The following is a 144,179-nucleotide window of genomic DNA, read 5'->3' as shown; positions in this document are numbered from 1 at the left end:
GCCAACATTTTCAGGGTATTTCCTTTAATTTTGGCAGTCCATTCTCCTTCCACTTTTGTATGCTCCAGGTTTCTACTACCATCTCTCCTCAATGGTTTATTCTCAACGATTTTATCCACTGCACTCCCTAGTCCTTCCATTTAGTTTACTCCTTTCATTTGTAGCTCTTGTACTTACCTGAAAACAAACAAAACCCTTCCTGCAACACCACGTTATTTGCTGGGCTTCACATTACTCTCTCTGATTAGATAACTATCTCATTCTCTATTCATCATCTGACTGTTGACATCGTTTAGGGTGGTGACTATGCACTGTCTTGTCTTTGCTTAGTACCTGACATGGCTGGATCCTGATCCTGACTGATTAGGCAACAGCTTGACAACAACAAGAATGAACGCTATGATTCAATAATAACCTGTTGATACATGGAAATACGTTAGCATGCAATAAAATCAAAGGATGGTGTCTTTCTATGAGCATGATGTCAAGCCTTTATGTCTAAGCCAAATTGGCTATTCATGTTGTGCAGAATGTAGTTTATATTATGTATCTAAAGCCACATATATGGGCATCAATTTCTTGGACTTTAATGAAAAGATTGTTGATTTGATTCCTGATATTATGAACCTGTTCCTGTATGATCATTTAACACATCCCTCAGTGCTAGCAAAGAATGAAATCAGTGAAAATATGCTCTGTTTCATACTAAATATTTTCCTGTTACTTTAATTTGCAAAAACTGTCAAAGCATTCAGAGCTCACTCAAATACTCCTTAGTTTTGTACAATATTATCATAATAAAAACATTCACTCAACCCTGTCCTGAAATGCAAGAGGAATTTTTCCATATGTTTCTGATGATGCTCATCAATTTCTTTGCAATCTCTGTTTCCTTTTCTCTCTCTTTGTTCTCTAAATGTGTATTCAAACTGAGAATTCAGAATAAACTTTAATCACACATATATATCCACCTGTATATTCAAAATAACAATGGGCAAACAAAAATTAAATAATTCAAGACATTCAAAGGTATCTACTTTGGCATAGAACTAAATGATCTGCTAGTCAAAAATGCCAAGTTTCTGAAAACACTCAGCGAGGTCAACTGGCTTCTCAAGCGTTTTAGCAAAGATAAAAAAGGATTAAGACAGCTCTTCTAAAGCATCTGCTTCTTCCAGTTCTGATGATAGCTTCTCTTGTTTACTGGGGAGCTTCACAGACTGTGAGCAAGGAACTGATCCCAGCAGAGGGAAGAAGGTCTGGTAAGGTAGGTCATACCAAGCCCCAACAGTGAAAATGTTACTGAAGGTGTCCACCAAGTTACAAACAGTCCACTGAAAGGGATGGACAAACCTGCCTTACCAACAGCAACAGAGACTATGATATGTAAAGGAAGTGTAATATCAAATGTATACCACTTTGCTAATCCAATGAGGAGCTGTGTTCTGCTCAACCCCAGTGCCACCGGCCACGGAGCATCTGCTGCTTCACCATCTTGCTGTGTCTGGGGAACCCAGGATGGCCAACTCTGCTTGTGCAGGAGGCAAGGGTGGAAGAGACAGTGTGTCATTGGTCTGTCTTAAGTGCAACACCTCGGGTTCCTGGCCTGGAAAGTCCTGCCTGTGCTGCTGTCAATGGCAAGTCTAGATTCCCCTGGGGGGTCAGGGAGATATAGTACTGAGGAGTTTGCTTCAGGAAGATGAGATGGCTGGAGATTTTGACATCTTGAACCAGGTGAAAACCTGGTTTTCCAGGTTTTCCAGTGAAAACCACTCATCAGGCCCTTGATGCTAACATCTCAGCAACATTCAGAAGATGGGACTTTTATCCTCACAAGTGCAAGAAACAGCCTATAAAGCAAGTTCTGTATATCCCTGCAGGAGAGTTTGTTTCTCCCCCACCATCTATGGCATTTATTCAAATGTCCAGAGCTTAGAAATCATTTCTGTAAAAACTGAGTGTATAAAATACCATTTGTCCCCATGAAGGAAATCTCCAGTAGTAAAGGTTAAATAGTTCCTATGATCTTAAATCACTTAAATCCAAATCACTTAAAAAGTGGGATTTAGGGCCTAAGGATTTAGGAGCACAGTGAAATGTAGGTTCTTGTCCTATTTCTGAATGAGCTTGCCCCAAAGCTGGGACTAGGTAAGTAGCTGGTTTAGCTTCTCTGGTCACCTAAGCTTGGCCATGGTACTATGTCGATGTAGTGCTTTGACTTTCACGCTGCTGCTACTGCAAGGCTCTGTGGTTTGGGACTCTCAGCTTGGATAAATTTATGCTGTTTTACGATATATCACCTTCTTTGTGACTCTTACTAGACAAAGCCCCTTTCCGAATACTTTTGTCAAGTTTCTTTAGACTGAATAACAAAAGAAGTGTTTGTACAGCAAACTCTTCCTTCAAGTACTCAGACAGTTTCTTAATACGTGTGCATACACATTTGCAATGCTTTCAATTGGCTTTCCAGCGTATCTCAGAACAATTCTCATCTGATGTTTGCTATTGTTTGTCTGAGACTGTCATTGTTTGTGCAGTCTGGCAAAACTTAAATAAAAAGGCTTTTCCTGAAGGGCTTTGAAGACTGGGTGGCTCTGGACCCTGGGGAAAGGCTGTGCTCTCTCACACAGGGTGCTAATTTGAAATCAACGTTAGTTTTGGTCTCTGCTCTTACTCGTCATTTTTTAGGGGGGGATAGGAAATGATTCAAGTAATATCCTCTGTGCTGGAAAAGCAACCCCATCTCAGAGCATGCTATTACTGACAACCGTTAATGCAGGAGGTAGAATCAGCAGAGGGAGGGAAGACTGACCAAGCAAACAGCGCTGGGATCTCTTGGGCTAAGGCAGGGCAGGCGAGTTGATGCTACAGCTGTCTCTGCTGTGTTCTGTGCATAACAGAAGGATTTCGGTTCAGCAGCCTTTCGGTAAAAAGCACTTCACAAAGCTCTGCACTACATACTGCAGTGAGAATTAATATCTTTTGTTTTACCAGCAGATGTGGTCTGAAACTGTGCAAGTTCCAAATAAATAAGCAGTGCGGAACACAACACATCAGTCAGGATTTAAAGTCAAGTTATGTCTAAGCTCCAGAGCGCAGGAGTCTGGTTTTGCTAATAAAAAATGCAGTACTCATTTTCTTGAAAGACTTAACATGGCTGACAACCAGATGGCACTTCTGAGTTTTCTTCTCTGGGACAGGCTGGAGATTTTGTTTTCCCCCTGCCTTGGCTACTGATGTAGGAAAAAATTCTTGGCCACTTCTGCATCTCCAGATGATCACTTCTTGCTGAGGAAGCAGGGAGGGTCATCAAGGTTTTTGCAAATGTGTATGGAGACATAATAGAGTGACATAAAAGAAAATTCAAAGAATTGTGCAGATGACAGGGTTGGTATAGAAACATAACTGTGTTTTTTTCAGCCTCTGATTGGAAATGCCACAATTCTTGAGTGTTCACAACCTTCCACAATAAAGCCATGTATGCTCACTTTGTAGAAAGAATTGTATTTTTATATATGAGAATGTCACAGTGATACAAAAAAAAAAAAAAGAAATCCACGGATGATGAGGCAAATGTGCTGCGAGGAAGAATAGGGATCTCCTACTCCAAAATTTACATGACTAGTATTTAATGCGCCCAGTATTTCCCTATTTTAAAAGAAAAATCTTTCATTTCCTCTTCAGGCTAGAAAAGATTAAGGCATTGAGCTGAAACATAACATAGTAACACATATAAGTTGCACACAGGAAAGTATTTTATTCATAAGGGATGAACATGTGTATTATTCCAACTTACAACTTTATACGACTTTGTACCCAGCCTTCCAGTTTAGCCACGAATTTTCCTTTAGGTCTGCATCGAGAGCCTCGTGAAGTCAGTAGAAAGCTTGCTGTTGAATTCTGATGGGCTTTGGCTTAAGCTTTAAAGGAATATATACTCTTGCTTAACTGTGTGGTTTATATTTTGATGAATTGCTTGTCATATTTGCTCAGATAATTCATGGCTTCACTGGAGAGATAAACCCAAATCTTGTTCAGTTGACCCATCTTTTATAGGTATTGCAATTTACAATATATCAATCATCTGGCTGTCTTTAAGAAATTTACAGTAACATTGTAAAATTATATAAGACTAACATTTCAGAGATCAGAACTGGAGAGACTTTGTTAGCACTTAGTGTCTTACGTATATATCCAATGATACATTTAACTTGCAATGAATTCCACTGAATGCTCACGATTTTCAAAATGCTCCCATTAGTTTTTACAGTTGATTCATTGCTATATGATGGGCAAGAAGTAATCAGAAAGTGCACTGAGATTCTGGAGTTGCTCCCCAGGCACTGCACAGGACTTACAGGGTCAAGACTAGCTTTTTTAGCAGATACCAGCAGCACACTACAGTCAATGGAAACCATACTCTCAAGCTACGTGAAAGGCCATTGTTTCAATTTCTTAATCATTAACTTCAAAGTATACTTTGGTCACAAAAATCAGCTGCCTTCCAGCCTCTGTTCCTTAACAGCATCAAACGGGAGTACTTGATATTTCACTATTTACATCCCACATAGGATTTTCCATTACCATTGGTGCAATCCTTTGTGCCAACCTTCTGTGGGCAGACTCGGTGCAGGGCTAGCTCTACACTGGAGAAAGCATTTGCCTTGGGCAAGAAACTGCTGAAGGCAGCCAAATTGTCTGCTGCCTGCTTTGTGCTGTGTCAAAGGCCAGTGGCAGAGGCTGAGGGAGAAGACAGGGTGTGTTGGGTGGCTACAGAGCGTGTGGATGCGTGGTCACCCCCTGCAGCAGCAATAGCTATCCTGAAAAGCCCACCCCTCAGCAGCAGCACTAGCAAACTTGATTCTTGTCAAGAGCTTTTGCCCTGTCTTGCTCCTTATTCTTGGGGAAGAAATAAATTAAGCTGCTGAGATGCCTTACAAGTCAATGTAGGCTTAGAAGACCAGTAGCAGTAAGGATGTGACTTTGGGTCAACAATATTTTTTTTGCGCTACACACTTGCTTTCTACTGGGACTGATTAGGGCTTCATTTCTGTTTCAGCCACATTTAATTATTACAATAGCCTGCAGGCCATCATAATCCTAATCTTTATTTTCTGGCTCCGTCCAAATGAAAGTAATCAGGTTTTATAAAAGGTTAATAACATACCTGCTAGAAGACAGCACCTACTTTCCACTAATTGCAATGGTTTTTGCTATGGGTCATGTGGGTTTTTTTTGAAGTATTTGGACTATTTAGAAGAGTTAGTCATCCACATTCCAGCAGGGAGAGGAATGAGGGCTTGAGAGAAGGCAGCAAGGACGCTTAAGTTAGCTCGCATAAGTAAGTACTCTTATTGGGAATGGTGTATGTTATGTCGTAGGAGGCTTCGTGATGTATCTTCTGCACCAAGGTCTTACAGCCTTTCACCTCTTGTGCAGTGGTCATCCAGAAAGCCAGAAAGGCTCTGGCTATGTGTCTTCACAGGGCACAATTCATCCTTCCAAATTTTAGACTTCTGTAGTGTCTCAGAGGAATTAAAGAGAAACTTCTGGGCATGATTCATCCTGAAATAGATATCTGAGGTAAATTAGATGATTCACACTTTCCTCGTGAAAAGGAGCCTAGGGTGACTAGCGCAGATGTACAGGATAATACCTAAAATCAACCAAGATGTGTCTCATCCATAATTACATCAGTGACGGTTGTGGACTTAAAATTAGGTATGAGTGGCGGTTCAGTGTGCTTGTTGTATTATTTGGGAATAAAAATTGCTGATCCCAGCAAAAAGAAAGGTCTTTCAAATCTTTTTTTCACCAAATGGCTAGCAAGTGTGCAATTAAATGGGCCATAAATGGCAAAGCTTTCTCTGGGTCTAAACTGTACCATCTCTGGTGTGTAACGCTGTCAAATTTGAGATTGAAGGAAAGTTTGGTATAAGGACCTCCCAGGCCCTTCACCATAAAGTGGGATATGAATGCTTCTGATTTCAATAAATATGATTAAATAAACTGCAGAGAGATCTGTACTGATCTGTGACTCATTTCTGCCTGGGATTAGGAAATAATTTTAGTCGATATTATCTTTTTCCTTTGAGCTGAGGGAACAGAACAACAGTTGTACGCAGGATGCCAGCGTTTGTCTCTTTAATTTAAGGCTGGTTCCTAATCTTAAAAAAGAAAAATTGTGTGTCTGTGAGTTTTAATGAAAATGGGTCTTACCCATAAACACAGCATTATGAATGCCTCAGACACTAACAGCAAAAATAATCTCTGCGAATAATCACCGTAATAATGATTTTCATTAATCTTTGTTCAGAGCTATTCTCTTTGATTGAGATGAAGAGGAACAGTAGGTAGTGCAAATTCAGAGCAATGCCAGGTACATTCAGAAGGTACTCTAAGGCTTTGCATCATAAAAGTCCCTTCTGATCTGCCATGTGTACAGAGAAATTGGCATGGTCCCTCTTAATAAAAGAGTAACACAAAGAACTTTTATCAGAATAAAGGCTGTGTTCTCATTAGATATTGCAGCATGGCTTCACTTACTATGATATTTTTCCCTTGTAATTTTCTTTCTGAGTTTAGCACTCCTGCAAGGTATGGGAAGAAAATATACACGAACTGCATGACAGTTTTACCAGGATTTGAACTTCCGACTGCTTGAATGTAAAGCAGGATACTTTCCACTGCTTCAGAAAGACAGTGAGACTAATGCTACTGAAGAGAGAAGCCCTAAGAGCTTCAATCCTGAAAGGCAGGACCAGGGAGCTGGAGGCTAAGAGGGCTCGTTCCTTTGCCTTTGTATCTGCTGGCTTCTCTACCCTGGTTTTGAATAAAGGAAACTCATTATGGATGCTGTGTGCTGAAGGAAAGGAGACCAAAACCTCAGCTTTCAATCCAATTCACTCACCTATCAATAAAATTAAAGACTGTCTTTGTTAAAGACAATCCCTGGGATGTGGGATTAGACACTAATCAGTGCTTCTGCTTTCTAGACGGATGGCTACTACTTGGTAATATTTGCGATACCATAGTAGTCTAGACCCAAAACATACTAACCCAAGTCCACACAAACTAAAGTTCAGTCATGTTCACATATTAATTACTTTCCATAGTCTTAATTTTCTTAGTCGAGCTGGGACTAGCCAAAGGGAAACAGCGGGGAAAACCTGGTAACACCAATGACATGAGCCTACATACTATTTTTGTTCTATTTTTTTATCCTTAAGACTTGAAGTCTTGGATTCATTCATAGACTGCATATAAACCTGTTGCGAATCCTGATTTAGGAACCTGCTGACTACGTCAACTTGTCCCAAACAGGTGATTTATGTTGCTTAAAAAATCACCGTCAAAAATGTTAGCAAAATTGTTTTACTACGGTGTTGTAGAAGTGTGACTTAACAAAGTTTGATGGCAAGATTCACTCTATTAATTACTGCATGGAAAAACATACAAAGGAAATTTGAGTTACACTCGAGTTAGAATGATTCACAGAGAGGCTGGGGCCGCAAAGGGTAAGGTAGTCTCTCCCATTGAGTCACAAGGTTCCAAATGGACACCCTTGCTTTCTAAACTTCTCAGAGAGGAGTCTCGGTGCAGCTGGATCCAGACTTAGTCCCAGACTTCGTCGATGGTTTATAGGATTATATGCACAAAGTTTAAAGGATTATATATGCAAAGTTTATGTAATGTTTTATTAGTATCAATTCAGCATGCAATCAAAGTTACCAAGGCAAAATCAAAGTTATCATACTACAGGGTTACACGCAATTTAGATTAGATATTAGGAAGAAATTCTTTATGATCAGGGTGGTGAGATACTTGAACAGGGTGCCCAGGGAAGTTGTGGATGCCCCATCCCTGGAGGTGTTCAAGCCCAGGCTGGATGGGGCTTTGAGCAGCCTGGGCTGGTGGGAGGTGTCCCTGCCCAGGGCAGGGGGTTGGAACAAAATGATCTTTAAGGTCCCTTCCAACTCTAACCATTCTATAAATCTATGATCCTATGATTCTAAGATATGAGTCACTTACCAAAGATCTGCCATCGATAAAATGTCTCTCTGCCTTGAGGAGCAACCCTGAGAGGTGTCCCAGCTCAATGGGAGATCATTACCATGCAGCCATGCTACCTAGCAGGGAGAGCTCAAAGAAGGCTTGCTTAAGCTGTCATATTTATGGGATAAAGTGGTTGGCTTATAGTCAAATTAGATGCGATGGAAAAGGTATGCATTAGACTCCTTGTACCCACGACATCCTTTGTTCCTTGATAAATGGGTCTTGGAAAAGCCACTGGCTATTCATGCGTTAATCACATGGTGTTGCAAGCTCATATGCATCGATGCTCACTGTGTCACTGTCGTGATTTAACCCCAGCTGGCAGCCAGGACCACATAGCCGCTTATGAAGTTCTCCCCCTTCTCCGTTCAGAAGGGTAGGGAGAAGAGGGAGAAAAAGAGTGGAAAGGAAAGGGAAAAAAACCCCAACCCTCCCCCACCTTCATTTTTCTTCCCCCTGCTTTATATACCAAGCATGACGTCGTATGACGTGGGATATCCCTTTGGTCATCTAAGGTCAGCTGTCCCTGCTATGTATCCTCCAAACTTTTTGTGCATTACTAGCCTACTTGCTGGCGGGGCAGTGTGAGGAGCAGAAATGGCCTTGACTGCTTAGCAACAACCAAAACCATCAATGTCTTACCAACGTTATTTTCATACCAAACCCAAAACATAGCACTACACCAGCTGCTAGTAAGAAGGCCAACTCTTAGCTGAAAACATGATAGTCACTCTGCTCAGGCTATGGCTCAGGCCTTTAGAATCAAAGAATTATAAAATTGTTATGTTTGGAAAAGACCTTTAAAATCACCTAATCCAATCATTAACCAGCACTGACAAGTTACCTCTAAACCATGTCCCTCAGCACCACACCTATACGTCTTTTAAGTACCTCCGGGGATGGTGACTCAACCACTTCCCTGGGCAGCCTGTTCCAATGCTTGACAACCTTTTCAGTGAAGAAATTCTTCCTAATATCCAATCTAAACCTCCCTTGATGCAACTTGAGGCCATTTCCTCTTGTCCGATCGCCTGTTACTTAGGAGAAGAGACCGACTCCCTTTACCTCCTTTGGAGCCTGTTGCAAACTACTGCTAGTTTGGTTAAGGGGTTGAGTGCATCCTTCACAAATCTCTTTCCTTCCTTTTGTAGCTCAGGAGACAGAATTCACTAAATTCTTTTTAATCTCAGGTTGCAAAGGCAAGATCCAAATTGCATTTCCCTTTGGCTGCATGCTCTTCAGGGACTGTAATCTTACCACTATGATCCCAAACAGTCACCATGGTAGTGCTTTCTGGGTCCTGGTACCAGGGTTTTATCCTTGTACGGTACTATAAATCCAGAGCAGCTTGAGTGTTACTCTGCTATAGCACTACTATCATTCCTTATGTTTATACCAGTAAATTAAACTTTGACAGAAAACATTTCTGGGCACTGGAACTTCAGTGTCCTCACAGTTAAAACACTGTGATCATGCTCAGTACATTTTTGGCCTGCACTTACTCAAGGTTAGGGGCCTTGTTTGGAAAAAACCTGCTTGCAAAGACCATTTTCAAGAGGGAGCCCTCAGGGAAATGTCCAGTTTTGCAGGGTGAGAAGATGGGCATGGACCATTGTGTGCCAGGGGAGTTCAGCACCAGGTGTCTTTCATTTATTAGCTCTTTTTCATTTTTTTTTCCCAACCCAGTTTTCTCCAAATTATTATTTTTAATTATCTGTATTTTGTTAAAAAAAAAAAAAAGTGTATTCATCAGAACAGATAATTACTTGGTAGATTTATTATTTTCTAAAGATAATTTAATTTATTAAGATTCATGCTTACATTTTTAATACCTCCATCTACCTAGTAATTACTATGAAATTAATTTTTATCTATTCTTAAGCCATGTTTGTTCTTTTTGTACTTCTAGCTTGCTATTATTGTTTTCTGTACTGTTTAGATGAGTATGCATGTGTTTGCATTAAGAAATGAATTACTGTATAAAAATCTTATAAATCAGCCTGGAAAAAGCCTGTAAGACCTTGAAGGCAGTCTCAGCAATGCCTTTGTTCTTCTTGACGGATATTTGTCTAGGGTGTTTTTGATGGGGGTTTCACAGCCTCCCCAGACAAGTCTTTCCCAGGCTCCATGAACTTCACCTTCAACTGCCTTTTTGCAGGTCTGGCCTGGATCTCTCTGGTAGTTTAAAGCTGTCGCTTTCTGTCTTCTCATCACAGCCCTAATACTTACTGTATCTCCTCATGGGCTATTCCAGACCCCTGGTTATTCCCATCGCTCTTCTTGTAGTGTCAGTCATGTCTGCTTGAAAATGTGCTGAACCTTTGTTATCCACCTTCATGAAACTGTCCACAGAGATCAAATGGGACATAGCTCTCCATAACATGAATTATGGAGATGGATGTTTCTGTAACGCCGTGCCTTCTTCCCTTTCTGTATAACTGAGTTGGGATCAGGAAATCAATGGCAAAACTAATGTGGTTTTCAAGAGGCCAGAGACCTCCTCTGTAAACTCTGAGATGCACAGCAGTGGGTGAGTGGAAAAATCAAGTGAATTAAATTGTCCTGAAAGGCAGCTGTAAGTGTTGCCACTTGCATGATGCATATTCCATGGGATGTATGGGTCTTTGAATCAAGTATAGAAAGTAACAAGACAAATCAGCACAACCGGAGACAGAAGAAAACAAGATGCAAGTATAACTTTAAAAGTAAATTTATGCATGGTGAACATGTTTCTTCACAGGCTCCTGATTTTAGTCTGCTTCTGTGGGCGTCCTGTCTTTACCACTGTCAAAATAGTTAAACAAATGTAGGTCTTAAATAATATACCATTTCCAAGCTAATGTGTGGAAAATCAAGGAAACAAGGGAAAATCTTGTAACAGTTTCTATAATATTATTTCTTCATTTATGTGCACCTATTGTTTTGTATTCATAATGTATCTATCAGACTCCTGCAGAACAAGCCCACTGCTATGTAAATTCTTTGCCTTAACTTCCACCCTTTTAAACATTAATTACAATGATATTCTGAATGTGTCAGTTCTGTGAGGATAGGTCTGTGCTTGTATTATACCAGTTAGCTATTTTGGTTTTGTAACTTTAAGATAAAAACATCAGTCATTTAATTTCTTTGCTATACCATCAAACACATAAAGGCTTATCTGAAGCTCCTGCTAATTGGCCCCTGTTAATTTGTATAAAGGCACGTTTGATAACAGCTAACATAAAGGCAAGAGAGTAAAAATCGAAGCTGTGACTTGAACATTCGTGTACTAAATGACTCCTCAGATTAGGTGGTATGTGCATGCAAGCGGAACCAGCTATATAAAGAGTGGGACCAGAGATTTTTATGTCTTCAGAAAATGGCATAGTGAATAAACACATAACTCTGGGGACACTCTTCTGCCCCTGAATATTAACAATATTGTGATCTTCTGATGGGAAGAACCTGCTTATAAACACAGACTGTGCGTTTTATCTGATGGCAATAAGAGATTTAGGATCAGAACATGGACATAAAGCTTAGCTGTTTGTTTAAAATGTACCTATAGTGAACAGTAGTTATACGGATCTTTGTGATATCAAAGCCCATCAAATTCTGCACTTATTTTTTGTGGGCAAGATTTCTCAAATCATGTTGATCACTCCTGGGTTTTATTTTTTTTTTTATTTTTTTTTTTCCCCTGCCAATTTTAAGCATTTTGCAAGCACTGGCTGAAAATTAATCCCCTTTAAAGTTATAATCCAGCCCTTTGGCTGGTCCTCTTAAAAAATATTGCCCTTAATTGCTTTCCATTAGGATAAGAACATTAAAGGTACAGTCAGTGACAGCCGCCCATTAGAGATGAACTAACAGAATGTGTGATCTCTGAGCCGCGAGGAAGACATGGTCTAGATAGACATTACTGTGTCCTGAAGGTTATGCAAACTGCTGCCTGCTCTGGTTTCTCTGCAATTAACAGAAAACATGAAAACATTACCAGGGTTTGAGTTGTCTCACCTTGAAAAAAAAAAAATAATTGCATAACCTTTGCTGAAGCGTAAGAAAAGTTAATAAGGGAAGTATTGTTTCCTTGGTTAAGCAAATGATAGGTATTCGTAAAGTGCAGCCGGAGCTGAGAATCACATTCTCTCCTCGATTGGAACCACACGCAGCAGCAGTTTATTAATGTTCTAACGCTGTGCAACCTGCACACCAGCTTTCAAACAGGTTAAATGTAGCACGGCATGTATAACATTAAGTATGGCAATTAAAACATCTCCGCATCCTATTCCTGATCAAAAATGACTGTCGCTATATATACATGCTGCTGTCATTAATGTTTCCGCCCTTGAACTTGTAGTTTGCTATGTGTGATGCCCTGTCAATTAAGTGCAATTACACTTATGTTCCCTCATTTGGTGAGCTTGCCCATTTATTTAGCTGCTGGGGATAGGGAGGAAATTGGACCACATTGCTCCTGCTGATGAGACTCTGAGAAAAAAAATATCATGTGAAGCACGTACATTTGGCAACTTTATCACCCTTAGAGCAACAAGGGTTTAATAAGAAATTCCCAATATTTTAGGAAAAGGGAAGTGGAGCTTTCTCCCCCATATTCCCAGAGGTCTTTTAAAATACTTGTATAAAAGATCTGTGAAAGCCCTAGGGTGTCCACAGGGCAAGAACTGTGAAGACACACCAATGGCGCACAGAAAGGATAGGATGCTGTTAGCCTCATGTTTGCCTGTCTTTGATACCCCATTGTCAGGAGGGCAGGTATCCATTTCAAATTGAAGTAATTTTTCAACATTTTTAAAATTAACTAGTCTGCTAAAATAGACTTCTTAAAATTTCCATCAATAAATGGTCTCTTAGCTGCATAGAAAAGGCTGAATCTGGTGGATCATATTAAGGCAGAAGGAAGGGGAAGTGATGGCTCATGCGTGAGGAGGGATGTTTCTGCAGAGGAGGTGGAGGGCAAGAAAAGCAGATGCTTGCATGAGGATAAAATGCTGCTACTTGGCTGGAAGGTACTAACGTGCAAGTATAGGTGTCTGTCTGTGCGATCTCCAGCAGCAGGAGAACCAAGGTCCAAATCTAGCTTTTACAGGTGCCAAATCTGGATCACCTTCTCTCAATGCCTAGACAAGACTGCGTCAGTGAAGTCCTGATTCCTGAACCCTTTTGGGACACCAAATTATGTATGTTTCCTCAACCCAATGATTTGGCAGGGGGGATACATCTCACTTTACTTTAGATGGTCGTGTTCAACCTGCCATGGTTCCCCTTACAGGCATGAGAGAAGGATGCCTTCCAGCTCTCTGGGGTCTGAAGGACCACCTAAAAGAGGTCAGATGTATTGTATCTTATGAGTCCCTGATTCTCCTCACTGAGCTGAAAGGGAACTAAAGAGGATTTGTCTCCTTGCTTGGATAGGCAAGGTGAATCTCCCCATTGAGTTCAGCCCTGCTCTCCCAGTGAGGTATATCAAGAGTAGCCGTATTCGAAATCCAAGAGTGCAATTCTGCATATGGTCAGCTGGGGCCGTTTACCTTCAGGAGGCTGTTTCCCCAGATGTGCAATGATAAATACATTAATTTCCGTTACAAAGGTATTTGGAAGGTATAAATACCTAGGGAGTTTTATCACATCCCTTTTGAAGCAGAATTCAAAGCTTATTTTAGAAACCTCCCCCCCCCCCCTTTTTTTTTTTTCTGCTTTTGGCTGTTTTCAGGATTATAGTCCTGCTTCTATTGATGTTTCCAGGCTTGCAACCTCAAGCCTGAAAATCACTGACTGCTTATCTCTTGTCCCTGCAACTAAGAACTCAGCTTCAGCTGACCCTAGTAACACACGTGGGGAAATGCCAAACAGGCTGTGCTATTGAAAGAAAAAAAATAAGAAAAAAAAATCCAGATAAACTTGGGCCCTGGTGCTGCAAACATCTAAATGTTTGTCTGCTACAAGTTAAGGGTACAAATAAGTGTTGGCAGGATGGATAGCTTAGTCATAATATTTTTTTTATGACGAGAATTTCTGTCAGCTGTAGTTTTTGCGTTATCAACATCTGTCACTGAGGGCTGGGCTATGATCCATAAGTGTTTCAAGTAAAAGGAAACAGATTTTCTTCTAAAACTCAGAAATTGCCAAGCTGTTGTTTGGAGCATTTAAAGCAATCTTCTCCTAACGGTTCAGGAGAAGTATTTATTTCCTGTCTGTTTTTCTTAATTCCAAGTGTCACCTGAGGTCTATCTCTTTGTCTGATAGCTGTGATTTCCTCCATGTTAGTCACTAGGATGTCAATACTGACTAGTATGATCATATTAATTTTCTTTCCTAGAGTATAAACTTTAGCATTGTCTAAGCACATGAAATTTTTTTTTAATATGCCACAAAGAGTTTATTTACTGCTTTGGATGACTGATGACTTACAAAATAGCAGCACAGACTTGAACCCCCTTTATTCCATACGGAACTCCTTTGAGGAGCTGCTGTGTTATACGTGGCGCTGCTGTGTCTCTTCCTTTCAAGAAAGAAGCACTCAATAGATCCAATATCCTAAACAGTGAAAATATTGTACCTGATAATCTCTTGAGTTGCCATTATCCTCCTCTGTTGGAAAAAATGTAGTGATTATTCAGCAGACCACTCAGTTTCTGAAGAATCTAACAGGAACTATCTAGTTAACTGGAGTTAGCAGCAGCATCAGGAGGAGGATGATCCTCTTGGAGGTTTCTGTTGGCACTGCTTATTTCTTTTTGTTTCAAATATTCTTTCTAACTTCCACGGGTCATGTATATACATTAATCATAATGCTGGCTCAAATCTGGCAGAACTGTTCAGATGCTGTCTCCATCTGCCAAGGGCTTACACTCCAGAAACTCCCAGAATGCATCTCAGTCCTCATTTAGTGATTGTCATGCTTCCAGGGGTAGGCTTACCTGGGGAACAGGGTAAGTGCAAGGGGCCAGATTCCTCATCTGATCAGACTCTGAGAAAAATCAGAGTACTTCTTCATCAAGCCCGCAGCTTCCATTTAAATAGGTATCGAAAAACTGGGAGTTAAGGACAAGTTGTATTTCCTGAAAATCACTGATGGACTGGAACTCCCTATCAACAAATGCTTCTTTAGTATAAAACATGAAAGAAATTTTCATAAATTTCTATTCATTCCTTTCCTGTGAAGTCTTCAATAGCACGTGGAAATCACTGAATTATGATTTGTTGGGTCACTGAAAGGAAACCACAAGAAACTGTACATAACAACAGTATAATGGCAACAAAACAGGAAGAAATGATGATCTTGAGGGTTTGTTTCAGATGAGAAAAGATATGCTTCAGTCGTCTGTCTGTCTGGAAATGAGTGAAGACAGACTAGAGCACTTATGATCCATGTTACAAAGTGATGTGACATCAAGCAACTCTCGTTTAGACGTGATGTAACAACAGAGTTTATTAATTCAAACTCAGAGCCATACTAAACAATATTATTTATGTTCAATTTGTGCCTATTCGCTCCTGTTCCTGCGTACCAAGTCTGTTGTGCATGTGCTAGATAGTCTGTACCTTGTATACTGACATTTCTCCCATTAGGAGGGAGCATGGCATTTACTGATGATTAAACACACCAAATATGTAAATGCTATATGCATAAGCTGAATTTGTTTGTTTTCATATCGGTTAGGAAATATAAACCAGACAGAGCAGTAGAGCAGAAATCCTGTGAAGTCGGTGGTATTTATGTATGTAGCTGTTAAAAAGGACAGAAGACTGTACTTGCAAGTATATAAAAAGTACAAGTTTCCTGGCAAATATACCCCTCCTCAGAGCATATAACAGCCAAGTAGGTCTTTTGATAAAAACCAAGAAACGGAGTCCAACCAGCACTAAACCTGGGTGTAAGACAGGCCTGGAGCTACCTCTGAGAACACGTAGAATTTGGGGCCCTAAACCACTCATCTCTCAAGTTTGACAGGGATTACGGTCGTCTGACTTCAGGAGTCTAAAAGTCAGGCATCCGTTCTGAACTAGCTGTCTCATTTCCCTTTATGATCAATGGGGAGAGATCAGCAAGGTGATGATTCATTCCTCTTATCTCGGGCTGGCATGAATCATTCTTTCCACTTCTCCCTGTGAATTATTTTCTCTGTCCTATGCGTGTATTCTGTTCTTTCAATTGCAAAACACTTCCAACCGTTTTTCTCCAAGCCTGGAAATAGCCAGGGATTGCTACCAATGAAGAAATCACAAATTTATACTGCAGGTACAGCTTCACATGCTTCATTGAGAAGGCGGATAGGGCTGTCCCTGCAGGATGGTGTGCCTGACACCAGATGGTGCCACACAAAGGTGTAAATGAAGGTGACTCAAAGTGGATGTTCAGTCAGGAGGAGATGCCAAGGCTTCACCTAGTTCCAGAGAAAGCTGCAAGATTAGAGAGCCTGACCTTGTAATTTGTAAACTAAGGCCAATTAGAGCAGGGAAAAGAAGAAGTTAAGCCTACAATCTGTGCCCTGCTTTTGGGTCTTCCTTCAGACTTTCCAGAGAAAGTGGTTTCTATACAAACACCATATGCTGTTGTCTTAGCCTTTTTCACAGAATTCCCTTCTCTTGGCTCTCTGTCTCCTCTCTGGTGTCTCACTCTCACAGCATAGTAATTTTAATCCCCAGTTCATGCAAAAAATAAAAATCATACCTACAGTATTCACATCTTGCAAACTAAAGGACAAATTTTCTTTCTTAATTCCAATGACTTTTTGAAAGGCTTTTTTTTTTATTATTTTATTTTTTTCCCATATCAGCAATCAGAAAGTGTCCTGTCTTCTCCCTAATTAATGATCATTCTTTTCAGGCATTGCAGATGTCTTCGCATATGGCTCATTACCCTTAAGACAGAAACGGTGTAAGAGTTAAAGGTTTATTTCACAGGGTGCTCTGGGCAACCATGAAGGATGAAGTCATTAAAAATACTTTTAACTAAAGTGAGGGCTGCTGCACAGCCTCAAATTTTCCTGCGTTTACAATATCATGCGGTTGTTATACCTTTGAATCAAGGCTTATGAGCTTTTGCTTATGGTAAAATTTGCCTGTAACAGAATAAATTGAAACAACAGTAATAAACTGTACATATATCATCTAAATTCCAAGGAATTCACGTTTTTGGTAAACTTTAAATCAACAAAGTAAATGAATTAGAAATGTGGCTATATGTGTATGGATGAACTGGCAGATCTTACATGAGGATCCAGGATGCTAGATTAATGACAGAACTACAGAAATCAAAACAGGGAATAAAGGTTACACCCTACTACTAGAGTTTACAAAGCTTACTGACACTGGTATCTTATTTTTTTCCTTCTCTGTTTAGCTTGATGGCTAGTAGTTAGCTCCTACTTAAACACTCTTAACAATCAGGTATGACAAATAATGAAACTCTCTAAAGTGGATGCACAACAGTTAATATAAGAAGTTCGTTAATATAAGGAGTTCATTAATATATGTACTTACTTGAATATCTAAGTTGGATATTGCTACCTTGCTGTCAAAAGTGGTGCCACTGCAGTGACCTTACACATGATATTTATTCTGAGGACTGCTGTGTGACAGTCTCATCACCTCGGTAAGTTTGTTCATTGTGTTTGCAGTCACATCTGTTAGTAAAATGACTACTTTAAATTTTTACTTCCTATCTGTGCATCTAAGTTCTGCAGGCCTCATGCAAAGATGGTCACTTAAGATAGCATCTTGTATAGACATCCTATTTTTTCAATTCTGGAGTGTCTTCCAATCAGTGTCCATCAAAGATGTGACTGTGCCTTCTGTCACAGTGTTTGTCTGTCAGTCCTTCTCCGGTGGCAGAAATATGAGGACTGGTGAGATACTTTTATTTTTGAAGATGTATTTATTTTTCCGTTTGAAATATAGATAATATTGAAGATAAGTTTCTTGTTCCTGGAACAGATGGTTGCAATGTCTGTGATGGTCTTAGTTTTGGATGCTTAAATATAGGCCTCAGAAAGTGTCATCTTCCTCTTTGCAGAACTCAGCTGAGCCAGCAAAGCTCTATTGTGCTCTTGGTGGTAACTGTAAATTTCTTAGCCTCTCTGTGTCTCTACAGTCTCTATCATGGAGGGTACTTAAGAAATAAAATTTGAGACTTTTGAGAATTTTGGAGACTCTGGGAGAGCAAAGATAGGTTTAATCTATTGGTAGAGGTGGTGATCATCTGTCAGATCCTTTTCCGAGTATGAATCCAGATTACACCAGGTTTTACATGGAATCGGCTAGTTGTAATGAGTATATCCATGATGCAGATAAGATTATTACAGAAGAAGGGAAAGGAAGGTATCTAACCTAAATGATGCACTAACTACTTTGACCAGACATATACTAATGAGAAGTTGAATTGCTAACTGGAGTTCTAGAAATGCTGAAAGTTTCATGCCCAGTTATATCACACCACTGTGGTACCGCCAAGAAAAAAATGGGCATTAATAATGATTGTCTTGTCATACAGCAGGATCAGCCAGAATCTCGTAGGTAAACAAATCAGATAAAAATATGTACATGCAGCTTTATAGCACTGGTAGTACCAATTAAGAATCCAGGAGTGCTATGAGCCTATCAACAAATTTGATGATTTTCAGGTGTCTATTTTCAATATCGCAGGCTGTGTTATGGCCATAGATGCTCAGCTGTATCAAACCTCTTGCTGTGATTTGGCTTCAGCCAAATGCACATTCCCATTAGCTGATCTCATCCAACCAGTGGCCTTTTCCAGGAATGATTGTATAACCTGCATCTGTGAAGTACAGGAGCTAGGCTTTTATACATAGCTCCTGTACTTCAACTATACATAAAACACAGAATCATATAGAATCATAGAATACCAGGTTGGAAGGGACCTCAAGGATCATCTGGCCCAACCTTTCTTCGCAAAAGCATTGTCTAGGTGAGATGGCCCAGCACCCTGTCCAGCTGAATCTTAAAAGTGTCCAATGGTGGGAAATGAATGTCACTTTAGCTCAAATTTCTTCAGCAATTAACTTGGTGCTTCCATGTGCACATTAAAAAGTACAAAAGAGAAAACTGAACCTTGTGTAACTCCACCAATGAAGGACTCAGCTCTTGCAGGAAAAGGCCTGATCAGAGGTGACAGGAAGATTGTGAATATTTTTAGGAATTTTAACAGATTTTTGCCTATCACCTTTTTCAGTCGAGTCTGAAGTATCGAAGGTTCCAGAGGTGCCAAGGGAAATGCATTTATGTATAGAAATTATAAAATCTTCCATCTGTGGCTTTAGTTCCTAGTCCTAGTTTGAATCCAAATTATATCAAGCTTGGAACTGAATGTAAATTGGCTACGGCTATGGCTATGAATAAATATATCAAGGTTGGATGTCTTGAGTTGCTTGGATTCTTTTATGTTTTAAGATGTTTCTTGTCTTCAAATGCTGCCTTAACTGTTTCAGTTGAGGTTGGCATTAATTGTTCATAGTTCTTTTGTTAAGCATGAAACATTAAGGTAGAGTTCATTTTACCAGTCCTTCTGGGTGTTCAAGGTTCCTGGCTGTACCAAAGAATGGGAATGGAGATGTGTTGTGGGCTAATAGACATAAGCAATGTCCATAAGCAAAGCCATGCTGTGTAGAAAGGTTTCCAAATGCGCACACTCTTTTAAGTGAAGGATCATAATTCACTGCAGGAGCTCTACTGTGCTCTGCAGAGGGTTGTAGGCACTCAGGATTGATGAAGCAGTTTAACACCCTAGATGGCTCCTTGGAGACTCATTTGGCAGCTTCACCAGAGGCTGACAGGAAGGTTGCAGGCCAGTAACAGAGCCTTACCATTGCAGCTTTAAAGAATGTATTACATTTAATCTGATTTCAAGTAGTGTGGCTAACATTTCTGTTCCTTAAGCGAAGGACTTCAGAAAAATATTCGATGCCAATAAGGGGCTTGTTTGATAACCAATGTTATGTGAAGATAATGATTTATTGTCCTGTAGTGAGAACAGTATTAACTTTTCATATGTTGCTGGAATCCATTTCCACTGAATCAGAATAATTTATCACCCAGAAACTGGGAGGTCTCCTGCTGGTGTTCAAGACAGTGAGTATTTTATGATGTCCTCATGTGTGGCATCTAAACTGAAGACCAGGCTGGCCAGCTGTGAAGGCTGGGCCACGAGAAGTAGATGACAGTTCTATTTAAGCAAACCTGTGTGACAGGAGTATGTCATCACCATGATGATGAAAAAGACATCAGTGGGCTTTTTAATGTGTCATTAATCATAAGCAATCTACAAATAGGGAAAGTATCAGTCTTAGTTTTAATAAATGGACTATCTGAAATTGAACAATATGTTCTTGGCTAGGACACTTTTCCACTCTGTATCTGAAGAATTTTCTTACTGTGTGACAACCTCACAAGCTGCAAGTAGATGGGAGAAAATAATTCAGACTTTGCTCTGGTGAGGTGTTAGTGGTGAAGACTATACTCACGGCTTCATTGCTGCTGAGGTCCTGATTTTTGTAGCAGCTCTTCTTCCATCTATAACCTACAGCTTTGTATGTATCTGTTTTGGATGCAAGCTGTGGTCTTATACAGAGGACAGATGGTAGATGCCTGTAACCAAGTTTCTTATATTCATTTACTTCAAACTGAGCTGTGTTAGGTGAGGAAGGAATAGGGCTACTGAAGACTTTGACTAGAGGATCTAATGTCCAACCCAGATGCCATGAGAAGGCCAGTTCAATTGCTGGTTTTGTACATTTACTGAGTCTGAGGAGTGGGCAGAGCTAGAATAATGGGTTACTGGAATGCCAGTGAGTATACTGCAGGCATAACGGTATGTAGCAAGCTCTTGCTAAGCTCTGCAACAAGCACCAGTCAGTATGGACACTACCATCCCTCTTGGTTGTCATGGCATCCTCTTGTTTTGCAAGGGCAGTGGAGGGAAAAGACAACATACTTAGCCATGTCTGAGACCTCAAAAGGGCTCTTTAGCCGGTAGCTGGTATGAAAGTTGTAAGATCATGGCTGGAATGGAGTTCTCTTTCCCTTGAAAATAGTTACTCTTTTTTTTTCACCCCTGCTCCTGGTAGTAGCTCCTGCATGAAAGAAATTCACATCTGTTACGTGCTTGCATTCAGCTATAGCCATACAAACCCTCTTCCTAGGGACAATGACGGCAGCAGGAGGGATGTCATTTGGCTTGCAGAGCTTTTATTGTTGAATGTGTGGTAGAGACAAAAGGAATCAAGGTAGTTCTTAGAGGCTTCATTAGTTTCTAGGGAAGGCTACTAGAGAAAAAGGAGGAGATGGGGAAAATTGCTGTTGGGTACTTGTAACCTTAATGCATTTTTTTTTTCAAGGTTGAACTACATTTTAATTCCGGATGGATGAAGATTTATATTTGATACTCTACCTCTGTAAGGTGATTGGCAGAGCTTCTAATACACAAAAAAAAAAAATAAATGCACAAACGAGGAACACCAGTGAAATCAAGCGTGCTGGAGTGGAACATACCAGAGTCTGATATCTGTCAGGGTTTTGTGAGAATGTTTCTCAGAGTTAGATCCTCATTAGCACTTGCAGCTAGACACTGAAAGGGAGCAATTTGGTTATAAGAGAGTCAGTGGGATTATTCACTACCAAAGTAGGGTCTCCAAGCAACCACTTGTTTTAGTTGATGATGACAGTTGGACTACAAAGACCTGAAATACAAGAAATAATCAGAAAATATCACAGTCTTCAGATAAGACTGCGACAGTGTCCAGAGCTAATATTGGTGCATAACCTAGCTAAAAGTCTCCTAGAAGACAGCCTAAAGTATCAGGTAGAGGCTCTGTTCCTCTTTTAACCTTGGAGTCTATGTTGTTTTCAGAAAGAGCTTTGGAGTCCGGGCAGTTGCAGAAGGATCAGCCTGGCCAGTTGCAGAACACAGTTAGAGAATGATTTTTCACACTAGAAATAAACTCTTGAGGAATATGGTGCTGTTTGATCTAACGTACTGTACAACCTCTTTACATCCAGAGGAGTATGAGGAGGAGAGTCAAGGCCAGTCTACCTCTGTTTCTGTGGATATCTATATTCTGCCTGGCACTAATTGTGAAGGGCATGGGGAATGGAAATACCTTGTCAAGACACCTTCAAAAACAAAGACTCAATGGGGCTGTAAGAATAAACTGAGTGTGCTTTGTTTAGATGGCATTCTTGAACCGAAGGTAAGGGTGATCATCTTGTAGCAACGAGTGAACTCAGCATCAGTTGAGCTGAATGCAAAGTAAAGGATGGATTATGAACAAGGGTTTGAGCATTGATTTGCTCATGTTTTTTGCTTCTGTTTTTTCAGGGTGGAAGAACAGGATGTTATTACAAAATGAGTTCCCTGTTTGGAAACAGCAATCAGCTCTCGGGAGACTATACACAAAAGTAAACTCAGAATAGGTTTTCTTCTAATTGAGTGTTAATAAGAGATGCACCATTCTAATGAGCAGGTGAAGACAGAGATACAGTCCTCTCTAATAGATATGTTGTAGTTGTGATAATGAGAAGCTATTAGTATTTTTCTTGATAACAATTAGTCTGTTGATTGGTTTGTATTCCCCTTGCACCATCAGCACTTTTATATATCAATACGATGTTGATTTAACTTTTAGTGTTCCTACATATCCCTTTCAGCTGCTTAGCTGAAAAATAATTGTATTGACTTTATAACGCTATGCTTAGCAAGCAAGCTACATTTATATATTTTATGCCTCTCCCCATTTTATTCCTCCAAAGTAATGGGGCTTGAAGGTTGCAGAACTAACTGTTCAAAAATCAAGAAGCAAAATTTAACTTTTGAGAGTTAATTCTGCTTGTCTGAACACATCATGATATAGTGAAGTGTCTCAGAGAGCACACAGAAGATCTGTATCTACAGGAAAAAAGGACAGACTTCCACATAGTTTGAAACCAGACATTGTCTCTTTTGTTTACCAGGGATGCTGCCGGCATCTTCCCACAGCACAGAGTGGCACCTAGTGGCTGTAAATATGGTAAAAATAAGTGTTTTAGTACAGTTCATATCCTCCGAGACATGAATTTTCTTTAAATGCATGATCACAGTCCTGCGTAGTCCTTAGTTGATCAACTTTTGATCCCTGTGTTACGCAGCACCCAAAATTCAGAGAAAGCTTCCCTCTGTCTTGTCAACAGCGTGCTGGCTGATTTGCAAGCAGGGCTCATTCGGTATTTATTCTCCTTCAAGCTTCCTAAAAATGCACACTGTCCTGAAAATAAACTACATCTTGGGCAATTTTTGCTCAAATACGAATATCTGAAAAACTTACAAAGACTAACTACAAAAATTAGAAAAGCATTAACATTACTAAACATCATTGTTGTTACTGAAAACAACCCAGTAGCAACACTGAAGAAAACTCAGGTGATGGCTTCCCCTTCATGTGTATCTGTGTGGTTTTATTGACTTTGACAGACCTGTGCCATTTTAAATCAGACCTGAGTTTAGCCCTCTTGCCTCTTCCATACATGAAATAAAGGAAGTCTTAACAGTATTCAACTGTCTTCACTGATATATCTGCTATCATAATACAAACATGAAAACATTTAGGAAAAGCACATAAACTATCATCTGGGAGTTAAATTAATTTGAGACTTAGAAATATATTTCTCCTCAAGCAGGGGTTTAGTTGCCTGAGTTTGAGTTACAGGCAGTTCGTGATCTTTAGAATTAAATGCTCAGCACCTTGAGTTTTATAGCGTGGTATATCAAGATACCTACAGAGCTTTCATCCCTGCAGGGTTTGAATATGTCTCAAAGAAATAAAGAATAATAGTTATACCCCATCTCACTCTCTCCACAGTTAAGAAAGTCCTTTGCCAAACGCTCCTGGTTCAATTCTGCACCAGAGCGCAGCACCATTCGCAGGGTGGTCAGCCTGGAGTCGGCTCAGCTGGAGGCATTGTTTGTGCTCACCTGCAGCACGTTTTGTTATTTTATTTCTTTCCTGTCTCTTGCTAAAGAGAAATTTATTTGTCATTCGATTGGATTTGATGAATGGTTTAACCCTTCCTGACCGCTCCATTACCCAACGTGAGCTCAAGCCAGGTGACCAAAAGCAGCAGCAGTCAGTTTCCAGCGCACACCTCCCAGCTCCAGAGAAGTGGCCTCTCAGGATGGACATTTTTTATAGCGCTGACACCTGCTCTATACAGGTGCCCAGGCAGTAACAGGCTGTGACATTTACAACCTTTACACAATATTCATACTGCTTCACTGCCATTTCTGCAACCTGGATTATGCAAAGGACACCATCTGCTGTGACAACTGCTTCCATGGAAAGGCTGCACGCAGATTGGGCACAACCAATTTTCTTTTTTTTTTTTGTTTTAAAAAGACACCGCAACTCATTATGCTTACACTTTACACGGCTTTAAGGGCACAGAATGAAGCAAGGCAGATGAGAATCGTGGCACTATTTTGAGACACTCAGTTCAAGTGTGGGGATTGCCGGTGGCTCACCATCTCAAGGGTGGCCATTGACTCGCGACCAATGGCACCTTCCTCTCCCAGGCATGGCTGTGAAGTCAGCAATGATGTTAGTCTGTGTTTCCCAAACTTGCAACAGGCTTGGACAATTGGAAAACCCTAATGTGGCTGCGGATGGCTAACCCTAATCATCTGCATATGGTTATCTAAGAATGACAGGATGATTATTCATGGATTTATTTATTTAATTATTAGCAGTAGAAAAATGCATACCGTTCACAGGGAATTTTGCAGTCTGAGGAAAACAGAAGTAAAAAGTCACATGAAATAACTATACTCATCATTTCTATTTCGAGTTCTTCTGCTGATTTCACTATTTTCTTTGGAACAATTAGGCACATGCTTAAATTTACATTTAATTTTAAATCAAGGACTCTGCACTATATTAGACAACAAGTGGATCTGCTTTGTAGTTTATACTATACCATAGAGATAGAGGCTACATTATGCAGCCAAGAATTAGATATGTGTAATTATTCTCTCTGCTTCATTGCTGCTTGTAGCATGGGCGAAATTCACAGCAAAGCTTGAGTGGTTGGTTTGTTGGGTTATAAATTCATTCCAGTAGCAGAAGCTTCTGGGTTTTTTGGGAAATATTTGGAACTCTGGACCTGCTCCAGAGCTCCAGAGAATTAAAGATGATTCCAAATCTACTGCAGAAACAGCGTACAGTTACAATATACTGCAAGTAAAAATCCACATCTGTTCAATGTAAACCATACCTAGCTTTTTCCATTTGTGCTAGCTTTTGTCTTCCATAATCTGTGTGACACCTTTTGAAAGTGGCTTCCCCAGACAGACTCTGCTGAGGTGTGCATATCCCAGCTATGCATCTTAGTTCTGTTATCTTAATTTTTTAAAAGCTTAAATGTTTGAGCAATTCAAATATGTGTAAACAGACCCATAGATTGATTTTTCTTTTAAATAAGAAGTCTCCAAGTCCACTGATATTGTTTCTGTTCTACTCTACAAACGTGGTTCTGATATATAAGTACTTTGTTATACCAAAACATTTAAATTAGTTATTCTGCTCAGATTCAACTTGTCTTTCACACAAAACAAAGCAAGAACTTCTGGGAAATTTCATTTTAAATTCTAGCATTGATTAAGTCTTTCTTAAACTAGTTTTATTTAATTGATTTATGTGGGGTACTCCTGATCTTCCTCTGTGCAGTCAGGCTGTCCCTTAATAGCCTTTAATTCCTCCTAGATATATGGACCTCTGGTGTCATTTCAGCCACCCCTTGTGCATTGACTGTAGCTTTGAGTGTGCTTTCCACAAGTCTAGTATGTCTCCTGAGAGGACGATTTAAAATGGACAAACACATCATTCCATCAGGGTGTTTTTCGTTTATATTTTTTTTATCAGTCTCAAATGTTGTCTCTGAAAGGCCCATCTCACTTACAAGGTACTTCGGCAAAATGCAGTGGCGTTGGTATGAATTGTTTGATGGAAAGAGGAGGGAGGTGTGGGTATTTTATACTGAAGGTGCACACTCCTACATAGCAACTTTCATAACCCCTTTTCTGTTCTTCAGAAAGACCAAAAACTAGGAAACCGGTGAAACGCTTCCTGTAAAAATCTCATTCAGTATGTTCAGTAATGGTTATGGGTTTCTACTAAGTGGTGCTTGAAATGCATTAGCCTGCTGATGTTGTTAATCTTTCTCCATATCTGTGGAACTTTTGAGACTGGCTTCCTGTGCCTGCTCCCACTTGTGCCTGGTACCTGTCTGCCCTGATGAGTGAATTTCCCTTTGTTCATCCTTACAGGAGTCAGCGAAAGAGGGATATATTGTACCTCATTACACAGACTAAGGAAAATGTCATGTTGCAGTGCTGAGCCCAAACCTCAGCACAGAGAGAAAGCTCTGGGAAGATCAAGTTGCAGGAAGATTAAATCGGCAGACAGATGTTGTGAAGTTATGGGTTGGGCTGTCCAGTTATGGACCGGTCACTGAAATGGACGAAAGTGGAACTGTAGCTGTTGCTTTTTGCTGCAGATGGTAGTATGACATTAGCTCCAGCATAAATCCCAAGTATACCTACAAGTTACCTCCCCAAAAAAACATCTGGACCATGCACATGGGCACCTGATTTACCAGCTATTTATTTATGGAGGTGCATGTGTCTGTAAGCAGTTCTGTTTCAAGGCACGAGCCCATGGATCCTGAGCCCTGGGTGCCAGCTGATAAGACTTTGACTCACCAGTGGAGAACAGAGATTTCAGAAACTCTTTGTATGAGCTTTTCTCTAGCAGTTGTCAAAATCCCGGTCTGTTTTGAAGAGAATACAGTAGGCACAGCTTTTCTCAGAGCAACCAGCTGCTTTTCTGGAGGATATTCCAGGTGTCTGGAAAAGCAGATGCTCTGCATGGGAAGACAATAGGTGCAGTACAAGACAGTCAGACCTGTTAGTACAGCCTGATGATACATCACACGTGCTGAGAGTCCACTCAGGCTTTCTACTCCATGGGACCTGGAAAACTGCTCCTTCATTTGTGATTTTTTCCTTCTGGACCTGTAGAAACTCTGAACTGATGATAGCACAAAACATCTTTGTTTCTTCTTGCCCTCAGGGCAGTCTTTCCTGTAAGCAACTGGTAGGAAAGGGCTCCCTCTCTGTGCTGGAGTGGTTTATCCACTCCCACATCCCTTTTACATTAATGCAGGGATGGGTGCATTTTGGAGCCCTTTACATGCCAAAGGGCATGTTCTGACACCAACACTTAAATATTTTGTGACCACAGAGCTAAGTCTCAGTGGAGGCACTAAGGACACTGCCACCAGTGTCAGGATATGTGAAAGTGTCCCCTTGTTGCTTAAGCAATGAATCACTTTGAAAAATCATTAGTATGCAAGAGTCCTCTTACTCCCTCTGGTGAGTAAGTATTCACGCGGATCAATGAGGGTATTGATGAAATTTTACTTACTGAAAGCAGCAGGGGGCTGTCAGTTGGGTGTTAAATGTTCAGAATTTAGTTTTGAAAGAAAAGTATAAGGAAGACATCTATGTTATAAAACCAGATCAAAATTTATAATGAACAGAATATGTAAACAGAAAATTTATAATGAGCAGCGAAGCCACACACTAGACCTAATCACAGTAATTAGACAGCAGTAAGGAAGACAAATACTGATTCTGAATAGTTATTTTAGTCAAAATACAAAGATGTCTCCTTGCTATGTCTTGTTGAGATTTCTATGCTATGTCAGAAAAGTAGTAGCGCTTGTAAAATTTTATGAGCTTCCAACATCATTAAAGGAAAGGGGCAGAAAATGAAACCCGAATATGAAGAACAGACTTCGGATGACTTGACGCAAGTCCATCCACTTGTAAATTAAAACCAGATGCCACCAAATATGGAGGCTGTAAAAACACCCCTGATCTGTAAAGCTTTGAAAGGTCTGTTAAGTTAAAACTGAACTATGCTGGGGAGGATGAGCACGTGCAGATAGGCCATGCTGTCCGTGCTTTTGCGTTATTTCTTCATACGGGTCCTGATGCAACCAGAAGGGCTTTGCCACTGGCTTCAGCAGGTGGTCCCTGGCTCAGCACAGAGCAGTCATTAGCAGATGGCACAAAACCTCCCCATTTATAGTGAAGAGAAACAGCTCGTTCTAGTGGATTGAAGAAGGCTGTCAGCCCAAACTGCTGAATCCCAATTATACCTGTGCTTCTGACTCCTAAATCCTGCACCCATCCCGAGTTGCTGATATCCTGCAAGGATGAAAAGAGGCAGAGCACAGTACTGATTAGGTAATGCTAACAAAACATAAAGTACTTGCTAACTGTTGAGACTGAAACTAATTCTTTTGAGAAGAGTAGAGCAAGTACCTCCCAACTCAGCTGCGTTTTGGCTTGCAGAAGAAAAGTGAAGCTCAAAGAAAGCTGCCGACTCGTGCCTGGAGTTTGGGACAAGCAAAGCAGGGACTCCAGCAGAGATATTCCAGGAGAATTTCAGAAGTGTAAAGAATATGTAGAGGTTACTCTCTTTATCTGGAACAAACGGCCCAGGGTGACAGGCCAGGAATGTGATGCAAAGAATGAAATGGTCCCCCTAATTCAGTCTTTAACCTTGCCCAGCTTCAGGGCTCAGGGCTTTTGTGTCTTCTGGCCTCAGGTCATGCTGCATCTGTAAAGATCACTTGATAGTGCCACTGGTCCATGAGCACTCAGTCATCTATTACCTGAAATGCTCATTTCCCATAGCCTAAATTAAGACCTTCAGTACTTAACCTCAAACATCCAGTTTTGAAAACACTTGAGTCTGATCTTTTTTTTCCTGCAGGCTGCTCCATTTGCTATTTTGGTTATACTCTCCGACAATATTTATTTCATTCTAAGGAGGTATTTATTTTATATGGCCAGATGTAGACAAATCTCTAACTACAATATTTCTTCTTTGGCTATGACTCTCAGGTGAATCCTGACTGTGTCAGACGTGAAGAGTAGCTATTTTATTTTCCTCCTCTGAAAAATATAGTTCAATTGAAATGTGCATAATGTATGCCTTTTAATGGAAAGGTGAGAATGCATGAATAACTCTAAAGGTGAATCAAAAACTCATGCCAAATTTCAAAACAACGAAAATTTTGCAACTCTTATATGCAGAAAGCTATCAGTAAAATTTTCCATTTTTCTTTTCATCTAATTGTTCCTAACTTTTAGATATCTCTATTTTAATAGACATATGATACAGTCACAGAAGACAAATGCTCAGGATGTAGCTGCGAAAAGTTTGGTTTGTTTTGAACATTTTCACTAATCCAAGTGTTCCATATTTTTTTTTTATCCAGGTTTCTTTATAATATTTCTTTACAGTGAAACAACTAGCTTATGCTGTAGTTGCAGGAACAAATACCTTTTTATTAGTAATTATTTAGTATGATGTTCTGCATTATTTTAAAACAGCAGGAAGCTTCTTTGAGAAACTTATTTGGAAGATGAATCAGAGAAAAGAAACACTGTTCATCAGCTTCTTTTCTCATTGCTCATCAAAGAAAAACATTTTTTTGTGTTAAAAAAAGGAAGTCATCGCTTTCTAGCCACTCAGCTAAGGATGATCGTTTTTCTAATCTTTTTTTTTTCCTCTTTCCAATTAATTTTATAGTAATAGTCTTGGATAACAATTACCTACTGAAATGGGCATAAATGGGGTTTCTTGAAATACCACCTACATAAAAATAATATTTGACCACAATCCAATTTTATGTTTTTTTAAATAATCTTGGTATCTCCATAATGGAGAAATAAATCAGTTGTAATCTCATCACTTCTATTGCTGAGCGAGCTTCCACATCTATAGAGAAGGAAAAGAATCTTCCCTCTTCCCTTCCAATATATTCATAAGCTTTGTGTCATTTAAGTGGAAATAATGTTTGTACTGTGAATGACCCTAGCAACAAGATCATAGAAAAAGACTGAGTAATAATAGATACCAGATTAAAAAAAAGCAAACCAGCAAAACCAGTCAGGCTTCCCTAACAGAATTCTCTTTCAGAGAAACCTTGAGAATCTGCCTACTACACAGTTTTCTGACTATTTATTGCTGAATATATTATTTTATGCAGGATACACACACCACTTCCTCATGTCCACTGCAGCCACCATTAAATCCATCGGAGTTTTATCAATGGTAACATTGAAGCCAGCTGTATGAGTTGCTTTGGGTTTCCTACCAACATTATATTGACGCTATAAAAATTTATACAGGAAAGAAATACAAATAGAAAAAAGACTAAAAAAAAGATTTCCTCATATGACTTGCAAGATGACTAGCACAGAAGTATATGCTAGTTTTGCAGAGTTGAAAGACAAACTTTGATTGTAAACAGAATCCATTAGCTTGGTAACGAGTGATGACTCTTGTAGAGGGAAACAGCAAAAATGAATTTACTACAATGTGGAAATGCAATGATCCATAAAAAACCCCTTAACGTTTCAAATACTGAAAACATATGAAATGCTAGAAATGAGAGCATCTAAATGGTTTGTACTTACTGCTGTTCTGTGAGATGACAAAAGCAACCCTACATTGGATGTGTGAACTGAAGCTATTAATCCTGTCTCAACAAAAATTATAACTGGCCTGTTTTATCCCCTGAAATTGGGCAAAGGGTAAAAGGCGAAAATGAGAAAACATGGCTTCTGTGCATTCATTAGCATACTGCTAATTGAGAATTTCCACCCTGCAAGCAGCCATGTAACCTGCCAGACCCAATTCCCCAAGTATTAATTAAATCAACCATGAGCAACACGATCTTCTAGATCTTCTGGTGTGTATAATAAAGAGAATTGCAAATATAAATATACATAGTTAGTCAAAGTATCCACTGAAGGGTTTTAAAACTATACTCAGAAAAATTTTCCCAAGCACTGTGAAGGAAATCCAGCCTGTGCTGCAAAGAACCTCTCAGTACTTCTGGCCACCTGGGTCCATTGACCTGGGGAAGTGGAAGGTGAACAAGATGCCTGCACTGTTACGCAGTTCCTTTGGTACCAGAAGCCTCATAGAGGCATTTTGTGGGATAGCCATCCTTTCTGTGAAGGGCGTTAAAGGACCTTTCAAGGTGTCTTAGATCCCCATCCTTATGTCACCTCCATGTGCTCCATCTGCTGCCTTCTTTGTTCCAGTTGCCCTTGCTGTTGATGCACTTGAAGAAACCTTTGTGCATGTGTTTGTTTCTCTTGACTTTCATATCATTACTGCTTTCTAAGGGACATGGAAAGTGAACTGTGTCTGCTGAGCTTAGGGGTGACTGGTGGATGTTAAAATAAGGCTTTGGTTTCTTTCAATAATTTTGAGGTTTCTATGGCTCTTTCTGTTATTTTCTGAAGCAAAGAAACACAGAACACTAGAACCAACTGGCATGTGTAGAATTTACCCTTTTATATTTGCTTATTCTTAGTAGATGTGCCTATTAGAGACCTAGCTGTATGCTTGTAACAACTTCATCTATGCAAAGAGAGGGAAACAAACCCGAACCACAGAATCGATAAGTGTGGGTTTCCTTCCCCATGTCCCTGATTTTATTTGACCTTCTTGGCTCTGTATAACCGAGCTGAGTTGTCCACTACAGATAAGAAAAGAGTAGGTTTCCTTACAACGTGTCAAGGTGGATTTCACTCAGGATACTTCTACTTTACCTTTTTAAAATGTTTCTGCTCTGTAACAAGTGGAGTTGAACCTGAGTGACACTGGTGGTTTTAATGACTGCTCTTTTTTTCCTCGTGGTTGTGAAAAAGCATTTTAAGAGCGAATGGACTGAGCACTGCCTTATCGATGATCACTGGAAAGCAATTTCTCTACTGAGAGGAGTTAAATTGTTGTTTTTACTGGCTTGAAACAATGAAAGAAAAATTTTAGATAAAGACTGCCTGATTGTTCTCGTAAACGTTCAGTTTCTCTGTGGTGCAATGTACCTAACACATTATAGATATGAAATATCAAATGTACACTTAAAATGATCAAATGTCAATTTGATCATAATTAAACACAAAAGACTAACATCCATGTGTTGGAAACAATCCCTATTGATTTTCAGACCATGCCTGGTTCTCAGAGATTGAAAGAAAACAATCAGACCACTTGAACAAATACTTCTTGGTTTATTTTTCAACCTCTTCATAACAGTTCTTTGGCTTTTAGTACAGTCTTGTTGGTCCAGAGGGTGCAGTCATCATGTATTCAGTTAAAAGAGCTCAGAGACTGGAGAAATACTCTGCCAACTGTTTGCTTTTGGATTTTTTTTTTTTCCCCCCTTTTCTAAATAGTGCTGAATGGAAATGGGCATTTGGCTAACGTGGAATAATGTTTCTGGTTATTACTTGGTCATTATGGAACTAGTCCAGCTTCCAGAAGGTTAACAGGCAGCTGGCTTAAGTCCTGGAGAAGGGTTAAGATGTGATCTGGCATAACAAGGATCAAGAATTTGAGAGAGAAAAAGGCAGACAGATGACTGAAATAGCTTATGCAATAGCCATCAAAGGAGGGCTTTAAATGCAAGAACATTACCAGAGCATGAGAGTGCTAATTGTGCATGGACAGTGTTGGACACACAGCAAAGCAGAAGAAATACGTAATCAAGAAATAAAGGCAGGTTTATGCTTACTGTGATGTTGGTCCTCTATAATCTTCATGTAACATTTTTTCAAAAAAACCCTAAAAAACTGAAAACAGCATCCAAACCAAGTAGATTTGCTTGGGGCCTGATTATACCAGGAAGAAGCCTAAAATATAGAGGGGAGTTGAGGAGCCCTGCTGAGGTGAGTTCATTACTCCTCAAAGCTTGTGGAGAAGACAAGAAACTGAAGCTGGTTTTAAATGCACCATGTCAATAACAATTTTCCATCTTAAAAAAGCTACATTTTATGTTAAAGCAACCCTAGATTGAAAAAACGGAGGTGGAGTGGTATATTGAAATAATAAGAAATAGCTACATCTTATACAGGCTGTTATAATAACCCTTCCATCATATTTTGGTCTCAAGGACTCTGAGAGATGGCCGCTCTGGGAAAACTGATTCCAGACAGTTTATAAGGCTTTTAATTTATGTTAGTAACAAGAAAGAAAACACGCCTTACTGTATACAATGAGGCATATACCAGGGCCATTTTATTTTCCAGAAGCTGCATGGCTCTTCAAAAAGGGATAGTATTTTGGTAAGTATTGTATGCTGCAGCACAGCGAATTTTTCATTTGCACAAGAGGAAGGTAGAACAATAAATGATTTCATAACCACCTTCTGCAACCTATTACACTGCTGTGGCTCTGGAGAGATGAGCAAGACCCTAGAGGCAGTAACCTCATTAGCTGATTGTCACTCAATCCTACATCAGATTCTGAAATGATACCAGCTTCAGAGTACAAGCAGCCAAGCACACAGCCCTCCACAGTTGCTGTATAAAGAGGCAGAACAGGTATTTTTGAGAATAAGGAGGAATTCATTACAGAAGCCAGAGTTTCCCCAGATTATGCCATTTAGAAGTTTGTAAGTAAAAGCATGCTGCAGCAGGCCCAGTACTAAGAATCAATATACAGGAGATGACCAGAAAGAACCAATAAAATTTATAATAAAGCACATAAAAGCAATATTAGTGTGTGACCAAAGAGCACAAGCAGTCTCAGGAGTCTTGTTGCACTGCACCCAGGTGACTGTGGGGAGGACAAGCTGTAGAGGGAAGAAAAACAGTAATTTCTCTTCCTTTCCCCTTCCATTGTTAGAGAAAAATGGATTTAAATGGTATTAAATAATTTAATTGCTGCTGAAAACCTTTCCCAATTAGATGAAGAAGTTCAGACAACCTTCATCTCCCAAACAGCCAAACATCCCTTATTTAATTTTTTGTGAATATGTTGTGTGTGTGCCTCTGCCCCCATTTCCCCATTTTTGGCTTGTTTCTCTGTCTGTCTGCATGCATCTATTTTTAAAAGAAAGAACGTGGGTGGTTGAATAGGAGCAAATGTTTGTTTGTTACTCTTTAGCGTTTTCCACCTACAGCCTATCCTTCACGTCCTTCAGAAAAGAAGGTTGCATATTTATGTGTAGTGCTTAATGAGCAAATACATCCTTGCATATTGTATGCTCTGCTTCCTGTCATGTACTCGTTATTCTCTTTGAGTTTACCAGTGTTCCCTGGTTTATAGATTCATGATTAATTTATTCTCAATCTACAAGAAAGCCCTTTTAATTCCAAGAAGTGGGTTAGATGAATAACCAGACACTACTTTATTTGGCCTGCTTATCTATTGGAATGATTTGCAATTATCATCCCATGCCTTTCCTGAGCACAACAGGAATCATCTGTTGATGAATGAAGTTAGTGAGAGACAGGGGTAATCTTGCAGGTTTGGGATCTCAGGTAAGGATAGAGTCGGGCAAGAAATGGTGTCAGGAGGGAAGCTGCACTTGGTGGGCACTACTGCTGCTTTGAGTAGGGCAAATGGAAGAGGACAGACTGTCTTCTCTGCTCCCACCGAAACGTGCAAGGACGCAATGCAAGGCCAAGATCATGCAGTCTCCCGTTGCCCTGGGGTGCCTGTGGCTACAGGCAGCCCCACCTGTGAATTTGCTAGATATGTACATGTCTGGCATACAGTCAATGGAAACCGCAGCCATGTTCAGGGACCGCTTTTGCTCGTCCGCTTGTTAAGCTGAAAGAAGCTTCCGTGTTGCATGAATTTTGACTATCTCAGTGCTTCCTCTCAATGTACTCATCAGCCGTTACGCGTGTTGGATGGAATTTCACACATGGTGTGGCTGCCGATCGAGTGAGGAGGCAAAGTCAAAACCTGAGCAAAACGTATCTGCCACTGTGTGTTGTGCCATTAGGAGGCTGAGTCTGTCAGGCAGTTATTCCGAACGTGCTTCGGTGGCTTCAGATACAAATGTTACTACAACTGCGAATCGTTTATGAGACAGAACAGCAAAAAGGGCACCAAGTGAGAATTTGGGACACCTGTGGTCTATTCCCAGATCTGCCTATTCTCAGCTCCAAACTTTTACCGATATACCTTGTAATCTCTTGCTGCATACTTATGCAATACTTTGAAAAGGCAGTTAAAGTTAGGTGCTGCTGTAAGAAATCTTGCTAAATGATATGAGTATTCAGTGCAGAGGAGCATGGATTTAAGCACACTTACGAGGAAGGGTAGAACGGGAAGCAAGTGTGAAGACTTTATGTATCCAGTATATGACTGCATATGGCTGGGTAGAAAATATACCGTGTATGCCTTTGTGCTTCCAAAACCCAATACTGTCATGTGAAGGGAAAAATAGCGGTGTAATTGGTGCAATCAGCCACTAAATGTTTATCTGAGTCTTATGTAAAGAGGAAGAATTGTGTGACATATGCTTAGGAGCACATGTTTCCTTTGGGAAATTTCAGTCCTAGTAAAAATTTTGAGGTCACATAATGTTACAGCTGCACTAAGAATTCATAGTTGGATGGAAGAAAATAGCTGTCTTCCCTGGATTTATAAAACCTTAAAAAATAAGGAATATTTTATTCATTCTTCTCTACGAAAATAAAAACAAGCCTGTCTCTTTTTTACTATGAAGATAAATTGACAGTGTCTTTAAACTACTACCTGGGAGAACAAGGGAATTACTAAGAACAGGTATAAAACTTTAAATACCGAGAAAAGCACTTAACAATCACCCTCATCTGCTTGAGGCAGGTGTAGCTAATAAGGAGGAAAGGAAAGAACAGCTGTATCTTGGATAAAGGCGCCTCGGCCATACAAAGATAAATAGCTAACAGCTGGTTTCCCCCAAGGGGTATACTTGCTGTAATGCCCCTGTTTCTGTTCCCTTGCTTAGATGAATCTTCTCTTAGGCCGAAGGGGAAGACATGTTTATACATCACAGAGACAGATGCTGTCATCCTTGAAGATGATAATTTGTCCTGGTTGTAGAAAATTAGCTCTCATTGGTCACTGTGGGAGTGGACACAGATGTTTTGTATTATGGTGTTCAAAGTCACACTGGTTATTAGGGCAGTAATGTGGCATGGCTTTTCTAGACATGTGAGAAACGGTAAATGAGGAATGTGCTGCTACATGCAGTTGAGTTCTGTTTTTTATTGCAGTTTATGAAGATTTACAAGATGATTTTTTTAAGAGAGTATAAGGAGAGAGAGTTTCACTGGATGCTTTACAATCTCTTCTAATTTTGTATCTGGTATTCTTACACAAACACAATATCCTAGGCGCAAACACAATATTAATCACAGTAGAGCTGCAATTACAGTATAGAATCATAGAATGGTTTGGGTTGGAAGGGACCTTAAAGATCTAGTACCAACCCCCCTGCCACTAGACCAGGCTGCTCAAAGTCCCATCCAACCTGGTCTTGAATGTGTCCAGAGATGGGGCATCCACAGCTTCCCTGGGCAACCTGTTCCAGTTTCTCACCACCCTCACAGTAAAGAATTTATTCTAATATCTCATCTAAATCTGTCCTCTTTCAGTTTAAAATCATTACGCCTCATGCTATCACTACACTCCCTGATAAAGAGTCCCTCTCCATCTTTTTGTAGGCCCCTTTTAGGTACTGGAAAAGGCTATAAGGTCTCCTTGGAGCCTTCTCCAGGCTGAACAAGCCCAACTCTCTCAGCCGTTCTTCATAGGTGTCTGCTTGATATGTTTTGTTATTGATACACAAAAGACCTCTTTTCTGTCTGTGGAACTGACCAGCAAAAAATTGCTCTTTTTGGTGCATTATTGGCATATTCTACCAATTTCAGAACTTTTTGTAGGATCAGTGTTTGTCTCTGAGGAATAAATGCCACTCTGCAAAGCCTGTTTTTTTTTTGAGAGTCTGGTCTCTACTGCTATCTGAGATTAAACTCTTTCCTGTTGCTTTTCTTCCCCAGCACGTACTGTAAAACAGGAGATGTCCTCTGTTCTCATAGGACTGCTTGGCATATATTGGGTCTTGAGTCCTTGTTGTGTTCTTAATTTTACATTTATTTCTATAGTTGTTTACAATACCTTTGTTTAAAAAAAAAAAAAAGATGATGGCATGGAGTGTCACTTACTTATTATGTTTGGGTTATAGCAGCTATCCAAACACATTTTAAGTGAGTAATTATTTCCAGTTTTTAGCTGAAAACTGAGCACTTGGATGCACCTTGTAATTATTAAGTGGTAGACACAGGCAAATTTACCGCAACATTAAGTTTCACCAACAAAACTTTCCATGAGAGAGAGAAACTTGTGAGAGTCTGAGAGACTTTTCAATAAATCCTTCATGTGTCATTATTTTTCAGGAGCGTTGCTGCAGAGAAAATATATGCCTCCTCCTAGAGTATCATTTAAGGCTTGCCAAGAAGAATTGGTAATTTTTATATAAAAAGCGTGGGATAAAGGAAGTTTTCATTTTACTGCAGCCATCAATCTGAAGTCTTTCAAACTCTTCTACTTTTATGGGCAATTCATATCTTCTTTGCTGTTTCTCAGGTTTCACAGAAGTTTATGTAAGCCTAAATTGTACACTGATTTATAACTGTAAATTTTGAGCCCTTAACTTAAAAGGTAATTTATTTACCTTTTTAGTCTATTAATTAGGTTGTAACTGCACATTTCAAGCTGAATTTACCAGAAATGTAAACTTTGAGTCTCAAATGTTAGAATCCTATTACCTACTCTGCTTTATCTTACATCCTGATCCTTCCCATTCCTGAATATACATCGGTCAATGGGAGCAGAGCGCATAATTTGATATTAACTTGACTTGACAGAGATTCAGTGCAATGTGGCTGTTGCCAAGTCAGAATATAACCTATGTAAGAAAACTAATCTAAAGAAAAATCAAGTTGAAAACGAACATTTTATATGAAAAGCACATTTTCATCTTTTCCAGGATTCAAAGGATTATTTTTTTTTGCAAGGAATTTCATAAATATTGACTTGCTTTTCTCATTAAACTCTTCTCTTGTTGAAAAAACATTTTCTGATGGAAAACTGTTTCAATTAAGATTTTCCAGCAAAGTTTAAAGTACAAACTTCACAAATTTTTCAACCGTATTGTGAGATCTTTTTTTCACTTTTTTGGGGGGGGTCTGTTTTGAAGGAATGTATTTGAAGGTCGAACCCTGCAGGATAACAGGGACATTAAATACAACTTTTGCAAATCTAGACTAGAACTTTTTTCCAGAGGAAAAAAAAATAAATTAAAAAGAGAGCAACTAAAGCTTTTTATTAAAGGTTTGAGTTGTATTTGTTTGAGTTAATTAAATCTTATCACATTCGTATGCACTTTCTAATTAACAATTAGCTATGTTTTCTTTGTAATAAATGAGAAATCTTTCAGGAACATGAGAATGGATAAAAGCGTGCAGCAGCTTAATGAATCTGTATTTAATCTCTGGAGAGCTAAGTTAAATTTAGCAACAGTGACAAGCAAAATTGTACACTGGTTTAGGGTCTGAGATGTGACAATTTCTTTATGCAATCAACTATCTGCAATAACAAAATGTTCCAAAAATAGCATTGTTCAGTACATAGTCTGAATATTCCAAACAAAAGTGAAGAAAGTAAATTTGATTTAAACAATGGACTAAGAATGTTTAGAAGAAATACTGCATTCAGCAAGACAGTTCAATGTACAAGAAACTTAGGCAGTTGATAACACCCACGTTTGTCCTAAGTTTTTAAAAGGTCTTCTCTTTAAAAGATTTAATCTTTAGTAGGGAAAAAAAAAAAACATGTTACTGCTTCTGTTATCCTAGACCTAATGGAAAATTTTACAGTTTAATAAGTTAGCAAGTAAAGGTAAACTCCAGACCTCTGCCAAGTCATCACCCTAACCACCTAGTTCACGTTAAAACTAGAGCCTGCTTCCTCTACAGCAGATTTAGCTACATGTGAGTTGGTGTGTTTTGTTTAGCCTCTATTAGAAACATCCTTTTTCTTCTTGTACACTTAGAAGACCCTGATGATTAAAGCAATACTTCCATGAAAATGATTTTCATCACAAAGTGTTGCATAGCCTACATTTGAAGCTAGGTCTCCTACAAAGAAAGTGAGAGATACAAACCCTGCATGTCAGTCAGGTTCCCTTTCCAGGCTTGCCTACAGGGGTTATCTCACTTTGTGCAAATCACATAGTCCTTGGGCTAAAGAGTGACCAACTCCATAGCTCTGTAGTTAATATCTTCTCCTACATTGTGGAAACTGATGTGTTAAATTGCTAGGCTATTAAAATAAATTGAAGAATCCGTCTCAGCTTTTTAATGACATTTTAAAAGATCTGTATTTGGAGAATGAAGGGGGATTCTCCTAATCCTCCTAATTCTGTAGATGGGAGAAAATGTCCTCATCCATTATTGATCTTAAACCCTTACCATATAATTTCTGTTTGTCCAGCCTCCCTTGGTGTCTACATAGTAAGACATTTTTTGACCAATGGCATTTTCTCAGGGAAATTTCTGGCCTATCCTACCACCCAAACTTTGAACACCAGATGGTGTGTGATGAATGCACATCACTGAGCACTTTAAGAAAAGACCGTCGGCTTTGTGGTTTAATTCTTAACATACCCAGCCAGTGACTTATGCCCCTTGGATGACTAGTTGGGTATGCTGATTTCCAGAACCATTTCCTACGAGAGGACCTCAGTGCCTGGCAAGATGTTGATTGATACAGCCAAAATGAAGCTTCGGAGGTGCACAGGCCAACTGTTGGCTCTGTGTGTCAGCATTAATGATATCTTTGGAGACAGTGCATTTGAATATGTAGTGCCAGAGGCGCTGTTGACTGTCTGGCATGGAATGCTTGTTGCCAAACATTGAGTTGTCCTTGAGTCCCATTGACATCAATGGAAATTAAGAATCCTCAACATCTGGCAGGATTTAACTCAGAATAAAGCTTGTTGTAGTGTGTTTCTTCTGTGAATTTAAATTAGTAACATACCCATGGAGGTCACAGTGCTTTCATTTCAAATGCTGGGAGCAAGAAAGTAGGAAGCTATGGGCCAAAGCCCATATTTATATGGGCCTACAGTGATAAATTTATATCACCGACATGAAAAACAAATAAGTGACTTTCCCCCCAAAAAAGCTCTTTATCTGTTGTGTGTTAGTTCACTTTTCCCTGTGACCAATACTACATGTTTTATGCTGCACATGTCTGTTTACTGGCAAATGGAAAACTGTATTCCCTCATTCTTCTGCATTCAGTGAGATGGACAAAGCTTTTCCAAAACCAGTGGTCATAAGACTTGAATGCTGGACAATGTCAGTCTTATGATGTAAAAATGTCTTGTTGATTGGTGTTAATATCATGCCCCAAGGCCTCAGCTCTCCTTAGTTAGGCAAGTTGCAGACTTGTAATGGAGATTAATGATATGCTTTGATGGTAAAAATCAGGAGACAGTCATGAAAAAATGTGACTGTACAAGAGGTGAGGAGGAAACACACCTAATGATAAACAGTGTAAAGTATTCTGAGAATTAAGCTTGTCCAGGGCAGATGTATCCAGATTAATCCTCAGTACTCACCTCTTCTCATATTTAATAAAAATGCCACCAAGTAATAGGAAAACAGGAGGACAATTGTGATCAATGCTTTTACATGGCTAAGGAATGTAAATACATCAACATTCAGGTCATCTGGCTTTTATGATCTATCTGACCGTCTTTTTGTCTGTTATGATCTAAAAAGGCAAGGTATATATTTTTGGGGTACAAACTCATGTGAGTTGGATGATTATCAAAATTATAAGAAAAAACGTAATTCTAGACATTCTGTCTTACCCAAGAACCTGGAATTGCTTTAAAATATGAGCTTCCAAAGCTTTATAAGTTTGTTAAATACTGTTATGCCCATTAATGATCTGCATCCCTATGAAAAGCGTGTAGTCAAAGATTCTGTTGAGGCAGCTATGGAAACTGACAACAGAATTTTATGTCAGCTTTTACATCTCAAACATGAAGGTTGTCTAGGGTTTTGTAGTAACAAGACATTTTTCATGAGAGGCTTTCTTGCATAAGCTTCTCCTTCACACAAATGGCTTTGAGAGAGAATGATGTGGAGATGACCAAGTCCTAATAAATCCCTCCAGTCTTCCCTTCTTCCTCTGCTGATAGTAACTTCTTGGTGGCCTCCAACAGCACAAATTGTGACGGCTTTCACCACCAGATCTGCAATACCAGAGAACAGCGATGGCTGAACTAGGATTCTGTCCCTTCCCCGCTTGTTACTTACAGTGGTGAAAAGCAGCTACATTACTTCCTCTAATATTCCCAGATTCAAGATCCCAATCAACTTGTGTAGGATCTTAGGAAAAGTGTTTGCTTTACTTGTTCTTGTACATGAAGAAAGGCACACAGTAGGCATAAGAACAATAAGGACAAAGTGGTAGGTAAGATTCAGAGCTTTGCAACCTTTCCAGTGTTTGCTTTTACCAATTTACTCTTTATATTTTGATGGATTAAAAGTCCAGACAGTCATAACCCGTCTTTGCTAGCACTTTGCCAGTTTGCACTTTTGCTTTTCTCTCACAAAAAAATGCAAGCCTGTTACCTTGTGTGCCATTCTGCTGAGAATCTTCATTTGTAACAATATATAGCCACTATCAACAAGGGAGAAGTTGTCAAGAAAGTGAGACCAATGTTTGCTTTTGCTGAACAAGCTGATCATGATGATATGGGAAAATATAACTAATCTATATGTTTTTCTTTACTGTTAGGCCAAAATGATCATGTTTTCAGCATCAACTGATAAAATCTCTCTCTTAAAGACATTTGTAGTTTTATCTGTGGAAAACATTTTCTTTTATTTGTGATGAATAACTGTTTTTCAGTCAGAACCATCTACGCTTTCTCCCAAGACTAATTACTTAAGAATCTCTGCAAAGAAAGAGGGAAAATTTATTCCACTCGTTTGAAAGTGATGCTATAGAAAAACAGCTTTCTATGATCAAAAATGGTATCTCAAGTTCAGATTGTAGAAAACATTTCTTAAAAAATTAAACGTAATGTTGGTCTAAAATCTGCTTTTGTATTATTCATTATTCCATCGACTGGGCATGGAAATCTAACTTGGAGTTAGATTTTGAGTTTTTATCTATCTCCTTGCACAAAACCTGGGACAAATTACTCAAATAGAGATGAGGAAAGATAAAGATTGGAAGAATACTTTTCTCCTAGATAATTTCAGAGGAGTTACTAAACAATGTTACAGGGTTTTCTTGATGGCTAATTTCAGTGATTAATCCCATAAGGCATGCCAAAGCACTATGGTTCATATTTCAGTAAATACTACTCAACAATATTTTTTTCTGTTGGAAATGGCAACTTATCCTTGTACAACAATCCAAGTCAGGTCCATTTGTATTGCAGAGGTCAGCCTGGATTGAAGATCCTCTGTGTCAGATTCACACAGAACATGAATCTTTTCAGACTCAGCTTGGTGCTATTACCTCCATCCATAGCAGATTAGGTTCTTTTTTTTTATTTGTTGTGCTTTTATCACAAAAGATTCCTGGGTTTACAGACAAGGAAGAGCTGGTTGGAATTTGAAGACTGGGCTGCGGTGACCATGGAATGGTGGAGTTCAGGATCTTGAGAAGAGGGAATTGGGCAAATAGTAGGATCACAACCCTGGACTTCAGAAGAACAGACTTTGGACATTTCAGAGAACTGTTTGGAAGAATACCATGGGATACTGTTCTAGAGAGAAGAGGGAGATCAGAAAAGCCAGCTGATTTTTATGGATCGCCTCCTGCAAGTTCAAGACTGGGCCATGCCTTTGAGCAGGATGTCACGCAAAGCTGACAGGAGCTCCTGTGATAAACAAGGAGCTCCTGAAAAAACAAGGAATACAAAAAGGAAGCATACAAGAGGTGGAAGCAGGGATAAGTGTGCAGTGTGCAGGGATGGGGTTAGGAAAGCCAACTTGGAGGAATCTGGCAAAGGCCATAAAGGACAACAAGAAGGACTTCTGCAGCAAAAGAAGACTTTGGGTAAAGTGTGGGCCAGCTGCTGAATGGGTCAGAAGACCTTGTGACAAAGGACAAAGCAATGCCTTCTTTGCCTTGCTGTTTACTAGTATGATTTGCCTTCAGGAGTCCTTTGTCTTTGAGATTCATGGGAAAATCTGGAGCAAGCACAGACTAGCTAGGAATCTGTCCAGTGATGGGACAAGAGAGAGTGGGCACAAACTGAAACACAGGAAATACCATTTAAGCATAGGGAAAAAAAAGCTTTTGTAGTGAGAGTGGTCAAACACTGGAACAGGCTGCCCAGGGAGGTTGTGGAGTCTCCATCAGTGAGATATTCAAAACTTGACTGGACATGGCCCTCAGCAACCTGCTCTAGCTGACCTGATGATCTCCAGAGGTACTTTCAACTTCAGTTCTGTGACTCATTTATAAGCTGTGACATACTGTTAGATGTGCTCCTCCATGTTCATGGATAAGGGTTGCATCATCGGCTTCCTTCTCATGGGTAACAGTTCTTTGTGGTGACTTGTTTGCTGCAATAAACCTGAGAATTTGGTGTTGCTTTGTGCAAGGTGCTGCATAAAATTTGATAACTTCAACTTTTTCTGACATTAAGAAAGTACAGTCTAAATATGAAGGTAAGTGCACACGAGACAGTGGCAACACACGGTAATGGTGAGGATATTAAGAACACAACTTAATAACAGTCACAATTACCTCCCTATTTAGTTACCACAAGCACCAGAGCAGAGGAGAAGGTTAAGGAAGCAGTTGATTGAGAGGACTTGGTAAATGTTCATTTGCCCCATCTTTTCAGGTATGAAGAAGTGATGTTATAACCTGCATAAATTACTATTTGTTTTGTAACTAAAATAATAATAATAATAATAAAAAAAGCAGTACATTTACAGTTTTATTACCCTCTTTCAACAGGATGTATATTTTCTTAGTTTTCAAAAGTAGAACAAAATATAGTTTTTAAGCATCTAATTATAGCAGCTGGGGGAGCAGTGTAAATCTTTAATATTATGTACTTGTCCTCGAGGTTTCTGTCATCATCCATAATTTAGAGCAAATAAGTCTTGGAATTAGAAAAGTTCGCTCTGCAGACACTATTTAGCTAGATCCAGAAGCAACCTACAACATGCCTGTTTTATCCTTAGGGTGTTATGCATGAAGCTTGGAGCTTTGATGAGGTGATACGATACAGGGATGTTTACAGAATGTGGAAGGACCACTAGATGTATCAGGCGTAGCACCACAGCCTTAGGCTCTCCTCTGCTGCCAGCAGCTGTGAACTTCAGCAGAGTGTTCAATGGAGAGTAAAATTTAATTAGAAGTGAATTGTGCCAGGGTCTTCTGCCTTCATTCTAAAGATGATAAGACTTGACAGCACCTCTGTCCACTCAGGGTGAAATTTATTGTGTGCTCGACTTCACTGTCATAGATCAACTTTGCAGAATTAAAAGCAGTCAAGTAAAATGCTAGTAAAGAAAACATCTAATGATCTGGGCTTACAAATGTCAGCCTTCAGTCCTTGCATCTTTACCAGACGTACAATTTTGTAGAGCAGTCGAGAGTTATCTAAGCAATTGCAGCTTTGTACTGTGATAAAAAGGGGCTGCTGCCTTAAATCATTTGTCGTTACTTAATAAAACCTTATTTTTTTTAATTAGAACAGCAAAGGACGTATTAGGAGACAAACTTCTTCAATTAGGGTTCTGTATCTCTTATTTGCTTTCCACTGATGGTTTAAATCAAAGGCAGGAGAGCAGAACACAGGACAGCAATGTGTTACTTAAATCTACTTGGAAGTAAAATCTTCTGTCTCAATAAAAATTAGGAGATTCTTCCAGGATTAAAATACTCAAGTACGTTTCTTGAGATTGAGGATCTGATTAACATTTAGCATATTTAAGTATGCTGAGAAAATGTTTTTTTAGAATGTCCTTGGATGTATCAGAAAATGTGCAATCTAAGGGGCACAGATCTTTCTGGAAGAAAGATGATTAAAAAAAAAAAAAGGCAAGCTAAAAAGTAATTTTAAAAGTAAGCATAATTTTCTGACCAGAAGGGAACATCTTGGGTCTATATAAAGCACATAAGGGTTGTAATTCAGAAAGACTTCCTTAGAAATCATGGCTTTCGCTCTAGGTAGTTTCCTTCCGTCATGATACTCAGGTTTTCATTGTTAATCCCTGTATAGTAATTTTAAGAAAAAGGCGGATAAACATTTTGGGGTATGGTTAATGGCTGGTCTGTTGTAAGTTATGTGTGAATAAACTCTATATTGCCCAAATTATAAATGGGTATACTGCTTTACTCTCAACTACACCATTGTCATTATCTCCATAGTTATGTTTCTTTGCAGTTTGTTTGGTTGCAGTTGTTTAAAGCCATGGATGCACCTTTCTCCACTAAGCAGTATCTATAGGATTTTTCCAAAATCAAGAGGTAATATAGGGTGAAATACTTCAATTCTGAGAATTCTTTCTTGGTTATTTATGGAACTTGAAAGTGGCATTGACAATCAGCTGGTTGTATGCAGTGTAAGTACAACTGGGATTAGCTACTGGCATAAGCAAAGTGGTGGCATTGGGAAGTGGCATGTCCTTCTGACAGGTATATTAATAACTTATATGTACCTTGTAATGAGGGAAATATGTTCTTACTCTTTTTAAGAATTCAGTAGCCTGAGGGAGGGAGGTTAAGCTGTACACAGTAAAGTATGTGTATGCATATATATATATGTATGTTTTCCTCGGAAAGAATGGATAGCCAGCATATGAAAAGAGTTAATGTGTCGCTACACGTCTCCGGAGCAATGAAGCACTAAAAGGTGACATTTATATTAATGTAATGACATTTCCAGGACACAAGGTTTGCATGGCATCCATAAGGCCCGTTAGCCTGGTATGGCTTTGTTGAGGGTCAGGTCTCTCAAGCAGCGCTCAGGGACAGTTCAGGGGTGAGCGTGGGCTGTGGTCCACTTCAACACAGAGCTTGGACTTTGATTTTTTGTGCTGGGAATGTAAGTAGGTGCGTCTGTTTTGGTGCGAGGTGTGCTGAAACAGTTGGCCAACGCATCCGAGTATGGCACCTGGTTCTTTTTTGTATATTTATACATACATGGCCATTAATAGCAGCATGGATCTGTTCAGGTAGGAAGCAGGACTGTGTGATGTGAGCTGGAGGACTGCCAGTACTGCAGTAATTAAGCATGGATTCCCATAAATCCTAGTGAGAGCAAGCTCTACTGCAGAATGAATTTACTCCTGTCCAAAAAGTGTTAAATGCTGTAATGTCAAGGCTGAAAATTAATCTTTCTTGGATTGGGCTGTTGTGAACATTTCAGGTATGCTAAGCACACCAGGCCCTGTAGAAAAAAATGCTGATTATTCTAGTCCCAGGTGGCCTCCTTGCAGCTGTTCAACCTCAGAGACTTTTCTTAACCAGTGCTGCCACTTCTCCTCAGTCCCAAGCGTGTCACTTCTCTGCAAGCTGTGTGCAGGGAAGACAGCTCCCAAATCTTGAGTTGTACGATGGTCTCAGCTGAGTTTTCTAGTTACACTGAAGCAAGTAGTGCTAGGTGTGATGACATATGACAAGTATCCAAACTCAGCTCTGGCTTTCTAACACACATTTGGGAGCATCCAGGGATGTAAACAAATGCAAAGCCTTGATTCCTCAAGCGATCTTTGTGGGTAGGTTGAATGCAGGAAGCACATGTTTCCATGTTTCCTGTTCTTTGTAGGAGGAGAAAAAAGTGGTGGATGAAGTGTGGTAATCTTGGTTGATGAAATGCGTGTGAATGGCCCGTCAGCCAAGAGATATGCTCATTCATTATCTTCTTTCACACATTCTTACTAGCTATGTTTTATGTGAATAAATTATATTTGCCCAGGACTTGTCTCTGGAACTGAGCCCAACTGGCACGGCGTGGTTTATTTATACTACTAAACATTCTTTTTCTCCAAAACTCTTTCCAATTAAACTGTCTGTTGGGAATGGGTCTTGGCCCGGGCTAACTCCCCAGCTGTGGGTAGGAATTGCTTGGCAGACTGCTGGCTGGCTGGGCCAAATGCATGCTGGGGCCATTCACCCTCTTGGTACGGATGCTTTCATGAGTGTAAGGCAAGAGCAAGTTGGATTCAGATCACTCCTTGCACTGTTTAAAATATGCAGTCACAGATCTAACTCAGAGTACTAAACTATATTTGCAAGCCAAAACGGACTCTTCACAGGTCATTATGTGTCTCTTCCTTCCGTTTCTTGCTTAGAAGCAGATAGACTTCTTTTTTTTTTTTTCCCCCCAGTATACCTTGCATATCCAAGTCAGTCTGTTTAACCAGATGTACTGGGTTTATGTGGCAAGGTTTCTGTAGTGGGGGTGTACTGCAGAAGTGGCCTTTATGAGAAGACACTAGGGACTGTCCCCATGTTGGACACAGCCACTTTCAGCCAGCTCCAAGATGGACTCACCGCTGTCCAAAGCTAAGCCCATCAGCCAAGCCTGTGGCACATCTGTGATAACATATTGAAGAACGGGTAGAAAACACTTTGCGGCATCTATGAGAGAAAGGAGTGAGAAAACAACATGAGAGAAACAACCCTGCAGACACCAAGGTCAGTGAAGAGGAAGAGGAGGAGGTGCTCCAGGCACCAGAGCAGAGATTCCACTTTGGCCTGTGAAGAAGACCATAAGGTAGCAGGTTGTTCCCCTGCACCCAATAGAGGACCACAGTGAAGCAGATACCCACAATGCAGCCTGTGGAGGACCCCACGCTGGTGGATGTGGCCTGAAGGAAGCTGCAGTCCATGGAGAGGAGCCCACACAGGAGCAGGTTTTCTGGCAGGAACTGCGACCCATGGGGGACCCATGCTGGAACAGTCCATTCCTGAAGGAGACTGCATCCCATGGAAAGGATCCAAAGCTGGAGCAGTTCGTGACAAACTGTAGCTCGTGGGAAGGATCTTTGTTGAAAAACTTCAAGAAGGACTGTATCCCATGGGAGGGACCCGATGCTGGACCAAAGGAACAGCGTGAGGAGGAAGGAGTGGCAGAGGTGAAGCATCATGAAAAGGTCATGCATGTGGATCAGGGCAATCCCAAGCACAAATACAAATTGGGTGGAGAATGGATTGAGAGGAGCCCTGAGGAGAAGGACTGTGGGGGTGTGGGAGGATAAGTGCAACATGAGCTGGCAATGTGCACTCGCAGCCCAGAATGCACTAACTGCATCCTGGACGGCATCAAAAGAAGTGTCAGCAGGTCAAGGGAGGTGATTCTGCCCCTCTACTCCACTCTGATGAGACCCCACCTGGAGTACTGCATCCACCTCTGGGGCCCCCAACATAAGAAGGACATGGACCTGTTGGAGTGAGTCCAGAGGAGGGCCATGAAGACAGTCAGAGGAGTGGAACAACTCTCCTATGAAGACAGGCTGAGAGAGTTGGAGTTGTTCTCCCTGGAGAAGAGAAGCCTCTAGGGATACCTTGTAGCAGCCTTCTAGTACCTAAAGCGGCTACAGGAAAGATGGGGAGGGGCTCTTGATCAGGGAGTGGAGCAATAGGACAAGGGGTGATGGTTTCAAACGGAAATAGGGTAGATTTAGATTGGGTATCAGGAATAAATTCTTTACTCTGAGGGTGGTGAGGCACTGGCCCAGGTTGCCCAGAGAAGCTGTGGCTGCCCCTTCCCTGGAGGGGTTCAAGACCAGGCTGGATGGGGCTTTGAGCAGCCTGGTCTAGTGGGAGGTGTCCCTGCCCAGGGCAGGGGAGTTGGAACTAGATGATCTTTAAGGACCCTTCCAACTCTAACCATTCTATAATGATCCTATGATGATGATGATGACTGCAACCCCCATTCCCCATGCTCCCTGTGCCACCTGGGGAGGGAGAGGTACAAGGTTTGAGAGTGACGCTGAGTCTGGGAAGAAATGGTGGTAGCAGGAAGGTGGTTTTTGTTTTGTCTTTTTTTTGTCACCACCCTACTCTATTTTTAACTGGCAATAAATTCATATAGTCTTCCCATGGAGGGCTGACCCTGTCTGGACACCAGGTGCCCACTAAAGCCTCTCTATCTCTCCCCAAGTTGGGGAGTTGGTTTGCTCCAACCCCAACTCGTTCACTTTCTGCAGTGGAGATACATGCCTGTTGTATTCTATCCCCTGTAATTCCAAAGTAAAAATAATGAAGGAAATAAGTGAGGGAGTGAAATAAATAATTAACCTTCTGAGAGGAGTTCTTAGCCTTTGGATCCCTTGCTTGTACTCTTTCCTCGGGGCTGTGCCTAAAGGCATAACCTAACTTTCCTTTGGTGAACCCTGTTCACTTGATCAGACTTGCTCCAAAAGAATAAAGTTGGCATAATTTGGTCCTGTGGGGTTTGTATGCAGAAAATAGTGCTTTTGCTCAATTTAACCTCCCTTCTCCTCCCCCGCCCCTGAAAACAAGAGGCATGAACAGCAAAACTTGTGTTAAAGGTTGAATTGCAGTAATCAGTGTACCTATTCCTTTATCTGCATTCTGGGTTTTAGCGCTCTCTGTGTAGCAGTGCATTGCTTCAGCAACCAAAATAACTTGCTCAGGGCAGAAACAACAATAACAACAAAAGCACAAATCCCAAGTATAAGTAAGTACCTGGAGGCATGCGAGTGAAACAAACCTCACTGACACAAATTGATTTGGCACTAACAGCGAAGTAGGTGGAAAAGCAATACGGTGGATTAGCCTGTTGTCCATGTAACATGAATGAAATAAAACAGGTCAGTGGTAGGAAGCTCCTTGAAAGTGAGGACCGCAGCTCTCAATATACTCAAAATGATGCTGACTTGATGCTTATTTTTCCTAACTTCACAGCCTGTTTTTAGCACTTCCTTGAAATGTACTGTTTCCTATGGCTTAGTAGAAATCGCAGCATGTGGCTTCCCCACTGGCTTTGCCCTAGCGTAGCCGTACCTTCCTGCAGGTATAGATGTCTCTGCGGTATTTGACACTCTGAACAGTAAGAGGTAGCATCCAGCTAACCCAGAGTGCAATGCACAGGAGGAGTGAAGCTGATGACCAGTTGTGAGTATGCTGTCCACTGTCTCGTAAGTCAAGGAATGGATTCCATCCAAAGTGAAATCCTGCTCTGATGAAGACTTAAGAGTTTTGCTTTTGACTCTGGTACACTCTGGATTTCAGATACCAGCTTCAAGATATGTTGGATTTGTCTCTGTCTCTTCACACATGCTTAAGTTACAAAATCTTAATGTGTTGAATTAAATCAGTAGAACAGTCTGAAGCATCCTTGCACCCTCCACTTATTTCGGTTTTGCAAAGCAGACATGACATACTGAGTTACATCAGACAGGGACCTATTCAGAATCACCCAAGGGCTCATTTCTTCCCCTTGCTGGCTTTGGGCTCCTACCCATTTTCTATGCAGAACTATCAACATACACATGTGTGTGTTGGTCCCTGTGCAGTCTGTGGACTGTGGAAGGTGAGCATCTAGCTTAGGCACTTTCTTGAGAGGCATAGAGTTCTTTAAAAAAATCTTTGGGATGCATGGGAGTAAAGGGATTAGGCTGAATTAATAGAAATGCACTTAGATATCAAAATATCTTTTTAATGAACCCTGGTCTAGGCTTTGTTAATCTTTCTGCCTGAGTGAGGTGCCCATTGGTCAGGTGTTGCAACGGTGGATAGCCACCTCAAGTAGGTGAGATGATCGCTTTGTGATGAGTCACAACCTGCATGCTTTAATCCAGCAGGAATTTCAACACGTGTATTTAAATCACATCTTTCTTGAAAATCTGGCCTTCCTTATCCCAGAAATATGTCTGTATTGGCATTAACCTGATCTTTTTAAAAATACTGGGTAATGCTTATGGTGAAAGACTCTCCTCATCCCTTTTCCCTAGGTAAGTTTTTTTGCTGGGAAAGTAGCATATAATTAATTACATTACCAATCCACTAGCAAACTACATGAGAGACAGTAGGTGTTTTGATAATATGATGCTCAGATACACAGTCACTGGTATAATGTTCAAGCAAGCATTGGTTACTGGCCGTCCAAACCCTGTGCTCCACAGTCTTCCACCCTGGGGTGGAGGGAGTGATCCTTGCTGGCTCTCTGCCCATGGCCCCTTCCTCTGCTTCCCGTTCACCTCTTCCTTGAACTGAGCAGGGGTTTCCTAGTGCATCAGCTCTTAGATTTTGCCTCCTGAAGGAAGAGAGTCAAAGACCTAGAGAGCCCTTTACTGACCAGCTTTAAAGGCAGTTTTCAGGGATTTGTGTGGATAGAGAAATACTGCTAGCTTGGGGAAAAGACACACACTGAATGCCAAAAGGAACAATTTGATGGAGACTCATCTCATGTCTTGAGAAGGGTTTTCCTGCATAGGGGTCAATATTGAATAGATACTTAGTGCCAAATGAGCATGCACTTCTCACTATTCATCTCTGTTCACTTTTTTTCTCAAAGTCTACTTAAGAGTTCAGTTTTGCAACATTATGTTCTCAAACAGATTGTGTGAATTTTCCTGACCTTGGTGTTAAGTCCTATCCGTAGCTGCATATATCACTGTAAAATTATCTCTGGAGCTGCTCATCTTGTTTGTTGAGTGTTATCACAGCTGAAAAAAGGGATTAATAAAACATCCCCCAAATTGACAGGACTTCTCAGAGTATGTCAAACCCCACATTAGTGAAACTTCTGTATGGATTTTGGATTTCCACAACAAAACAACAACAACAAGACAGAGATAAGTATGCAAAATGAGGGGTATAGGAAGATTAGCATGATGTGAAAGGACAAATATAAAGGACAAATATTAAATAGGCCTCCATTTTAGATTTCATGACAGAATTATGAAGTGCTTTCAAAAGATTCAGATTAATTTACTTTTGATGAGCTCTGAAACCCTGAGGTGAAAAGAATTAGGTCACAACACAGAACACCACTTCTTTTTAAGTGAACAAATCTGACCAGGAGATGAGCCCAAATTGGTATCTCCAGCGACATCCAGAGTGTCACCAAGGTCTTTTTTACTACATCATAAACACTTATCTTCTTTGTCTATTCATAGAAGAGCCTTTGTTGCTCATCCTCCTAGGAAGATCAGTTGATTGTTCTCAATACAAAGTGCCTCAATTTTCCCTAAGCCTCCAGCAGCCCCATAAGGCCTTTCATTGACAAGCCCAGGTGGGAAGGTGATCAGAAATCTTATTTTGACATAACCTGTAATGAAAACAGATGGAATTTGTAGGTAGTCTGAACTTTTAAGATAGAGTAGGTTGCTTTCATGAGAAAATATAGATCCCAGATGGTAGGACTGCCCTTGAATTCAAAACATAACCAACGATCCTACCTGGTGCTATGTAGGTGTAGTACACCAGTGCCACAGTTTGGAGGTCACGTTGATATGAAATGTAGAAGTTTTGTGGGCTTAGCGTCAATTAAAAATTTTTCTAGAAGTAGTTTAACGCTATTATTTCTCAAGGTTAAACCACTTTGATGGACTTGGGTTGGGCATCTTCAGCCCTCAACTGCCACATAAGTTTAGGATTGATTCATTAGAGGAACCTGACACTGGCCAACACTCCAGGTTCCGTTCTTCAGTCCCGCACATGTCCAGACGCATCTCTTGCTGCTGAGCTGTAAGAATGCATCATAGAATCATAGAATGTGTTGGGTTGGAAGGGACCTTTAGAGGTCATCTAGTCCAACCCCCTTGCAGTACGCAGGGACATCTTTAACTAGATCAGGTTGCCCAGACCCTCATCCAGCCAGGCCTTGGATGTTTCCAGGGATGGAGCCTCCACCACCTCTCTGGGCAACCTGGGCCAGTGTCTCACCACTCTCAGTGTAAAGAACTTCCTAATGTCTGATCTAAACCTACCCTGCTCTAGTTTAAACCATTGTTCCTTGTCCTATCGCTACATGCCCTTGCAAACAGCCCCTCCCCAGCTTTCTTGTAGGCCCTGTTTAGGTACTGGAAGGCCGCTATAAGGTCTCCCCGGAGCCTTCTCTTCTCCAGGCTGAACACCCCCAACTCTCTCAGCCTGTCTTCATAGGAGAGGTGCTCCAGCCCTTTGATCGTCTTCGTGGCACTCCTCTGGACCCACTTCAACAGGTCCATGAAGCAACTATTTCCTGTCCAGGACCATTTAGTTTTCTCAGCCTAGTTGTATGTGTGCATAAGTTGTCTGAAAGTCCTGTTCTGGTAAGCTTGCTTTGAGCATATGAAAATACTAAGTTTTAAATTCAGAACAGTACACAACAGTCACAGCTACCTTCATTTCTAATCAGAGCCTGGCTTTTGTACACTAACTTAATGGTAATGATACCAGGCTATGAAATGTTAATTGTGGATTCATCGTCTCAGAGACCACTGACTTGTAGTCAGGCCAGGATGGGTCAATTTGACACACTTTCTGTTGAGGCTGCTACAACAGCACAGAAATCATTCATTGATAGGGTTGTAAAGAGGGAGTTAGAGCTATTCTGTGTGTCCCAGAGACACAGACACTATTGGAGAAATGGTCAGAGCTAGGTCTGGATTTCAGACCCAATCTCCAGTGATGTCTGGTTCAATTCAACGTGGTAGTTCAGTCCAATAGTAGTTCTATTCAGTGTAACTTGAATTAAAAAATTAACCAAACCCAAGAAATAGAAAGGCAGTAATTCTTAAGTCCATCTTTGAGGTTAAACATGCAAAACTAATGAATACATAGATTCTCTGAGGATCAAGATGTGTTTAACATTCAGATTCTCTCTATTCAGGAAAAGGATGGGTGGAGATTTGGCAGAGGACTGCTTATAGAAGTGGCTAAAGTGCAGGAGTAATTTTGACACTTGTAGAAGCAAACAAAAGTGCAATATATGAGAAATAAATGCTTGAACATCCTTACATTGGAATCGTAACAGTAGGCAAATTCTTATGCTACAGTAAAAGACTTTTAAATAATTTGGAGCTACTTTGCAATTTATGACTGTTGTAACCATTTGCCTGAAAAAAAATAATGGTGAGAGGGAGAAGAATAGCTTAAAATAAGCCAGTCCTCAGCAAGTCTTGAATTATTTAGATAATTTTTTAGGACTACTAGTTTTAAGCCTTGCCTTTTTCTTCAGCTAATCAAAAATAATAACCCCCCCAAAAAGATGTGGGGTCTTGGCAGGCAGAAACTTGTCTTATCGCTGTTCCTCCTTGGCCATCAAGTGACCCCAAATCACTCCATCCTGACATATAAACCATTAATATGTAGTTACTCTGATATATATTCTTATATAACAGTCAGAGACCTGTGTAATTTAACTTGAAAAGGTAGAACCCCAAGGCCAGGCATTTCAGAAAGTGTACTTGGTGACTTGAAAGGACACAGAAGTCTCATAGCTGTACAGTCATATTCTCCTCTTCCTTCCATACAGACCTCAGAAATTACATTGCTATGGTATGTAGTCCTGTATCTCATAGAATCATAGAATCATAGAATCTTCATGGTTGGAAAGGACCTTTGAGATCATCGAGTCCAACCATACACACACAAAAAAAAAAACCCTGAAAAAAACCCAACGCCTACAATCTCTGCCACTAGAGCATGCCCTGAAGTGCCACATCTAGACGTTTCTTAAACACCTCTAGGGATGGTGACTCAGCCACCTCCCTGGGCAGGCTGTTCCAGTGCCTGACCACTCTTGCAGTAAAGTGATTCTTCCTGATATCTAATCTAAACCTCCCCTGCTGCAACTTCCTCTGGTCCTGTCATTATTCACCTGGGAGAAGAGGCCAACAGCCACCTCTCTCCACCCTCCTTTCAGGGAGTTGTAGAGGGCAATGAGGTCTCCCCTCAGCCTCCTCTTCTCCAAGCGAAACATGCCCAGCTCCCTCAGCCTCTCCTTATATGGCTTGGACTTATGACGTGGACACATACAATGAAAAGCTTCCAGAAGCACAATGATATTACCTTCATTCAGGGAGGAGTATTATACTTGACACTACAAGCAAAATGTTGTCCTAACCATTCTTAACTCTGACCCTTTTCCCTATTTTTTGAAGAATCAATTTTGTTATTAAAATAGATATAAAAGGAAGCATCACATTCTTAACGACCTACTGCTTGAGGGTGATCCTTCACTATGCAGTCCAACGTTGTTCTGGAAGAATCTTTTAAAGTGTTGCCAGTTCTTCCCTAGTGGAAATTTATTCAAAGAAAATAAACATTTATCATTAGTGGGCTTCTGCTCCTATTTCATCCTACTAATGAATCCCTTCTACAAGGATTAGATGTTGATTAGATATAATGGCTGTTAATGATCTTATCTACTAAATTAAGGCAGATGTTAAGGGATTTATACTTAAAAACACCTCATGTGGTAAATCTCAGGAGTGTGTGGAAGGAAGGCAATGCTGTCTGCATTCATAGTGATAATAAATTAACTGTGACCTGAAGAGGTCAGAAAGTGTGCATATTATTTGATTAGAAAAGGTACAAGCAAAATTCCTACTCCCTTATGAGTATTTTTGAACATAATGAAATGAAATAATGTTTTCAAAAAAGACTCTGAACCTGACAATAAGTTTTAAAATGTTATTTATCTGTAAGCTATGAAAACGCTTCCTGGTAGAGGAACTGTGAGTCTTGTCTGGGTTTACACTGTGATGAAATCTCAGCGCATCTTGAATGTTAGACACGATCTATCGGAACAGAACTTTGGGAGAAGATCTGGAAAAGTCTTCTGTCTAGAAAGAGCATCTAGATACTACAAGGACATGACCTACTGATTGTTTGTTTTGTCTTCCCTAAATGCTTCAGCAGGGAGAACATCTCTATATGCCACCTTTTGATGAAAAGGAATAATTGCTATCATTATCTTCACAGTCTATTTTATAACGGTATATGAGGATTTACCCTGACTAGAATCAAACTTCGACTCCAGACAAGTCAGCTCCCCCAAAAAATAATCAAAAAGGGGGGGAAGTTCCCTTTTTGCTGGGGTGGCTCATCTTATTTGTTGCTATCACGGCTGAAAAAAGTGATTAATAAAATATCCCCCAAATTGATAGGGCTTTTCAGAGTATGTCAAACCACACACATTAGTGAAACTTCTGTATGGATTTTAGATTTTAACAAAAAAAAAGAAAAAAATGAAAAAGATATCTAATATTGTATTTGGGTAGTTTGCAGGGTGTTGTTTCCCTCACTCTCAAAAGCTGGTAAAAGTAAGGTTTTGTGTAGCTGATCTTACAGAGTAGTAAGTGCTACTTACTAGGTAGTAGCAAATTCCAGGAAGATTATGCAAATGACTCCTTTGTGAATGAGAGCAGGGCTGTAAAAGGAAAATTAGAGAATGCAGCTCACTGGCTAAGCGTGTGAGTGAGGAAGGGACATGTGTGATACGGGCACACTTAAGGAATAATAACCTGTGAAACAGACTCCTGCGAAGATGAAATAAGCATCCACCACTACCAGATCTACTTGAGAGTCTCCATAGAAGGCTACTTACCCAGGAATCTGCTTTTCATTTTTCTTTTCATAATGCCCATGTTTGTAGTATTAGTATCTCCAGGGAGGGATATAGTTTTCTAAGGTCTTTGACTTGACGGAATGCCCAGGCTTGGTTATTTAGCAGGAGAATTCCTGGATTATGGCCCTCTTAGCTGAACTTAATCATCTTTCAGGAGTTTTATAATACTTTGAGTATCAAAATGTGCTCTTTGGGGGACCCTTCTATCATTGCCTTTTAATGATCAAGATCTTTTCAGTCCTTCACAAAGACAGCACAACATTGTACCATGCTCGGTACTGCAGGAAATCTGGCATTAATGCTCTTATTTTTTGGCTCATATGTGTAATTCTGTAAAGTTGTGATGTGATTATTAAGAGTAGGAGTCATTGATAAAATTGCGTTGATGGGTGAAATTTATCTTGTGCAGAATGGCAGCATGAGGCAATAAGATGTATGTGGGATATTAGCCTCTGATGTTTCTCTGCTAAGGAAGAATTTAATTAACAATAAATTTAATTATTTTATTTTGATACGAAGGGGTTTGAGGGCTTTCAGCATAGCTGAGGTCTGTCAGCATAGCTGAGAATCTAGGGGATGAAATAAGGATGAGATTTTTGAAAGCAGCTAGTCATTTTGGATTGGTTGTTTTTTTTGAGGACACTTGGAAGGAAATAGAGATGCTCGTATCAGATTTGAGGCACCTTCAAGGGAACTGTTTTTCAGAAAGCACTGAGAATTTACTTATGCAAACCCAGCCCCCTGGGAAATGGGTCTCCAGGTGAGTTTCCAAAGACATTAGCATTTCTTGAACACCTAGGTGTGGGCTCTCTAGGCTTGTGTTCGAAGTTCAGACCCTCTCTGTACTGGGTTTTAGCTATTGGATAGCGTTAAGGTCTTCTCGGTTTCTCACTCTGCTCCCCCAGTGAGAAGACTGGGGGTATTCAAGAAGCTGGGAGAGGATACAACCAGTGCACTTGATCCAAACTCATCGAAGAGATATTCTGTGCCATATAATGTCTTAGCAATAGAAACAGAGTGCAAGGGTGGTGTAGTTTGAGCAGGTAGTCATTGCATGGAGACTGTCTGGGCATCAGATTACTTGTAGGAGATGGTGAGCAACTGCCTTTGTATTTTTTTCTTTCTTTCTCTTTCTCTCTTTCTTTCTTTCTTTCTTTCTTTCTTTCTTTCTTTCTTTCTTTCTTTCTTTCTTTCTTTCTTTCTTTCTTTCTTTCTTTCTTTCTTTCTTTCTTTCTTTCTTTCTTTCTTTCCTTCTTTCTTTCCTTCTTTCTTTCCTTCTTTCTTTCTTTCTTTCTTTCTTTCTTTCTTTCTTTCTTTCTTTCTTTCTTTCTTTCTTTCTTTCTTTCTTTCTTTCTTTCTTTCTTTCTTTCTTTCTTTCTTTCTTTCTTTCTTTCTTTCTTTCTTTCTTTCTTTCTTTCTTTCTTTCTTTCTTTCTTTCTTTCTTTCTTTCTTTCTTTCTTTCTTTCTTTCTTTCTTTCTTTCTTTCTTTCTTTCTTTCTTTCCTTCTTTCCTTCTTTCTTTCCTTCTTTCCTTCTTTCCTTCTTTCCTTCTTTCTTTCCTTCTTTCTTTGCTTCTTTCCTTCTTTCCTTCTTTCCTTCCTTCTTTCTTTTCTTCTTTCTTTCTCTGATTCTCCCTTAAACTTTCTTCCTTAAACATCTACTTTTATATAGAGTATGTAAAAAAAAAAAAAATGACAGAATTGTTTCCAGCCTTTCCCACTGCTTCAGGGAGATAAATCTTTCAATTGCAAGTCCTGCTTTATTTTACAGGGAACTGATATTCTGAAAAGCAGGGATTTAAGATTGGCAGAAAATGAACCCCTGTTGTAGAACCAGGAGCATCATGTAATAGAAAGTTAATATTGCTTCTATATGGGACATTGTGGCGGCTTAACCTTGGCTGGCTGCCAGGTGCCTGCCAAGCCACTCTCTCATTGCCCTCTCTTCAACATAACAGGGGGATAAAATAAAATGGAAAAGCTTGTGGGCTGGGATAAAGACAGGAAGATTGCTCAGCGAATACCATCATGGGCAAAACAGGGTCAAATTGGGGAAGACTAATTTAATTTATTGACAATTAAAAATAAGAGTAGGATGGTGAGAAAAACAGACAAAACTAAAAACATCTTCCCCCAACCCTTTCTTCCCAGGTTCAACTTTACTTGTTCATTCCTGACCCTTATACTTCCTCCCCCTCAAGCAGCACAGGGAGGATGCAGAATGGGGGTTGTGGTCATTTCATGATTCTTTATCTCTGCCACTTCTCGCTCTCTTCCCTTGCTCCAGGGGTCTCACCCATGGGAGACAGTTCTCCGCAAACTTCTCCATCATGGGTCTTTCCCATGGGCTGCAGTTCTTTATGAACTGCTCCAGCGTGGGTCCTTCCCATGAGACACATTTCTTCAGGAACAGACTGCTCCAGCATGGGTTCCCACACGGTCAGTTCCTGCCAGAAAATATGCTCCTGTGTAGGTTCCTCTCCATGGGACACATTTCTTTCTAGAAGCCTGATCCAGCATGGGGTCTCCATAGGCTGTAGCTTCCTTCAGGGTATATCCACCTGTTCTGGCATGGGGTTCTTTACGCTGTGGTGTTCAGATTGGATATTAGGAAAAAGTTCTTCACTGAGAGGGTAGTCAAGTACTGGAACAAGCTTCCCAGGGAAGTGATCATGGCCCCAAACCTGTCAGTGTTCAAGAAGCATTTGGATAATGCTCTTAGATATATGGTTTAACTTTTAGGTTGCTCTGTATAGAGTCAGGAGTTAGACTCTATGACCCTCTTTGATCCCTTCCAACTGAGGATATTCTACGATTCTATTGCTATTTATGAGAGTTTAGAGGTGACCTGAGCAGTCCCTCAACTCCAATGACTGGCAACTAGACCTACAAACATTCACACTGGAAATAAAATATAACATAAAAGTGAAAGTAAATAATTATGGAAAGTTGTAATCACAGGAAGCTGTCCGTTCATTATCGCTTTGAATGCATATATAGAGATTAGGTTTCTTTTCACACAAATGAAAGAAAAAAAATCTTTGAATATTCATACCCCATCAGGCAGAAATTTGGTTTCTGTTGGACTTAAACTGTCTAATATTTCTAGGAGGATTTACAAGGACAGTGAATTCCATTAGTGATGTTGCACGTTACATTTTTAATAAATGTGTTCTTTCAGAAGAATCGCGTCAGTGTTTTATCACTCATCATTTTCATGTCTGAAAATACTGAGTTTTAACAGTAAATTTGTAAACAATAAATCAGTGTTTGATTTATAGTCAAAAGAAGAAAAATGCAAGCTTCAAAGAGGCAACACTTCAACTAAAGCAGTACAATCTCAGGTGCCTCTAATCTACAGCTGTTTAGACCAATTTTTCATCTCTATTCAAACAGAGGTGTTAAAGACCTATCGGGTCATTAAATATCCCCTTCTAGCAGACCTTTGAGAGATCTATTGCTTACTAAGCCAGTTATGAGATGACACTTAAAAGTAGCAGAAGTAGCGAGAAACAGCGCCCTCTGAACTTCAGTGATAGGTGAGATCATGAAGTTTATCCCCAGTTAGATGCAAGTTACGTTTTCATGTCAAGAAGTCATGTTCTTTAAGAACTAAGTTTGAAGTGAGGCTAAGATTTATGTCCAAATTAAATCACAATCATATTTCCATGGCATCTACCTGTTTGCATTTCTGATTTCCATCAAACAGTAACTGATGGAAACAGAATGGCCAGATACTATTTCTGTTTGGCACTAAACTTCATAGTTTCAACTCTTATTCTACTAGGTGATGGACCCACGAAAAGCAGAATGCAAGCATCCAGTATAGCAAAAGACAGACACTGAAAATGTAGAAGACAAGGTGTCAATAGGCTACTGACTTGTAATCTGACTAGATCTGTAGGTTTTTTGTCTTTTTCAGATGATCGCTCAACTTTCAACCCCCCAAAAAACTCAAAACAAAATCAAAGTATGTTATGATGAAAATCTGCACAAAACCTGGATCTTCCTGCACATCCAGATCAGTTTTTATCAACCAGCCACTGATTCTGCCACAGGTGCACTTCTGTGGAGAGGGACCATATAAAAAATATGCATCACGAAAGGAAGAGAAGTATGAACTAGAAACTATTTCCAAACATATTAAGGACAAGATGATGTCTGGGAGTAGTCAGCATGAATTTATGAAAAGGAAATCCTTGACCAAGCTGGTAGCTTTCTATGATGAGATGATTAGCTCAGTGGACGACGGGAGAGCAGTGGATGTTCTTTATCTTGACTTTAGCAAAGTTTTCCACCTTGTATCCCTCAACATCCTCATTGACAAACTAAGGCAGTATGGACAAGAGAAGTAAACTCTGAAGTGGCTCAAAAGCTGGCTGAACTGCCAGGCCTACAGGGTTTTGAACAGCAACACAAAATTTGGCTGGAGGCCAGCCACTAGTGGTATACCCCAGGAGCTGACACTGGAACTGATACTGTTTAGCATATTCTTTAATGACCCGGATTGTAGGATGGAGAGCATCCTAGAAATTTTGTGTAAGATATGAAACTGGGAGGAGTGGTTGATAGACCAGATGGTTGCACTGCCACACAGGCTGGAAAAATAGTCCAACAGGAACCTCATGGTATTCAACAAAGGGGACTGACCAATGGAAAGCAGCTTTGTAGAGAAAGGCCTTGGTGGGCCCGGTGGCAGCCAAGCTTGCCATGAGACAGCAATCTGCACTTGCAGCAAAGAAAGCCGAGACCCTCCTGGCCTGCAGTAGGAAGAGTGTTGCCAGCAAGCGGAGAGATGGGATCCTTCCACCATGCTCAGCCCTGGGGTGCTGTGTCCTTTTTGGGGTGCCCCTATGCAAGAGAGACTGGATGAGTCCCGTGAAGGGCCATGAAGACAATTAAAGGATTGCAGCATTTTTCGTACACGAAGAAGCTGAGAGAGCTGGGACTGTTCAACCTGGAGAAAAGAAGGCTCAGGGAGGATCTTATCAGTGCGTATAAATAATAGATAGTAGAAAATAAAGAAGATGGAGCCATACTCCTCTCAGAGGTATCAGTGGAAGGACAAGAAGCAGTGGGAACAAATTAAAATACAATAAATTCTGTTTAAAGAAACCAATTCTGTAATTCCTTGAACTGCTTTCCTGAGTTGGTTATATCTATTCAGTGACAACAGGAGATTTAAATAAACAAATTAGATGCCTAATTTTTGGACCACAGGATAAATTGCACCCTGCATAAATGGCCATTTTTTCCCAAAACTGATTTAATGATAAAAAAACTATGTATGTTTGTATGTATGTAGATAGATAGGTATCTATCTATCTATCTATCTATCTATCTATCTGACTATCTATCTATCTGCCTCATGATCGTGCTTATGCCTGATGGCACGTGTACAGCACACACAGAAATAGTGAAACCTCTCTACAGTACTGCCTCTTTGCATCATGGAGAACATTTTTTATTGGAGGACCGTTAGTTGAAGAAAAGTGAGTTCTTGACTTCTCATCTACAAATGTATTGTGAGCACGGCTGCTCCCTAGTTTTGAGGGCCTAGTCGTTTTTTCATGCATGTCACAGCTAATTGCAGCCTTTTGAAATATAATTCTGAACAAGTACGAGGTGGGGTTATTTACTTTTTTTTCCTTGTCATGCCTAAAGTCTGCTAAGTGGAACTTCTTTTCTGTAAATCTAGTTAATTTTCTGGATTTTGTTTGGGTCGACATCAAACTATACAGAATTGTAATCAACTGGTAAGTGCAAATAAAAACCAAGAATGTTCCATCATAAACCGATAGAACAGAATCTAACAGGTTGTTCTTAGCAGTGATTGCAGTACTTCAAAGTAAACACCATGTAATAATGTGTAAAGACATTTCCTTAGGCCTCAGAAATATGATCTATTATTAGTTATCAAAATCATTAACAACTGTGCTGGTGTTGGTCAATAAAAATCATGCTGAAAATCCCAAGGTGCTACTGATAGCCTTACACAATGCTTCTTCTCATTCTTTTGCTATGGTGTGGAAGTGATTTCAAGGTATTTGTTTTCCCAGCTGACAAGATACATAAATATGAAATTGAAACTGGAAAGTAGGAATCTTGGTGGTTAAAGCAGCTATTGATAGGAGGTAATATATGGCATGTGAATTGTGGTGCACACTTCAGCACAATTGTTTAAAAAAAAACCTGGCAGATTGAGAAGAAAATATGATTTACGGTGCGTGAGAGTTGAGAAATATTGCCTGCACTGAAAGGAACAATTTATTGTCTGTGGAATAATGCAGTGAAGATGTTACAGAGAGAGCTTAAGCATAAGTGATTAGTTTACATAAAAGAGCCTGATTTTGCTTATTAGGTTTCATTGAATTCCAAAGCATGTACAACAACTTAGTGTATTTAAATATATTCTGCTATTAATTAGCTACTAAGCCCTGAAAAGGACCACATTTTTGCTCTCAGCCTAAGTGAAAAGCAGATTATATTCTTTCTTCAGTACATGTTCACAACTCTATTAAAGTTCTGCCCAGGAGTCATGACCTTCTGAATCGTATATTGCCAAAGGGAAAAGTGGGCCTATGCAGATTCACTGAGTAACGGATATCAATAACCTTGTCATGGAGAGAGGCTGCTCTCACAAAGGAGGGGACTTTCTCCTCTCCCGTATTCTGTAGTTTGTTACAGTTAGAGGAAAAGGATTTTTTTATGGCTCCAGAGCTGGAGAAAAACATGTTGATTAGACCCAGATTTTCTCAGAAATGGAAACATAAATGTCAGTGCTTCACTGCAGGTAAACAGGTGACCTTTTTTGGAGGTCCTGAGCATGGGTGGTCTCAATGGTTGAAGGTGTGCTAAAGAGTCTTAGGGGACTGGAATTGCCTAATTAAGAAGCAGTTTGTTGTGCTATGGGGCATCTGATGGGTAAGGAATCACGCTATTGCCCGGTTTGCCTCCCTGTTGGACTCATAACTTCATAGATACTTCTGAATTTGAAGAACTGATTTCTACCTTTCCTATGGTTACCAGGGATGTTTATATGACCAATGAAGTTAGATCTGCTGCTTCTACAAGGAGATATAAAAAGCAGCTCATACCAACCTTCAAACTGATAGAGCACATGTAGTGGCTGGGGACAAGAAGAGTTCCAATTCTGGTTTCAGTCACAGAATAAGAAGTAAAACTCCAAATATGACTTTGCACAAAATGCTGCAGCTCCTTATCCACTTTTTCCTCACTTTAGGATGCAAAAAATATAAACCAGCACTCAGCTTTTCTGCAGATATATGGATTAGTTGCTGGTGAATTGCTCTGGGGTGAGTTTCCTGTTTATATTATCAGATTGAACAACAACTTTAGGGATGGCTGATGTTGTCTTTGTCAAGCAGATGTGACTGGCTCACATCAAGCAAGCGGAATACAAACCTTTTCTGAAGGAGGAACTACAAAACTGTGGTAATTATGATAGCAATACTAAATAGAGCTTTTAGCTCAGGCTTAGCACCCTGCTGGTGTGGCTTCCTGACAGCTCAGAACACAAGCTAAGCAAACCGAACTTAAAACGAAGAATACCAGAGATATGTTTAGACTTCACTGGTCACAGGGATTTGTTGATTCTCTTCTGGGATCTCACTGGCAGAAAGTAAGGCATGAATGGAAACACAAAATGCCCATGCATGGATTTTGGCACCTCGCAGAAACTCATTGTACAGACCATGTAGAGTATAATCCCTGCCTGAACTGGATGCTGTGACTCTCCCTTTGGAAACATGCAGCTGTGTTCATTGACTGTAGGGAGTCTAGACTTCTCACTTAGGGATTGTGAATTTACCCTGACATGTCCTACTTCTCACTAGAGACAAGGAAATTTTACAGTAATTGAAAATGAGCAAACCCAGCTTCCATATCTATGCAGTCCAAGGCTCTATTCCAAGTGTTTTAGCTGACTTTTCCAAATGTTTTGTTCAGGCTACCATGAATTTCAGGAAGCAGAGCTGTAGGCTAGCGAAGAGACTCCAAAGGGGAAGGAGATAGTAACGAGGAGAGGAAATCCATGTCCAAAGTTTGTCACGGTATTTTTCTGGGATTGCTTTCTCCAGTGTTAGGATACATTGAGGGTTGATTTATTGTTAACAGGAGCTTCAGCTATTGCAGGTATACTAAAATTAGATGATGTTAACACTGTTTCTACCTTCATGGCTAAAGAGAACATATTGGAGGGGCTACCAGGATGTGGCTCTTGAGGTACGTATGGGTAATCAGCCACTCAAATGCATTTCCCATGACAAGTTGCATTATGTTGCCAGTTGCAGAACTGTTGAAAAAGTATCTGAATATAGAAGAATGTATAAGGTTTTGAGTGAGGATGATGAGTGAGATATGAGATAACCTATGTACAAAATCCATTGAAATTATCCAGGACTCAGCTGGGAACAGAAATACCTGAAGGGGATGGTGCGGTAAGAAGCTACAGAATTGTGAATCACAAAAAAACCCAACAAAAATAGTATAACTATGGATTGATCATTCTCTCTTTGAACAAAAGGGGCAGCTCAATGATCTTAATGAACCAAGTTCAACACAAACAGAAGGAGATGTTTCTTTGTAAAAACAGTATAAGAGCTTTTATCTTTCACAATGGATCATGACTTCCAGGCCACAAATCTTTCCATACTCTCTTTTCCAGAGTCCTTCCTGACTGCTTGTCAGGGATACTGTGAGTGCTAAAAATTTATGTTGATTCTAGGGAAAACTGCACAAGTTCATGAAGGAGAAATCCTTTGAGTGTTACTAAATTTGTGGATATGAAAATTAGCTGAAGAAGTTCCTAAGGATGAGGGAAGAATTTTAAGAAGTACAATACACACTCACTTTATTCTTACTCTTCCTTAAGCATCTGCTATTGTCCGGATTTGAGGACAAGACCCATTGAAGCTGTTCTTATATTATATTCTTATTAGTAGGCCAATAAGGAAAGTTGACATTATCAGAGCTCTCTGTACCCTAGAAGCATACCCATTTGAAACATATTCTGCAATGTAATGGTGAAACCCTTGGGAAGATTTTTGTTTTTGTAAATGTTGTCCAGAACTTACTTTCTCACCTTCTCCAAAGGATGCAGTATGCGTCCTCTGCCTCTTGTTTATACAATGAGTTTGATACTTGTATTGGAGAATCAGTAAGACTGGCTGCTCTTGAAGTATTCAGGATAGTAGGAGATGTACATCAGTTCTAACCTTTTTGCATGTTTCCAAGTTCTCCCTGATATCCATACAGATCTCCCTGAGATCCATACAGAATCAACAAAGGTTCTAGTCTGAGGTGTCAGTTATCTCTGAAACTTTGCAATATTCTATTTCTCATTAGGATATATTCACCAGAGAGGAAGAAGAGTTAAAGAGCCTAAGAAGATCAATAGGATGTTTGACAGGAAAGTTATGTTCTTTGGAAGATACATAATTTACAGACCTTAATCCTCTGTAAATATTTATTTCATTGATTTGTCTCCCACAGTCTTTATAGTTTCTTTATGTATGCCTATCAGCAACCACATTTAACAGCATTTTTACTGTGAAAATAAAGTAATGACTGAAAAGCTTGATGACTGCAGGAATACTGCTAATTAAAGATAATATGACTATGTACCTTTTCATAATTAACACCAAACATAAATAAACTGAACTTTTTCACAGCCAAACGAAATATAAAAATCTTTCCCAACTCATATTATTTTGCTTTAGGTGTTACAAAGTCAAATATGCTCAGTACACATAAACATGATGTGAAAACATAACCACATCTTGTATTCATCCTCCGTTATTGAAAATAGTGTGGTTTGATTCAGATGAAATATAAGCAGTTGATTGACCTCCACATCACTTTAGTTTATAGCTTGAGGTACAGTTGAATCAGAATCAGACATATATAAAATAGGTTGGACACAAATTCTGCAAAAATCACAGAATCACAGAATCACAGACTGGTAGGGGTTGGAAGGGCCCTCTGGAGATCACCCAGTCCAACCCCCTGCCAGAGCAGGGTCACCCAAAGCAGGTGGCACAGGAACGTGTCCAGGCGGGTTTGGAATGTCTCCAGAGACGGAGACTCCACCACCTCTCTGGGCAGCCTGTGCCAGGGCTCTGCCACCCTCAAAGGAATGAAGTTCCTCCTCATGTTTAGGTGGAACTTCCTATGCTCAAGTTTGTGCCCGTTACCTCTTCTCCTGAGTACTAAGTAGTACTTAGTACCAGTACTGAGATTGCCAAATCAAGCTCTCAGAAGTTAGGAGATTTTAGGAATAAGGTTGCCTGGCCAATTAATTCTTCCTTCTTTTCTCTATTCATACTTGCACAACAATGATATTTTTCTGCTAAAGATTCATCCCTTATTCAGTTCACAGGAATAGACAATACTCATTTAAAATATTGCACTTAATTAAGAGAACATCATGTGCAATGGCAAAGGAGAGGACTAATAGGAAGCTGTTATAAGGGAAGTGGTTTTGAGTTCAGCCATTCTATGGGTACACTAGCGAAACATAGTTCAGTCATTGGTAGGTAGTGTCAGATGCTTGAGAAAGTCCCACAAGATTCTGATGTGGCTGTATTTTCCTAAGGCCAGAAAATGGCACGTTCTTGATATCAAACCACCCCTGGCAAATTTCAAAGGATGAAGCTGTGAAAGGACGTTTCAGAGGAAATGTCTCTAAAGGCTTGTTAGAGCGGACAAAGCAGTATTTGGCAATCATATTTTTCCCTGAAACATTTTCTCAACCATTCTGGCTTCCTCAAAACAAAGAAAAAAAAAAAAAGCACCTTCACAAAATACCCTTGCATGCAGAAGAAAGCAAGCCAAAATATATCCAACAAATTTGACTTTGCCAAACGCTTAAAATGTAAGGTATTTATAAACTGTTAAAACCAGCTTCTCACAAAAAGAAGTGCTGGGCTGTCTTAATAAGAGAGTACTGTCATTTCTGCCCCACATACCTTTATATTTATTTATATTTTATTTCTACAGGTGTAGATACAAGTTATAGGATCAGATACTAAGGTTCCACCATTGTAGATACTGTAAGAATACATTACTTACTATAAAAAAATTAAGTCTTGGTACGCATAAACAAAAATATCTATAGTATGACTCTAGTTGACAAAGGAAGGTGCTTACGGTCACCATCAAGTGAACTCTGCTCCAAAACACTTGCACTTCATGTTAATTATTGCCCTTTTTGACTGAAAGAAGAAATAAGACCAGTTTGTGGAAGAGAGAGCTGCAAATAATGAAGTGCTGTCTAAGGCAAACAGCACGTCAGATCTACTGCTCCGTGTCCAAGGAGCTTCCCTTACCACAAACACAATACCTGAAATCTTTGAACTGCAGCATGTGTGGAGCAACCACAGGAGTGCAAAGAAGCAGTTGTGTCCTTGAGAGCCATCAGAGATCCAGAGCTTCTTGGCATGTAACTAACAGGAATTGTATAGTTGAGTATCTCTGAGGAAGAAAAAAGCTTTTTGTCTTCTTTTTATTTGGTTTTTATTTGGTTTTTTATTTTTGCAGAAACATGCTTGCATCCTTGAATGCTTGTTTAAGGCAAAGAACAGCAACACAATCTATTTGCCTTCTTGTATATAAATGTATATGTAAAGATAACTGTAGAAATAACAGAATGCACAGACAGATTTTGAAAAGTGAGACGAGGTGTCTTGATTTGTGGTGTCACTTTTGTAGCACCCTGAAAAGAGAATTTTCAGAAAATGCTGACTGCTTCTTTTTCTCTAGTGATTCCCTTCAAGGCATCTCTAGATAAGCACACAGGGAATAATATCTCTCAAATCATTAGTCACTGAAAAAAATGTTGGTCATCATTCTTTTCTTGATTAAAGCCTCAAAACTGGATGTTAGACCTTAAAGAGTTCTCCGTGTCCTGTTGGTTGCTGAATTTATGTCAAAATAATAGTATCAAACATTTCCCTGACAAAACGGGGTTTTGATCAATACAATGAATGTCAGATCTGCAATGCTAGGCTTAGGCAGACGTAGTCCTTTTTTTCCATAACATAAATGTATTTTTAATGAGTTTGTGTAGTTTTTTTTCTGTAAACTTTTCTCTGTTATTTGCGTTCAGATTTCCCCCCTGAGTCAGGTTTTTTTTAGCAGTGCTTATAAAGATTATTTCATTGTTGATTTATTCATGGCCACAGCAAAACCATCTCACTTATGGGAAATACACTTCTGAGGAAATAATTTACATTATAGAAATTAATGAATTCTACTATAGGGTTTAACTTCATAAATTGCTAAATCAGCAAATGGCCAAAGGTGCAAGGCTGTTCAATTCTGTGCTACCTGATCGGAGATGTATTTTGCACTGCTTTTTACATGTTCCCATATAATCTCCTCTTTAGTTCTCTCAACACTTGAGTTGTTGTTCTGCTACTTCTCGTTTGACTTCAGGGAAAAAAACACAGTTAGTTGTAGGTGTGATAATTCTTATTTTCCTCAGCTCAAAAAAATTGGAATTGTGTCTCCTGAGACGCCTGACTTGTATACGCAATGTGTGGAGAGGATTAATTACTTCAAGGAGGTATTCACAATAGCCACCATATTGTTCAGACACCTGAACTTAGCAGTTTAAAAGCAGATGGATCTTGAAGCCTCCCTTCTTTAGATAAAGGCAGATCTCTGCCTTTATCTAAAGGCATCTATAAACATCTATATGTTTAGATATTTATCTATATAAACATCTATAGATGTTTATATATTCAACAGTCACTGGGCAAAAAGATAATCTAAGAAAGAGGGATCAAACCATAGGATCCTTCCTCTGGTCTGGGAAGTACCTCAGTGCACATGGGAAAATTAAGCGTAAGTCTACCTATGGAACAGTTATCTCTGAGTTAATATTACTTTTTTGAGTTGTGTCACAGTGGTAAGAGCTAAATAAAGGCACTGACTCTGACATTCACTCTGTCATTAACCCCGTGTCTTGTTTTTGCTGTTCTGTCTCCAAAAGGGTAAAGTAGACCCCCCAAAAAATGTAGTCAAGAAGAAAATGCATAATCTGAGTTAAGGAACAGCTGCTGGAAAAGTAACCTAGAAATTCTTCAGTCTCGAGATTTATAAATTTAGGTATGTTAGGTATGTTTCATAGTACACAATACTAGAAGCCATGCAACTAAAAAAAGGAAGCATTTTTTGTGTGGTTTTTTTTTATTTTTTATTTTTCACAGAGATAAAAAATAACTGAATTGTGCGACTGATCTGAAGAAGTTCCCAAAACTGGGCACAGTCTTGAATAAGGGATAACAGACCGTACTGGTGGTGAATAAGCAGGAAGATATCATCTAGAATCACCTTGTATGTGAATGATTCTACTATTCTTTAAGTGTATACCTTGGGCCATGGGGTTAGCTTGTCCTTTGGACTGACTCAGTATAAGAGTTCTTATGTTCCCTTGCGCACTTCATGCTCTCTCTTCTGCCCACAATTCTTATGCTGTTTGTTTCTTGGAGTTACACTTCAATAGCGGACATGGACTCTGCTCTGCTCAGGCAACACCTTGATGATGAGGTACCATTAAGTTGAAAAAGGTGTGAGAAGCACGTATCTCTGAGTCTCTTCAGACTTAGAAGAACATGGAACCAAAGCCTTTTTACTCCAGGCTGAGGACTTCAATAACTAACTTGTTTTATCTGAGGGGGTGGCATCCCTTGTACACTGATTTTGAATGAAATACCTATGTAGTATTGTGTTGAAATCAGTCCCCTGAGCATGTTAGACAGGCTTTAGGGTTTTAGCTTCCACAAGGAGTTGTATTGAGTTTACATGGCAAAGTTTTGGTAGCGAGGGAGTTACAGGTGTGGCTTCTGTGAGAAACTGCTAGAAGCTTCCCCCATGTCTGATAGAGCCAATGCCAACCAGCTCCAAGACGGACCCACTGCTGGCCAAGGCCGAACCTATCAGTGATGGTCGTAGCACCTCTAGGATAACACTGTTAAGAAGGGAAAAAAATGCTGCACAAAAGCTGAGTGACATGGAGTGAGAAAAAAATGTGGGAGGAAACAGCCCTGCAGACACCAAGGTCAGTGAGGAAGGAGAGGGAGGAGGTGCTCCAGGGCTGGAGCAGAGGTTCCCTTGCAGCCCATGGAGAAGACCATGGAGACACAAGGTGTCACTCTACAGCCCATGGAGGTTAACATGGAGCAGATATCCACCTGCAGTCCATGGAGAACCCCATGTCGGAGCAGGTGGATGCCCAAGGGAGGCTGTGACCCTGTGGAGAGCCCGCGTTGGAGCAGTCTCCTGGCATGACCTGTAGACTCATGGAGAGTTCATAGAGGACTGTCTCCCATGGGAGGGATACCGTGCTGGAGCAGGGGAAGAGTGTGAGGAGTCCTCCCCCTGAGGAGCAAGGAGCGTCAGAGACAACGTGTGATGAGCTGACCTCAACCTCCATTTCCCATCCCCCTGCACCACTGGGGGGAGGTGGTGGAGAAAACGGGAGTGAAGTTGAGCCTGGGAAGAAGGGAGGTGCGGGGGGAAGGAGTTTCAAGATTTTGGTTTTATTTCTCATTATCCTACTCTGATTTGATTGGAAATAAATTAAATTAATTTCCCCAATTTGAGTCTGCTTTAGCTGCAACAGTAACTGGTGAGTGATCTCCCTGTCCCTATCTTGACCCACGAGCTTGTATTTTCTCCCCCTGTCCTGTTGAGAAGGGGGAGTGATAGAGCAGCTTGGTAGGCAGCTGGACACCAGCCAGGGTCAACCTACCACAGTAGCAAAGGAGAATATTTCAAGGAAACTCTAGGTGATTACCACCAAAGGTCTCTGCCAACGGTTTTAAGTTTAAGCCAATTTTGCTGAACAAACTAATTCCAGAATGTGGATGTTCTTTGCCTTATAACTGCAGTGGTATGTGACTTCAAGTATAAGCTAATCAGTTCTTGGAAGAAGAGAAAAGCTGTTAAGAAGTGTATGACTGAGGTCTGTGGTATGGTCATAGAAAGATGCTGTGAAATCATTTAATTCAGTTCTAAAAAGCCTAAGCATATTGCTATTACATATTCTATTCATTTAATCATTTTGTTCATTTTTCTTGATCAAATTGGTGCAATGTTGCCGATTTGGCACATATTGACAATACTTGTGTGTGTACTAAATGTGTTATGCTGAAATAGCTTGGAAAATCGATGGTTATATTGTATTAGCATACTACTACCTACTGACTCATGTCATGAGTTAGCGTAATGCAGCATATTTTTGTGTACATTAGGGTATTCTGTTTGGAGCTGACTGCTACTAAGATGACAAGACTGAAAGATGTTTATTGATACAAGAAATTAAATGCAATAATATAAAATAGAAAAGTTCCTAAACGGATACTTTTTCTAAGTAGTAACTTCCTCTTACCCTACACTGGGAAGTCCTTCAGGATGGAACAAAGGACAACATCGTTAAAAAGAGATCCCAAGACAAGACAGGGCTGCAGGCTCCACGTCCCAGTTTCACTGGGGTGGTTAACAGCAGCTTTCCAGTCCTCAAATCCGTGTTTCTGACAGCGGAGTCCTTCCTTTCCGCTTTCATTTGTGGTATACGTAAGGCTCCCCTACAACCATCTAGGCACTGGTTCTTGCAAAATGTGATAGGCATACTGACAAAGTACATTAAACATGGCCTGCAACCTTAAAATTTTTACTGCCAGCCAGAGCTGAGTTCCCAACATCTCAGTCACTGCAGCAGTGAGCACCTTAGTGCCTATAGATCTTTGATGTATATTGGCCTGGGAACCTTGTCTAGATGTTAATGAAGTCAAGCTAAAGCTACTCACTGATGTCTATGAGAACCGTCTTCGCCTGCACTAGTGTATTACTGAAGACATTAAAAAATATAGTCAGGTGCAGTAAACCTTGCATGTGTACACAGACCTTGTAAAGATTTTTTCAAGGTCTTTTCTGCACCTTCGCAGGTTCTCCTCTGTTTAAGAGAGGAGAAGTTATTTTAGGTATCAGTGAGCTAATACAAGTTTAAATTAAATGCTCCTTTAATTTAAGTGATTGAACCTGGGTTCTGTTTCTCTATTGTTACCATCAAGGAAACCTCCCTAGCAAATGCAGTTCTTCAAAAAAAAATAAACCACCAAGTGGATTATTGGTGTCTGCAGTCTTACATCATGAGAAATTCCCTCCTCTATGCTGTTTAAAATTTAGTTGGGTGCAGTGTGTGATGGCAAACACCACCAACATGTAGCATCGTACAGTTTAAGGATGTGATAGGATGCAATCAAATTGTACTCAGCATGGGTAACATATTGCTTATTGCAGTCACTACCATTCGGAGAAATACCAGATCAAAGTACATTCTGGCCTGTAATTTAGACATTGTAATACAAGCTTAGAACAATTCAAATAAAGTCTGTATTAGCATAAGAATTATGAGCTGGTAACATTCCCCTTTTGGAAAAGATGTTCTCTGTTAATTGGTGCTATTACATGAGTGCCTTTTATGTATGGCTGATTTTGCAAGATCAGGGCAAGATTAAGAAATATCCCTTAAAGACATTACAGTGGCGTTACAGTGACTTTTTGGTTTTTTTTTGTAATGAGACACTGTCTCTGAAGTGGTAATTTTAAAAGGGAATTAACTTATTCATCCTTGTGTAGAATATTCTAAAGATTCCTAAATATTTTAAAAACACGAATGAGTACATTTCTATACATAAATATGGGCACACCTTTTTTACAGGTTGGACACAAAGAAGAAAATATACTTATCCTTTTTAAAGGCATATACATTTTAGGATTTCAGTCCATATTTGTGTGTATGAAGGAAAGGAGCTTTGTTTTCTGAGTCTTGGTTCTTTTTATTATTAATGTTCACCAAGTGCTCCCGGTTCCCAAGGACTGGAGCAGAAAGTGCATATTGACATTGGATTTCTCTGTTTTCCCCTGCTGATCCTTTGGGTCAGTTTTCCAAAGACCCACATCCATAGACTGCATTTTGGAGTGAAGACTTTCCAAAACCATTCCAAATTACATCTTGTATGTTTCACTTGTGCCACAAAGGTCTGGATATTTGTGAAAAACAAATGAGGCCTTAACACTCATTTTAGCATCTAAACTTGAATATAAGTGTTAGCATTCTCCTGTTTGACATGGAGGTTTGTCCGTTCACTTTTCAGCGTCACGGTTAACATTTTAAATTTGTATTGGTACTAAGTCTTTTTGTCTAAAGGACCTGAAATCTCTCTTTATCTTAAAAAAAAAAAAAAATCTTTGAAAATATTTTATGTTTGCAAATGGATGGAATAATAAGATTTAAAGGGCACTCCTAAAAGATTAAACTGATCAGGTAGGTCTTTTCAAAAGATGATTTTTACACAAAAATTTTGCATTTCTGTAAAATAAAAGTGAAAAAAATTAAGATAGATTTATTTTTGTCTGTAGCCTTTAGAAGCAAAAGGAAGAATCTCATATAATTCTTGCATGGAACTTGAGGTATAACCTATTTTTTCAAAGCTTTCAAACTGTATAGAATCATTTATACCTCATGACAATTTTTTTTTTTTTTAATGGTTAATTGTACTGGTTGCTTAAAAACTTCATCTTCTTTGTAGTTTGAGTTTTTCTGCCTTTCAGCCTCTGAGTTCATTTGGACTTTTTATCTTCTAGATTAAAAAGCTATTTGCAGTCAAAGAGAACTTTCCTACATTACAGATGCAGATCTTAAATGGGCTGTCTATTACATTTCCAGAAAGAGCTCCTTTTATCTTTCACGACAGATCATGACTTCTAGGCCACAAAACTTTCTCTCCTCTCTTTTCCAGACACTTTCCAAATAGCAATACCCAGTCCACTTGGGATTCTGATTCTCTGGTTTAACTGAAAAATCACCTATTCTTTCTGGCTTGCTTTTCTCTGAATGTTCCTTCAGTGGTATTGTCTTTCCTCTTAGCCAGCTATACTCAAATTTTCTCCAACAAATTATATTTATTACCCATAGTAAGTTTCAGAAAGATAGTTTCCCTGTATCATTTTATTTTCCCATAGATAAGCCAATAACTATTAAAATTTATTACTACTAAAATATAGCTTGGGTTTATAACATAAATAAAATTTCATAGATAATTATTCTTTTGATACTAAAAATTAATATATCCATTTAAGTATTTTATTTATTGCCTATTATTTTTACATTATGATACAGAAATGTATTACGGATTCCAGTGACATTCTATTTTAGAATTAATTACTTAGATACTATTATGGTGAGCACAATAACTTAAGTGATTGATTTTTACATAATTAGGTAGTGCATTTATCAAAACCATTGTCTCAGGCAGTTTAAAACTAGAGTAAAGAAGTCACTGAACCTTTCTATCAGTAATTGCTAGGCCTCTATCTCGGACCATAACTCTTAAAAAATTAATTACAAAGAATTTTGCATGCTAAGAACTGATTTGGGTTCTTGCTCAAGGTTCAGGTAACTCAGATTCAATTCTGTCTTTTTTAAAAGATATTTAAACAGTTCGGTTCTGAGAGCATTGACACTACACTATTCTGATTTTCTGTTTCTCCTCTTTAGGACATTTTCAATTTCTGTGAAAAAAATTATTAGAGTCACTATTGTAGAGACCTTACCTTGACTTTCATATGTGTAAAATGGTGTTTTGGTTGAAAATTGCCCCAAATTTTTATTATCCTTATCAACAGTGTAAATGTGAGAGAAGATACTGTACATATTGGTAATTTATGAGTTTAAATTTTTTTTTTAATTTAAAAATTATTTTAAAAATATTTTTGATATGTTTGAAACATAAAGAAACTAGTCTTGGTGCAGGTATCATTTATTTGCAGCTTTAATGAAATAAAAAAATGGATTTTGTTGAGGATTGTCACTCATTCTAACTCAACTTAAAACATTGAATTCAATTATATTGACATTAAAATTCACAGCAAATCTTCCACTCAGTGTCAACACAGGTCAACATTATATGTACAGTTCTGTGGACTATGAGGGCAGAAATAGAGTACCTGGTGTGCCCTCCTCTATAACTCCAGTTGTCGCATTTAATTTTGTTTAATCCTCTATGGAGACCAAAAATTTCTACCTGCTTAAGTTTATACAACCATCCATAGTCTTGATCTGAAAACACAGAACGATGGAGATGACACCGTACCCCCTTCCTGTTTATTCTAATGAGTAATTACTTTTATTGTTAAATTAGAAATAAACTACACATCTTTGCATTTAACCAGTTTCCTCTTTGAGCTATTTGTCCTTGTTAAGACTTCCAGAAAGTACTTTAAGTAACCTATGGTACATGGTGGTTTTCTTCCATAAATGCACCCACCTCCTAACTGAAACACCTCTTTATTTTTAAATTATCAAAAAGTATGCCACTTGCATTATGAATACGTACTGAAACGTGTAACATTTGAAGTTTACTGTTCTAAATGAGAAGGTAAATTTTTTGTAATTGTACAGGAGACGGTGATAAAATTACGAGAAGGCGACATTATATCGTTAAACAGAAGGCAGATACCAGCAGCTAAGGATGGAAGCAGGGAATGCCATCATTAAAGGTTTCATCATGGCAAGTTTGATTCATGAATGGTGTGAGTAAGGCATTCACTTTGGAACGACTGTTTTGGGTTCTTATCTCCTGACGATCTTTGAGGCATTCATGCTTAGCACAAAAATACGTAAACACAACTAAGAATAGGACGACTGTCTTTCCCTTTTCCATCTGCGGACAAATATTTGCAAAGTAGTCCTATAAATAGAGCATATAAGTTTAAAAACATATATTTAACTTCCTCCATGTCTGCTTACAAAAAATAAGATGTTATTTAATGAGAAAAATAGCATGCCATGTTATTAGTTATAAAAAAGAAAGCAGACCTACTGCTGGATTTTATGAAGAGCCTGTTCCTAGCAGTGATTCATAGATCATATCTTTTAGATGGATCCTTTCATGAAGCATGAGTACAATAGTTTTTCATTTCTAATCCTTAGTTTAGGTATGAAGAGACAAGTGGTGAAGCCAACATGAGCAAGACTGAAGGACTTCTGAGTATGCACATAAGTAAAATTTTAAATACTTAGAGAAATGTGAAAACAAACAAGGAAGTTCCTACTGAGTTTGGATGCATCTATGCTTACACGGTGCTTCAGAAGGAATTTTCAGCCTTAAAATTTTGACCTTATTCCAAATTCAGATGTTTATGTTCCACACTAAGTAACCAAATTCTTTCCTGGATCTTTCAATTTCTTATTAATGTCAGAAAATGAAATTATGAAGATATTGCAGCTTTGACGATAGTGGTCTCTATTTGTAGATAAAGAATAAAATCTGATACTCTCAAAAGGGAAAATTAAAAATTATATGGAATTTTGTGAGGTTCAATTTATTAGTTCATTGAACTTAATTTCACTTTTCTGGGGTTGACTGGGGGGAAAGGAAAGCAAAATGTGTAATAAGAATTCTGAAGCGCAAATGAGCCACTAAGTGTGAGAAAAATTCAGAACATGGCATTAATTTGCTGTTTCTGTTTGCCAGAACTTTGTGTCCTGCAGAAAACATTAAGGCTTTGGAGTGTAACACATTTTAGTCAATAAAGCAATGCATCACCAAGTGAAAAACAAGACTTATTTTAAAAAGGGCTTTGTACTATGTTTCTTAGCTAAAGTATTTAGTTTGTCAGCAAATCTAATTAATGGACAAAGCAGATGCTGGAAATCATGGTAGTGCATTAATTTAACACATCTATATCTTTGATGTATAATGCATATCCTTGAGACAAAAGTAGGCACAGTTCACTGAGGCATTTCATTTTGAATTACTAAAGCATTGAGCTTTCAAGCTCAGGGAAATGCATCAGATCTTCTTGGTTCTTGTTGTAAGCACAGCTCTGAAAAAGTCAAAGTAGACATGAACATAGCTAGAAAGTTTGGTGTCCCCAGCAAAGGAAGGCTGATGAGAATGTAGCCATGGCTATGGGGTATATGCTGGATAAGCACACAAAAAAGAACGGATTCCTAGTCAGTGGTATCTCTGTCAACTGAAAAATAAGAAAAGCTTGCTACGTTATTCCAGATGTGTTGGCGGAAGAACGTGGACATTGCATCAAATACATTTGTAGTCCTGAATGGAGTCAGACTATGCAGAAGACTGTAAAAATGAAAATTTTGTATTTATCCTCTAAAGATAATCAGAAAACCAAAATTCAGGGACTTTGACATTTGGTGTTCATCCTGTGAAATATGTCACCGGTTTATATCAAACCTCAGAAGAATCCATTTGGTGTTGCAAGTTTCTGTCTCTTTTCTGTTTCTGCTCTGCTCCCAAATTGTTTGTGGCCATTAACCTTTTTTTCACTTTCATATGATCTTACTCTCATTGCTAGAATTGCTTTTCTCTCTTGCTTATTGTTTTTAGGTAGAGTTAAAATAAATTTTAAATAAGAATGTTTTTTCACTAAAAGTGTAGAAAACAGTTCATCTTTTAAAGTTCAAATGTATAAAATGGACTTATGGAGTATATGGAGACTCCAACTAGTTATCTTTAAACACCATTTGTGGATCTACCACTGTACATATGTAGAGAACAGAAGTGCCTTTATAATGGCACTGCTGGAGTAGAAGGTGTTTTAGAAAAAATAATGTCAATATATTTATTGAGTTTTGCCCATTTACACTTTTGTCCACTTATGACAGCTTTTAGTGATAGAGCGTTTGTTTGCTTTTTGTTCTTTGACACATCCATTCAATTGCACCTTGGATAGATTAACTGGTGAACACAGGTATTAAATATTTCGCTCCAGATAATTCATCCTGAAGAAAGCTAGTTCTACCGGTTGCATTCCTCTATGCTCCTTTAGTATATTCATTGCATGTTGCAAAGAAGATCATGCTTAGGCTTTAAAACCTCAGTCAGTAGAATTATTGGAAAAACTGTTTCAAATAGATATTATAGTGTGTACTTTTTTTCTTCTCGGTAGCATAACACTTCCAGCATCCATCCAACAAGTTTTCTTCCATTCTGGTTTACATCTGCAGGCTGAAGTCAGGTCAGCCCAACCTGCTGAAATGTGAACAACTCCTTGCCTGAGCTGAGTGTGATGTTTATGTAAATTCTTTCTTGCCACTTATTTAATACCTGAGTCAACAGCAAGGAAATAGAATACAAATTCGCTGTTCATCTGTCCTTCCTTTACAGGCTATCTGGTCCCCACAATCATCTATGCTACTGGGTCAATAAAAATACAGTATCTATGGTTTGAGGGAGGGGACGTATCCTGACTGAGGTAAAAGTACATGATGCAGAGCTCCTACAGGCCCTGATCTTTGGTAACTAGGTCTGAGGCCTCCCTGACGCGCTACAATCCCCTTCTGACCTGGCTTGCTTTCTGTGCAGGACTGCCTGAGAGGGAGGAGGCAGCTTATTCTTAGATCCAGTCCTGACAAGGGATTGGGAGTACCAGGGGTTTTGACACACACGGAAACATTACCCACCCTACCCTTGGCATAACCACAGTGCTAGGCTTCTCTGACAGTCTTTGTGGCATTTGCGAGCCATTCAGAAAACTGGATTCAGTCACTGCTGTGAGTTCCTATTTTTCCTTCTAACATTGACTTTTGCAAGGGATTCACCTCTGCGTGAAAGCATCCCTTATGATTACGCTTGAAGTCACTTTTAGCATTTTATAAGGTCTTCTCCAGCAGGCGGAGGATTAAGGATCTGAAAAACTACCTCTCTGGTCATCCCATATCTGCTCCTTGCTGGATGCCTGTCATTTGCGACTTAGTTCAAACTGCCCAGTTGTGGGTGCCAGTTGAAATGTGATATTTGATGTCTTGTAGTATTGCACCAAGTTAACCTGCAGATTCTCCCTTTGTGACTGGCACTCGGTGTCACCTAAACTACAGGTGAAAGTAGCTCAAAAGCACCAGGAGTTAGCGAAGTCACATTCCTTACCTGGGTCATTGCAACTGCAGCATGACAATTTCTAATGGCCCTCTCTCTTGGAGAGTAGTTTGGGCTGACACAAATCATTCTGAATGCACAAGGTGCTGAACATTTGAAAGACACTTAGCATTTCCCATGCTAGCTAAGAATTTTTTCTCAGTTTGATTATAATGACATCTGGAAAGCTGGTGGCAAAGTCTCCAGGGGTATGACCTTGAAATTGATCAAAGTCCAATGAGTTATAAAAAATTGAGAAAAAATTGGTAAAGCAGGAGCAAATATGACTAGTGCTCAAGGTACCTGAATTATAAATGCATCTTATTGACTCAGTCCTATTCCCAGAAGAATTTGAGATTGCTGAGAATCCAGCTTCTGTTTAAAAAATTTTTCAACTATGGTTGTACTTCGAAATTTCACCCTATTTCAAAGCCCATGGATGATGGACTCAATGCTCAGTGACACACCTGCTCAGCCAGCCTCCAGTTAGCTGAAGTTAACAAATCACTGCTGCTTCTTACCTATTTCCAACCCTGGTCTGCTCTGGATTTATAGGTAGAACCACATGGTAGAGATCAATCTTGATGCTTCGCAGGAGTTTTCCTAGCATAAATTTCTGTCTACTATTCTATTTCTGCAAATCAGATGGTGCAGGAGCCTGCAGGCATGAATCTCTTCTTTTTCCATGTGAGTCGACAACATTGCTTCTGAAGTCAATGTGGTTCACCAGCATGAATAAAAACTGAGTGAAAATACAGTCGGTCCCAGCGAATTGCACTAGGGTCAAAGTGCCCAAATGACAGCTGAGTGGCCCAATCTATAGTGATAGCTCTGCTGTGCATGGATACAAATAATAAAGCATCCTCAGGCTATGCAATGTGTCTGTACCACAGTTGAGATCTTTAAGTTTCATAAAGCCTTATTGAGACTGGAAGGAGTGGTGACCTTTTGTTGTTCCTTTTGAGTGGGCATGTCATGCAGGATATGTTGATTTACTGTCAGATTATATGAAACAAAGAGTAACCACATGCTGTATGTTATGTATGAGATTAATAGCTTCTTGTTTATGGTCTTTCTGGCCCCGGTGTTAGTTGGGAGACAAAAGATTTCCTTTAACTTGTGAAGTTGTTCTTCAGTCTTCAGTTCCCACCCTGTTTGTGCTTAGCCTCCCATTTTTGGAGGGGAGTGGGTTTGAGGAGCAGGGGTTAGATTGCAGATTACAGTATCATTAACATCTCACTGACTATGTTTAAATGCTCTTGTCATGGAAGAATCCATGCCTGGCATTGGTCAAAACAGGCTCCGGCCCATGGGGAGAAAAAATGTCAGCCAGTCAGAGAGGTCTGCAGCTCCCTGATGCAGGCAGGAGCCGCTGGTGGCAGTCAGAGGAGGATGCTGAGGCCAGTCAGGAGACAATCTGTGAAGGTGGGGCTCCACGCCAAAGGATGTTCTCCTCTGAGGGGACTGTGGGTGTGAGTGGATCTGCATTGGAGTGGGGGACATCCCATGGGATGGCAGCCGTGGGAGAGCCATGCTGTGGCAGGGACATGCCCGAGGGACTGTAGCTGTGGGCAACCCATGCGGGGGCAGGTACACTCTTGTGGGATTGTGGCCATGGGTGACCCACACTAGGGAAGGGACATCCCTGAGGGAATGCAGCCATGGGCAACCCACCCTGGAGCAGGAACACCTCTGAGGGACATGTGACCCACGCTGGGGGAGGGAGACTGAAAAGCAGAAGTGGCAGAGGAAAACTGTAAAGTCAGAAGAAGTGGAGGAAAGCCAGTAGGAACCAGGGATAGGCAGAAGAAAACCATTACACATATGACCCTGACTTCCTGCGCTGTTGCTGCCTCACCAAAGGGGTTGAGATGGGCTGAGTGTAACCCATAGCAAAAATGAGGGAAATTGAGACTTTGAGCTTGGAGAAGGAGGAAAAAAGGTGTTTACTTAATTATTTGTTTAATTACTTATGGTTTTTTTTCTCAATAGCCAAATCAGTGATTAGATATTTTTGCTAAAAATAGTTCAATTACGTGAAAGCTCCCTGAGTTGAGACTGTTTTGCCCACAAGAGTCATGTAAACAAAATGAAATCTACATACAGAGAAAGGTTCTACCTGGCTGTATTTAGACCTAAAGAAATCGCTGATTCCTTATACCCTGTTGGTGTCTTGCAAAAGGAACTAATTACAGTTCCGAGGGTGACACGTGCAAATGGATGTCATTTCACCATTCTGGGGTGCGTGGGAAGGATGCCTCTGTAATGAGGACAGGAAGGTTGCATGGTGAGTGGCCTGCTAGGAGTTACGCACTGTACTACATGTGAATTTATAATGGCAGAAGTGCTACGGACCATTAGTTACCTTTCCTCATCATAAATCTGCCCCGGAAGCTAAATCCTAGGACTTTGCTACCAGTCCTGAGGACAGCCACAAACTTAGGTGATTTCATGGTTTTGGTCCGTGGGTTTCCTGATTTTTTCTCCCAGCCCTTCTGCAAGGTAGGAAATTGATATTGTTTTGTTCTCAGATGTGCACTACTGCAACAGGCCATGCTGCTTTAGTTTTAGATGCAAAAGAGCTGCTACTAGAATCCCAGCCTCTGTTTTTCTGTGTTTATTCAAGCATTTGTCACTGGTGTGCCTAGGCAAACAGATACCTGTAATGGTCTCTTTCAGCAGGCTCAGTTAGTCACAGAAATCCCTGGATGCATCCAGCTCTGTTCTAGGGTTATGTGTATTTTGTTCAAGCTCTTATTCACTTGTATATTCTTTATCACCATTGATTCCTCTGTTTGGGCCTCCTTTAAATGGCATTTTGTGTAAGCAGCGATAAAAGAAAAAGTATCCTTAGTCTTGGAGATTCTTTAGAAGTGCAGACAGACTATTTTCATTTGGAAGTCTGTGAACTGTGCTTTCACATGAGATATCCAATAAGCTCTGCTTTCAGCTGCACTTGAAATGTTTCGAGAATGATGTGTCCTGCCTCAGCTCAGTGTTGTGCTTCCTGCTTCTATTGGTTTCCTTCAGATCATTTGCAGCAAAGGTGAACCGTGTAATATACGACAAGACAACCAGACTGGGGTGACTATGTCAGACCCTATGTCACTTTTAAGATAGCAGACTATTTAACTGTACATGCATATAATGTGCTCCGCCCCAGTAGAACAGAAGAAATCTCTACATGACATGAATATTGTATCCTATGTGTCTGTATCATATGTAGTATCACACATATTTCTCTGTATCACATGCAGTATGGGGTATTTGTCTGGGTCTGTAAACTTCATCATGGCACTGAGATTTTCTTGTGAAGAGTTCTACTATTCTGACATTTTTACCATAAGAAGGAAAATTTCAGTCCTCATCTCCCTCATCTATGTTTTTATTTTGTCTGGGAATTTAAAAGCAGGCTTTTCTAAATAGAGATATTGTTGCTTTAGTGTATTTTGCTGAAATTCCTAATTCTATTAGTACGTTTAGGTAGTTCAATAAATCAAATAAAAGCTATTTTAACAATTCTTATCATCTGTTCAGCTAAACTTTATTCAGCAGCTTTACTGGATACCAGATAATACAGATAACCAGGAGTGTGTGAGGCAACAATTTTTTGCAAAGCATCTTGATCTGTTTGTGGTCCACTCCCTGAAATGAATTCATCGCAGGACATATGTCTCATCGGCATCATTTTGCTGTCATTCACTGCTGGCTCCTCAGCTCTTGAAAACTGGTATGCCATGATCAACTGTCAGAGGAGGAATGGTTTCTTCTGTGTTCAGATGAATTACAGAATCACGGAATCACGGAATCTTCAGAGTTGGAAGGGACCTCTAGAGATCATCTAGTCCAACTCCCCTGCTAGAGCAGGATTGCCTAAAGCACATCCCTCAGGGCTGCATCCAGGCGGGTCTTGAAAATCTCCAGAGAAGGGGACTCCACACCCTCCCTGGGCAGCCTGTTCCAGTGCTCTGTCACCCTCACCGTAAAGAAGTTTTTCCGTGTATTTGAACGGAACTTCCTATGTTCTAGCTTGTGCCCATTGCCCCTTGTCCTGTCGCTGGGAACCATTGAAAAGAGCCTGGCTCCGTCCTCCTTAAACCCACCCTTTAGGTACTTGTAAACATTAATCAGGTCCCCCCTCAACCTTCTCTTCTCCAGGCTAAAGAGTCCCAGCTCTTTCAGCCTTTCCTCATGAGGGAGGTGCTCCAGTCCCATAATCATCTTGGTTGCCCTTCGCTGGACTCGCTCCAGTAGTTCCCTGTCCCTCTTGAACTGGGGAGCCCAAAACTGGACACAGTACTCCAGTTGTGGCCTCACCAGTGCAGAGTAGAGGGGGAGAATGACCTCCCTCGACCTACTGGCCACACTCTTCCCTATGCACCCCAGGATGCCATTGGCCTTCTTGGCGACAAGGGCACACTGCTGGCTCATGGATAATTTGCTGTCTACCAGGACCCCCAGGTCCTTCTCCTCAGAGCTGCTTCCCAGCATGTCCGCCCCTAACATATACTGGTGTTTGGCATTCTTCCTTCCCAGGTGCAGGACCCTACACTTGCTTTTGTTGAACCTCATTAGGTTCTTCTCTGCCCAGCTCTCCAGCCTGTCCAGGTCACACTGATGGCAGCATGGCCCTCTGGAGTGTCGGCCACCCCTCCCAGCTTGGTATCATCAGCAAACTTGCTGAGGATACACTCTGTCCCCTCATCTAGGTCATTAATGAATATATTGAACAAAATTGGTCCAAGTATTGACCCCTGAGGGACACCACTTGTTACAGGCCTCCAACTGGACTCTGTGCCACTGATCACAACCCTCTGAGTTCTGTCACTCAGCCAGCTCTCGATCCACCTCACTGTCACCTCATCTAGCCCATACTTCCTCAGCTTCCTAATGAGGAGGTTATGGGAGACAGTGTCAAAAGCCTTGCTAAGGTCAAGGTAGATGACATCTACGGCTCTCCCCTCATCCAGCCAACCCGTTATAACATCATAGAAAGCTATCAGATTGGTCAGGCATGATTTGCCCTTGGTAAATCCATGCTGACCACTTCCAATAACTTCCTGTTCCTCTATGTGTTTGGAGACAACATCCAGAATGAGTCGCTCCATTACCTTCCCAGGGACAGAGGTGAGACTAACCGGCCTGTAGTTCCCTGGGTCCTCCTTCTTGCCTTTTTTGAAGATTGGAGTGATGTCAGCCTTCCTCCAGTCCTCAGGCACCTCTCCTGTTCCCCATGACCTTGCAAAGACAATGGAGAGTGGTCTAGCAATAACATCTGCCAGCTCTCTCAGCACTCGCGGGTGCATCCCGTCAGGGCCCATGGATTTGTGAACGTCCAGCTTGGCCAAGTGGTCTCTGACCCGGTCCTCCTCAACTAATTGTCTATTAATTGCTGCTAATTGTCTGAAATTCTGTGCCATTGTGCTTCTTGCACTTTGTATTAATTGGGCAATTTCTGGCTGTGTCTCCTGTGACCATACCTCCTTATATCAGATGGGATGCCAGGCTTTTTACCTTTTTACCTTCTTTTGTGCATTACCGAGATCTCTGAATACATCTTAGAATCATAGAATCATAGAATGTGTTGGGTTGGAAGGGACCTTTAAAGGCCATCTAGTCCAACCCCCCTGCAGTGAGCAGGGACATCTTCAACTAGACCAGGTTGCTCAGAGCCTCATCAAGCCTGGCCTTGAATGTCTCCAGGGATGGGGCCTCCACCACCTCTCTGGGCAACCTGGGCCAGTGTCTCACCACCCTCAGTGTAAAGAACTTCTTCCTAATGACTAACCTAAACCTGCCCTGCTCTAGTTAAAAACCATTGCCTCTTGTTCTACCACTACATGCCCCTGCAAACAGCCCCTCCCCAGCTTTCTTGTAGGCCCCCTTCAGGTACCGGAAGGCCTCTATAAGGTCTCCCCAGAGCCTTCCCTTCTCCAGGCTGAACAACCCCAGCTTTCTCTCCCTGAAGCCCAGTGAGTTTTCACTTCTTTGTATGTTGCATTAAGACTCGTGGCTTGCCGTAAGACAGGTGGCTCTGTGAAGCATCTGTGAGTGAGGTAGGGAAGAAGGCATCTGTCCTTTGCTGCCTGCACTTCACATAGCATCAGTACCCGTGCTGCACAATAGATATGTTTCCTGGCAAGTTCTCTATCCTCTAGAATTAAGTTTATTGTCCACTTTCTAAGCCAATGAATTGGAGTTAAAGCAATTCAGAGATGAAGTGTATTTATTTGTGGGTTGGTTCTGAGTTAATTATGAAATCCAATTCATAAGTATTTTTCAGTTTCCTGAATTTTTCAATTTCACTGGACAGCTATAAGAACATTAAAATTATTCTTCTGGTGTGTCTATATTAATAAACTTATCTGGGTCAAATTAATTTAAGCACAATTACTGATACCTTTAATAGTAAACATATAGTTTAGCATAATCTGGACCAAAACATCTCTGTTTGAGACAGTGACCAAGACCGGTTTAGAAACCAGAAGGCAGTCTTCAAAGCATCCTGTTCTGGCGCTGGAAACTGAAAAGTTAAAATATTTAGCTATAGAGACACAGCCTAAGTTGTTCCTGTGTTATTTATCTATATAGATGTAGCTGTAGATGTGCAGGAAGTTGCCCAGCTGATGGCTGAAAATGATGCAGAAGTCTTCGGCAGTGTGTATATATAAATGAAAATAAATATATATATAGTATAGTATACTCTGTGTGTGTGTGTGTGTATATATATATATATATATATAAAATTCCTAAATACATACAATATTTAGCTCTCTTATTTGAATTATATTAAACTTGATGAGTTAATAGGAATTAATTCTGAATAAAGATATTCAGAAGTGTTCAGTAACAAATGGTAGTTACAGTAGGGTTTTTCATAGCTTATATTCAGAAGAAAGTATTGTAAAATTAACGCTTCATTAAACTCTTGGCTAAATTCTTGAACAGCTGGGCTATCATAATTACTTAATTTGATGAAATAAACATTTGTTACAAATCTTTGTAACGATATGGGCGCAAAAAAAGTATTTCTTAGCCACACAGCTTGAAAAGTTTTTCATGTACAGCCTCACACCCAGCTGAAAACAGGGCCCTGCATTTTTAATGTCTAGAACTAGAGGCAATTATTTCTTAAAAATTCTTAAAAACTGACCAATTGATAAGAAAATTAATAGCTTTTCAGGTCATTCTATAGAGTGAAAGGTCCTAAAAGCCGCTTAGTGGCAGAACAGTTCTAGAAATCATTACTATTTATAAATTCTAAGGAATATGTTGTATATTTTATTGTGAATGCATAAAAAAATTTTTTTCTATTTTGCTGCTTTTTTCTGTTCAAGTATATAACATTTATAAGAAAACATTCAGCAAACTACACAACTCTAATTGAATGAACCACCTATCAATTACCTGTACTCTGGATGATATATTGTGGATATTATTAAAACAGAGGAAGAAACATTAAAATGGAAAATAATGATAGTTTGTTTGTTTTGCGACGATGTGCTAAGGAAGTCTTCAGAAATTCATTATAATTTCTCAAGGGAAGCTTAGTTTCCAAGGTAGAAAGTATAAGGAATACATGGTGGAACATGTTTAAGTATTAAAATAGCATTAATATTTATTAATGAAGTTCTGGAGAATGTTAGGAGAGAAAATAGCAAAGAGGCACTTCTGCAGACTTCATATTTTCATGGATCTCATTATCATAGTGTCCGAAGACTTCACAATCATTATGCATTTATTCCAATATATATTTAAGATCAGACTTAACACATCTTTAGGGATAGTAATTGAGCTCTAAAGAAATGAAAATGAAGAGATTTAAATGTTCCTAAGTGTTAGTGTCTGAAGCGAGCAGTGAGCTCACAGAACCTTTCAGCAGGATGACGGATGGAGTTCTGCTCTCTCCTGCATTGGGTTGGTGACCTAATTCATTGGACAAACTCTATCTCTTTTGGGCATTAGCTAAGCTTGGTGTATGAGTCAAATGGGAAGAAAAAGTAGCTGTATGTAATTTTTCTGCTTCTTCCAAAAGTTGGTAGTGATTTAGAACCAGGACAATGTTACCTTAAGTTAAGTAAATCTGCCTCCTTCTCTTCCTCTAGTGCATCTTACACGTTACATAGCTTCCTATATACTATTCTTTTCCTGAATTATAAAAGAAATTTTTAGCTTACAGTGCAATTTGCATATTAGTAGAATTTAGAATTGCCCGGAGCAAGGATTGATGTCGCTGAGGGAAGCTGCTCTGGAGCCGGCCCAACCCACAGTGGAGCGGCAGATCTCGGCACACAAGGGGTTTTCCTGGGGTGGGGAAATGCCAGGGCAGTGGAGCAACCCACCAGGGGCTGGCAGCTCTCTGGGGAGATGCTGATGAGGCCTGAGCATTGCCAGAGCAACTGTGACCCCTCAGACTATTACCCATTACTGCTCCTCTATGTGGGTAGCAATGAAGCCGCAATGCATGGTCCAAGGGGGGCTCAAAATAGAGATTTCAGGGCCTTGGGACTGTTGGTAAGGGAATCTGGAGCACAGGTTACTTTCTCCTCTCCTCCCAGTTCTGGGCAGCAACGTTGGAAGAAACAGGCAGACCCAGTCTGTTAATATATGGTTCCGTGGCTGGTGTCATGGACATAATTTAGGGATTCACCTTTCTGAAAGGCGGATTAGGGTCTTTGCTCAGAAGCTTGTGGGGCTCATTGGCAGAGCTTTATACTAGGCTTGAAGGGGGCGGAGGGACAACAACAGGCTTGCCTGTGACAAGCTGTGAGGTGACACGCCAAGATTAGAGGGACAGGGTGCTAGCAAGGGCCCTCAGCCTCTTGCTCTTAGACATCCTGGCTACACTGCAGCACACTAGAAGTCTTATGGAGGTGAGATAGGGGCTTCTGAGGTCATAGGAGCCAGTGAAACACTCCAAAGTATTTAGGGTCATTCCTCTAAGAAGGTGACACAGCCAGCAGCCCAGCTGAAGTGCCTCTACACCAATGCAAGCACCATGGGAAACAAAAAGAAGGACCTGCAAGCCACCGTGCTGCTAGAAAGCTATGACCTAGTTGCCATTACTGAAACTTGGTGGGACAAATCCCATGACTGGAGTGCTGCTGTTGATGGCTACAGGCTGTTCAGAAGGGACAGGCGAGGAAGGAGGGGTGGAGGCATTGCCCTCTACATCAAGAAATGGATAGAGTGTGGAGCTGTCTGGACTCCTGAAATACATTGAGGATAACTTCTTAAGCCAGGTATTAGGTAGCTCTAACAGGGGGGATGCAATACTGGACCCGTTGGTCACCAATGCCAAGTGAGCTAATTGGTGATGTCAAGGTTGGAGGCAGCCTGGGCCACAGGGATCATCCACCGATAGAGTTTGCAGTCCTGAGGGAAATGGGTCAGGGGAAGAGTAAAGTCATAATTAAATGGAATCTTAATTGTAATACCAGCCGCCATTTTGAGTATTCAGGTGAATGTTTCATTTACTACAGAAAACTCAAGCAGTTTGATTTTTTTCACCCTGTGACACAACTAGCTGAAATCTCCCCAAAGTCTTTGACTCAAACACTTTCAGAAGCACATAACATTTTCCTTGAGAAAATGTAGGAAATTATTAAAAAGTACATTATTTTTTCCTTAGTGCTTTTGGTTTAGAACTGAATCTCATAAGGATGAAAATATAGTAAGGAGTCAATGATTTCAAAACTAGTGAATGTATAAAGCAGTTTAAAATATGCCTGCCGATTTTTCTTATATATATCCCCAGTTATATCCCCAGAGTTAAAAAAAAAATCTACAAAAATATTAAAAATGTGTAGCAAGTTATGGTCTAATTCAATCTAACATAGCTGTACAAAACATTTCTATATAAATTACTTAAACTAGATTAAGTAGTGTTGATGAAATTTTCTAGTGCAAGAGTTTTCCATTGTAAGGGCTGATGCAACAAAAGCTAAACATTTTATCAGAGCATTAATTTCACAAAAATATGATGAAATATTACTAAAGAACATCTAAAGAATTAGGCAAGTCTGAATTCAACCTCGAGCTGACTGACACAAGTAACTCGCAAGATGTTACTAGTCCCTTGTCTCTGCTCAGGGCAGAAGGAAGAACCTTCCCCTAAAGTGTCCCCGTGTAACAGATACAGTGCTCTGGAGGTAAAGAATGCAGAACACATAAGTAACAGACAAGACCCAGCAGAAGCTGACCACGTAAAATTGATCCAACCACCGGCCTGCATTAGAACCAGTGCCACCAGAAAAGGACATAAAGTATTAGTAATTGGAGATTCTTTACTGAGAGGCAAAAAAGCATCCAGACAATGTCTCTAGAGAAGTTTGCTACCTCCTAGGAACTTGCATTCACAGTGTCACCAAGAGGCTGCCAAGCCTGGTGAGCCCTACGTATTATCATCTGCTCCTACTGTTCCACGTAGACTCTAAGGATACTGTGATGAGGTAACTTAGAACCATCAAGGAGACTATATGTCCCTCGGAGCAATGTTAAAAGGATCTGGAGCACAGATAGTTCTCCTCTGTCCTCACAGCCAGAGCAAAAAGCTGAATTGAACTGGTGAATTCATGGCTGCATGGCAGGTGCCACGCTCAAGGTTTGGCTTCTATGCTCAAGAATCTACCTTTGGGAAGCCAGGTCTGTTGGGAGCTGATGGGATTCACCTAATGAAGTGGGGTAAGAGGGTTTTTGCAGCAAGCTGGCCAGGCTTATAAGGAGACTTTTAAACTAGATTTATCAGGAATGAAGTTTTGAGCAACAGAGCTCTGTTGATGTATTAGGAACCAACAGGGAAATACCTGTGAAATGCCTCAAAGAGTGTGTTCCTCTAAAAAGGTGACACAGTTGATTGCCCAGCTGAAGTGCCTCTATACCAATGAATGCTATGGGGAACAAACAGGAGGAGCTGGAATCCGCTGTGCAGTTAGAAATCAGTGATCTTATCTCTATCACTGAAATGTGGTTGGACGAATCATATGACTAAAGTGCTGCAACTGATGGCTATAAACTGTTCAGAAGGGACAAACAAGAAAGGTGGGGCAGAAGGGGGGATGGTCTGCCCTCTATGTAAAAAAAAAAAATTGATTTCACTGCACTGAACTCTCTTTGAAAAACAATGATGAACGCATTAGGAGTTATGGGTCCCAGGAGTTATCATCCCAAGATGCACTCCAGGGTCCTGAGGAAACTGGTGGATGTTGTTGACAAGCCACTCTCCATCATATTTCAAAAGTCATTTCAGTCAGGCAAGGTCCTCATAGAGTGGAAAAATGGAAACATCATGCCCACTTTTAAACAGGATGAGAAGGATGAAAAGGAGGACTCTGGGAGCTACTGATGAGTCAGTCTCACCTCCGTGCCCAGTAAGATCACAGAACATACCTTCCTGGAAGATATGTCAGGCATATGAAAGGTGAAAAAGGTGATTAGAGACAACATGGTTTCACCAAGGGAAAATCATGTCTGACTGATTTAGTGGCCTTCGTCAATGGAGCGACTGCATCAGTGGACAAGGGAACAGCTAACAGATGTCATCTACATGGATTTCTGTAAGGCTTTTGGCATGTTTCCTCACAACATTTTGTCCACTAAATTGGAGAGATATAGTTTTGATGGATAGACTCTTAGATGGTCAAGGAATTGGCTAGATGGCTGCATTCAAAGAGTTACAGTCCATGGCTCAATGTCCAAGTGTAAACCAGTAAAAAGTGGTGTCCCTCAAGGGTCTGTCTTCGGAAAAATACTCTTTAATATCTTCATCAACAACATAGACAGTGGGCCTGAGTGAGTGCACTTGCAGCAAGTTTGCAGATGACACCAAGCTAAGTGGTGCAGCTGATAACACTAGAGGGAAGGGATGTCATCCAGAGGGACCTAGATAGGCTTGGGGAGTGGGCCCATGTGAACCCCGTGAAGTTCAACAAGGCCAAGTGCAAGGTCCTGCACCTCAGTCAGGGCTATCCTCAATATCAACACAGACTGGGGAAAGAATGGATTGAAAGCATCCCTGTGGAGGAGGACTTGGGAGTACTGGTAGGTGACAAATTGAACATGAGCCAGCAATGTGCTCTTGCAGCCCAGAAAGCCAACTGTATCCTGGGCTGCATCAAGAGGAGTGTGGTCAAGGAATGTGGTTCTGCTCCTCTGCTCCACTCTTTTAAGACAGCACTTGGAGTACTGCGTCCAGCTCTAAGGTCCCCAGTAAAAGAAAGACATGGACCTGTCAGAGCTGGTCCAGAGGAGGGCCATGAAAGTGATCAGAGGGCTGGAGCACCTCTCCTATGAGGCCAGACTGAGGCAGTTGGGGTCGTTCAGCCTGGGGAAGAGAAGGCTCCAGGAAGACCTTATTGTTGTGTTTCAAAGGGGACTTACAGGAAAGATGGAGAGAGACTTTTTACCAGGGAATGTAAAGACAGAACAAGGGAAACCTTTTTAAACTGAAAGAGGGTAGGTATAGATTGGACATTAGGAAGAAATTTTTCACAGTGAAGGTGGTGAGACAATGGAAGAGGTTGCCCAGAGAAGCTGTGGAAGTCCCATCATAGGAAGTGCTCAACATCAGGATGGATGGGGTTTTGAGCAACCTGATCTAGTGAAAGATGTCCCTGCCTATGGGAGGGAGGCTGGACTACATGATCTTTAAACATCTCTCCCAAACCACAAACCATTCCATAATTCTGTGATTCTATGATCTTTTTGACTCATGAACTACCTAAAGGGAAGGCAGTACAAAAACTTTCTTGTAAGTTATATTAAATGCTGAAACAATAAAATAAACCCCATTGTAATGAAACTTTTACGTTCCTGGAATAACATGGTTTTTGATGACTTTCAGCATTTTTTTTCATAAGACGACTTGACAGTTCAATAATTTTTTGTTTTTTCCTTCTAATCTTTGACTAGATTTAAGTGATCATTCTGCTTCCTTGATTGCAACAGCTTATTTAACAAGGTATTATGCACTCTTGCTGGTTACATCTACTTTATAGTTCATATTCATACTATAATGTCATCCACCTGTTAGTATTATTCCAGCACTGTTTTACAAGGCACTGTATATTGCTAAACATATATTTTCCTGAAGATTTTATAATCTCATACTTTACAGTGTAACTGGGATGCAGGATGTCGTGCTTCATATCTCTTTGGTGAGTATGTTGGAGCAGAATAGTTATAAAGGCTATGTTCTCTTAGCTCTTCTCCTGGGGATGTATGTGACAGAGAATGGATAGGAATGTCTCAGTGTCTCCCACTGCTTAGCCACTTGCAAGTATCGGTGAGCTGGGGAATGAGACATTTAAGTGCAATTTTTCTTGGCCAAACAGTTCACTATTTTAGGTGGTTTTGCAGCAATATAACAACCTGTTGTTTTTTATTGAATTTACAATTTAGCAAGCCTCAAAAAAGGAATGATATGTCTACCTTTATCAAACAATGTTTGGGCTTATTCTAATTATTGCCAGAAGGAATTGCAAAGAATACAACAGACCGTGCTGCAGAACCACTGTTATTTGCTGGAAACCAGGAAGCAGCTGAGTGCAGATGCTGCAGTTTTTTCCCCATCTTTCTGTTTTTAATTTCTTGCACCTTCTTCTTAGCATCTACTTCTGGCTACAGTCAAAATCAGAATTCTGGATTATGTTGATCCTGGGTGTGTTTTACTTTGCAATCTTATATTATTAAAGATTCTTTGTGGTGCAGTCTAGCCTAAATCAACAGAGAACACTGTCAAATAACTAACAAAGTTCTCCTTATTTGATTAAAAGGTGTCTTTCCCTTCAGCCGTGTGAATTGGAAGATAACTATTCTGAAATTATTCATTAATCCCTCAAGGACAGGGTTCTGTCACCTTCTTGTTTTATTGGAATACATTTAATACCAACAGTAAAATCTGGAATCCCTAACAGTTGCTCTGCAAAGTCAGACTAAACCCATTTAATCTCTTTCATCAGTTCTGGTGTCCTCAAGTTTCCTCTGAGGAAGAAAGAGAGGAGAATTAGAAGACAAAATTATCTTCAGGTTCAGTTCCCATATAATCAGTTTCTGCTATGAAATGGGGTGGGGATTTTTAGTCCTGTGAAAGTGTCATTAATATGTGTGAAAATATAAACCCTTAAAACCCTCCTCATGTAAATATTCCTTACTCATGTAGGCATGACCTTCTCAGGAAAAAGACATTTTCTACATTCTTCTGCTGCTTACAAAGGTTTTCAAACTTAAGTCCCAGACCACTGCATCAAAATACTCAAACAGTTGGACGTCTTCTAATGTTGTGATTGTGCTAGTGGAAATATTAATGAGTTCACACTTACGCCCAGACTTTCCTGAAGTCCTTAACTGATTGGGTGCTGAATTTTCCCTATAAGGTATAGTTCTCACTCCGCTTTATACTATTGACGAGCAAAACCCAGTTTTTCTTAATGACATTGATTTTAATTTTCTAATACTTAGGCTCTAAAAGGGCAGAAAGTCTCAAAAATGAAAGTTTAAAAAGTATTTTTAAACTTATGGGAAAAGTTTTGTAAATGGATAAAAGTTTTGCTCTTATTACTACTGTGAATTGTTGATTTACCAATGCCTTTCACAGCATAATGGAGTTACATTACAAAACTCCATTTTTAAACATGAATAAATCAGTTGTAAATGGAAGCTCATAAAGATTGCGGTGTGTTTGTTATGTTCATTTGATTGCTTGTTTTGATGGAAACAATGCTGACTCTTTCACATAAATTTTACGGAAGAATTTTCTATTTTTTAACATAGTGGTTTATTGATTTAGTAGGTTTGATCCAAAGGCATGTAATTTGATGAAGCCCCTTTGTTTGTGAGTACTTGTAACTCTGCTAATAAAAAGTACATACCATAGGCTACAGGATTTCTTCCTAGGTTTATTAAAAGAATTTTGAAATCTCTAACTTTGAAAGAAGTCACTGAAGTAATTAGAATATTTTTGCTTTGCTGTGTAGTTCAAGCTCAATGCTATCGATACATTCCAGGTTAATGGAAGATAGAAGAATCCAATCCATTTGCTTATGAGCAGGACTGGAGTCTTCACAGTTCCTGTGTTCACCCTTAATCACAAGCTCTGATGACTGTAATTAAAAATTATTCTTAATCATGTAGAGCCAGCTCAGGTGTAGAAGTTAGATTACTCTTACCGTAGGTGCCTATGGACACTAACATTTTCAGCAAGTTTCTCGGAAACTCAAGAGTTCTGTTTCACCATGACCAGAAGTGGCCCAGAGTTGAAAGTGTGAGCAACCACATTTCTTTTACGTCTAAGTTCTGTCAAGCTTTACAGAAAAGACATTCCTCTTCTTATTTAGCTTGAAATAACAAAAAACCCCAAACCAAACCAACAACAGCAAAAAACAACAACAAAAAAAACCCCCAAAAACCCCACAGTATCCCATTTTTAACACATTAGACTAAGGATCAGAATAATTGTCTCAGCAGCTCAGTTTCAATTGTGAACCCATATCACCCAACTTGCAGAGGGATTATGGAGAATGAACATAATTCTGTAACTCTGTAGTTAGAGTAGCATTTATATCTCAATCTAGCTCTTTCTTTAACCAAGGTTTCTATACTTTACGCTAAAAAGTCACTGGCTAAGGAAATACTGATGAAATGTTGACCTCATACATGGTATAGAGTTAGGCAGTTAACATCTTGAGAAGCAGGTTCAAACTCCTCAGCAAAAGAAAAGAACTAATTTTGGATTTTGCACTTCATAAGGGCTTGTTTAAATAATGAGCTAGAGCATGAAGGGCAGTTTAAAATAAGTGAATGAACTCTTTCTGTGCTTGCACGAGGAAAAGAGCTTAGGTGCTGCGTTTTGGAAAGGGATTCAGGATGGTTAATCCCAGATAATGCATCTCCCAGATTGGTTTTGGAACTGAGGTACATTCTTTTATAACAAAAGGTTCATTGGTTCCTTAGTCTAAGACTGGCTCCTGCATGTCCTGTTCTATGATGAACAAATCTTCCCATGCTTATTAGGGAATCCCTCTACCCCTTCATTCATGGGTTTAGATCCCACTACAGAAGTCAGCACTGAAAATTTAGGCTCTGACATTATCAGTCTCTTTTTCATTCTATCCAATAAACCCTTTAAAAAAATTCTTTCCTTAGAGTGCCCCAGGCTGCTAAAAATCAGAGGTTGCTATAAACACCATAACATTAGATTTACAAGCAATTTGTGATATGCTTAGACATGCAAAGTAGCTGTTACATTTCAACAGGATTATTTGACATAGTGATTTATTTATGCTTATTGATATTTTATTAATGAAGCTCTTTAAAGACTCCATTGCATCTTTGGGCACAGCCTTTAGCAGTGTTACTGACTCAGAAGTCACCTTACAAAGTACAGGCTTGCTCTACTTTTGCTTCTGGAAGAGTAAAAATCCAAAACACCACATATGCATCTGTGCATGCTCCTAGTCCTGGCCCAACCACTTTCTGTCCCTGGAAGAATGAGGAGGTTGAACTTGTTCCACTTGAGGAGCTACACTGTCAAATTAAACAGAACATTTCCTTGGATAAGTGAAAAGATTCTTGCGTTCGAGGCTTAATGGCTACATCTACAGTAGTAAATATCGTCACTCGAGGTCAATTGATGCAGAGGGGTTGTATCCATTCTGCCCATTCTGCTCAAAACACTGTAAACTTAGCAGTAGTGCAGCCATATATGCCTCTTACAACACAACCTTGAACATTCTTAGATTTCTTTTGGAGCTCCCTGTGGCCCTAGAGTATAAACACTATTTTTGGCATTTTTGTTTTCATCGCAGTGTCTGAAATAATAAGACGGCTGAGCTGCAGTTCACCGCAACATTGTTTTTCTCGTATAGTACTGAGTATACGTGTTGAATGGCTGGGATGGGACTTCAAGGTACTTAAAACAGTTTGCAGCTAAAGCCTATTTTTGTAGTGCTGTAGAAGGATGTAGGAAATCAGACCTGATGCAATCTTATCCATACTGACTGTTGCAAATTGTCCTTGAAATAGGCTATCCCAAAGTTACAGCAAAGTTTTTTCTTAGGGTAGAACTAGTTTACTCTACCAAAGATTTCAGGACAAAATGAGTTTTTTTGTAGTGTTGATGACCAAGAAACTAGGACACAGGAGTTAACCACGGAGTAAACTTAGTTGATAATGTGGATGTGCAGAATGTCTGTCATTCATGGAGCTCCCACACAGCAAAACTGAAGGCTCTTCCAATATAATTTCAAATGATGAATGAGTTTGAGAATTTTGCCATCTGCTTGCTGACACAGGCAAAAAATGTGTAATTCACTGAATTCATTATTCCTTCAGGTCTGATAGCAGCAACAGATTGTTTGGAGGGTGTAAACATCAAAGAGGGAGAAATGTTATTCACAAGGAAACGGCTTCGTATGGTGGGATTAAAGGAACAGAGTAGGAATGCTAGATTTGAGGGGGTGTGGGCTGCGCTGACAAGCAAGATCCAAAGTCCATTGAGATAAGTAAGAAATTAGAACATGAAAGCAAAAACTTTAACATAGAAGAATGTTAGTAGCTTTCTGCATTTCCTATATGTAAAGAATTGCCTGGTTAAAAAGATATTAAGAAAGAAGGGTGATGTAGACTGGTATCAAAATGATCTGTGATGAACCCATGGGAGTCCCAAATGTGAGGAAAACGAAACCTTGATTTGACAATGGAGGAGAAGAAGAAGTATCCACAGAGTGACTTTGTAGACCTTTGGTAGATGACCGCATCTCTTTTGGGTAATAAAGCTTTATAAATACGACTAAGGATAAAACATTAAAGTGCTTTACCTATGCAAGTAAGGCAATGTTATTATTCTGATCCTGTGTTGGTAGAGTACATCAGTCAGATTTGAAGCCAAAGATGCATGCATTTTTAAGCGCTAATGACATAAATTCTGCCAAAGTCAGATACAGAATTTTTAAAAATAATTAATGTTATTTGGGATTTTTTAAAAAAGTATTAGGAGCAATTGTTTGGAACCTCTGTCAGTTAACATTTAAAAAATGCCAACAGATGGCTCTTCCTGCATCCGTGCAGCTGACGATTCCAAAATAAGTAGTGCTGAGAGATTTCTTGGTGAAGCTAAGGGACACGAAAGGCAGCTGTCACTGAATATCTTAATTACAGCATTTACAAAGTTCTAATTAATGTAATGTTGTTTCTATAGCTATATTAATGTAACAACCATTAGTATGTCATTGGTTATACTTTGTGAATTAAATTTGGAATTTGGCACATATTTGAAGTTGGTGGAAGCAAACGTTTGATCTAACTCTTCAACATCATATGGGGAGAATCCATTTAAAATACAACTTGTAAATTGGAGTCACAGATGATGTTTATATTGGAAACATTTGATGGCTGTTGGTGCATAAGTACTTTTGAGAAGCATTTCATAGTGGGGCTGGGAAGACCTTTTAATTTTGAACTATGTTGTTTAAAATGTCAGAAATTGTTTAGAATTCAGGAATAATGAAACTGTATTCTTCTAGAATACCAACACTCACTGGCATTTCAAACAGTAAATTTGATCAGTGAAAAAGTTTAAAAAATTACTTTAAAAAAAATAAAAAAGCAAAAGAAAAGAAATTCCTGTAAGTTGAAGGAAGATACAGATCAACTCTGTGTAGTTTATGTAAACATCAAATATAAAATTAAAGGTAAAGTTTCAGAACCGTATTATTGGAACTTTCATTTCAAGATTATTCATCATTTTTTTATCTCTCTAGAAATCTTTTATTCTGGTACCTGATTAAGGCTTAAAATAATGCTTTCCTTTCCCCTGACTTCTAAAGTCATGTAGCAATATCAGAATAGGGCATGTGAGACTGCTGTTAATAAAACAGTCCTCCATTCAAAGAACTATCCCTTTCAATTGTTCTGATCTAATAAAGCACTAGTTTTTCCTTTACCCCTTTATTTCCCAAATGCCGTCTGTGTTTGTTCTGACAAGATAGTTAAATATCACTGTGCTATGTTTCCAAAAGCTGTCACTAAAATAAGAAAGGCCATGGACGTACACTTTGCTTGGTAAATCTGTGTTTGATTATACGGAGCTACGTTCTTCCAACTTTATCCTGAAGACTATAAGAACTTTCTTCAGTACTGGCCATTTGGGGTTGAAAAAGAGTAAGGAGTCATCATGGATATCATGCTTTGTGCAGTCTAATAAGGTGAATGTCGTTGCTGTAAATAGCGAAAGAAAATATGAAGTGGTGATACAAGCCCATGCCTCACCTTGCTTCTGCCTGTCCTGCATTCAGTTTTATATGGCCACATGATTTGGCTGGATAAAGGAGTAACTGGAAAGACCATTCTGTTATTTACAGGAGTGTAAACTAATGAACACCAAAATAAATCTTTTTTCTTTGCCTTTCGAGATGTGCAGACTTGAAGTGCTGCATTACTCCACACATGTGTTGCTACTGGGTATGATCCTTGCTGATGTAACTAATCATACAGAAAAACATTTCCAGATGAAGTATCAGGTGAAGAACACATTGCAAAAATAGCTGCAGACCTTGGTGACCGAGGCAAGGTTGGAAGTATGAGAAAATCAGTACAATACAGGAGAAGATTACTTGCCCTTTTGTGAAGCGAGTTTCGTGGAGAGCAGATTGTTTGAATTGATTATTTTCTTGTGTTGCTAGTGGCTTACCTAGGGAAAAGCATTAAAAACTTTTATTCTCTAGTGCAGAAGGTAATATTAAAAAAACACCAGCCAACGAAACCCTGTAGGTTTCCCACTGCAAGACAATTGAAACGTAATGGAAATTCAATTGATTTTCAGTGGGGAAAGCTGCAGGGCACCAATTATCTGTGCTCTAGAATTGTTGCTTGAAGTGAAGCTACACATTGAGGAGCCAATCAAATGTATTTCAATCCCTGCATGCAATATGCTACTGACAACAGTATAAGGACCAAATTTTTCAGCTCCTAATTAAATGGCCTTATCAAGCCAATCTTTGATTGGCTTTTAAAAGGACATTTGAAACGTTCCTGAAAAAATTAGTGCCACCTGTTCAGTAGCAGTTGTGCAAAACTCACACAAATCTCACTTTTAGTGATGATGAGTTGTCTTTCCTCTGCATATATACATTCCAGTTCATGATCATTATGTCTATATCAGATTTGTGTGTAAGGGGAAGTGTTAATTAAAGTCGTTTAAAAGATTTAAAATGGACTTTATCTGTTATTCCTTGATCCAAATCCAAAGAAATCTAATAGCTTTTAGGAATATTTATTGCCTGCACACAGACAAATTATCTTTTTGGACTTTATGGAAGAGTTTTCTCATTCTATAGGCCAGCTGCTGATGGACAGCTAGTAGATAATGACTGTCTCAGATTAAGTAGCAATAGCAAATCAAGACCTATACATAGAATTATTGTAAACTATTCTGAGCAGCAAGATAGAGCCACATGGCATGGATTTAATTATTAAGGTGAACAAGTAGAAGTGGTTGGAAAGACTGACTGGGATAGAACTTTATGTGGTTTCTGAGGGATTTTTTTCTCTTCATTCTTTTTCAACACTTTTATTACAAATTGGATAACAGTAAAGGGGATACATTTATTAAACTTCTAATTCAAGAAGAATTGCAAATTTTTAGGCAGAAATTTTTAGTGGAACAGAATAAAGAAGAGGAAAACTGGTTAGACAGCCATTTTGAAGAAAAATTTCTTCTCCTACAGTGTCTCTCAATCTGAAACAAGTGTTAATGACATACATTTTATTAAGTAAGAGGGTATCTTGCAATAGACACATGAATTAATCATTCTGCTCTACTTGGTACTACTAAGCTCTTTACTTGGAGCTTGAGTCACTCCAACCTCAGAACAGATGCGTGCCAACTAGCAAGAGTACAGAACATGATCAGACACCTTGAAAAATGAGGAAATATAGAAAGACATGGAATTTAGTTTAGGAAAAGAGAGACTGCAGGCAGACATGACAACTATTTTCAGATAAGCTGCAAAATAGAAGTTAGTAAACTGTTCTCTGGGTTCCAAAACATTTACAGTCCCTTCAAGCTTTGTATTGACATTTTCATGTTTAATAACTGTATTCCCTATTCTGTCATCCAAGACAAGAATAGGCTTAATATTCAGCAAGAGAGATTTAGATTGGGCATTAGGAAAACATTTCTGGTAGACTAGCTAACGAATGTCAATAGAAGTAGCAAAATCTGCATCATTTAAAGAATGATTTAGGCAAACGTCTGCTAAGAATAACATTATAGTTTATCTTGCTTGGGTGGAGGAGAACTAGATAACCCATTTTCCTCAAGGCAGCTTTACATTAACTTTACAGACAAATGTGCTGAAATTTTAGTAGCTGTTGTTCATGCCTTTCTTATCCTTCACATAAAAGAGAATATTTGCTTGGTATGAAAGACTAACAGAGAAAGTGAGTGTCATGAAATAGGAACTTAAGTGGCTTTCAGAACTTGTTCTGCTGTATCATACTGGGATATCACCCCTCTGGACAACAATGCTTTCAGGGTGCTGATTGCCAAAAGAAATTGCAGAATACTGTACACGTTTATCATAGACAAAGGTATGATGTGTATACCATTAACTCTGACATATATTTCTCTTTGTTTCACTGGACTACTTACAAATTAATATACTGTTCAAGGTGAGAAAAGAGGTCAAAGAATCCCAGAGAGACAAACTCCAAATCAATTGGGAGGCACAAGTAAATCATTTCATCATTGAAGAAATTAACAAAAAGAGTAATCTGGAATGTAATTGCTTTGAATCAATGAGATAGCAAGAAAGTATCCATTTTATGTATTGCTCTGTCAATTTATAATATTGCATGAATTGAATAATCCATAGATATTCTTTCTGAAGTTGTCATTTTTGTCATTCTTAAACTGGACTTCTACCTATAGCATATGAGGTGCAAGTATTTGCCCAGTATAAAGAAACAGAGCTGTGACAGTTTCACTTTTTATCTGGGAGGATAACAGTAGCATTTACATAAATCTGATTTTTGTCCTTTGCCTTCTATTAGAACCACTATCAATAGATGGTGACATATCAATTTCTCTGCTTTAAGCTGACTTTACACTTTCACAAATGGCTGCACAGCATGTAAGTGTGCAGAAATAATTCTCCTGAACTGATTCTATAGCTTTGCTTTTAACACTGGGAATTTGAATTTGCTAAATGGTCACCCTTGTCCAGATGAAGGTGAAAAGAAAGGACAGGAGAAAAAAAAAAATTAAGGGAGGGTTTTTCTTCCAGTGGGGTCACTACCATGAGCCTGCTGTTTGACTTTGAGAGCTTCTGATTTCACTCAAGCAAACACCTCAGATGTGCCATTCTGCTCAACAACTGGACTTCTACCTGTTAATACAATCAGCAGACCCTTAAGAGCAATCCAACCCCCGAAGTGCAAACCTGGAGTAGGATTCATTTGTTTAAACATAGGTGTCTACTCTGGGACTTCTTAGCTGTTATCCAGCTGCTGCATAAGAAAGAATATAGGTCCCTCAAAAGTCCTATGCCATATTTGCCAGCCTGTTGAAGAATCTTAGATACTCTAAGGTATCTAGGCTGACTAAGGTGATCTAGCTTACCTAAGGTGCCTATAGATAAGAAAATGAGTCCTGTCCCAGTTAACGGTCAGCTGTTGAGACAGACAATAGTGGGAATTTAGGGGTGTCTTAGACATCGCAGCAGCTATGTTCGGATCTCTTAAAAGTAAGTTAAGCTTTGGTCCTCATCTCTCTCTCCGTCCAGCCTGACTGTACTGATGAATACAAATTCTTCCTTTCTTCAAAGAAATGTTAAGAAGTTTATTTAGTTAGTGTAATAAGTATTCTGAAATCCTGAAAACATTTATAACAGTAGGCAGCCAACTGCAAAATAATATATGAAAATTGTAGGAAAATTTACACTATAAAACAAGCGTTCCCCTATGTTAAATTTAGAGGAATTTTCTGCTGGAATGTAATTCTTCCCTCCCAGCTGTTGTAACTATACCTTTTGAACCTACCCTTTCTTAGTATTTAACAGAACATATTTTCTGTGCCACAAACCAGTGTCATACAGCTTTTGTTACAAAAGGCTTGAGTGCTTTGAACTATAGTCTTTATTCTAATAATAGACTGCAGACCTGTCCTTGCATAGATCCCTTCATAGGCAATACTTATCTGTTGATCTTATTTGCTCTATAACTTTGAATTCATGTCTTAATGTTTTTCCACGTTATTTCTCATCATTGCTTTATTATCTCTCAAAAAAAAAAAAAAAAGGTGTTTATGCTTGGCAGAGGTGACATTGCAAAGCTAGGTATTTGCTTCTGTTGAATCTTCTATAAAGGAATTTCTTTGGTAGTATGCCTACAAAATCACTGACTACTTTGTAGTCATACAGTGACACTTGTAGGACACTATCTACTGAACCAGCCACTGAGGTCCTTCTTCCAACGTGTCCTCCTGTCTGCCTCCATCCTATTTTTTTTATTATGTATTTCTAAATCATTCATATTATGTATTTCTAAATCATTCAGGAACTGGAAATATATTTGAACAATACCTTTCAGAAGGGGGTCATAATACCTGATGTTAGTTCCTAAGTCCTACACTACCATAATACAAATAACTATGGAACCAAATATGAACATTGGTTTGAGTTTATCTGTGGTTTTGACAGTTTTTTCAGGTGTTTCTTTCATCTTGGTTCCTTGGGAAATGTTAGCTGCAGCTCATATAATTAAAAAAAAGACCTTGAGGACTGCTGTGAACTTGCCAAGAACTGTGCTAAAAGGAAGGAGTGTTTATCATTACACTCTTTCGAGCATGAGACAGAAGTTTCCATTAAAATAAAGCTGGCCAAAGCTATGATTCCATTTGACCAGAAAAGCACACCCTAGCATTTTTAGTCTAAGGATATATCCCAGCAGAGATTTTGAGATATCCTTCCTCATAGAGCACACAGCTAATTAATTGTTCATGGATTCATCTCATAGCAAAAGCTGTGCTGATCACCCTGTTCTTCCTCTTCAGAAAGGTAAATTTCTTCAACCAGATGGCAAGGTTGGATTTCTCCCCCTGCTCCTGCCTTGATCACTCTCCTGCCTGCAGAGAGAGGCATGCCTTTAACAGGAATTTGAACTATTGCAGTGAAATTCAGCCTGCTGGATAAGCAGAATTTTAGTGGCCTGTCATTGTCTATGCATAATTTTGACGCTATAAGAATTGGTCTTCAATCTATAGGTAGTGAAAGTATTTCTGAAATGGAAAATAAGAAAAAAATCATTAAAGCTTTTAGAGAGGCAATTAATTCCCTGCAGAAATTGCTTTTAGTATTTAAGAAACTAACTAAACAATTTTAATGGTGCAAAGTGCTATAGCAGCTGTTCATCAAGGAGGAAATAAACACCACAGCAACTTCCAAGTGTACTATGATTACTGTTGCTTCCTCACTCTTTTTACCAAAGGTTTACACAAAAGTTGCTGTAACAGCAAAGAATGAGCGTCTGTATAGCACAAGTGTTATTATATCTTAATTGTATTTGGGTAAAAATTAAAATATATTTTCACTATTAATCTATGACAATATGAGACAAATGCAACTAATGATGAATTTGACCTTTATTACCAAGTTTGCTTTTTTAGCTTTTCTTTGTTTTTTTCTTTCTCTTTCTGTTGGCTTCCTAGATTCTTACCAGCTGGGGAATCCAGCTGGAAATCCAGTAGGGCCTAATTAGCAGAAAGGGGTCGAAGCAGTGGTTGTCAAACACATTTTCTGTGTTAGCTGGATACGTAACTGTGACAATTTCAGAGTAGCTGAAGTGTTCCTGAACAGGTGGTTGAGCATAAAGAATAAATTTTTGGGTTATGGCTACACATGAAATCTATAAGGAAGATGAAAACAAGGGATGAAAAGCATGAAGAAGTAGTCATGAATTGCAGGGATGCTTCACTCTGCAGAAATAGGCAACTGAGAAGAAGGTCACCTTCCTCTACTATCGTAGGCCTTCCTGAAATGCTCATTCTCTGCTTATTGCATCCCCTCTGATTTTTGATCAATATTAAGGGATTTTTCATTAAAGATTAATATTCAGAAAATTTTTAGAGGCTTTTGTTGGGAATTACTCACATACCTGAGACTGAGGCTGTAGAGCACCTGACACTTGCTGGTCTCCTGCAGCTCTTCACGATCCGTGTGGGTGCTTCAAGCTGCACCTCACGCTACAACCTGAGCAGTCCTGCGGTATGGAAGGGATGCAGAAGACGGATCAGGTAAGCTGTGCCCTCCTTGCAGGAACAGTTTATTTCTCTCATGTACCTGTGTGTCGCTGGTGGCCAGTACACAGAAAGGTCTATCCACTCTCCACTCAGATATTGCTATTCCCATTTGCATGCATTGCCATAACCACTAAATAGTCTGCAGTCAGGGGATGCCTGCTACTTTTTCATTCCTCAAAGTGAGCGAACTGCATCATGAATTGCTGAGAGTGTAAGGAAGTAAAACATCAGGCTTTGCCTTGTTAAATATGTTTACTGGATAGCTGTGGGCATTTTTAAAGTATATTGGCTCAAATGTTTCATATCTCTTTTCAAAAATGAAAAAGTGCTTATATGGGATCATGCTATAGTGTGGCTGAACACAGGACCTGAACAGGTATATGAATGTTGCCTGCAGTGCTGATAAAGCCTGTCAAATAAGTTCAGATTTATTTTATTTATTTTTAAGCAACTCAGTTTAATGGAGTTAGAATGTACCAACTGATTATGTTGTGAAGACGTGATGTTAAATGTGTAGAGGAAAAACGTTGCAAAAGTTTCAGTAATAATGTTCTATCTGATTGATGACTACAATAGCAGATCTCTGTTTTTACAGATTTGAAAGACTCATAGGTGTTTTTTTCCCTGTTTGAAGTCTGCTGAAGCTGGAAGATTCTTCCCTTCCTTCCTTCCCAACTCACTTTTATCACTGACTGTTACGCTATGTTCCATGAAGGATACATAGCTGATTAGCTCCCTCTAATTGGATCATGCCTTACCTGCTCTGTGTTACATATTTATATTCTGCTTTAGTATCAAATATTTAATTTTCAGAATACTATATGTGCACATAGATTATGAGAATTTAAGTGATGTTAGAAAGGTGGTATCCAAAAGTTTATCTTACACTACTCTGAAGCTAAGTTGGTACTCTATTACAGGAAAACAAGATTATTTCTTTGTCCATAGAGAGATGCAAACAAAGGTGGTAGAAGTTCTTCTTCATCTTTCTAGTCACTGTGTCACAGCACAGATCTGGAAGGGATGACAAAAGGTGAGAATTTAGTCTGGTCTTTGTTTTCAGTCCTTGACTTCTCCAGTGAAATGGAACTGCGCCCTTGCTGGAAAACTGGTTTTATTGTCAGGCCAGAGACAGGGAGGGCAAATGAGGTCAGAACAAAAAAATAAGATTCTTTCCTCCCCTCTGACCCAGCTTGAACTTGAGCTGAAGTGTTTTTGAAGGCGAAATTAAGAAGATCCTTCATGTGTGTGACAGCACCTTAGATTGAAACCTTACTCGGTTCCTTAAATGAACTGGGTCCCTGAGGGCTGGTGACTTCTGGGGTATCTTTGTGACATGTGAAAAAATCACCCCAACTAGAAATAGCCTGAGCTGAAAGACTACAGGACTATTCTGAGTCTGTTTTCCTTTTCTAGACTGCCATTGCTGAAACACAATCCACTAAGGGTCCTGAGATATCAACTGCAGGAATGAATAGGGAAAGATTATACAGGTACTCAACCGTTAATGCTTACATAAACCTTGACAATTGAACTAAATATTAATTTGGCAAGAAACAGAGGACTTTCCATCCCAGAAGTTATGTTATGTGTCCTTGCATCACTGTTTTCCTACAGTATAGGGCTGTATTCTATTAACCTGATTTCATAATAAACTTATCTCCTTTCTATGTTTTTCTTTCTAGTAACAATTACGGCTTCATTGTGTACAAGATCTCCAATAAATGTGATCACAGAGAACAAGTACTCTGGAAGAAAAGCTTGACACATCTAAAAAGAGGGCTGTAATCTCTGAACTCCAACAAAAGCATCTCTCTTCCTGAATCAGCTGCACCTTCAGTGGAGCAAATAAAACTCCTAGAAATATAATAGAAGTCAGAAGAGTGCACAGTGGACTGTTTCCTTTTCTTTGTAAATGATTATTTTGGCTTAGGGAATAAACAATTTTAACCTAGTGTAAATAAAAATCTAATAGTCCAGTCAAGGGCATTTTTATTTGAAAGATGCGTTAATGGTATGCAGTGGGAAGAAAGAATTTGTAAGTTGCATATAAATTAAGTAGGAATGAGACATGATTTCTCATTAAGATTTCTCATTAAAATTTTAAATAAACTTTGCAAATTTATAACCAGTAAGATCAGGCTCATAAATAGCTATGGCATAATCAGATATGTAATCCAAAAGGCAAAGATTTGGCCTTTTTCTGTGGCACAGTCAGAATGGCAGTTGCTTGAGTCCTTTCTGTCCAGGAACCTTAGCAAACAGCTTGCAGATTTATAGTCTCGTTACCTTCCACAATAAACTCTTCCAAAAGCAATTCACGTGCTTTGTGATTGTAAGATGAGTGGGAATGAACATTCAAACAAAGAGACAGGCTGGCCAGCCAGTAAGTGGCCTTTAACATCTCTAATTTGTAGAGTATATTTTCATAGCTATCTAATTCCTGCTTATGAGCCAGCAAATAAAATGGAGAAAAGGGGGGAAAAAAAAAAAGCCCTCTCATAAAATTCTCCATGTCTTCAGGAGTTTTATATTTTGCAGTAGGTAAGGATGAAGAAATTTAGTTGCACTGAGAAAGGTCCTCAGTTTTTGTACATAAGAGTGAACATTTTTTTTACTTCTCCATTCCATCCTGTTTAGTTTGAAAATGTTTGGATCATTTTTCTTAGAAATAATTCAAATAAGAAAAGGCATGATAGTATCTAAGATGTACAAAAAGAATCAGTGATCTTGAGCATGTTTGTACCACAGGAGGTAGCTGAGTCACAAAACAAAATATGCAAAATGACAATTTATATTGTTGTGCAAGCTCACGAGAAGGCAGCGTGGGAGGAACTTTATCTTTTACTCTTGAAGTTTTATAATTATGGATTCTGCTGTAATACCACTAATAATGTAACATAAAGCTTCCATTTTCTGTGTATTTTACTTCTTTTTCTATTTTTTTTGATGGGTGACTTCAATCCATTTTTGCTCCCGGGCTTTTCAACAGCACACAACCCCTGACACATTGTGTGGTCTCTAGCTCTTCCACGTAGAGTGTTGCCTTGAGCAGGTTTTAGTCATGTTTCCTTGGCTTATCTCCGAGCTCTCCATTGTTCTTATCTGGTTCTAAAATTATATGTAGACAATGTTTTGAATTTTTATATTGATCACCTGTGTGTTACAGCTACTGGTTTGTGACCAGCTGATCGCAGGAAATGTGTGGATTTTATGGAGCTGCTGCTCATGTTCAGAGTCATGGAGTTGTCTTGGTGTGTTGGTTACCTACCTCCAGAGCTGACAGTCGAGTGTGGAGTAAGCTCAGTGGAAATCACAGCACATTTGTCTGCAGCCTGGTGTGCAATGTAGTCTAAATTAAAGTTCATCTATTTTACATGTTACCTATACTAACAGAAAAAGGAAACCTTCCTTCAGTCACAGAAATAGTTGACTTTTTTTTTTGGTAAATGTAGTTAAAATAACAAGACTTATTTGTTGGCTTATGTTTTGTTCCATGTTTATCTTTTTTCTGATTCTGGTTGGCACTGGTAATGGAAGAAATCTTGTCCAGGAAGCTGATGTATTATTTCTATCACATCCACATTATTGTATAATGCCCAGTGATAATCTAGGTGTTTCAGAAACAGTAGGAAGAGAGTTTTTCTGCCCCAAATAACTTTCAAATGGCAGTTTTAGCCATCGCTATAGAGGGACAGAAGTCAATGCGTTTTACGGTGTCCAGGTTGAAAATTCAAAGCTAAAATTTTTGATGTGCCATGGCGAGCGTTTAAGAAGGGTTGCTTTAAGGCACCCTAGGGAAACGGCATTGGGTTGAGTATTTAGTCAAGCTGTGCTACCATCCTCACTCTGCTTCTGGCCTGCTGTATACTTCAGTAAGCATCTGTGGCTCATGATAGCTGTCTGAAAGCTAAAGATAACAATACTGATTTCTTCTGGGAGTAATCTGAGATTCAGGTGTGGAAAGCATTTTATGAAAAGTGGTCTTACTAGATATAGGCAACTGCTCAAATTAAGCTTGTCAATTGGATGTGAACACATCGATTTTTCAGTTCAGTGAAGAAACTGCTCTAATGCAAGTGTACTTGTGGTGTGGCATTAACAGTTAAAAAAAAAAAAGAAAGGAAGGAAAGAATCAGAGCCCCACTAATTGTGGAGTTTAATGGCTTAGTGGACTATAGAGGAGATGATGTTTGTGGGCCTCAGAGGACAAGAAAGGACATGGCCATATGACTGGGGAGGAGTAAAAGGTTTAGCTGTGGTTTATCTGATTTTCAAGTGTGCAGCTTCTCTATGATGTAGAAGAGGGAGAATTTTCCAATAAAATTTTCAGATGAGTTACACATTTCTGAAGCCTGGAAGTTAATACTACCTCTACGCAAGAGATCAGGTAATGGCAGATTTGAAGAAATGCAAACAGATAGAAGAAACGAAATTGAAACTTGTTAGCAGGATGGAATAGATATAGCTTAGGAAGTGCAATGTGGTGAAGGCTGAGGTCATATGCTACATTTATAAATGCGGGTCTACTGAGGAGAATGTCAACCTGATATTGGTCTCTGCATCCCAGGTCAGGACTTCAAATTAACCAGATAATTGGACCAGATGAGGTACATCCAAGACTGCTGAGGGAGCTGACCAATGCCATTGCAATGCCGTTCTCTATCATCTTTGAATGGTCAAAAAAGTCAGGTCAGATTTATGACAATTGGAAACAGGCAATTATAATGCCATTTGTCAAGAAGTCGTCTCACTGTAGCCCCTGGAAAGGTAGTGGAGCAAAACCTCCTGAAAGCTGCATCCAGTCATGTAAAGGATGGTAAAGTGATTGTGAACAGTCAGCATGGACTGACCAATGGCAAATTGGGCCTTCTACAGTGAGACAGCTGACTGTGCAGGTAACGGGACACCAGTGGATGCCATTTACCTTGATTTTGCAAGGATTTCAACCTGATTTTCCACACTTATTGTAGTCAGATGGTCAAATCTACTCAACATACTAGATGTGTTGACTACAAAGTGTAGCAAAATGACTGGACTGGCAGGCTCACAGAGTAGTGATCGGTGGTTTGAAATCTGATGGCCAGTTATCAGTGACATTTCCCTGGGATCTGTACTGCTTTGATGCTTTTTCCTGTAAGTAATGACTTGGAGTTTGAGATGAGAGAACCAAAGACAAATTCAAACTAGGGGGAAATGATCAATTTACTGGAGGGCAGGGCTGCTTTTTAGAGGGATCTCACCATGCTGAAGAAATGGGCTGCCACAAACTGCATGAATTATGGCCAAAAAAAGAGTGAATTTCCACAACTGATGCAGAATAAGCCCATGCAAAAGCACAGTCTGGAGGCTGCCTGGCTAGAAAGCAGCTCTGTGGAAAATGACCTGGAGGTTCTCATGCTGAACAAGTTGAACGTGAGTCAGCAGTGTGCTTCTGCAGCAATGAAGGCTAACCACATGCCAGGCTGCCTTGGTAGCATCATAGCCAGCAGGTTGGGGGAAATGTTTATTTCCTTTATTTGGCCCTTGTACTAACACATGGGAAGCATTACGTCTGGGTTTGGACTCAGCAGTATGAGAAACACTGACATACTGGAGGGAATCCACAGGAGCGTCAACGAAGATGGTTAGGGGAAAAGGTGTGTGAGGGGAGGCTAAGGGAGTTAGATTAGATCCTGGTCTGTATCAGAAGAAGTGTGACCAGCATGTCAAGGGAGGTGATTCTGCCCCTCTACTCCACACTGATGAGACTCCAGCTCCTGTACTGCGTCCAGCTCTGGGGCCACCAGCACAGGAAAGACATAGGCCTGGACTGAAGCGAGTCCAGAGGAGGGCCACAAAGATGATCAAGGTCTGGAGCACCTTTGCTATAACAACAGGCTGAGAGAGTTGGGGTTGTTCAGCCTGGAGAAGAGAAGGCTCTAGGGAAACCTTATAGCAGCCTTCTAGTACTTAAAGGGGGCCTACAGGAAAGCTGGAGAGGGACTTTTCTGCAAAGGCAGTAGTGATAGAACAAGGGGTAGTGGTTTTAAACCAAAAGAGGGGAGATTTAGGTTAGATATTAGGAAGAAATTATTTACTATGAAGGTGGTGAGACACTGGAACAGGTTGCTCAGAGAAGCTGTGGATGCTCCAACCCTGGAAGTGTTCAAGACCAGGCTGGATGGGGCTTTGAGCAGCTTGGTCTAGTGAGACGTGTCCCTGCCCATGTCAGAGGGGTTGGGACTAGATGATATTTATGGTCCTTTCCAACCCACTCTATGATTCTATAATTCATCAGGCCAGAGAGGACAAGGTTAAAGGGACATTTTTCCCTGTAGTCTGGGCATTCCGCCTCAGTTGCGTGCAAGTGTTCAACTTCTGTGCATTGTTCGTAGATAAACCAAACCACATTCTTGGGTTTCTACTTCAACTGAACTCTAGCTCCAAATATTTTGTTCTCTGTCATCAGAAGCATAATGCTGTTCACTCCACTGTGTAAGAGTACATCAGATACTAACTGTACAAAATTCTAAGAACCACTCCCCTTACCTCATCTGATTTTTTAACTCTTCTAACTGTTTAACTTGGAATTCCATTTTTCCTTCCACTTGCAGCCACAAAGAGTTTGTCTCTTATGACTTTTTCTTGACTTTCCTTTATTTGCCTATGGGCGTCATGATCCACTTAGTATTAGTACTAAGTACTTACTTATTGTTCAAAAAATGCATTTTGTTTTTCTATTCTGATGCCCTGCAAATCTCCGTATGCTGGAATTAGAAGGAAAGCTCTGATTTCACCATTGGGGAACTGCGAGTACGGAAGCATTTACTGAAGGTTTGGTTTTTTGATATTTTTTTTTGAAATCTTAACTGCAAGAAGAATAGAAATGAAAAGCTTCTCTAAAACAAACCAACAAACCAACAAACAAAACAGAAATAACCCTGGGAATTGGAGCTGCAACCATGCAGCTAAGCCTGCCATATTTTCAAATTCCTGGGAGTCTTAAGTCTGCAGGCCTGAAATTAAAACTGTTCTTAGATCACGCTGCAAGTTTCAGTGTTGCAGAGGTCTAGTAGAAGCCTGCTGTATTTTCTGAACCCCAAGGAGATGAAGAGCTGCAAGGCTAAAATGAAAACGTGTTCTCAAATCACCATGGGAACTCAGTGTCATAGAGGACCAGCTAACAAGTGCTTCAGTGTGGATTTCCTTCCTTCTTAGAATTTGAAAGTGGTAGGTTTATGCTGAAAGAAATCAAATCTACTCCTCCAAAAAATGGTACTAATAAAACTCAGGAAATCACAGGCAGGGGAAGCTCAATAACATCTAGATTGTTGCAGGTTATTCGTCAATAAAGTATGAAAATGAGGACAGAATTAGGAGAGCAGATTTCCTCTTTCATTTCCTCCGTATAAATTGATAATAGCAAAATTGATGACCAGTGCAAGTGAGAACAAATTTGGCCCAAGGAGTACTAATTAGAAACTCATGCCAAAACACTCTTTTTCAATCTGTCTGTAGATGCAAATCTCTCCTCTGCAGTGTAGAATTCAATTGCACATTCAGCACTGAGAACTTCACCCAAAGGCCATTCAGTAGGGAAAATAGTCCAGCAATTTTAAAGCCTTTTGGTTCAGACCTCTCCTTTTCCCATGGATTACTGTTAGCTTCAATTTTTCCAGTGGAATGGGGGCAAAATATTACTAAATGAAAATACAATGTGATCAGTAAATAGAAGTTTGTCTTGCATTTTAATTTATTATTAAAATATAGGCTACTTTTTAATGTTTGCAGCCTTTATAAGAACAGCTTTTACCACAAAGACACATCATAGGTTCGTACATAAGTAATATATAGGGAAGTGTCCTGTAAGTACCTATCTTGTAAAGTTAAGTACTTCTATATCTCCTTAATGACATTAATCAGATTGGTTTAAATAGAAAGATGGAATAAAATATTCAGGTTGAAAATGCTTCAGTCAGTACATGAAGCAGTAGTTTCTGGCGACTGCTAGAAAGGAACTTGAGCCCAAACTGCTAAAATATTTCTTTTTTTTTCTTTACAAGAATTTAACGTTTAGGTCCTGTGCTGTGGTGCCGGGAGACTTGTGGCACTTTCCTGGAAAAAGGGCACTTGGTCAGTTATTCTGAATTAAAATGCCCATTCAACAAGGAAGCATGTAAAACACATTTGGCAAAATTAAGAGGTACTGCAGTATCTATAAAAAGTGAGGGAAGAAAAATCACGATGTGTCTAGACCCTGACCTACAAACCATTTCAACCAACAGGGGTCTTTCTATTGACTTAATCCACTTTAGATAAGTCTTGTGGTCCATTAAGTCTATATCAGTGTAACAATGAATTATGCTCACATCTAAGTCTTCCTAGCTTTTAACATGACTTAGGCATACCCTTAAGATTAAGTAGAGCCTTAAGTGGTTTCAATACAGGGATGTTGAAATGTCCCATCAAACTGGAACCTTAATGAAGGGAGAAACTTGTAAATTAACATGAACATAACTTCTGTGTGGGGAATTAGTTCCCTGATGCTATGAGCAGCTAAGCTGATATAAAACAAATCTAAATTTGGAAGGAACTCTTAATGTGCTCTATCTTCCTGTGTCTATTTTTAATAGATTGGAGGCCTCTTGGAAAGAGGATCTAATTCACACTGATTCTCAGACTCTTGCCTAGTCCAGGCTCTTGGTGATATCCCACTGCTTTCTTTTCAGTATTACCACATTTTAAAAATTCTTCTTGCAGGCAGACTACCCCATACTTCTTGGTAAATTGGACTGTTCATTGCGATCTCCCTACTTGTTATCTTTTGTTCTGAAATAATGAATGTTTTCAACTGAGTCACGCACACACATAAGTCATAATTTATGCAATAGCTCCAGTATATCAGTGCAATATATTTTTTTCAACAAAACCAAATTTCATGACATTTACCTACTTGTTTTCTTTTAAAAGAATTAATAAATTTTTAATTTCACCATCCACTGTGTATTAGGAAGAAGTGTTCCTACCTCCTCTTTTTGCTGCTACAAAACACAGAAATATCACTGCACTGTTTACACTTTCCTTGCATTTTGTTGCTGTCAGTGCCTTCTGTTGCAGTGACAGCTACAAGTACTTCTTCTGTGATGAGTAGCATGACCACCAAGACTCATCAATGGATGAACATTGAAGCAGGATGACATAGAGTTTACACAGTTCCAAAAGACTTTGATAGCATAAAATAAGTCTGATGTTTTGTGCAATGCAGAGGAAAAAGTGTCATCCCACAACTTCAGCATAAGCATTATTCTATTCAAGTCTTTGCCTAACTTTAACATTAGACTCAATATTGCTTTAGGTTCATTATGATGGAGAATCCAGTGTGTCCAGAGCTTGAAAAAATAAAGTCTTGGTTAAAGTGAATTATTACTCATACTTTGAAAAAATCCATCTTTATGATTTTACTTTCAAAGACTGATCTAAAACTGCTCAGAGTTCTATGCTTCAAGAAAACAACAAATCAAACTAAAATCAACAACGTTTTGATAGTTATGTCTCAAATACAATAATAGGTTTGAGCACCTGGTATTAACCAGAACGCACTGATCTCTAAAAAACTAAAAAAATATATTCTGAAAACCTTAGATTATGCTGAGGACTCAAAAACATAGCTAATATACTGTTCACTGCCTTGCAAATAGGCAAAAGGGGGGAAAAGGGTGTCATGAACATCTCATAAATTGCAGGTGTTCCAAGTACATTATGAAACATCTGAGCAATAGGAAAATTGCTAATGAACAAATAGCAGCTCACTGTATGAAAAATGACAGCCTTTCTGACATGAGCCTTTCTGATATGTGTCAAGGAGGAAGAGGAGAAATGTATTTATTTTTGTTCTCACCTCTGAAATGGGGCTTAACTAGCTCTACCAGGTACTCATCATACAAAACGCAGAGAATGCAAGTTAGACATTACGTAGAATTTATTTATACTAATTCACCATTTGACCCATAATGGAATGATTTATTTTGAGGCACTTGGAGTAAAAGACAAGGAAACACATTTGGAAAACTGAATGTTGTATGCTTTACCTAATGATTCAGAGACTAGGACACTAGTACAGTGTGAGCACGAGTTTAGTATGGCTCTATTTTAGCGCTCTCTGCATCCCACACCTCTCACCAGCACCATCTCATGATACTCAGGGCAGTTTTTGAGGAATAAACAATAAGTCACCAAATAATTTTTCTTCTTATAAAATTGTATCTGACATTGAGAGCTGTGATATTTTCTTTTTGATATTTTATTTGCCAAAGCTTTCAAAAGCAGCTGTAAGCTCCAACTGAAAACCAACTTTCTCTATAGAAAGTTTGTACCATTTCATCTGGACATTGTAAAAAACATGTTTATTTTGAATTTCAAATTACATATTGAATTTCAGTTATCTAAATCACAATGAAACCGTCTAAAATACATCCCCATATTTCATTTGGAGTGAAACAGAACATTTACCTAACGCAAAGTCATTCGCCATTATTTTAGTGGGTGGTCCAGCAGCAACTGTCCCCTAATTAATTGTTCACAAAGCTCTAATTATTTTCCTTTCTTTTTTTGAGATATGGTCATTTGAAGAAGCTTGTGGTGGTCAGTCTGGGCAAATTAAAATTCTTTCTAAAATTTAGGAGCAGGGAAGAACAGAATAAATACAACATTGCATTCAGTGATCCAAAAGGTTGCTTTTGTCTATCTGTACCCTTATGCTCCAAAATGCCAAGACAAATTAACTGTCAGTAGCATAAGGGACTTCCACACAACCCTGTGGAGTTAGTGCTTGGAATGAAGGATATACGAGATAGAAACCTCACCTAGAATAAATCTGCTTAGCTTCACTGATTTCAGATTGTCTGAGCTAATTTATAATAGGTGCAGTTCTGCCCCCAGAGATATAGCTGAAGGTAAACAAAGTAAATACAGTCTTCTCACTTGAAGGTGATTCAAAGTTTATCTACTTATCTGCTTCTCATCTATTCTGAGCAGAAGAATTCTTCACTTTCTTCTGAACATAAATTCTAAACTTTATGGTATCAAACTTACAATACAGTTTTATTAGAAAATAACAGGTAGATTATGCAGAACCAGAATTAATCTAATGATTGGTTTTGTTTAACAAAAGTTAAACCATAGACGAATGCTTTCAAATGTTCCCATAGCCTTTTACTTGTTTGGTAGCGTGTGATATTTTATTGGCGATATAATATGACGGGATAGTGCAACCAAGGTACACTGAATAATGGCTTCAAAGTCAAGGCTCAAAGCTGTAGATGTAGAGATGTGAGAAAACCATTGCATCTGTCATTAAGGCTGCCTGGATTTTGTCTAATTTAAATGTAATTTTGTCTGGTATATTAACAAAGGAAGAAGAACATTTAAGAACAACACTGGAAGAATACTTCCAGTTCAGTGTAACAGGACCAGCACTTAATGCCAAGCAGTGGTTCCACACAGGACCACATCATCTGATGGTAATTCAGTGCCTAAGGGCAGGAATCATAGAATCATAGAATCTTCATGGTTGGAAAGGACCTTTGAGATCATCGAGTCCAACCAAACAACCTACAATCTCTGCCACTAGAGCATGCCCTGAAGTGCCGCATCTAGATGTTTCTTAAACACCTCTAGGGATGGTGACTCAACCACCTCCCTGGGCAGGCTGTTCCAGTGCCTGACCACTCTTGCAGTAAAGGAATTCTTCCTAATATCTAATCTAAACCTCCCCTGACGCAACTTCAGACCATTTCCTCTGGTCCTGTCATTATTCACTTGGGAGAAGAGGCCAACACCCACCTCTCTCCACCCTCCTTTCAGGGAGTTGTAGAGGGCAATGAGGTCTCCCCTCAGCCTCCTCTTCTCCAAGCTAAACATGCCCAGCTCCCTCAGCCTCTCCTCAGATGACCTGCTCTCCAGACCCCTCACCAGCCTGGTAGCTCTCCTCTGGACACGCTCCAGCACCTCAACGTCCCTCTTGTACAGAGGGGCCAAGAACTGAACACAGCACTCGAGGTGAGGCCTCACCAGTGCCGAGTAGAGAGGCACCATCACTTCCCTGCTCCTGCTGGCCACACTATTCCTGATACAAGCCAGAATGCTGTTGGCCTTCTTGGCCACCTGGGCACACTGCTGGCTCATGTTAAACTGGATGTCCACCAGCACCCCCAGGGCCTTTTCTGCCGGGCAGCTTTCCAGACACTCTTCCCCAAGCCTGTAGCGTTGCTTGGGGTTGTTGTGACCAAAATGCAGGACCCGGCACTTGGCCTTATTAAACCTCATACAGCTGGCCTTGGCCCATCGATCCAGCCTGTCCAGGTCCCTCTGTAGAGCCTTCCTACCCTCGAGCAGATCAACACTCCCACCTAGTTTGGTGTCGTCTGCAAACTTACTGAGGGTGCACTCAATCCCCTCATCCAGATCATTGATAAAGATATTAAACAAAACTGGCCCCAAAACTGAGCCCTGAGGGACACCACTGGTGACCAGCCACCAAGAGGATTTCACCCCATTAATCACAACTCTCCGGGCACGGCCATCCAGCCAGTTTTTAACCCAGCCAAGAGTACACTTGTCTATGCCATGCTAATCCAGGCATGCTTAGAGATGTTCTACTGTGAGCACCATGAATGCCAAATTTTGCCACAAAATTTGGGAGAGAAGGTCCCCAAAGAGCCTTGATTCATCAAGTATGCTCAGACCATGCCTAATCCACTGGAGAAGCATTGAGTTCAACACAAAACACAGCCGTCACGGTCATTTTCATTCAAAAATGCACAGTGAAGGAAAGTGGTGTTACTGGCAACCCTCATTTGCATAATATCTACTTGTTAGAGCGGACCTGGCAATATGGTCAGGTCCAGAAGCAGCAGGTTCCCTCTGTTCTGAGTTCAGCAGCCATTTGTTAGTAAATCTGGTAGTCTGCTGCCCAGATCATTACTGTTGGTAGCTCTGGGTTGTATTTCCTACCAACGAAGTATGAGACAGAGTGGGATTAAAGCCACCTTTCTTCAGGGAAATGCCATGGTCACTAGACTAGCAGGCTGCGATGGAAGAGCAAGGTGAAAGGGAGCTCTTGGTGCTTTCAATGGAAGCCGTGAGGCTGTTGGGTAAGGAATGCAAAGGTCATAAGCCAAAGATCTAACAGGGTGGAGTAGAAAATGAAGAAAATCCTGGATTTTGCTCTACACTGATTTATTTGTGCACTTTGCATTTAATTGAGGCTGGGTATGATATCTGATATTAGGAATAGAAATAAAACCCACTACTTCCTCTTCAGGAAAGTTTTGCACCTGACAAATGTCCAGGAGATTTAGATGGCTCTTTGGAAAGACCTGATGGTCTAACTTGCAAGGTCTAATTTTAGTCACTGGAATAGCCAAACAGGTACACAGAAGAGGCAATCTGCACCTTTCTGCACCTCAGTTATCTATCTAGGAAACAGAGATTAAAAAAATATGTGGTTTTTAGTAAGTATGGGATAAACCTCTGATACAGAAACTGTCCCCCTGTGCTTGTTTAATAACACGCTAAGAAACTGATGTCACATCAGGGCCTCTTGATGTTCTTTAATAGAGAAACAAGTAACTTTCTCTTTAAGATTTCCTTTATCTGAGAGTTACAAAGGATTCATAAATTATTGATGGCTACTGCAAGCATACTTGCTAACTATGCATTAGAAATAGTTACTAACCTTTTATTAGAAGATATATTAGATTATTTTGATCTATGGATATTAGTGATCTGTTGACACCAACACTATCCTGTCTGCCCGCAAACCCATGATCTTGGTAATATTGTTTACTGAAGCTGGCCGTGAGGACCCAGCATCTAGGTTTTATAGACTGACTCTCACAGGTTCTCTGAGAGAAGGACTGTGCATAATTTTGAGTTGGTACAGTACCTGGCATATTTTCATCCCAATTCCTTTGGAATAAAGACTTGCAAAAGGATGCTTTTCCAGGATGCTAACTATGATTGCCAGATTGTAGATTAAGAGTATATATATATATAGATATAGATATAGATATATAGATATATAGATATATATCTTTTTAGAAAGAGTGCCTTAGGATAAGACAGAGAATATCTTATTAAAGAAGGCTAGTTCTATTTCACAGAAGTTTTTCTTGTTTTAAATTTGGCTACATTTTGATAAGCAATGAGAAAAATTAAGTGCCTTTCTGGGGAAAGAACCATATCCATTTTAGACCCAGTTAAGACTTTTAAGGAGTTAAAAATTTATATGATCCACAAGAATGTTTGGAATCATAACAGTTAAATTAATAGCTATATGTCAGAGTAGAAATTAAGTTTGGCTCCCAAGCTGTTTATTCTTACTTGTTTTCCTGGACAAGATAATGGCTTGCTGAGAATATAGGCTCAACTACACTGTCATTTCCTATGCTCCTATTAATACAGCTTTTAACTTTTTTAACTGATAAACCATGGTCAAAACCATGCAGAGATCATTCTAAGTTTTATGATCCAGAATACTGAATACTAGCACCCAGGAATGTTTTCTGGTTATAATTGGTTTACTAGTGTAAAACTCATATAAAAATGTGTAGTTCCTGCTTTCTCCAACAAGCAGAAACTTGTTGCCAAGTCCCCAGTTGCCACTATGCTATAGGTGGTTGTTTCAATATTTCATAGAGCTGCCATAGCATTTGTCTTATGTATGCATTTACCTATTTCAGAGTCACAGTTGACATGTCTTTAAGTCCATGTCTGACATTGGAATAATTACAAAACAAAACAAAACAAAAAAAACAACAAACAAAACAACTTGATTGGCTAGTATTTGGGATTGAAAGAGACCTAATCTTTATGAACAAGACACAGAAGAGACAAGCAATGTGTATTACATTACATTCTATGAATGTGTATTACACCTTTGTGTTACTGCAGGCAGGCATTCCGTTCAACAAAACATAACTGGAAGTACCTTGAGAGATCATCAGAACCACCATATCTATTTAGCATCTTTAAAAACCTCCTACGATGGAGACTGCACAATCCTCCTACCCCAGTATATAACTATTCTATTGTCTGAAATTGTTTTTGCTATTATTCTGGTCTAAGTTTCTGAGGCTGAAACACACTACCATCATTCCTTGTCCACCTCTGCTAGGCACACAGAGCACACTGAGGAAGCCCTTTATGTGTTTAAAGACTTCTGACTTGGGCGTTCCACACTCTTCTCGAGTTGAGTGACTCCATTTCTCCCACTACTGTCTTGTTGGATATATTTTTACAGACTTTTGATTGCACTGCATGTGCTCCTAGAACAGAGAGGGCTGATGTGTCTCCCAGTATGCTGCACCTTCCTGATGAATGAGAGAGCATCTATTATTAGATGAAACCCCTGTCTTAATTATGTCCCATTTGGTATTGTGCCCATAGCACTCACTAATGATAAATCAGATGTAGCTCCCCATACCATTGACATCAGGGTTAAAACTTCAGGTTTTAGAATTTTCTTCCTCATACTGAACTCACTTTAGAAGTGGTATTGGGTATCTTTTAGTAGTATCACAGAGATAACACGCATCTTTCAGTCATATTCCTGTTAGTAGCTCCTTTGCAGTGAACTGGCACACGTTGGTACATGTTGATATGTACTGGGTCAGCTCCTTTTTTCTCAGGATTGGTAAGGGTTTCCTTTTATTGATCATTCCCTGGCACCAGCATCTCCTTTCTTCTCTGCTGGGAAGCTGTACCTTCGGTTGATTTCTGCCTGTGAGTAGTGTCAGTATATAAAGAGAAACTGATGTTATGCCACTGTTTTTGTTATTTTTTTTCAAGCTGAGCTGTTTCACCCTACTCTTTCCTTTTTCATTCATTTTAGCAGCTGTTTCATCATCTATCTCTTCATTCCAAAGAGGAACACTAACTTCCCTTTTGCTGGTCCCTGTTGTTTTCATATACGACCCTGATGGGAATTCGTACAAGAAGTGAAATAGACAAAGTTCTCCTTTATCAAAGAAATGCTCTAATTGCACTGGCAATATTTCTCCATCAAATCAGACTTGTGGTTTTGGTGTTTTGTTTTTTTTTTTTGTATAGCAAACAGCCAAAGCTGCTAGAATGGTAATACAGATTTTTTCCTACACTGGCCAGTGGTGTTTCAAATAACAATACTATTTTAGCTCTGGTATCAATGCCACAATTTTACCAATGGTTGAAATGTAGCTTAAAAAGTCTCTAATACACCTTATTTTTCCTTCCGCAGTGTGCCCTGTGACCCTTCTCATGATGTAGCTGACAAAAAGATCAAGTCTGGAGTCCCTGGGAGCTCTGTGCCAGGGGAGAATGTCTCTTGTAATACTGCCCATCACGTTTACAGTGAGTGGCACAAAGCAACTGCCTGAGACTTCATCCCATGGATTAAGGCAGGATCATAAGCACAGGTAGCAAATTCAACAGAATTCAACAGAAACAAGAACTTTCCACAGTTTTTAGAAGACTCTCTTTTCCTGAATTTTCCTCTTGTTTTCACTGACAGTTGCAGACTGCAGTCAAAGGAGTTTCCTAAATAAGGCAAGTTTACTCCATTGACTAAGTGGTTTTGGCAATGCCAGTTGTATCTAAAGCTTATCCAATGAAATCCGCTGAGCTCAAGTCTTATATTTTTGAACACATTCAAATAAAATATCCCCAGGAGTTATATTCTGTGAAGCAATGTGACTATACATGTTGTGATGAAAAATTGAAATTGATTTCATTGTTAATGGTTTACAGGTGTTATAAAGATGGTGTTTGAAGATCAGCACTATGTTAGGCAATGTGCTTTTGAAACCAAAATTTTAATACGTCTCTATGACTGTCCAGGGGCCCACCCGAATGTACTGCCTTGCAAACCCTGTCTATCAGTTTGTAAAATCCACAGCTGCAGATTCCTGTGCAGTTTTTACATTTGCTGAGCTACTTATAGGATTTGGGTACATGTCAACAGAGTATCACTGCTTACTTGCAGTGGTCTTGCAAACGACATAGCATGTGGGTCTACTCACCCTCCCGTGGGTAGTATCACTGGAGCTATGTCCCTGAATAAACCAAACTCGTGCATTTTGCATCCGCAGAGTCAGAATCAAAGCCAGGCAGCTACATGGCACAACACACTTCGTTACAAAGTGCTTCTTGCTTTTTCAAGAAGGAAAAAAAAAAAACAAACAACTTTATTTTTAATACAGTGTAATAATGCTATGGTTTATAACCTATAAATCCTCTGAGTGTTTTCATCTTGGTACAGTCATCACCTTATAGATTGGAGGCTCCTTTTGTGTCGTAATAGGACTGTTCTTAAGTTCAGACCTAAATAGATTTAATTAAAAACAAACAAACAGACAGATCAGGTTGTATTTCAAGACTTGAGATATGGGTGTGATAACAGCTTTCTGAGATATATCCAGCTTAAAATGAATAAATGCATATGTGGTTTGAGGAACTTCTTTTTAAAAAGGCCTATTTGACTGTTATTCATAACTTAAGTAGCTGGTTTAAGATATGAGTGACCAGATTTGTTTTCTACTGATTCAACATACATGAAGTATTGTGGCACTTTATTTTTTTGGAAACTGCTTTACCGGGTGTAATTTTTGAGCATAGTTATATTGGGAAAAGCCATTATCTAGCTAAAATCTCTTCTTCACTCAGGGACACCAGTATATATAGGGCTATTAAAGAAACTTTTAATAGAAACTTTTTTAAATCCCCGAGTCAATGTTGCCAAGAATTCTAAAATGACTTTATAAACTTCTTCTTTTGCTGAATTGCTTTATCCTATTGGTCATTTCTCTGTTGAATTCTACATTGAAAAAAAGGGATCTATTTATTCTCCTGACACCTTTTATATCTTTTATCTCTTCTTTAAGAAAACATCTGTCCATTAGCATACTAATAGCATCTCTGCTGGTACTTAATGGAACTTCTTTTTATTTTTATGATCCCATCTGGTTTCAAGCTACTTTCACAGAAAGAATGGGAAAAAAAAGTTAAAAATCCCAAAGGCTCTCCTCTCCTCTTTGCTGTTGAAAAAACCTTTACTTGGATATATAGGTAGCAGTGCCATTCTTTGGTGACCGTTTTCCCTCATGCAGGAAAAAAGGGCAAGAGACCCAGAGAAAAAGGCTAGGGATTGTGTGATGATGAGAATAGGTCTACAGAACCAGACCACACATCCACCTAACCCATTATCAAGTCTTCAAATGTGGCCAGATGCATAGCAAATGATATTAGGCATGTAGTGATACTTCCCCCTTACAAAGCCCTTTGCCTCCCAAGTTAAACAGGTATCTGGGGAGAAACGCAACATTGACACAGGTGCAAAGGTGAAATTTCCTTCTTCCCATCTGAATAGCAACAACGATGACAGCATCAACAACAATAATAATAAAGCTCATTGCATTGCTTCCCTTTCCTGCTCACTTCTTTGGAAGAACAGAAGCACGGCAGACACAAACCTGGGTAGGGTGAGCAATGGGATACATCCTTGCTCTTCATGATTCCTCAGGCCAACTGAGGGAGACACGAGTACATAACATTTTATATAAATATGCATGTAAAAAAAAGGTGAAACCTTCAACTTTCCATGGTGTCGCCCTTATCCTTCAAAGATTGGTCTCAAGTTTTTGCCTTATAGCTATTTAGAGAGTAAGACTTACCCTTCAGATGGATTTAGTATTTTCCAGTAGCAGCTGCTTGGGATAGACGTTTATCTTCTCCACCTATATGTAGGTTCATATATAGTTAGTTAATTTGCATGCTCTGAATCATCTTCCAGTGGAATGTATCTCTCACCATTGATTCTTCAGGGAGCTACACAACTCAACAGGATAACTTTGGCATTTAAAATTGTGATGGCTTGAATGCTCAGGCGGCAAACACAGATTTTGATCTCCTTAACTGACCGTATGGATTGCTCTAGACCAATGTGTAAAGAAAAGGCTGTGATGGTAAATCACTTTTATCGAAGAGAATGCTAGGGGACAGCACAGTTACTGAGTTACCGAGGCTGTAACAGTGTTTTCAGACTGGAATGTGTAAAAATATCCTAATAGTAATGGCTTATGTTATTTTGCCTCCTCATATTCATTTTAACAAAAGAGCCAACTAGCACACTGATGTCTGGGGTCACTACTCTCATCTTACTTTTTAGGTACCCTTAGAGCAATAAATAGCAATAAGTCAATCTTGACATTCCATGTATACTACATGCTTTATTTGATGTATCTATATCTGTGGCATCAGTGCCTATGGTTACGCAAATGAAGCCAAGGAGATCTTTGTTAAGTAGAACTCTGGGATAAAAAGAAGAAATGATTAATGGATTTTTCTGAACCAGGGGAGGTAGCTGCTGTTGCGATCAGTTTTTTCTTCCGTATAAATCATGTGCTGGATATCTTGCAGCATCTGGAAAGATGCTTGTGATGTAAGACTGATCTGCTAAGATCTTACATACTAGGGACCTAATCAACATGCAAAACAACCAGCTGGTGGATTTCAGTAGAGCATTCATATATCACAGGACCTCTAGGCAGTCTGAGACAGTGGTGATGTGGACACAAAGAGAAGGCAAATTGCCAAGGACAATACATTACAAAGCCTTCCTTCTTCGCATGATTTCAGTGTATATTGTGAACTTAGGCAATGACTCAGCTGCGAGACTTTTAAGGACCAAAGTTGAAAAATGTTAGTTTTAATGTATGGGTAGCAGCAGCTGCAAACGTCTGCAAAAATAGGTCATATCCATGTTCAACAATAGCAGAAAATCAAAGACAAAATTCCCATACAAGGAGCACGTTGGAGGATAGAAGGATCTTAAGTGAAATCAGGAATCCTGAGTGAATGCAAAGGGTGTAGATTAATATGTTAAAGCCATAAGTAATTCCCTTCTTTTGGGAAGGGAAGACTCCAGTCTCCACATCCTCTTTCTGTAGCCACGTAATAAGAGAAGTTGTGGTCATCCGTGCCCACTAGCATGACCTACCCTGTGGTTGTGTGTGAGCTTGCTTCATGCTTCTTCCAAGTCACAGAATCATAGAATCATAGAATGTGTTGGGTTGGAAGGGACCTTTAAAGGTCATCTAGTCCAACCCCCCTGCAGTAAGCAGGGATCTTTGACTAGATCAGAAGTCAACGAACAACTGTTTGAGTCTAAAGTAAATTAGGATTTCACATCATTTTGGCGTAAAAATTAGTATTTTCTCTTCTGTGCTGCTGTAGTCTTGTTAGGTCTTGTGTTTGCGCTAGCTGCTGCTTCATCATGCTATCATGAAATACTTTGCATTTCATCTGTTATGGCAGCATTCTTCCACTCACTTCATTCTTTCATACGTGAAGAAACCTTATATTTATTTATTTATTATTGAAGAAACCTTATATATATACCCAGGTGTACTTTTCGCTGGGTAAAAAACTGGCTGGATGGCCGTGCCCAGAGAATGGTGGTAAATGGAGTTCAATCCAGTTGGTGTCCGGTCACAAGTGGTGTCCCCCAGGGCTCGGTGCTGGGGCCAGTTCTCTTTAATATCTTTATCAATGATCTGGATGAAGGGATCGAATGTACCCTCAGTAAGTTCGCAGATGACACTAAGCTGGGCGGGCGTGTTGATCTGCTTGAGGGTAGGTTGGCTCTGCAGAGGGATCGGGACAGGCTGGACCGATGGGCTGAGACCAATGGTATGAGGTTCAACAAGGCCAAGTGCCGGGTCCTGCACTTGGGTCACAACAACCCCATGCAGCGCTACAGGATTGGGGCAGAGTGGCTCGAAAGCAGCCCAGCAGAAAAGGACCTGGGGGTGTTGGTGGACAGCCGGCTGAATATGAGCCAGCAGTGTGCCCAGGTGGCCAAGAAGGCCAACCGCATCCTAGCCTGTATCAGGAATAGTGTGGTGAGCCGGACTAGGGAAGTGATCATCCCCCTGTACTCGGCACTGGTGAGGCCCCACCTCGAGTACTGCGTTCAGTTTTGGGCCCCTCGCTACAAGAGGGATATTGAGGTGTTGGAGCGTGTCCAGAGAAGGGCTACAAAGCTGGTGAGGGGTCTGGAGGAGAAACCTTATGAAGAACGACTGAGGGAGCTAGGCATGTTTAGCTTGGAGAAGAGGAGGCTGAGGGGAGACCTTATCACCCTCTACAACTACCTGAAAGGAGGGTGTAGAGAGATGGGGGCCGACCTCTTCTCCCTGGTGACAAGTGATAGGACGAGAGGAAACAGGTTCAAGTTATGTCAGGGGAGGTTTAGATTGGATATTAGGAAACATTTTTTCACTGAAAGGGTTATTAAACATTGGAATAGGCTGCCCAGGGAGGTGGTGGATTCACCATCCCTGGAGGTGTTTAAAAAAAGGGTAGATGTGGCACTTAGGGACATGGTTTACAAGTGGCTTTTGTCAGGGTAGGTTAGCGGTTGGACTTGATGACCTTAAAGGTCCCTTCCAATCTCAGCAATTCTATGATTCTATGATTCTATGAAATATTAGTCTCTACCAGGCTGGCATTCCTAAGTCCTCAGAAGAATTTTGCTTTCAGTGTTTGCTTTGATGTGTCAGCTCTGATCTGCATCTCATATCTTCTCTGTTGGCATCATGCCTGTTGGACCTTCTGAAATGTGGAATACATTGCCTTTGTTTATTACGAGGCAAAGCTTTTAAATACGTCATATATTTCTGTCCGCAGCAAATGGGGCCTGGCTATTCTTTTCATGTAATGTCCCTGTTGGATGAAAATAAATGAAGGTTGCTCCAGATAATAACATAGCTACCTTTGTAACAGAAAATTCAGGTGAATCAAAATAAAAGTCCAAAATTTCATTATTGATTGGTGTGAATGTTCAAGGTCTTCATAAACCTGAAACATCTTTCAGTGTCATCATCAGTCTTTTACTAATTAATAACTTGTGAATAAATGTTTCAACAACTTTCTTCCAGGCAAAATCCTCTGAGATACACAGCCAACGCTTTTAAATTATTGAGATAGGACAATGCTACACCACTTCAAGCTGTACTCTTGTCAATTACATATGTTTCAGTAAATTCCGGTATTTTTGCCTGTATTTTGATGAAAGATCTTCACTGAAAATATGCAAGCCTGTAGCGTATAAAAACAAGATTATGACACAAAATTCAAAGACATCTGAAAGATCACACAGTGGTGTTCATGGGCATGCTGGTGCAGGTGTGCATACAGCTAGGGAGCTTTCTTCTGGGTCCTGAATATCAGGGAACCAAAGGTTAGACAGACATCACTAGATGGTGTTGGTATACATACCTTTCATGCTGTTTTGCCTTAGTGTGCAAATAGCTGCCCACTCTTGGGAAGAAATGCTATTCATAGAATCACAGAATCATTTAGGTTGGAAAAGACCCTTGGGATTATCGAGTCCAACTGTAAACTCCACTCTACAAAGTTCTCCCCTACCCCATATCCCTTAACACCACATCTATTACTGTTGGGTTTGGTTATGCAAACAGATTTACAACTGGATGCTGAGGAGACTGCAGCCCTTCATCTCCCTGCCTTTTCTACAGCTCAGTTCAGTGGGTTGTGCAGCTCTGCTGCATTGTCAGGTGTCACTGTGAAGCTCAGTGCCCCCTGGTTGAACTGGCAACTGCTTCTGACTTTGTTTTGTGCTGAAGTGCATTTTCTTGGCTAAAGGAAAGAATACATCAGTGCTTTGCTCTGTGACTTAAACTGACAAAGCATTTTCCAGCAACATCACATCTAGTATCCTAACCAAATACCTGCTTTGGAAGGTATATGGCACATTCCCCAGCCATGCTGCGGTCAGCGGTCACAGCTGGCAGAAAATAAACTCTTCACATCCACTTCTGAGAAGAAAATTCCATTGTAGAGCGTAGCTGTACCCAGACAGCTCCTCTCCAAGCATGGCTACATTTCTGTGCCATGTATTTTAATATACTACAAGCATCTGGGGAAATACATTGTAGGCACTCAGTACTGATTGGAATCACTTTAACGAAAATTTGAATATGCCCCTTTGAGGAAAATGGAAATGATTATGCTGTCTCTCTGTCTTGGATCCTTCAGCCTTCAGGGGTGTTATTATCCAATTTTATTTTTACACCACCTGTGAGAAAGGTATTCTTTGTTTCCTCTCCCCAAACAATTTTGCCTAAAATACTAAAAGTGCAAATTTAGATCTTCTTAGTCCTTTCCTGCATGCTGTGATGAGCTGTAACAATGATGCTGATGTTGTTGTCACTACTACTGACATAAACGTCTAGTCCACGGAGCTGTTTTTTCAGGATCTCTGAATATTCAAGCAGACTTCACTGTTGATGTGTGGATATTTTTGGAAGATGCCACTTGCAAGTGTGATTCCTAGAGTATCTTCTATTTAAAAAAGAACGTTAAGACTGAGGAAAAACTGTGACGGGAAAAAAAAGTTCTTTCAAATTCAGCTAGTCCTTTACCATATTAAAATAAATATTTATATGAATGTGAAAAGTACTTTTTAGTTTCTTCAATGATCTCTGGCACAAGAACAATAATAATATGGCAGGTTAACTCCCCTGTGCAGGGCAAACTAATGGGTCATAAATTTGGCAGAATGATCCTGCGTTTGTTAAAGTCAGTGATAAGATTCTCTCTGGTATTAAGAGGGAACAAGATCAGACCTGCACAGTACCCCCGTGACACTATGTACATAAAACTTCCTCATGAATGCGGATCTGTGAGATTAGCTCTGTAGATGGCAGTAACTGATTAGCTGCTTGTAATAGTAATAATAGTGTCTCAGACTCTCAAATCATCCACTCTCAAAACCTGGCGCAGTTTATTTTTTTTCTGAAAAGAGCAGTTTTTTCCCATTCTTCATAACTTACATTAATTAAGTTCCTAGGCTTTGCTCAGTATCGTCCTTCTGTTTTCTTGTTAGTTGGCCATGGTTTTGAAAGCCATTGGAATGTTTTTTCAAGAGAAGTGTAGCTGGTTAGTCACCTGCTACTCGAAATACGTGTTCTCCTTCCAGAACTACTGGGAGTTTGGTGCATTTTTTAAAATTGTTTGTTCAAAGGCCTCCTGCAGATCTGGTAGGTTTTCCCTATGCTTCATCTCCCTTACTGGATCACAGTGGCAAATGATTTTATTTTTCATTTGCCCTAGAAGAAGACCAAACATAATTTTTTGTTTATCATAGAATGATAGAATAGTTTGTGTTGGAAAGGACCTTAAAGATCATCTAGTTCCTGCCATGGGCAGGGACACTTCCCACTAGACCAGGCTGCTCAAAGCCCCATCCAACCTGGTCTTGAACATTTTTAGGAATGAGGAATCCACAGCTTCTCTGGGCAACCTGTTCCAGTGCCTCACCACTCTCATAGTAAAGAATTTCTTTCTAATATTTAATCTAAATCTCTGCTCTTCCAGTTTAAAACTGTTACCCCTCACCCTATCACTACACTCCCTGATAAAGAATTCCTCCTCATCTTTCCTGAAGGCCTCCTTTAAGTACTGGGAGGGGCTATAAGGTCTCTCTGGAGCCTTCTCTTCTCCAAGCTGAACAACCCCAACTCACTCAGCCTGTCTTCACAGGAAAAGTTGCTCCAGCCCTTTGATCATCTTCATGGCCCCTCTCTGGACCCGTTCCAACAGGTCCCTGTTCCTCGTTTGTTGGAGACCCCCGAGCTGGATGCAGGACTCCAGGTCGGGTCTCACCAGAGCGGAGTAGAGGGGCAGAATCACCTCTCTCGACCTGCTGGCCATACTTCTTTTGATGCAGCCCAGGATGCAGTTGGCTTCCTGGGCTGTTAGAGCACACTAGCGGCCCATGTTGAGCTTCTCATCAACCGACATCCCCAAGTTCTCCTCCTCAGGGCTGCTCTCAAGCCATCCTCTGCCCAGCCTGTATTTGTGCTTGGGATTGCCGTGACCCAGGTGCAGGATCTTGCACTTGGCCTTGTTGAGCTTCATGAGGTTTGCACCTCTCCAGCCTGCCCAGGGCTCTCTGGATGGCATCCCTTCCCTCCAGAGTGTCAGCTGCACCACACAGCTTGGTGTCATTGGCAAACTTGCTGAGGGTGCACTCAATCTCACTATCCATGTCACTGACAAAGACATTAAACAGCAGTGGTCCCAGTACTGATCCCTGAGAACTGCCACTCATCACTGATTTCCACTTGGACATGTTTAATGTCAGCAAGCTTTAAAAAAGTTGGTATTTAACTGGTGCTAGTTAGAAGTTTTTTAACGTCTTCTGTATCTATATTTATAGAACAAAGACTATGATTTCTAATGTCATCTCAGCTCTCCGGCCACTGTCTTGATTTTAGCATAGGTCACATTTATGAAATGTCAATGTATTCAGAGAAATTTGTTATTCTAGTCAGCTATTTTATTTAAATCTTCTCATGAAGATGTAACAGATAAAACTGGATAAAACTCTCAGTGGTAAATGGAGAAGAATTTCAATGGACACTTCTTTCAAAGCTCTGAAGGAACATAGCATATATTGCTCTTAAAATAACATTTACACCAGTCATTGGACAGCAGTATTATGTTTCTGTAATTTACCGCTCAGTGTTGCTATCAGGCAGATTCTGACATCTCTTATGCATGTTCTACAAATAGCTCTACAAATTAACATTAATTACCTCAGGGGGTCCTGTGCTTCCATTGTTGGAATTTGACTTGAAAGCGGACCCCCCCAAAAAAAAACTTTGTAGAGACTTTGTACAATTTTGTCTGTAAATTGAAAGGCACCTTAAAATGAGGGTCAGTATCACTATCCCTTCTTTGCAGATGGAGAAAGGTGGTAGAACTGTCTTACTCAAGGTTGTTCAGTTAAATCAGATATGAAGCCCAAATCCTGTTGGCTGTCTTATATTTCAGGTCATTGTATCTTCCAATTCATTATTTTATTTCATAATAATCTTGCCTATATGAACGAGATGATACCTTTTAATATTATCGGTGGCAAAATTCTAATTCTAAGATTCTAGAAAGAATGTTATATGTAGGATTTTTTTTTTTACAAAATGTTTTAGGTTTTGTAATTTTATGGCATTTTAAAAGAAATAAAAGTGCTGTCAAAATATTACTGAAATATTAACTTCTTTTTTTTAAATAAGACATTCTTGATTTTAGCCTTCAAAAGCAGTAAAGATTAATAATATGTTGTTTGTTACACGTTCATGATTTTTGGCAACATAGTATTTTATCTGTAGTCAGAGGTAAACAAAATATGAAATCTATGTCTGTCTAAAATTACAGTAACTGGAAAAAAAGGTCGATATTTTTGTTTTCCCAGTTTTTCCAATTAGTAATCAATTTTCCTTCAATAAATTGATGAATGAAAAATAACACTTACATGAGCAGTGTGCCCAAGTGGCCAAGAAGGCCAACAGCATCCTGGCCTGTGTCAGGAACAGTGTGGCCAGCAGGACTAGAGAAGTGCTTGTCCCCCTGTACTCAGCACTGGTGAGGCCCCACCTCGAGGGCTGTGTCCAGTTTTGGGCCCCTCGCCACAAAAAAGACACTGAGGGCCTGAAGCAGGTCCAGAGAAGGGCAACGGAGCTGGTGAGGGGTCTGGAGCACAAGTCTGGTGAGGAGCGGCTGAGGGAGCTGGGGGTGTTCAGCCTGGAGAAAAGGACACCGAGGGGAGACCTTCTCGCTCTCTACAACCCCCTGAAAGGAAAGGGTAGCCGGGGGGGTGGTCAGTCTCTTCTCCCAAGGAACACGTGATAGGACAAGAGGAAACGGCCTCAAGTTGTGCCAGGGGAGGTTTAGGATGGATATTAGGAAAAATTTGCACACCGAAAGGGTGTAGAACATTATCAAACACTGGGTTATCAGACATTGGAATAGGCTGCTCAGGGAAGTGGTGGAATTGCCATTGAAGGTATTTAAAAGATGGGTAGACATCGTGGTTAGCGACATGGTTTAGTGATGGTTTTGTCAGGTTAGATTGACGGTTGGACTTGTTGATCTGAAAGGTCCCTTCCAACCTAGACAATTCAATGATTCTATAAGAAATAAATTGCATGTGGAACAGTAAGAACATGAAAACATATGAGAACAAGCCATTGTGGATACAATCTTTCATTCTCATTTTTGCAACATATTTAGCAAAACAAGTCTAAGTCTGACTGAGTCTTCTAAGTGCTAACTTGGTAGAAACACTTAATAATGCATCAGAAAATAATAGCAATAATAAAAAACTAAGTTACTTAGTTACCTCCTAACTAAGCTAGGAGGTAAGAGATTTATCAAAATAAGACAAAAGATCAGTGTTATTAGCTGTCTACGAATTCTTACAAGAATGTGTCATTTTGAAGAATTAAATAGTTTATGTAGTTTACATCAACTGTTTTTGTCCTATTTTGAAAATTAAGACAAGCTATTGCTCCATGCACTTGAATTTGGATTTAGAAAGTACACTGTCTAGTTTGGATTTGACTTTTAATAATCTGGAGCAGGTAGTGAGGAGATTTAAATTTTAAAATATTGCAACCTATAGAATAGCAGGACAATCTTCACTAATGTCATTTGGAAAATGAGTAAGAAGATTCAGACTTGACATATTTAATTCTGAGATTGCCCTTTACCACATATATCTGATCAGAATGCTCTTCCGGGCTGCTTCAATCACATGGAATCTATACATATATAGCTAAACATGATCTGCAGAAAAATATGTATATACAGAGCATGTTCTGTTTAGCCTCTGGGAATAAATAATTTTATTTAAAAAAAAAAAGAAATGTTTTTAATCATTCAGTGTTCCACTTTTCAGTAGTTAATTATGATGAAAAGGGAGCTCTCCTCCAAACACCCTATGAGAAAAAAAAAAAAAAGGAGAAGATAATCTACTTCTGCAGATGTATGTGTTATATAATAGGTTCCCTTTTTAGGTCTGAAAAGAATCAAAGGAAATATATGCTTGCACGCATTATATAATATTTTTTTTTATACTGAGTACATCACAAGATTTTCAAAAGAGCACTTTTTTCAGCACTCATCTATTCAAAAGAGGAACAATATTTAGGGTTTTTTCTCTTTTTTTTTTTTTTTTGTAAAAATCTGATTCTATGAATGCTAAACTTCCCTAAATGTTAACATTAAAAAAACCCAAAACAACAAACCAACAAAAAAGTGAAGTTGCCTGTCACAGTCTGAAATCACTTTGATGACCACTAGTGAGGCGAGTGCTCTTGTAATACTCATCTTCAGCTAAAAATGACAGAGTCTGAAATGAGATGAGCCCAAGTGCCAGATTTTCAAATATATCCTTATTTCTTCTGGAGGATCACAGAAACTGCCAGACTGGACCAGACCCATGGCCAACTCTTGCAACCTTTCTCCAACACTAGCCAGTACTACATGCAGTGCTAGATCCTTCAGAGGAAAGAACAAGGTACTTACAAGCGTGAAGATACAGATTAATGTTCCTAGTAAGAAAATTCTTCCAAAGTGATGAAATGAGAAACAGTGAGATACCTTGCTCCCCCCAGTGTCATAGGATTTCCAACGGGACCTCTGTATACTCAGGCCTCTGCCAACCAGACCAAGGAGTGTCTTACAAAAATGAAAAATCACAGCACATTGCTTTTGATGACTTCTAAATGTGGGCTGATGAAAACTGGGAAACGGTTAGAAAAAACTACTTTCAAATTACTGAATATATTTCTTTGTAGATTCATTTTATTTCTGCTGAACTGAACCCCTCTGAGAAACCCAAAGATCTGATTAAAACAGCTGATGTCTAAGATGTAAGGAGACAATCCTCAGACATATCCTAAGTCACCTTGAGACCTTTGGTCATTTTTCTCAAACAGAGCGTATTCTGATGAGAGTAAACCTTTTGCCTTTTAACCCTACTTTATTCCTTCCCAGTCTTTAAGCCAATGCACACATGGCCCTTCAGGGATACTTAAAAAAAACCCTCTAGTTGCTGTCAAGCACTTCTGAAAATGAGTGCCTCCCTTTTCAAATTCTTGGCAGACAGCCAGTGTTTTTTGCAATTTCGGTTCATCATGCTAACATTACACAGATCACTTCTTAAAATAACTGGAATAAGATGGCATGCAGTATTGAATCAAAGAATCCATGAAGTGCATCATTTGGTAAAAACAGTGCATAAATCACGTTATGAGCAGTAGGGGTCAGAACCTAGAGTTTTTTATTTAGTCCTTCATCTGGCAGAATTTCCCTTCATTTCCATGGGAATTTGCTTTGATGAAAGACATCAGTACTTGACTTTAGAGCTTTCTTCTAAATAGACAAGTGTTTCACTTGATGAATCAGATGGTTATTTCTTTTGTATGGGGGGTTGCATCTTCATATTTCAGTGTATATTTCCAAAGCATACACAGAAATGTATGGCAAGCCCTAGTTACCTGAATTTTTGAAAGGTGTCAACATATCATACAACTGAGGTTAAATTAGGGGAAGTGAATATATAGGAACAAATACCACTGCCTACATTTTACTGTGTTGCTCTATTTGTCCCCTGTGGAGTTGACAGAGTGCCTCAGATTCCATCCTCCTTGCACCTACCTCTTGAGCTTAAGGAGGCAACTAGGAAACCCTATATTATGTAGATGCAACTCTACAAAGGTGAGTATTAGGTACCACTGTGCTTGAAAACCTAAACAAAATGGTTTTTTGATAGCACTGAATTTCTGCCTTTGGAAACAAACTTAGGTTTATACCTGTTTTAACGAAGAGCATACCCTATGCTTTCTGCCTCTTGCATAACACTTACTGTACTAGATATTTAATTGGGATACCTAAGTCCAGATAAGGTGATATAGAAATAGAAAACAAGAGGATTTTACAGTCCTAGATATCTATTTAAAAGAGATATCTGATGCGGTGAAAAGCCAGATTTCTGAAGTCGTCATCCAAGCTGCCAGGAGAGCACTGCATTATCTCTACTCAGGTCAGGGAATGTGATCCTCTGCTACCACCTGATTTTCATCTTCCTTCAGCAACAGCATAGGAAGTTTCTTCAAACACAAAAAAAACATTGCTCCTGTGTTCCTAGCTGAGAACTGAGACCTCACTTATCCAGAGCTGCGAAAAGTGATGGATTGAATCAGTCCTGGAGGTGCCTGTCTCTTCCCCTTGTCTCCAGAAGGAGCTTGGGACATGCGTGATACCAATTTAGGCACCTAATCTCAGGTCTGAATATTAGGGGATGGATGAAAGCTCATATTTCATTATTTATTTTTTTTTAGTACAAACCTGCTTATATTCAACCTTCTCTTTTGAAGAACTACTCACATCTTGTCTTATCCCAGCTTTTCTTATACAACTTTTCATGAGGAAAAGTTGACCTTCTGCATCACTCGCTGGACAAGATCCTAATCTGTCACTTTGCAAGTGTGTCACAGTAGTCCACGTGAAATACATGCCTTTTCATTCATCACAGAACCCTTTCTGTCACATGACTTCAACCCTAACTGGGATGTCTATTTCTATCACAACATATCCTGAAGACCTACCAGATTGCTTTCATTGACAAACAAATTAGACTTGTGTAAGTTTTGTATAAGGATAGGGCACTGTATGATACTAAGGAAACTCACCTGGAAGCAGTGTTTCAGGTCTCAGGGAATTGCAGACTCTTGTTTCTGAATATGTAAACCAGGCTGTTTGTTGTTCCAGACTCTTGGTGATAAACGCTCTGTAAATATTTAGATATTTAGGGTTCACAGCCTTTTTTTCATTAAACAGTGCATTTGATAGAAATGAAGCCTACTTGACCAACTCTTTAAGTGGTAAACCTTAACATTCAAATTGTCACTTTACATCAGCTGAGAATCTGCCTTAATGCACTATTCTAAAGAAAAGCCATGGATCTCCATGAGCTTTTCATCATACCAAATCATTGCAAAAAGTCAAAAAGGCATCTAATTCTCCCTAGTAAAACCAGTTTTCATACAGCTAACTTTTCAATGGAAAGTGACATTATAAGCCCAAGTGTCCTTGAAAGGTTTCTGTGCTTTTTAGAGGAAATGAAGAAGGTTCTCTGAGGTAAGGTGAGGTCGAAGGCTAATGTGTCTGGTTGTAAATTCAGGCACGGGGATCATTTGTTCAGAGGCAATATGATAAGTGGCGGTAAGAATTAGTTGGTTTAAATGGTACATTAGGTGACAACAGAAGCAATATCTCCCTCTTGTAAAGTACTGCCCCGATTTTAGTTCATTGCTTTTAATGTCTAATAACATGTGGGTGAGTAGAGGAATTTTGTTTGTGGTGTTCAAAGGGGATAATTTTTTTTCCTCTATGATTTTAATTATTGCATTTGGGAAAAAAAATGGCTTTTCTTAAATTAACGGTAGAATGCTATAAATCTTGTCAGTATTTTATACTATTTCTACATGAAGGGAGTTTATGAAATTAAATATTTTAACTTCAGATATATGCAAAAGCAGGAGGTTTTGTAAAGGTATGAAAATGCCTAATATGTCATTCATTTCTGTTCCTGCAGGAGTATAAGGGACATGTTTTTTTTCTGTATTTCCTGTTGTAGGAAATTAATTTCATATAGGCTTGTAGCACTGTGAGAACTTAAATGGGTAGAGAAATCCATGTCAGTGATGGCAGCGCAGAACTTGCTTGGGACGTCAGCTGGGTTGTTGCAGAGTTGTCAGAAGTTCTTGCGCTTTTCACTTAGGGGTCAGAAATTATAGGTGAAAGAGAAATGTTGCCATTAGTTTTCAGATGGTCTAAGAAGAGCAGGAGATGGGGAGCTAGCCCAGTCGGATGATACTCTTCGTGAAGTAATAGGGACAAGGAAACACAATGTCCATTTATACACCACCTTGTGAAAGTTTTCTAGAGTGAGCAGAATTTGCTTCTGAGTCACTGGACCCCTAAATACTTGTGACTGATGCTTTCCTGCTCAATTTTCCTAGTTTTATGTGTTATGTTATCTTGGTGTCTGCTTGTATCTGGGCCAGCCAGGAGCTATCTATGGCAGCAGTGCCTGTTTTGTTACTTTATCTGCATTATTCATAGCATCAGATAGTCGCTGATTCTCAGTGCTGCTCTTGCCTGCTACCACATCACAAATAGTTATAATGTTCGTATTAACACTACTCCTACTAGTCAGCTGGGAGACCATTTCTGCATTCCACAGCCTCCATTTCCCTAGTCTGCAAAATATTTCACCAAGGCAGATAAGTGTTACTATATCTGAGCTATGCCTTCAGTCATCATTTTTCTTTACTTGCCTCTCCTTGTTTCCCTTTTCTATTCATTTTATTTTTTTACCAAGTTAAGGACTGCAGTTGATCTCCTTGTGCCTCATTTCTGATTCTTTCACATGTCCCTCAGTCCCTGCTCTCCATACTGTTGACCTTTACTATTCTCATTCCTACTTTTTTTCTGTATCTTTTCATTGTCTAAACACCCCTCTCTCAAATATCCCCCTTCTCCCCATCATTCCTGTACATGTCTCTGGCTCTCTACTCCTGTCCCTACCTTATCACCTCAAAGAGTAATTTGGGATTGTTGCATTTATTTTGTCCTGTATTTAAGTTATTATTGTCCTGGTATAAATTAATCCCACAGCAGAATCAAGAACACATTAGGCTGCACTTCCCACCACAAGTGACGTACGTCAGTGAGTTAAGGAGGCTCCACAGAGGTCTAACCCTGGACTAACCCTGATTTTATAGAATCATAGAGTCATAGGGTTGGAAGGGCCCTCTGGACATCATCTAGTCCAACCCCACTGCCAGAGCAGGGTCACCCAGAGCAGGTGGCACAGGAACGCATCCAGGCGGGTTTGGAATGTCTCCAGAGACAGAGACTCCACCACCTCTCTGGGCAGCCTGTGCCAGGGCTCTGCCACCCTCACAGGAAAGAAGTTCCTCCCCATGTTTAGGTGGAACTTCCTATGCTCAAGTTTGTGCCTGTTACCTCTTGTCCTGTCGCTGGGCACCACTGAAAAGAGCCTGGCCCCATCCTCCTGACACCCACCCTTTAAGTATTTGTAAGCATTGATAAGGTCCCCCCTCAGCCGTCTTTTTTCCAGACTGAAGAGACCCAAATCCCTCAGCCTTTCTTCATAAGAGAGGTGTTCGAGTCCCCTCATCATCTTGGTAGCCCTTTGCTGCACCCTCTCCATCAGTTCCCTGTCCCTCTTGAACCGGGGAGTGCAGAACTGGACACAGCACTCCAGGTGCGGCCTCACCAAGGCAGAGCAGAGGGGGAGGAGGACTTCCCTCCACCTGCTGGCCACACTCTTCTTGATGCACCCCAGGATGCCATTGGCCTTTTTGGCCACAAGGGCACATGGCTGGCTCATGGTCATTCTGTTGTCCCCCAGGACTCCCAGGTCTCTTTCCACAGAGCTGCTCTCCAGCAGGTCAGCCCCCAATCTGTACTGGTGCATGGGGTTACTCCTCCCCAGGTGCAGCACCCTACACTTGCCCTTATTGAATTTCATAAGGTTCCTCTCTGCCCAGATCTCCAGCCTGTCCAGGTCTCTCTGTATGGCGGCACAGCCTTCCGGTGTGTCAGCCACCCCCCCCCAGCTTTGTGTCATCAGCGAACTTGCTGAGGGTGCACTCTATCCCCTAGTCCAGGTCACTGATGAATATATTGAAGAGGACTGGACCCCGTACTGACCCCTGGGGAACACCACTCATCACCTCCAACTAGACTCTGTGCCCCTGATCACGACCCTCTGAGCTCTGTCTTTCAACCAATTATCTATCCACCTTACTGTCCATTCATCAAGCCCACTCTTCCTAAGCTTCCCTATGAGGATGCTGTAGGAGACCGTGTCGAATGCCTTGCTTAAGTCAAGGCAGACCACATCTACCGCCTTTCCCTCATCTATCCATCCAGTCATGCCATCATAGAAGGCTATCAGATTAGTCAGACATGATTTGCCCTTGGTGAATCCATGTTGAGTACTTCTGATAGCTTTCTTTTCCTCCACATGCCTTGAGATGACGCCCAGAACGAGCTGTTCCATCATCTTTCCAGGGATGGAGGTGAGGCTGACCGGCCTGTAGTTCACATTTCCTCCCAGAAGGTTAATGATAGCAAGCATTGATCCATAGCACAGTAAGTTTTTGCCATGAGAATACTCAGACAGAAGCAGCTGCCTTTTGCCCTAGATCCACCTTCTGCACAGGTTCACCATGGTAGTTCCATGCCCTGTTCATACAGTTTGCTTGGTTTGGGCAGCAGAGGCTCAGACTGGCTTTTTGCCTATCCACTTGCTCTCCATGTATATCTTAGCATGTGTTTAGAACGCGTTTCTAGACAAATCTGAGAAGAAGATGAAGATGTTATTGGTGTGATTATAAACTTTGAAAGCCTGTTTAATTTTCTGCAGTCATGCCTCGCGTGTAGCGTGTAAGTATCTTACCAACTGAAAAAATGTGGAATTTATGCAGCATACTTGTCAACACCCACATTTTATAAAATGTGACCGATAGAGCCTCAGAAACCATGAAAACTCTGGGGCTTGGGGATCCCTTCTCCCTGCACCTTGCACTGTCTAGAGGCCAACAGCTGACAACTAACACCCCAGTAACTGCATTTTGTACAGCCTCTGTGTCACCGTGAGTTGGGTCTTACACTCAAAGACTGGCGCTTCCTAGTGGCCTTGAAAAAGCTAAAAGCATGACAACAGAAATGATGTGGCTGCTGGAAGCATAATAGTGCGTAGATTATGCATCTACATATGTTGAATCTTTCTTGGTAATGACAATAGAAACATTTCAACTTGGAAGAGTATGAAAGGCTGACACAGGGTGAACTCATGCAGCCAATCTTTGTCAGCATTTCTAGAGGGCAAAGTAATAACAATGAGGAAAAAAACCCGGCATTTACAAATCACCAAATGGAGACCAGTCTTCAGGAAGCATTTAAACTGAAGGACAGTTAAAATTTATGACTTAGGCATTTGGGCTCAGGCTTTTCTGATCTTATGTGTCAGAACAAAGTCAGCTGTAAAGCAATACCACAAAATCATTGGTAATGAGGGAGACGCAACTGTCAGACAACAAAGTTTCAAGTGGAGTTCAAGATAAAGAGAAAAATAAATTTATGATCTAGATGCCTGGAGTTTTCTGGGTTTTTTTGGTGGGGAAAAAAAGAAATGTCATCTTCAGAAGTGATGTATTGAACTGGTTGTAAATGGAAGGAAAAAAAGAAAAGAAAAGCTGCCAAAAAATAGTAAAGTTTAAAGCTTCCCAGACACATTTTATTGTCTTTTCATAAAGAGCATGTGTTTTTCTCTTTTTTTTTTTTTTTTGAGTGACCTCATGGGAATCTGAAAAAAAGAGTATTCTTTACTGTGAAATATTGGGGAAATATAGTCAAAAACTTGTGAAGACTTCATGGATGCCACATGCCAACGTAACATATCTAACCTGACAGTCATGTAACTGTTCTGCCATGCAGTATTCCAGAAAGTTTTTAACAAGTGAGTTGAAAAGAAATAACTTTCATATCGTTTTATATATATTGACACTATTGCCATGTAGCCATGTCTAATGCCTGAAAAATGGAATATAAAATGAAAGTTCCATAGTGTGGTAAAGCTGAAGTAAAAGCACACTTAAAGTGATGATACGGTGAAATCATTAAAGGCCAGATGAGAGCTGCCCTGATTTGTATTAGCTTGGGATTCAGCCCTTAGATTTTAGTGTTGTTTTGGAAAAGCCTGCAAAATTTTGATGATAAATTGTATGCTTCTAGCTCTCACCCTTGCAAATAGGTATTAGGTTACAAGACAAAAGGCCCATCTCCATACACTTGAAAGAGCACAGAGGCACAAGGGCAGGTGAAGGAGGCCCAGTAACCCCTTCAGTGACATCATCCCTCCCAGGGCTGTCCCAGAGAAGCCTCAGCACCATGGGCCAGGCGGTGACGTCCAGCACTGTGGGTCAACGGGAGACTATCTTACAGATGGGGAGAGTGGGGGTGTCTCTGCTTATGGGGGCAAGACACATTGTGTGGTGCTTGGAAGAGCATTTAAAGATTACGCAGTTTACTATGGGATGTCTGGGCAATGAACCAAAGGTGGAGAAAGGGAGAGATCAAAGTGGTTGGGGGAGGAACAAGTGTGGGAAAACAGATAAGGGGATAAAAGGAGAGGGCTGCACATAAATAGGCTTGGTCAGCGTATGTATTTGGCCATGCCTGTGCCCGTGAGGACAGTCTGCTCTGTCTTCTCATGAAAATCCATTTCTAACTCTTCTTCTGGGTAACGAATCACCTATGTCATGTGCGTATGTGTAGATGGAGGTCTAAGTGCCATCAGTTGGAGAGAGGACCACAAAGAAGACTTTTTTTAACCCAAGCTCAGAGAAATTCCTTTTATAGTCAGTATAGATAAAATAATTATCAGTCTTAGAGTGTGAAAGTGTTGATTTATTTAAAACATGGGATGTAAAGACTTGTAAGCTGAAGGTGCCAGTTTCTCTTCAACAACCACAAAAGCAGCCCAGGATGATTATCTCACTGATAAACATCTATATTTGGTAAGCTGATCCTACCCTAGAAGACAAATATTGCATATCGTGGTCAGGACAGATCACAGAGAAAATCACAGATCATAAATTACCATGCTTACAAGCAAGTCCTAAAGCACTAATATAAAGATTATGTCAGTTATATATATTCTCTCTATTCTAGACTATATATTCAAGTTCTATATATTCCAGAACTCAATATTTAAGTATTTTCATTCTTATTATTGGTATACATGACTATCTACACTTCAACAACTGAAGGTTGTTTCTGCTAAGGATCAAATGTCACAAAAGCATTTCTTCGATGCAATGTTGTTACTCAGAGTGAATGTAAACTACAACCTATTTCCAAAAACTTAATAAAGAACAAAGCGAAGGAGAAATTTTCTTTGCTTACACCTCAAATCCAGAACTTAACCCCAAATCTTGTTTTTTTCTTCTAGGGTCACGGAATCACAGGAAAACTCTTATAGGAAGGAGTCTCAGGTGTTCTCTAGTACAATCTCTTTTTCCAAACAGGGTCAGAGGTAAGATCTCAGGGTTTTATGCAATCTGGTCTTGAAATTCTCCAATGATGATCACACATCACTGGGCAACTTGACTGTCCTCAGAGTGAAAACCTTTGCCTTCTATCCAGCCTGAACCTCTCGTGTTTCAACTTATGTCTCCCACCCGCCCACTATCCACCGTAGTGAAGAGCCTGGATCTGTCTCCTTGATATCCTTTCCACAGCTATCGGGGGGCTGCCATTAAGTGCCTCCTGGCACAATAACACCAGGTCCCCAACCTCACAGTTCCAAGTGCTCTAGTCCCCCCAGGTCTTCTTGTTTATCACCATCCTTCTTCTACAGCAATCCCAAAGCTGGATGCAATATCTCGCTGTGGTCTAACAAATGCTGAGTAAAGGGAGATGGGGACTTTACTCAGTCTCCTGGCTCTGTCCCTGCGGCTACAGCCCAGGATGCCATTGGCCATCATCACCGCCAGGGCACAGGGTTGGCTCATGATTAACCTTCTGTCCTCCAGGACTTCCACGTCCTTTTCAGCAGAGCTGGTATAATATATATTAGTAGGCTAAGAATAATAAAATTTAAAGTTATTTCAAAGTATACTTTACTGAACCTATAACCTTGACCTAACTTAGTTTTTAGAACTTTTAACTTCCTGAATGTTCACTTTTCTGTCTTTGCAAATACAGGCTAGTAAGATCTGGGGGTTAAATTGACCTTTTGGTCTGAGCTTGTATTACATAGTGAATTGCTCAAGCTTAACTGAAGGCAATAATAAAGGCAATAATATAAACAATCTCTACCTCCAGGCTAATAAGTTCCATCCCTTTTTCTCCTTTGTTTCAGATCAGAATTTGCTATAAGGCTTACAGAAGATGAGCCGGCCAAAACCCTTCTGCTGATAAAATTGTTTGATGACAATATAATAGCTGAGCAGCCAGCGAAAATATTTCCACTGAGTTAATGTCATTCTCCACTTTGGTAATCTCTCTCTCTCTCTAATCATTGTATTTTATTTTTAATCAATCATAATGTTTGAACAAAATGAATTATTTTCTCTTGGGTTTTAATCCTAACTATGTCAAAGGTATTCAGAACAGTCTGGGATTTTTTCTGGATAAGGCCTTGGATATCTTCAATATGAACCCCAGAAGGAAGCAGCTGTACCTCAGAACAAAAGATGTGAAAAGTAAAGTAGGCTATAGTGTCCTGCCTCTGTCTTTCATTAGGGAATGAGAAGGGGGAAATAATATTTCTAAACTCTAAAGATCACGTCTGTTCATTCCAGAAGCTCAGTTAATTTGCTTTTTCCCAAATGCTTTCAGCTTTTAATCACTTGCAGTGGTTGTTTCATTATCAGAGATCCTTCTTTGCAGAACTTCTGCATTTAAGATGCTTCTTTTCAATAGCTCGGCTTTTTCTGTGCAATTGTTTCAAAGCCAATTCTTGTTAATTGGTGGAAGAATAGGAAATTTTGTGTTCCAGAGAGAGTAAAATTAAAACAAAAACTTCAGCAGGCAGAAATCAAAGTCAGCGACAATTAATTAATTTATTTATACAATGGGGGATATTCTGGGTGAAATGCAAAGACTGCTTAATTCAGGGAATTTTATATTCATAAAATATCTTTATGACTACCTGGTCTCTGGGAGAAAACTCACGTCCCACCTAATACTGACCTCCTAACTTTATGGCACCTTGAAAAAGATTCTGTATTTTTGACAGAGCCAAACAATTAAGGCCTAGATCTACCCCTGCTTCCTGCATTACTTCTGTTGTACCTACTTAATTAATATCCATATTTATGTTGAAAATGACTTAAATATCAAGGTTAATTAGTTAACTACATTAAGATATGCAAAGAATTTGGGTTTGGCTTCCTGCTGCTCCTTTCCTCCTTCCTGTGACATTACTGGAAATTTAAAGATTGTGCTATGAGCGTCTGATGGAACAATACTGGTTTTTGAATTTGAACAAGGATCTCCATCAAGTCTTTGCCTGGATTTGTCTGTTGAGACTTTCCTAACACATTTCTGCAAATTACAAGTCTGCAAGTGAGAATGTGAGATATGATTTTATGCAAATGGTATTTCAAACCTGCCCTACTACCAAATAAACGCTGTATGAGAATGAAAAAAGGTTGATGCTCCTCCTGTAAATCCTGTGGGAAAATGTAGGCATCTGTTGTTGGATGTTTATTCAGCTTGCAAGAACTGAAATCAGTAGAACTACTTTACAGTCAATGAAGAAAAAATGAGCGCATGCAGAATGTGTTTTCAGTCACCCAAACAGAAATATGTAAAATTGTTCAAATGAACCACGTCCCTGAAGAAACTTGATTTTGAGGGTCAGGTTGTT

Source organism: Larus michahellis, chromosome 1, assembly GCF_964199755.1.
Source record: "Larus michahellis chromosome 1, bLarMic1.1, whole genome shotgun sequence".
Lineage (NCBI taxonomy): Eukaryota > Metazoa > Chordata > Aves > Charadriiformes > Laridae > Larus > Larus michahellis.
Note: the sequence above shows the minus strand (reverse complement) of the source record.